This window comes from Chenopodium album, chromosome 26 (genome assembly GCF_948465745.1).
Source record: "Chenopodium album chromosome 26, dcCheAlbu1.1, whole genome shotgun sequence".
Lineage (NCBI taxonomy): Eukaryota > Viridiplantae > Streptophyta > Magnoliopsida > Caryophyllales > Amaranthaceae > Chenopodium > Chenopodium album.
The window spans coordinates 15,368,489-15,512,667 of record NC_137859.1 but is presented as its reverse complement, the minus strand read 5'-3'; the positions used below and the strand labels follow the sequence as shown (position 1 = coordinate 15,512,667).

Below are 144,179 nucleotides of genomic sequence, written 5' to 3'. Positions count from 1 at the left end.
TTTATCCAAACTGCTTCCTTAGCTGCTTCAACAGCAGCCAAATACTCTGATTCTGTCGTAGAGTCTGCGACAGTGCTTTGCTTGGAACTCTTCCAGCTCACTGCTCCTCCATTCAGACAGAAAATGTATCCAGATTGAGATCTGAAGTCATCCCTGTCTGTTTGGAAACTCGCATCCATATAACCTTTGACAACCAACTCATCTTCGCCACCATACACTAGAAACATTCCTTTCGTCCTTCTCAAGTACTTAAGGATGTTCTTGGCAGCTGTCCAGTGTGCTTCACCTAGATTTGCTTGAAACCTGCTGCACATGCTTAGAGCATATGCAACATCTGGCCTTGTACAAATCATGGCATACATAATCGATCCTATTGTAGAAGCATAAGGAATAATAGCCATACGTCTCATCTCATCTGGCATAACCGGGCATTGAGATTTACTGAGCGTAATGCCATGGGACATGGGGAGAAAACCTCTCTTGGAGTTTGTCATCTCAAACCTGTCAAGAACCTTATCAATATAAGTCTCTTGACTTAGTTCAATCATCCTTCGAGACCTGTCTCTATGGATCTTGATTCCCAAAATGTACTCGGCTTCACCTAAGTCTTTCATGGAAAAACAACTCTTTAACCATTCCTTGACTGACTCAAGCATTGGTATGTCATTTCCCATGAGTATTATGTCATCCACATACAAGACTAAGAAAACTACGCTGCTCCCACTAGACTTCTTGTATACACAAGGTTCCTCTTCACTTTTGACAAAATCAAACCTTTTGATTGCTTCATCAAAACGAAGATTCCAACTCCTGGATGCCTGCTTCAATCCATAAGTGGATTTCTCAAGCTTGCATACCTTTCTAGGATTTTCTGGATCTTCAAAACCCTCAGGTTGTGTCATGTACACTTCCTCCGTCAAGAACCCATTCAAGAAGGCGGTTTTGACATCCATCTGCCAAATTTCGTAATCGAAAAATGCGGCAATCGCTAGAAGAATCCGAATGGACTTAAGCATTGCTACTGGGGAAAAGGTTTCATCATAGTCAATACCATGAATCTGTCTGTACCCTTTTGCAACCAGTCTTGCTTTATGGATGTAGGCATTTCCATCCTTGTCTGTTTTAATCTTGTAGACCCATTTGCAACCAATGGATTTTACCCCATTAGGCAAGTCTACTAGGGTCCACACTTTATTTTCAGACATTGATTCCATTTCGGATTTCATGGCCTCAAGCCATTTATCTGAGTTGGGGCTCACCAAAGCTTGCTTGTAGGTTGTGGGTTCCTCATTCTCCAATAGGAAGATTTCAGAATCCTCAGTTATCAGAACCTCAACAAACTGTTTGTTTCTGATTCTGGCAGACCTACGTGGGGTAGGAGCAACAATAGAAATTTTCTCTCCAACTCCTTGAAGATTTTCGCATGAATTAGATTCAAGTGGGACGATAGGAGTCTCGCTGGTGGAATTAGCTTGCTCCGACGCATGATTAATCGTCTCATGCGCGCTCGCCTCTGACGTGGTGTTATCCACATCCATTTGTTGCTCGTCTCGAATTTCTTCGAGAACCACTTTACTCCCACTTGGCTTTCTAGATAGGAATTCCTTTTCTAGAAAGACACCATTGCGAGCAACAAACACTTTGTTATCTTCGCGATTGTAGAAGTAATACCCTTTTGTTTCTTTAGGATAACCCACAAAGAAACACTTGTCTGATTTTGGGTGTAATTTGTCGCTTTGTAAACGTTTTACATAGACCTCACATCCTCAAATCTTGAGATAAGACAATTTCGGAACTCTTCCAGTCCATAACTCATATGGTGTCTTCTCAACTGCTTTGGACGGGCTTCTGTTTAGTATATTCGCAGCTGCTCCTAATGCATATCCCCAGAATGATATGTGAAGATCAGTAAAGCTCATCATGGACCGAACCATATCTAGTAAGGTCCTATTTCTCCTTTCTGACACACCATTTAACTGAGGTGTCCCTGGAGGGGTTAATTGTGAAAGTATTCCACAATTAATCTGATGTTCATCAAATTCTTGGGTCAAATATTCACCACCACGATCAGATCGCAATGCCTTAATTGTTTTCCCAAGTTGGTTTTGTACTTCATTCTGGAATTCTTTGAACTTTTCAAAGGATTCCGACTTGTTCTTCATTAAGTAAATGTAACCATATCTACTTAAATCATCAGTGAAAGTAATGAAGTAATTATATCCACCCCTAGCTTTTGAACTCATTGGTCCACACACATCTGTATGTATGAGTCCCAAAAGGTCACTAGCTCTTTCACCTATACCCGTAAAGGGTGACTTAGTCATTTTCCCAAGCAAGCATGACTCACAGTTTTCAAATGATTCGTAATCAAAAGAAGAAAGGAGTCCATCCTTATGTAATTTCTGGACGCGCTTTTGGTTAATATGTCCAAGCCTACAATGCCATAGGTAAGTTGGGTTTGAACCATCTGTTTTCTGCTTTTTATGATCTATGTTGTAGACATGAGTTGCATATTCTAAGACATACAAGCCATTGATTAACTTAGCATTAGCATATAACATGTTTTCTTTCGAAATAAAACAACGCTTGTCTCTTATTTCAAATGAAAATCCTTCAGTATCTAAAACTGGAACTGAAATAATGTTTTTAGTAATGCTGGGTACGAAATAACATTTATTAAGTACTAAAATAAGTCCAGAAGGAAGTCTCAAATGATAACTCCCAATAGCAAGTGCAGCAACTTTTGCTCCATTTCCTACTCGAAGTGTTACTTCCCCTGGATCTAGCTTCCTACTTCCTTTCAAGCCCTGCACGTCATTAACGATATGAGCACCACAACCGGTATCGAATACCCAAGTGGAAGATGAAGTAAGATTAATCTCTACAACAAAAACATCAAGTAACTTCTTACCTTCTGTTTTCACTGGTGTGTAATGGGGACACCCTGGTGTATGGACTTGCCATCCACCACAAAAGAAGCATTGGAAATCTCTCCTTATCAGGTACTCTTCTGCATGGTTAAGTAAGATGTTGATCAAATTTGCTGATGATCCCTCATCATTATGAGAAAGTCTTACTATGTCAAAACCATCATGGAGCGAGAACAAGATAATGTCACGCGCGGAGTCATCATCGATCGGTTTCCCAAGGATATCCATTTGATTGATCATATCAATCAATTCATTGACATGGTTCCTCACTGACTGACCAGGTAAGAGTTTCTTTGCCATTATCTTACCATGAATCTTGTAAGTCTCATACCTTAAACTGTCAGCCCAGGAATAGTAAATCTGAGGGATCGAGTTAACGACCTCTCTTACATTTGGATCGTTGGCACCTCCACTACCCATGCCCCCATGCCACCTCTACAGATAGCACGAAGACATTGATACAAGTTGGTCACCTCATACCGCCTAAACCTATTATACCAACAGTTTGGAATAGATTCCAGTATTAGGTACTTGACCCTTTGTGCATCCGAAACTAATTTCGCATGCCTTTCCGGATCCTGACCTAGAGCACACTTGTTCCCAATGGGTACATACAGACGAGCTTCAAGCTTGTGGCTTGTGAGAACATTTCTCAATTCGTCCTCCCATTGCCTGTAGTTTCTGAGATTTAGCCTTAAATTGAGTTTCATTGGTAAATCTGTGTTGTCATATAAGTTATTCATCTACAAACAAAAAACAAAACGAGGCAAAATTCAATAATTATGTTTAATAAATTTAAAGTACCATAAGCAATTTTAGAATTTATTGGTAACTTTAAAGCATTTATTCAATTTTAAATGATCCCTATTGAATAAAATGATTCCAAGATCCTTTATTTGTGCAATAACTGACCGGACTTTGGCCCTGCCATCAACCATTACATTTTCAAGGTGAGTAAACTCTTTACTGATTACAACTCTTGTAATTCTTGGTTGAATAATTAATCATCACATGTTTAATTATTACCCTTAGCTTCAAGGTTCTAAACTTTATCTTTAGGTAACCCTGTTGAGTATAACCAATTAAAAGTGTAGAATTTGTCCTACCCCTACTCCCTGATGAAAATTATGATGCCCAGCTTTGGCATGACCCATCATAAATGTCAAAGGTTTCATCGGGTTTTTAATTGGAAAAGCTGCCTCAATATTACTGGGATCTAGATTTATTATGTTGTGATTATATAGTGAACTCTAGCGCATCATCAAGCAGCATAAATAAACCTAAACATGCATAATCTACTAATGCAATAAAACATGACATAGTATGGCCCCTTAATCCTAAGAAAACTAATAAAGCAAAATGCTCCCACTTGAACCTTCATGGATCTCATCCATCTTGGTCCATTGGGCCTTCACTTCATTGGCTTTTGGATCAACTGCAACTTGTAATTTTATTCTATTCTATCTACTACTTAAATATAATAAAATAAATTACAAAAATACTTAACGGTACGCAGACCGTATTTAGATTACAAAAATACATCATGATGCGCAAATCGTATTTAGAATCTATGGGCCATACTAGTCTATATATAGCAATAAACAATATCATATATTATAAAGTGCCATATAATAAATCACTCATCATGCTTTCCTAAACTATAACATCAAATGATCATAATAAAGGAAACATGGCTCTAAATATCTCATATTTTAATTAATTACCGTAATTAGATAATATCATATATTATTCATGACCAATTATAAAATATCATATATTTTAATTTAGGTATGAGATAGAATCAAATCTTATTTGAATTATGGAAGATAAATCATATTTATTTTCCATGATTATCCTAACTAATTTAGGAAATTCTATCCTAATTACTAACCAATCACATATTTTAAATCAATTATTATCCATAAATAATTATGGGATAATCACATTATTTAATCAATCATTATCCAAATAGAATCTTTTGCTCCATAATTATCCAAACTTAATAAAAATAACAACTTTAATTTTGTTAATTATCTTTTCAAAATTAAAACTTATCCTTTTTTTTTTAAATTTGAAAATCTGATTTTATCCAAAATAAAATAAAATAAATTTTTTTTTTGAAAAACTAGGTCAGCCACCGTGGTGTGGCCAGCCGAAGCCAGCCACGGTGGCCGTACACCTTGCGGTGTACGCTGCCCCTGCAGCGACGCAAGGACAGCAGCAGCAGCACACGCAACGGGGTGGTGCACTGCTGCGCTGCCCCTGTGCGATCCGATCCCAGCCCGCCCCTCCCTCCTGGACCACCAGCAGCGGCACCGCCGTGGCAGCGCCACCCAGCCGCGGTGGCTGCTGCTGTAATTGTTTTTTTTTTATTTTAATTAAATAAAACAAAACAGACTTTGTAAAATTAAATTAAACTTTATGTGGTCCAATTAATTCCAAAACTAAATCATATTCAATTTGAAATTAGGGTTCATGATGAAATTAATCCCCAATTTAATTTAACACTTAAATTAAATAATTTGATCATGAAAATTCATAATTTTAACATGTAATCAAATAGATTAAATTCCTTAAACATATTACCATCGAAATAAATCAAAATTAAACACAAAATTTCACAAATTAGGGCTTAAAAATTCGAAATTAGGGTTTATGGGGTTCGAATTTTTCGAGTATTATAGGGCAAAAATTGGATCAATTCAAGGCTAATATGGAGCAAATTAAACACCTTTAATGATTCTATATTGTTAAATCGCATTTAAAATAACAATTGACCCATAATTAAATTATTCTTCCTCCGAATTGAATTAAAATTGTGGATTATCAAAGAATTATTACTCAATATATGTAATTGCAAGAGGCTAACTGATACCACTGTAGGAGATTATAGGTACTAAATGCGGAAATAACATGAATCATATTCACATAGCACCAAACCAAGGATTTCATGCATAACACATAAAGAAGTAAGAATTATACCTTTGAAGCGTGATTCCACGGTGATCGAGCAAGAACAAAAGGGGAGATAAAGAACCTCAAATGTGATTCCTCTACTTGGTCCACGGGCACAGATTAAGACCTCCACTAATGCTAGTTAGTCGCGAAAGAACCCTTCTATCGACCTTCTACGGAGATGAACGAACAATCAACTAGCCAAGAACCACCGCGCAACACCACGTGAGCCACAAGGGGTGGCCGGCCGTGGGTGTGAGGGGAGAGAGAGAGAGGCGTGCGTGTGAGAGAGAGAGGGGTGAGGGCTTTTGGATGTTGGTTGCTTATATTCACAATTCACTGTATGTTAATTGTGACTTAATTAATCAACCCTAGGAATGACTATTATTTATAGATCATATCTCTAAATAATAGTCCAAGTCCAAGTCCAAGCCCAATTCCTAATCCCATTCAAACTACACTTAGCCCAATCATACTTATGACTAATTAATTGCTCATGAGGCCCATTAATGTGCCTCTAACTTGCTTAACCCATTACCCTTGTGTGTGACCAATATAGGATCCATTCTAAAGGGCTTTGGGGTATTTGACTAGCCCAAAGATCATCTCTCATAGTCTAGCAACAGAGGATGACGCCCCAATAGAATGAACTTATTATCTCCATAATAGTGATCCTTGATATATCTAGTAATTGCACTTATCGAAGACACAATTCCTTCAGAGATCGCTAACTCCATAGTGGTTTGAAACCATGACTATATATTCGGGGATGAGGGTACAAATTCAATCTAAAAGAGAAAGAACTCGCCCTATAAAATAGGTCTCCACTTTATTCTACTCGTATTCATATGCGCTTTTTGAGTAACATGCAATCATTAGGTTAACCCTAAACCTGTTTAATCTATGTTGGTAGAACACTAATGCACAAATAAAACTATTATTGGCGATCACTTGAATTAAAATCATATTAGCCTAAACCAAATTATTAATTATCTTATTAAGCGTGATTTCAAGTACAAATTCCCTTTAAACCTGCATAAAACGTGTGATCAAGCAATAGCATTAATATACATCAAGCAACATAATAATAATTAATTGGGAAGGTTGTCAACATGATTCATGAAAAAAGCTCGAGATGTAGCAGCAATGAACGATGGTGTTCACGAGGCACTGTGGAGGTCGTCACAAAATGCAACAACAAATCGGTTACTTTAGAGACGTGTGCTCGACGGTGCAAGATACGCGTTTCTTAACTCTTTTATCTGTTTAACCAACGCTGCTTTGCAGGTATCGGCATTATAAGAATGATTTAGGATCGCAGAACGTTCTGAATCATTCTCCGTCCCTATCGCTACTTTGACTTTTGTTTTCGAAACCTAAGTTTCTCCAAACTCAGTAAAAGTGGGGGCTTCTGTAGACACCTAATTGTGTCTCCCCAAAACCAAACCAGCTGATGAATACCTTTCGCGTCGAATCATAATCGAATGAAGTGAAAGTGTGAAAGTCTAGTGTTGCGGTTAGTTTTTATTAAAAATCTTTCTTTTTGTTTTTGAAAACCTACTCTATTTTATGAAAATAGCCAGTCCAGTTTAGATTGGTCCATGACATGGGTCCAATAATGGTGTAGTTGGATGGGGATCGAAAAGAGTTTTCCAACGATATATTATAAGCCCAATTCCGATGAATAATGAGGAAGTTATGACCAAAATACTAAACTGGGCCCAAATCGGATTTTACCTACGACCCAATGATCATGAGGAGGGTCCAAAGTTTTAATCCCATTCTTAAACTAATTAAGATTAATTAGAAGCTTCTATGAGTTCCTAAAAGATCTTAATTATCCTTTTTGAAAAGATAAGATTAAGGAATTTGAATTAAATAAAAACTTTCCTTTTATAAAAACTTTTCTTTTTTAAGTCCTAATTCTATTTTAATTTAAAGATGTTCAAAGACAGTCAGATATTATTTTCGTGCTTCATAAACTTTATCCAAATTTTTTATGTTTGGATAGATCTTGAAATTATCTTTCCAATGATATATTATAATATTAATTCCGAGCTATAACGAAAACAATATGAAAGGAATACGAAACTCTATCCAAAAATGACACTGTCCTACTATTTCAACCATATCTTTTTATCTATAAATTATTTTAATATAGTTCTAATTGGTTAGAAAGTAGACTTCAATATCTTTCCAACGACATATTATATGCCTTATTTGGACTTCTGGATCAAAAGATATGATAAAAACAAAATTCGTAAAAACTGTTGTCTACGAGTTTTATTTCGATTCGAATTCGGATTCTTTTCTTATTCTTCGACTCTCTTTTTTCCTATAAATAGAGGTCATATCTTCCCTTTTTCAATAATCAATTCTTATCAACAAGCTCTCTTCTCTTTCTTGAGCAAATAATTTTCTTTCTCCCTGTTTCTAAACCAACCCTTTTGCAAACACAATTCCGCATTCACAAGATCTAGACACACCTAGCCAAGTTCGAAGTTGCCTTTGCCCTGGACGTGAAAGGTTGATAATTTCTGAGGGTTTGGTCCCAAATCCAGTCTAAACTTTTTGACTCTTTCTTTCAATTACTGAATTTATTTCTTTTATTTATTATTTTCATTGAAGTTTACTAACGCGTGTATTTTGTTATTAGAAAGAGGTGCGAGGCTTCAAAGTAAGTAATTAGCTTACTCCCTATTATTTCAATGTAGAAACCATTTTTAAATTTGTTTAATTCCTAGTATCATGTTAGGATGTTATTATTGCTTTCTAGAATCATGTTTAGGGTGCCTTTTACTCTTTTCTAATATCATGTTAGTATCATGTTAGGGCTAAAGCTTTGATCTTTATTGCTTAGTGGCATGCTAGGGTTTGTTATTAATCTTGTTAGTATCATGCCTAGGATCTTGCTATTATTATGCTTTAGCGTTATTATGATTATGATGATTGTTATTATTATTGTCATTAATATTACGTTGCTTGATATATATATTGTTGTTATTGCTTGATCACGCCTTTTATGCTTGTTTAAAGGGAATTTGTACTTGAAATCACGCTTAATAAGATAATTAATAATTTGGTTTAGGCTAATATGATTTTAATTCAAGTGATCGCCAATAATAGTTTTATTTGTGCATTAATATTCAACCAACATAGATTAAACAGGTCTAGGGTTAATCTAATGATTGCATGTTAGTCAGAAAGCGCACATGAATTTTGAGTAGAATAAACTAGAGGCCTATTTTATAGGGTGAGTTCTTTCTATTTTAGATTAGATTCGTACCCTCATCCTTGAACACCAGTCATGGTTCCAGGCCTATTGGAGTTGACGATCTCATGGATCGTTAAGGGGTGTAACCTTCACCATGTGAACGGTTTACAAGTTTCTAAAACTTGTTGGCGACTCTTTTGCTCTTGTTTCCTTCCCTTTGGACGCCACCATGCTTAAATGCATGATCATAGTGGGGTTCAAGTTTGGGGTAATGCTTGAAATATTCCCTACAAGAAGGTATCAACCTTTCACGTCTGGGGTGAAGGCAATTTCGAACTTGGCTAGGTGTGTCTAAAACTAATGAGTGCGGTATGGTGTATTTGTGAAAAAGCTAGTTTAGAAAGCAAGAGGGAGAAAGAATAAACTATATTGCTCAAAGAGAGAGAAGAGAGAATTAGGTGATTGTTGATGATTGAAAATGGAGGTCCAAGGACCCTATTTATAAGAAAACAGTCCGGAAGAAAAGAGATCGAGTTCCATTCGGAATAAAAGACTTCCTATCGCCAGACGACAGCTTCAGTGCCAGACGAGAAGGGGTTAGCGCCAGGCGATAGACCTTAGCGCCAGGCGCGGATTAAGAGTTTAAACACGTTTTGTACGCGTAATACGATTAAGTCGTAAACTCTGTGTTTTACAATTAAAATCAGATTTTCATAAAACACTTATTTTATTCCAAATAAAACTCTTTAAAATATAGTTATCAATCCTAAATCCATTAGGATTTAAGAGAACCTTCTAAAGTATTCTAGAAGACTATAATCAATCCTAATAGCTTTAGGAATGATAATTAATAATAAGCCCTCCCCTAGATCATTGGGTCGCATGTAAGAACCAAATCGGGCACAATTTAGTATTTTGGCCATAACTTCCTAATTATTTATCCCTACCCCCTAGATTAGGGAGCTCTACCTACACCCCTGTAGACACCCAATTGTTTCTCCCCAAAACCAAACCCAGTGATGAATACCTTTCACGTCGAACCATAATCGAATGAAGTGAAAGTGTGAAAAGTCAAGTGTTGCGGTTAGTTTATATTAAAAATCTTTCTTTCTGTTTTCGAAAACCCACCCTGTTTTATAAAAACGTCCAATCCAGTTTAGTTTGGTCCATGATAAGGGTCCAATAATAGTAGTTGGATGGGGCTTGAAAAGAAATTTTCAACGATATATTATAAGCCCAATTCCGATGAATAATGAGGAAGTTATGGCCAAAATACTAAACTGGGCTCAAACCGGATTTTACCTACGACCCAATGATCATGAGGAGGGTCCAAAGGTTTAATCCTATTCCTAAACTAATTAGGATTGATTAGAATCTTCTATAAGATTCTAAAAGATCTTAATTATCCTTTTTTTGAAAAGATAAAATTAAGGAATTTGATTTAAATATAAACTTTCCTTTTTTAAAGTCCTAATTCTATTCGAATTTAAAGATGTTCAAAGACAGTCAGATATTATTTTCGTGCCTCATATTTTTTATCAAAATTTTATATGGTTGGATATATCTTTAAATTATCTTTCCAATGATATATTATAATATTAATTCCGAGCTATAACGAAAAAGATATGAAAGGAATACGAAACTCTATCCAAAACTGACACCCTTCCACTATTTCGGCCATATCTTTTTATCTACAAAAGATTTTAATCTTATTATAATTGCATTCGAAAGTAGACTTCAAGAGCTTTCCAACGACATATTATATGACTTATTTGGACTTCTGGATCAAAAGATATGATAAAAACAAAATCCGCAAAAATTGTCTTTGTCGCCAAACGAGTGGCTTGTCGCGTGGCGACAGATGGCGACAAGGTCGGTTTGTTGGCGACAGCATGGAGTTTTATTCCTTATAAAATTCTTTGATTTTCCGGACCGTTTTCCTACAAATAGGGTCCCGAGCCTCCGTTTTTAATCATCTACAATCAACAACGTACCGCATTCACAAGATCTAGAAACACAGTATCGCATTCACAAGATCTAGAAACACCTAGCCAAGTTCGAAGTTGCCTTCGCCCTAGACGTGAAAGGTTAATAATTTCTGAGGGTTTGGTCCCAAATCACGTCTAAAGTTTTTAACTCTTTCTTTTAATTATTTAATTTAATTCTTTTATTTTATTATTTTCATTGAAGTTTACTAACGCGTGTATTTTGTTATTAGAAAGAGGTACGAGGCATCAAAGTATATATGTAATCTTATTTCTCTATTCTTGTAGAAAGCATGTTTATTATTTATTAATTCCTAGTATCATGTTAGGATGTTATTTATTGTTTTCTAAAATCATGCTCAGGGTGCCTTTTACGCAATCTAATAGCATATTAGTACCATGTTAGGTTTAAAGCTTTGATCTTTATTGTTTAGTGACATGTTAGGATTTGTTATTAATCTTGTTAGTCTCATGCCTAGGATCTTGCTATTATATTTAAGCTTTATTATTAACATGATTTTGATTATTATTATGATTATGATTATTATTAATATCATGTTGCTATATATTTATTGTTATTGCTTGATCACACCTTATATGCATGTTAAAGGGAATTTGTACTTGAAATCACGCTTAATAAGATAATTAATAATTTGATTTTAGGATAATATGATTTTAATTCAAGTAATCGCCAATAATAGGTTTTATTTGTGCATTAATATTCAACCAACATAGATAAATAGGTTTAGGGTTAATATAATGTTTGCATGTTAGTCAAAAAGCGTACATGAAAACGAGTAGAATAAAGTAGAGGCCTATTTTATAGGGCGGGTCCTTTCTTTTGTAGATTGGATTCATACCCTCATCCCCGAACCCTATTTGGTTCAAGACCTTTTGGAGTTAACGATCTCATGGATCGTTAAGGGTGTAACCTTCACCTCGTGAACGGTTTACAAGTTCCTAAAACTTGTTGGCGACTCTTTTGCTCTATTTTCCTTCCCTTTGGACGCCACCATACTTTAGTGTATGATCACAGTGGGGTTCAAGCTTGGGGTTATAGTGCTTGAAATATTTCCTACAACCCCCTATAAAATCGTTAGGCTTAATCATCCTACCTCCATACCCACTACACACAAACTGATTTTACCCCTATATATACAAAGAAAAAAAAAAAATCAAAAACCTCCTTTTGCATTTTCTTTCTCCTCACCCATTTTCCATTTTCTCTCTCCTTACCCATTTCTCAGTCATATTCTCCCTCATCAAAAGCTTTAATGGCAAAATTGTTACAAAATTATCACAAGAATTTGTTCACTCACTTCAAAATTCATCAAAACAAAGGCGAAATTTAAAAAGAGTAAGTTATTTTGTTCAAGTTTGGAACGAAGAAGAGTATAAACCCTAGGTTTCACTATTTTTTTTGTTGCGATTGTATTTCAAGAATATAATTGAAAAATCAACCATGGAAAATGTATAAAGGTAAGTATAATAATATAGTTCTAGTAAAAAAAAATTAAATTAAACCAATACATTATTTATTTATTTATTTATTTGTTTGCAAAACAAAGGAAACCGTTTCAAATAAGAAAAACAAAGATTCTGGAGAAATGCAAATATTAATAAATTTAAATCGTACTGATTTTTTTTTTAATCTTCATTTTAATTTTGATAAATATTCATTTATATATTAGTATATATATAGTCATTAACATATTAAATAGATAAATAATGTGTATAAATGTTCATTTATATATAAATGTTTACTCATATATTAGTACATAGTCATTCACGTAATAACATTCATTCTTTATCATAGTTTGGAGTGGAAATTATTTGATAAATATTTATTTTTATTTTGCTAGATGTTCAATTACATAATAGTATATGGTCATTCACAATTTCACATACGAGCATACGATTATTAAAATTTTGATAAATGTAAGTTCATGTTTTTGTCATCTTCTTCAAATATTCCATGTTCATTTCAATTTTGAATTTCAATATATGTCTTTTCTCATGTGGACATATGGTCAAGCACATATTCATAGCTTCAAGAGTGTTTATTTACATATATATTTTATGTATATGTTCATCGATTATGATCTTTCATGGTCATTTTCAAACTAATTTATGTTCATGTAAATATTAATAGATGTTCATATCCATGTTGAATTACGTAAATATATTTATTTTTGTATTAATAGTTGTTCATTTTCATATTAATAGATCAACATTTCCACACTGATATATGTTTCATTTATATATTAATTAATATATGTTCATTTATATTCTAATAGATGTTAATTTTCATATCGACCATGTTTTATATTCATCCATGTTTTTATTCAAATGGTTCATTTCCAACATTTATTTTTGCTCAAATCCAATACAATATGTTTTTATAAGTTATAAGATAATTGACAGGCTAAAGTCGTATCACCTAATCAAAAGTAATTACCTAAGTCCTCTAACTAAAGTAGATAGGGAAGTAGGGTCGAATCCACAGGGAAACTGGTCTTTCTATTCCTAATTAATTAATTATAATCTAAATTATTAAGGTAACTAATTTGTTGTTTTTAATATGAAAATATACTACGGAGATTAAGTTTTGGGAGAAAATCAATAATAAGAAGGCCTAGGGTCACAGGTTCACCAATAATTAATATTCCGGGATAAAACATAACAATCAATAATCAACATTGCACAGATAACATGATTAACAGACTCTCGCAATTTATTAGTCAACATAGATCTAACAGGCTCTCGCAATTTACTAGATCTAAGTTCCTATTGAAAATAGCCATTAATATCAAATTAACATCTGCTCGATTCATCAATTCAATATTGCCAAACATTCACAATCAAATCACATCTGCTCGATTCATAATCTAATTGCAAAGTATTAAAACTATTCAATACGAAATTATCATGCAATATCAAATATCAATAATAACACATTATCCCTTCATATTAATTGTAATACCCCGTATTTTTATACGTATTTTATTTAAAGTATGTATTTTATAAAATATTTAAATAGTTATAATTATTTTAATTAAAGCATTTTAATTAATATTATTATAAAAGGAAAGTTTATTTAATTATTTTTATTTAAAGGTTGGGGTTTTATTTTAAGAAAGTTTAATTTTTAACAAGTTTTATTTGGGAAGGGATTAGGAAAACTAAAAGAGGAAAGTTTAGGGTAAAAGGGTTGGTAGAGAAGGGGTATAAATATCCCACTTATGAGGCAAATCAACTTTGCCCAGAGTGGAGAAAACCCAAGGTAAGCTTCTCCCCTTTTCTCCTTACTTTTCTTTCTTTTTTTTCTTCCTCTTCCCCTTCCCCTATTCACGGCCGGCCACCACCACCACCGCACACGTGGTCGGACCACCACCGCACACCACCGCGCGCCACCAGCACACGGCCAGCAGCCCAGCCACGCCGTGAGTAGCTCTCGAAAAAAAAAAATTTAATCTTTCTTCCTCTATTTTAATCCATGCTTAGATCTAATTATAAATTATGAGTTTTGGGATTAATTTTGATATTTGAATGTTGTAATTATATTAATAAATTTTTAGATTTAGTTTTTAATTAAAAAGCCCCAATTTTTGAAACCCTAGGTTCTTGATTTATGAAATTATGAAAGTATATGATGTATTAATGTTTAGATCTTCAATTTAAGAGCTTTAAGACCAAATTACAGCAAGTTTTAATTAGAAATAAAGTGCAGGAATTTTATGTAGAACCCTAAATATTATGTTTTTAAAGGAAATTTAAATTACCCATTAAGGGGGACTTAATTTTGGTGTTTTAAATATAATTTCAGCTTATTCTAATTAATTTATGAGGGGTTTTAAAATAGTATATATTGCTGGAAATTTGTTTAGAGTGGACTTTAATACTCTATTATAATTTTAATGTGTAGGAGACTTTGAAGTGAGCAATTTTTACTAGTCGTGGCGATTTTAAGATCATATTCAAGGTACGTTCGCGTACTTAGCATATTTTGATGATGTAGAATCATGCTAGGTTTGGTTTCAATCAATTACAAGTAGTATCATGCTAAGGTTTATGTACTAAATTGTGAATTATTGGTGTTGGTGATTGAATTGTGAAGCATGAATTATTTGTGATGATTTATGGATTGAAAGTTATATTTTGGCATGAGTATATGGACTACATATTTATTTATGGCATGATAGAGAGCATGTTTAATTAAACTAATTGTTTAATTATGTTTAGAATATTGAAAAGGAATTTTATTATAGTCCATATAATTTTTATTGATGCATTAAGCATGAGGAAGGAGCTATATAAGTGTCTATGTACACAAGGAATAAATAGTATGTTGGTGCCTTTGTGCACTTAAGGTGTTTTTAACACCGAGGGATAGGATTGTTGGCGCTTTATGCGTTTAAGGTGTCTTTGACACTGAGGTAGATTTAAAAAGGGTTCAACATTAAATTATATGTGGTCACTAATTATTCAAGAATTAAATTGGTATGTTTGGTTGATTGAATAATTATTGTTGATTGATTTATTATGTTTTGAGAGTCATCACCAAGTCTAATAATATGTAAATAACGTAAAGTGAAAGAGATTACGCACCAAAACTCTTGGAACGTATATACCTTGAGTATGAACATATGGGGGGAGTTATGTGACTTTATATTTGATCATAACTTCTAATGGAGTACAGGACACTGTATATTCCTTTTTATTATTATGCGCTGGAATTCCGCCACCAATGTGTGGCATAGGTGTTGCTGGCACGGTCAGCTCCCGTGTCAGTTAACCTCAATTTATTGAGGGAGGTTTAGGAGGAAACCCGTTCGATGCGTAATCAACGCTAAATGAATTATTTAGTGACTAGTTAAAGTGTCTCGTTGATTGTTGTGTGTGCTTGTAAACAGGTGCAATGAGGTAAGTATGTGTGGTGTTAGGAGTTGCATGTTAGTGTGCTTAATTACGCTTTTGTACTCAGCTTTGCTGATTGTGTGTGTTGTTTGTGTCTGGCTATGTCTTTATCTTGGCCCTACGATGATCCATTTTAATGGAGAGTAGTGGGGGCAAGTAGAGATACTCTTTTCAGGTATTGAGGCATGTTCATGATGGGGCATGAGTGAAGAGAGAATCATGCTAGTTTCCATTAGGATGTGTAGTAATTATGCTTTGGATGTTTTATTTTATTACTTGTTGGACTAACATAATGATTCGATTGTTCGGTTTTGAATAAGGGCCCTAAGTGGTTCCAAGTTGTAGTGGATTTTATTTAAGTTTGGTTTTGTTGATTTACAACTTTACTTTCGTTCGTTTGGTTTTTAAATTGTGTTATTTAATTAGTTTTGGCTTTTAAGTCTTCCGCTGTGTATCTTTGATTGTTGCCTTAGCCGTTTTCACGATGGCGGTAATGTCTTAGATATTCCTAAAACGTATTTTTAAAAGGGGAAAGTGTATTTTAAAAGAAAGGAATTTCTAGGGTGTTACATTAATTATGGATCCCCATAAACCTAGAATTAAACTACTCAGACATGATTAAATCTAAAATAAGCAAAGTAATAAAATAAGACATAAGGAATTGAAAGGAAGAAATTACTGAAATTAATTAAAGTAGAAATCGTACCAAGACGGCGGAATTACAAAGTAATCAAGAAAAAGAGAAAAGTTGAGAGAAAAGTCTAGAGAGAGAAAATACTAAGTAGAGAGAGAAAGTAAAAGGGAAAGAGTAAGTAAAATAATTATCCTAAAAACGTACTTAAACAAAAACCTAACAACTCATAATTAGAAGCTAAGTGCTTCGTCAAACTTAGCTCCCCAGAAACACGCGCCCGATCGGGCTAAGGGCCGCCCGATCGGGCGCGCCTTTTTGCTCGCGTTCCCTCGCAGCACACTCCGCCCGATCGTGCTAAGCCTCGCACGATCGGGCGCGCCTTTCACGATGCCTCCCTTGCTGCTGCATCGCCCGATCGGGCCCTTGTGGCTCCTCGAGGCTTGGACTTCGATTGGGCTCGACTCCTCGGCCCAATCCGAATCTCCTCTTCGGGTCTTGAATACTCGGTCCAAATACCTCGGTATTCCAAATACCGAGCCCTTAATCACCGGCTCGATGGCTCTAGCCGGCCTTGGGCTTCAACGATGGTCGTGTTCTCTCTCATTCTCGTGGTTGCTCCATGAAAAACCCGGGAAATAGCTCCAAAGATGTAATTTCCTACAAAACTCAACAAAAACTACGAAAACACTAGAAAACACCAATTAGTAACAAAAGTGGCTCGAAAGAGCCAAAACACTACTAATTACGACCAAGGGATGGGGGTAAATCTCTATATAAAATGGACATATCAATAATCGTGCATAAAGTGAGTTAGACCGCACAATAGCAAGGAAAAAAGGTAGATGGAAAAATGAAGGAAACCAAGAAGGCATAGAGTCGCATGCAACATGAACCAATATCACCAGCTTGAATTTTTCGATTTGCTAGATCAAGAAGTTTATTGTGTTTAATAATATATGTGGAATTCTATTGTACATTAATTTAATATCCAATTGTTCAACTTTTTAGTTGTATACAATTTCATTTGATTTTATTTAGTTAGAAATGATTTCCCCCCCCCCCTGAGTACTATTATAAATAGTCATCTAGAAACACGATTACAAAATTATAATAATTTGAATATTTCATGTCGTACTAGCATAACTAAACATTTAATAATTATTCTATAGAATTGAACATTTAATAATACAAAGTGAACATTTACAATAATGAAAATGAACATTTCATAGGTAATTCGGAACTGAAAAAACAGCCAAGATGACGTCATTAGGAAGGAGTGGGGGTGCAGGCAGCTCTACCTACCCCTGAGTGTAGGCAAAAATTTGTAATAACTTCCTAATTATTCATCGGAATTGAGCTTATAATATATCATTGGAAAGATCTTTTCGAGCCCGATCCAACTACACTATTATTGGACCCTTATCATGGACCAAACTAAATTGGACATGCTATTTTCATAAATAGAGCAGGTTTTCAAAAACAGAAAGAAGGATTTTTAATAAAAATTACCGCATCAATAGACCTTTCACACTTTCACTTCATTCGATTATCATTCAACGTTTAAGGTATTCATCATTGGGTTTGGTTTTGTAGAGACACAATTGGGTGTCTACAGAAGCCCCCACTTTGACTGAATTTGGAGAAAATTAAGTTTCAAAGACAAAAGTCAAAGTAGCGATAGGGACGAAGAATGATTCAGAACGTTCTGCGATCCTAAATCATTCTTGTAACGCCGACATCTGCAAACTAGCGTTAGCTAAACATATAAAAGAGTTAAGAAACGCGTATCTTGCACCGTCGAGCACACTCTTTGAAGTAACCGATTTGTTGCTGCATTTGTTTTTCCGATCTCCACAAGCTAGGGGACATTGCCTGAAGACCGCTCCGTTTGTAGCCACCTTCAATTTCCGCTGTGATAATCTTCCGCAAGCTAGGGAACACCATCGAAGATTGCTCCGCTTGTAGCGATCTTCTACCATTTGTGACAACTCTCCACATCTTAGGGAACGTCGTAGAAGACCATTCTACTTGTAACGATCCTTAGTTTTGTTGTAACAATCTTCCACATCCCAGGGAACACCGTCTATCATTGTTGTTACATATCGAGCTATTTTCCTTGAATCATGGCGACAACCTTCCCAATCATAGGGACTGTCGTCGAAGACCGTGAAGGATTTATGTCGTGTGCAATTACTAGATATATAAATAGATCAAATTATGGAGATAATTAAGTTCATACATTTGGGTCGTCCTTTTATCATAACTAGATGTACTATCTTTGGACTAGTAAAATAGGCCAAAGCCCGATAAGACAGATCCTATAAGGTCACACAAAGGGCCTAGATCGAGCACGAGAGGACGAGGCCCATGATGGGCCTCATCCCCTATAGTGGCCGGCCATATGGAGTAAGGTTGGAGGGTTTTGGGCTTCCTAACCCTAATCTAATTATAATGAGATTATAAATAGACTAGGTGCCTAGGGTTTACATGCAAGTAATTTAGTGATCAGTAAGATCAAACCTGAATTAGCAAACACGAGACCAAACCCCTCCAACTCTCTCTCTGAAAAGCCTAAGACATGAATCAATAAGTTCCAGAAAGACTATGAATCAATTGCATGCAATGCTGGTTAGCGCTGAAAAGCAAATCCCTAAGGAACCTAAGAAGGAAGTTCTTATGATTCAAAAGGGAAAGGGGTTCAAGAAGAAGGGGCAAAAGGCTAGTGCCATGAGCAAGGGCAAGCAAGTTTTCAAGGCTCCTAAAAAGCCTAAGGCGACTCTGTAAGAAGGGTGTTCCCATCGTAGGGGATCCTTCTCCTTAGATGCCCATGACCCTTTAGAAGCCTAAGACTTTACACTTGTTAGGGTGTATTAGGATTTGAATTCCTGACTGTTTGGGGGACCTTGAATTAGAAATGATTCTATCATACACGCTTTTTTGTAAGGAACAAGTAGGAGTCGCCAATGAGTTTTAGGAAAACCCATAAACCTCGTTCATACCTTTCTCCCAAGTAGAGCTCAAGGGATATTTAGCATGAATCATAAGTTTACCCATGCCCAAATTGGTCTACATAAACCAGAAATGAGTTCGGGAACGAGGGTACCAAGATAACGTTCCCTTTAGAGGAGAATCGCGATCCTAGCCCTAGTGCGGCCTCTACTAGCTCTTATTTTGCACACTTTCATCACCAAACAGTATATGCAACGTGATACCTAAAACAATGTTAGTTGATTTTATTTACACATACCAATTCACGTAGAAATTACATCGTGATGTCTTTATTCTTTATTTAATCAAATTCATGAAAAAGACAAGAAAATAAACAATATTCGCCTTGGCTTAAGTGATAAATCAACAATTAATTATTCAAATTCTAGTCTTGATTAACGAAAGAGTACTATGTGAATTAATTAATTAAAAGTTTGTTTAAAGTGATCAAACAACACAAATTAATCAATTAAAGTTATTTAAACAATAAAAGAAAAGTGATTTATCTAAGTGCTCAGGAAACTAACCATTCTTCTTTTATGCTAAATCTCCGTCTAATGCGTTTATGGACTTTCTTTCTTCTTCGTACCTTCAAGAGCTTCAATGGATGGATTAGGGTTGAAGAGTAGTTGGGAAGAAAGAGGGAAAAGTAGTATTATAGTAAGAGGGTTTGAAAGATTAGGTATTTTAAAAATTTAGGGTTTTTAATTCTGATTTTCTGTGTGTTTAGAGCTGTGCGAAGACCCCTTTTTATAGGCGTAGGAATCTCGGTTTAGGGTTTTAGAGCCACGCCGTCAGGTGGTGCGCGCAACTCTGTGAGTCGTGCTGGGGTGTCGCGCACATCTCATTGAGTTGCGCGCGCCAGTCGTGCGCAACTGATTGAGTTGCGCTGGTTTGCAGTTCGCCTTATACGAAAATGCGTTTTTAAAACTTCTATAACTTTTGATTGCAAAGTCGGATTTAGGTGTGTGAGATATCATTGGAAAGTTCTAGAAGTCTACTTTCCAATGCCATTAGATTTAGGTTAAAAGATGTTATTGATCAAAAGTTATGGCCATTGAAGTGCAAGGATGTCGGTTTTGGCCCAGTTTAGTGTTTTGATCATAACTTCTTCGTTTTGGCTCGGAATTGGGCTTATGATATACCGTTGGAAAGCTCTTTGAAATGGATATCCATTTGTATAAGCCTTGAATGGGAATTTGATCATTTTCTTTATCTGTTTTGCTCGGCTTTTAACAATGTAGGTTCCATTAGATCCAATCATTGCATTTAACGCATTTGGGTCCGTTATTAATCAAATTTAAACATGTATGAACGCGTTTTAGGCCTAATTAATAATCGGACAAGGCTCTAAGATAACTTGGTCTCAAATATGGGTTTTAACTTACTTCATAATGCTTTTCGTAGTCCATAAACACTTCAACTTTGATCTAACATGAAGAACGGGTTTTTGTAACATCATCACACTTCCTTTTCGGGACAAGAGGCCAATAGTAGGTGTCTACAGCCAAAACCCAAGGTTGCAAGTGAAAGTGAATGCTTTTACTGCAAGAAGAAGGGGCATTGGAAGCACAATTGCCTGAAATATCTTGACTTCCTCAAGAAGAATGGAGCATCAACCTCAGGTATTATGTTATAAACATTTTAACTTTCACTTAGGTATGTGATACCAAGTTGCAGTGCTTAACATTAATAATGTTGCGCCGGAACTGCAAACAAGTGAGGCTAGCATGGAGATGGAGCTTGAAGGTGCACTAGGACTATTTGAGTGGCCAGAGATAGCTTCATAGTTTTATTTTCTAATCAGTTTATCATGATTTTAGAACAATTTCCAGTTTTTGATGAGACAATATTTCACTTTCTTGTTTTGAATACTGATTTGGTTTACTTGGCTTGGACAAGTGTTGATCCATGACCAAGGTAATAAATTGTTTTCATTTTTGCTAGATATGAGTTATTTTGTTTTATGACATTGATATAAGGAGATCACAAGAGTAATATTAGATGATTCAAAGTACACTTACTTATAACAAAGTAAGGTTAGGTCACCTAAACCATTTGCACATCCAAAGTACAAACTGGATGGACTCTTATTCAATTCTTATTTGATTATGAATCACTTGAGAATCAGAAGTCATAATTGATAAGTTAAGATGACCAAGTTGTCTTTTAGTTGAAAGGGTAAAGGAGCTAAAATGACCTTTTGGAACCATACATATGATGTGTGTGAACCAATAAATTCAAGAATTAGCAAAGAGATTTAACTATTTCATTGCTTTTATTAACTATTTAAGTAAATATATCAATAATTACTTAATGAAGTAAAAGCTGGAATCATTGAAATGTTCAAAATTCCAAAATGAAATGTAAAATCATTTTGAGATAAACAAGTTAGCACTACAATATGATTGTTATGTTAAATATTTAACTCAAAAGGAATAATCATCTAAAAGGTATTGTTGAATTAATTCACAATCTAGAAACTTTACAATTAAATTGTATGTTGAAAGTAGGAATCAAACTTTGCTTGCCATGGTTCGATCCAAGGTTTGAATGCTTTACAAATATCGTTTTGAGGATATGCATAAGAACAACAACAATTGCGAATATACTAAACATAAAACTTAACCAAAGCAGTAGAAAAGATGTCATAAGAGTTATGGACTGGAAATGTTCCAAAGTTATCTTTTCTAACAGGATTGAGGGATTATGAAATCTATCTAAAATGTTTACAAAGATGACATAATAGACCCAAAATCAGAATTATTCCTATAATCGCATAGATAACAAAGTGTTTATTGCTCGCGATAGTGTCTTTAAAGAAATAAATCTCTTCCTACAAAGCCAAGTGGGAGTAAAGTTAAATCTCGATGAGATTCGAGACGAGCAACAAATAGATGTGGATAACGCTACATCAGAGATGAATGCGCATGAAATCAACTAATTTGATAAAAACATGTGTCGAAGCAAGCTAATTTAACTAGCGAGGCTTCTATCGTCCTACTAGAATGAAAGGCTTCAGAGAGTTGAAGAGAATAATTCTATTGTCGCTCATACCTATATCGTAGGTTACTTAGAATCAAAACAAACAGTTTGTTGGAATTTTGGTAAAAGGTGAATTCTAAAATTTTCCCAATGGAATGGTTGGAACGTAACCCATACCTACAAGCAAGCTTTGGACAAGTGCCAACTCAAGAAATGGCTTAAAGCCATGAAATCTAGAATGGACTCCATGTCTGTAAAGGTGTGTCAGTCCATGATAGTCTTACAAATGGGCTCAAACCTGTTAGTTGTGTAAACCTATTCGGATTATTCTAGTTATGGAGATCAAAATCACCTTCATGAAATGTTCTTGATGGATGGTATGTATATGATACAACCTAAAAGTTTTGATATCCCGATTGTCCTAGAAAGTTTTGCAAACTTCAGAAATTCATTTATGGATTGAAGTAAGCATCAGGGAGTTGGAACATTCGTTTTGATTTCCTTGGAAGAACGAAAAAGAATCTTGTAGAGATAAGAAGTTTAGTGGGAGCAATTGATATTCTCAGTATTGTATGTAGTTGACATACAGTTCATATGAAATGATATATTAATGCTTGAATAAGTCAAGCAATGGTTAGAAAGATTGTTTCTATCTAAGAGACTTAGGAGATGTTGAATACATATTGGAAAAAAAAATCCACAAAGTGAATCTTGAAGAATGATTGGACCAAATCAAGAGACTTGTGGTGATAAGTTCTTGACAAGTTCAAGATGCAAGACTCTAAGAGAAGATATCTCCCCATGTCTCATGGTATTACACTCAGTAAAACTCAGTGCCTTCAAAAGCTAATAGAGTTGAGTTGTATGGATAGTATACCTTATGCTTTTGCAAAAGGGTCCATTATATATGTCATGATATGTATAACCAAGATGTTGCATATGATTTATGCATATGTAGCAGGTTTCAAGCAAATTCAGAATTAGCATACCAAAAGCTACTTAGAGCAAACCCTTGAGTACTTATGAAGGACTAAAGGAGTGGTTTAAGTTTAAAGTGTTAAAAGTAAACAAGTTGTCAAAAGGTTATACGGATGCAAGTTTTCCAAACAGGAAAGATGATACCGGATGTTGATCTAGATGCATATTTATGTTTGGATGGAGAAGGACAATAAGCTTGAAGAGTTCAAAGCAGAATAATGTTGCATAATCAATGTCAGAATATGTGTATTTAGCTGCGGTAAGAGTGGTTAGAGAGGAAGCTTGGATCAAATTGTCATGTGATTAAGAGGATGCTTTTGCCAAAAACAAAGGATTCAAGGTCACATCACAAATCCAAACTAATGGATATGAGATATCACCTCACACTACGAAAAAATGTCTTTTCGTAGCGATTATTTCGTAGCGATTGTACATTCGCTACAATATGCAAGTATGTTTGTGAAAAAATTAAGGAAGTCATATCATTTTACAATCGCCATGGTTTTCCCAAATAAAATCGATACGGAAAACATAATAATACACATCCACACTTGTAGACACCCATTTGTGTCTCCCCAAAACCAAACCCAGTGATGAATGCCTTTCGCGTCGAACCATAATCGAATGAGGTGAAAGTGTGGAAAATTCAAGTGTTGCGGTTTAGTTTTATTTAAAATTCTCTTCTCTCTGTTTTTGAAAATGACTCTATTTATTAAAGATAGCCAATCCAGTTTGGTTTGGTCCATAATTAAGGTCCAATAATAGTGTAGTTGGATGGGGCTCGAAAAGACCTTTCCAACGATATATTATAAGCCCAATTCCGATGAATATTGAGGAAGTTATGGCCGAAATACTAAATTGGGCCCGGTTAATTATTTACATACGACCCAATGATCTAGAGGAGGGCCCAATGTTAATTATTATTCCTAAAATTATTAGAATTAATTATAACTTACTAGAAGTTTCTAGAAGGTTCCTTTTAATTATGATATTATTAGATTTAATAATTATTTTTAAGATGGATTTTTATTTGGAATAAAATATTATTATTTTATTATTATATTATTATTTTTGAAAATACTTTTTATCTTTTGTACAGATTCCGTAGATCAAGTTGATTAAAGATCTGATTCCGCGTGGAAAAACGCATCCAAGTCAGACTGTCGCCAAACGACAAGTCTGTCGCTGATCCTATTGGTCTCCCTACTTCTCGACATGAAGGGAGACAGGATGGTGTAGGGAATATTTCAAGCACTATAACCCCAAGCTTGAACCCCACTGTGATCATACACTAAAGTATGGTGGCGTCCAAAGGGAAGGAAAAGAGAGCAAAAGAGTAGCCAACAAGTTTTAGGAACTTGTAAACCAAAAACGATCCAAGGGATCGTCAACTCCATAAGGTCTTGAACCAAACAGGGTTCGGGGATGAGGGTACGAATCCAATCTACAAAATAAAGGACCCGCCCTATAAAATAGGCCTCTACTTTGTTCTACTCGTATTTATGTGCGCTTTTCGACTAACATGCAAACATTATATTAACCCTAACCTGTTTATCTATGTTGGTTGAATATTAATGCACAAATAAATCTATTATTGGCGATCACTTGTATTAAAATCATGTTAGCCTAAACCAGATTATTAATTATCTTATTAAGCGTGATTTCAAGTACCAATTCCCTCAGAAATATTAAACCTTGCACGTCTAGGGCGAAGGCAACTTTGAACTTGGCTAAATGATTCTAAATCTTGTGAATTCGGAATATTGTTTTTAAAAGCTAGTTTAGAAAAAGAGAGAGAAAGAAAGCATATATTGCTCAAGAAAGAATAGAGAGAATTGGGTGATTCTGAATGAATGAAAACGGAGTTTTGGGACCCTATTTATAAGGAAAATAATCCAAAAAAGTATGGAATTTGATTAGGAATAAAACTACACGCTGTCGCTAGAAATTCGCGCTGTCGCGAGGCGACAGACTTGTCGTTTGGCGACAGTCTGACTTGGACGCGCTTTTCCACGCGGAATCCGATCTTTAATCAAATTGATCTACGGAATCCGTACAGAAGATAAAAACGTGTTTTCAAATTAAATAAATAATAATAATAAAATTATAATATTTTATTCCAAATAGAAATCCACCTTAAAATAATTATTAAATCTAATAATATTAGAATTAAAAGGAACCTTCTAGAAACTTCAAAAAGTTATAATTAATCCTAATAATTTTAGGAATAACAATTAACATTGGGCCCTCCTCTAGATCATTGGGCCGTATGTAAATAACTAACCGGGCCCAGTTTAGTATTTTGGCCATAACTTCCTCAATATTCATCGGAATTGGGCTTATAATATATCGTTGGAAAGGTCTCTTCGAGCCCCATCCGACTACACTATTATTGGACCTTAATTATGGACCAAACTAAACTGGTTTGGCTATTTTTAATAAATAGAGTTATTTTCGAAAACAGAGAGAAGAGAATAAAACTAAACCGCAACACTTGACTTACCCACACTTTCACCTCATTCGATTATGGTTCGACGTGAAAGGCATTCATCACTGGGTTTGGTTTTGGGGAGACACAAATGGGTGTCTACAGAAGCCCCCACTTTGACTGAGTTTGGAGAAACGAATGTTTCGAAAACAAAAGTCAAAGTAGCGATAGGGACGGGGAATGATTCAGAACGTTCTGCGATCCTAAATCATTCTTATAACGCCGATACCTGCAAACTAATCATTAGTTAAAACAGATAAAAGAGTTAAGAAACGCGTATCTTGCACCGTCGAGCACACGTCTCTGGAGGTAACCATTTGTTGCATTTTGTTTTGACGACCTTCTTCCAGCTAGAGAACGCCATCTTTGAAGGTAACATTACGTCGTCATCTTCAATACTTCTTGGTGACAATCCTCCACAATATTTCAGGAACATCGTTGAAAATAACTGTACGTTGCTATCTTCAGGGTTGTGGAAGTATGTCGCCACGGCAGTACGTCGCCGCTATAGACAATCTCTTCTTTATCTTGAGGGACCGTCGAAGGTGACCATATCTCGCCATCTTCAGAATTTGTGACAACTCTCCACATCTTAGGGAACACTGTCTATCATTGCTGCTATATCTCGAGCTTTTCCTTGAATCATGGTGACAACCTTCCCAATCATAGCGAATGTCATCGAAGAACGCCTCATCACGAACCGCTCTTCTCAAATATAGGTGACAACTTCCACAATCTTAGCGAGCGTTGTCGAAGATTGCCCATCTCGTGCTATCTTCTCAAAACTTGGTGACAACTTCCACAATCTTAGTGAATGTTGTCGAAGATCGCCCATTTCGTGCCATCTTCTTAAATCAAGTTATAACTTCCTCGATCATAGCGAAAGCTATCAAAGACCGCTTCATCTCGAATTGTTCTTTTCAAATCTAATAATAACTTCCCCAATCATAGTGAAAGCTATTAAAGTTTGCTTCATCTCAAACCGTCCTTCTCAAATCCAAGTGAAACCCTTTAAATTTTAAAGCCCCCCTGTTGAAAGCTTCGAATTCTTGAATCTTCAAATCTTCTTCCATCCTAGGAAATCGTTGTGAACCGTTACTTCGGTGCTTGCGATGAGCCAATGCTTAGGCGCTTTAAGCTAAGTGAGACGATCTTTTGTCAGGTCGATCACTCATTGTGATTGTAATCGAGCCGATCACTAAATCATGTCAAATTGCTTAGAGGGGCTAACTGGCGTACCAAGGAACCCAAACTTTCGCACTAGGTACATATGACCACATCATGAATCCACGTGACCTGTCGCCGCACCAGAGCAAGCCAAAAGTGTTTGTCGCCGCAATATCACGCTGTCGCTAGGCGACAATCTTGTCGTTTGGCGACAGATTTCCTCTTCAATTTTGCTGCTGCTATTCATTGCATGTTTCATTCCGAACTTTTGGTCGTTTCCTTACCACCAAATCTGCTCAAATCTTTTGCAAATTAAAGCTCTTCATCTCCATATAATTTTGCTCAAACTTCTCTCATCTTGGAAGAATCTCATGTATCTATATTCGCAATTTTTCGAAGAAATCCGGGAATATTGTTGCTCGCTGGAATGTACCTGCATCTACATTTTGGACTATAGGACTTTGCTAATCTTTTATTATCTTAGGGTTGACCTAAGGCTTAGTGTTGCTTAACTCATTGATTCGACATGACTCGACTCAAAGCGTTTGACGCATGTGTTAGACTCAACTCGATGTGATATGACACGATGTGACTCAATGTACATGACTCGTGTGTGATGTGCGACTCGAAAATGCAAAAAATAAAAAATTTTCCGTCATTTTTGTGGAGGGTACCGACTTTCTCCCGAAAAAGAAAGACGCGAAAAAGAAATCGAAGTGTTTAATGGTGCATGTTGAATGAGCTTAGGCAAATATACGCGTTCGATACTGTCCCTCAAGGTGCAAGGATTAATTCCTCCTAAACTATCTTAGTTGACTCGATTATGAAAGTATTTAGGTAACTTAGGCACGGAGGCTAAGCACTTCATACTTCCTGATACAATGATGATTATGATTGACGAGTGATGAGTGATTTTGACAAAGCATACTTCAACATTATGTTAAGACTTCATGACAAAGGGTTCCTAATTGGAAGTCTATTTGGTCATGTATCTGTGTAGTGTGTGAAAGTGACACTAAATTTAGGCTGTAAAGGCTAAGTGTATGAAAAAGTATTATTTGATAAGAGTCAAATAATGATGACTCTTAGGCTAGGTAGGCTAATGATGTAAGGATCAAGCCCCCAAGTCTAGCTCTAAGTAAATAGGGACGAGCATTGGAGATCCCTTGATATGATCATGGTGTAAGTGTGAATATGAATGCATTTTTATTACGGCCGCACCCCACTGTGAGGTTGCCTACGTATCCTGTTAGGAATCAGGCCAAACGTAGCTCTAGCCGAACCTCGCACAAGTGTGTGTATACCTCAAAAAGGTCTTTTTAAGGGTTGTAACGTGGTTAGGCTAAAGGTTGAAGAAGAAGGGGATAAAGGCTCAAGACCCTAGATAAGCCCCTAAGGTGTGCAACCTTGCTTTTAAATCCTTGTATTTTTATGCTTGAGATTTTCTCACTTTTGAGCTCTCTTTCTTTTTTTGTTTATAACTGTGGGCAATCCCGATCATGCGGTCTATCAATCACTTGGCATTAATGTTTCTCAGGCACGATACCGAGCACTCGATAAGAGACGCAATCCGAGACGTGTTCTTATCAAAGATATTTTTATATCAAAAACATTGGAACACTTGCCCTTTTGTACACTTTTATTCATTTACTTATTTTTATTTTATTCTTTTGAGATCACTCAAGCTTTCATATTTGGAACTTGCATAAGTTACACACCATCCCATCCCAAGGTTAGTAGATGTGGGTTGAAAAATGAAAGGTTTATCGTTAGACGAGGCTCAAAGTGGTTTGTCAAGAAAGGGATTATATATTTGAAGGGTGAAAGGTAATATGATATGGTTACAAGAGGTGCCTCAAATCATTGGTATACCTTGTGCTTAGTTCGACCTTGATTTTTTTATTTTTTTTTGAATAATGCAATGCAATGATCATATGCAAGAAATTAAGATGCTCATTTTATTAAAAGGAAAAAGTAAAAAGTAAATGAAAGTCCTACAAAGTAAAAACTAGGGAAAAACGAAAGGTGCCTATGCTAGACTTATTGGGGAAAAGAATAAAAAAGAAATAGAAAAAAGAGGTCACGAAATCTTGTCGTTGAAGCTTGCCTCTTGTCTTGTGCTTTATCATCACTCGATTTTCTTGCCGACTGGAGGTATAGGAAGCTTGTTATTGTCGATCAAATATTGGATGGCCTCCTTAGCTTCCAACAGCTCTCAGTAGTATGACCCCTACCTTGATGGTACTTGCAATGTGCATTTGGATTCCAACTAGGCAATCTCTTTTCAGGTGCGGGATCTTGAATAGGTCCAATGGGAGTAATGAGCCCCTTAGTATGGAGTCGATCGAAGGCAACATCATAACCCATCCCAATAGGGGTGAATTCTTTCCTTAATTCTTTCTTAGATTCTTGGTTATTCATGGCTAAGACTTCATTGAGGTCAAAGGTACTAACATTGTTACTAGAGTCTGTGCTTTCGGAAGAAGAAGGATTGTCGTTCTTCCTTCCTTTCCAGCCACTGTGGTTACTATTGTTAGTAGCTTTTTGCTTCGCAAGGTCATCTTCAATCTCTATGCCTATGTCGTAGACTGTCTTGAAAGTGTTCAAGTTGTGTTGATATCTCAAATGCTTCGAATACTTCTCTTGTAAATTCTTGATAAACAACCTCACAGACTCCTTCTCAGTAGGGACTTCAATCATATTAGCGGAAGTTTCCCTCCACTTGTTGAAGAAGGAAGTGAAACCTTCGTTTTCTTTTTGTCCTAGCATCTCAAGCTGTCTATGGTCAGTTTCAACTTGAATGTTACACTTAGATCTATCGATGAAAGTGTTTTTTATTTCTTCCCAATTGGAGGTCTTCTCTTTGTCAAGAGAAAAGTACCATTGTTGACACACAGTTTCTAATGATAAAGAGAATACAGAATGAAATGCCTTCTTATCTATTCCCTTAATATTCATTATGTTTCAAAAGCTCTTAAATGAAAATAAGGGTTGTCCATAGGCTTGAATTTAGGGATGTCATTGGCATTGAACTTCTGCGGAAGAAGATCCTTATCCACCGAGACCCCTTGTGAACTAATGCCCTGGAACCTATAATCATTAGATAGTTTACTCAAACTTTCCTGGATAAGGTTCATTTGTTGTTGTTTTGCAGGGTCATTAACTTGAAGAGTTAAACCCTTCAATATCTCAGCCAAGTTTGCTACCTCTCCCCTAACTTCATTGAGTTCTTCTTGACTTGCCATTATCTTCTTAGCTTTCCTTTTCCTACCGATTGGTTTGTCAAAAAGTAAGACTTGAACGAAAGTGTTGTCCTTGATTAATCGCCCTTCTCTCCTTGACCAACAAACTGTATAAAGGGAAATTAGGGGTAAGTTTTATACTAATTATTTTGACTCAAGCTTTATTCAACATGCAATAGATGGAAAAAGATTATGGAAGAATGAGAAGAATAATATGTACGGAGGAAGCATGTGGAGAGTGGAAAGATGATGTGGATGGAAAGATATATATGGAAGAATTAGGAATAGAAATATAGAATGGACCCTAACTCAAATGACGGAAAAATCGACTCATGCATGAACCTAAGACATGGTCATGATGACATATACAAAGTGTGTGCTAAGACTAGTGAATGTAGGTGACACGTTAAGACTTGTGTCATGACCGTGTGGCTAGACTATGTGACTAGACTCAATTAAAGACTTGGACATGGTTTGAACCATTAATAAACTGATTAGTAGACTATTTAATTAGACTCGTTGTGGTGACTCGAGCAAGAAACTGGACTGTCGCTGAAACGACAGAACTGTCGCCACTGTTTAAAGCCTGTCGCCAGACGACAGGACTGTCACTAGGCGACAGACACTAAACAGAGGCGCCACAGCCCAGATTTCTGCGCCATTGCTGGAACATTAATCTGGAATGTTTCTAGTAATTTTACTCTAAATGGACATGCCTAAAGCCGTACTAAGTCAAGTTGATTAATTTATTAGCCTTTAATTAATTCTAAATTAATTAATTGATTAATTAGACAAAGTCCTTTTAGTCATTAGTCAATTTATTTAGTCTTAAACACAAGTCAAACAAACGGTTAACACATATATAGTATGCACAAACAAGGATGCACAAGTAGTTCACATAGTCACAATATGATGCAATGAGTTTGCAACCTAACCATGGCTCTAGTTCTCTAAAGTTCAAGGATATGGGTTAAGTCAAAGAGGATCCATGGTTATGAGTTCGGATGCATCGCGCGGAAGCCTAACCGTGAAGGATTGGCGCGTATGGATGGGACCCCGCAAGTTAAAAACTTGCTTCCATGGTTTGGTGGATTCACAACTTGCATGTACCCGTTGTTGCCAGGAGCGTTCAATTGGGTAGGTGAAGCGTGAACCCCCAAAGGGTTATGTCCATATGTAGAACACATATGGGTTTTAGAAAAGTGAGAAAAGAACTCAATCAGGAAGTAGAATCGAGCCAACAGTACTAGAAATGGTCAAAACAAGAAGGCAGAGTTCTGGCTCGATATTGGAAGAACTTGGCGCCAGACTACAGGGACTGTCGCCGCAAAAGAACCCCTGTCGCCAAGCGACAGAACTGTCGCCAGGCAACAGAAGCTCTTTACAGGCGACAAGCCCTGTTTTCTAGACGCTAGTTCCTACATGCCTCAGCAGGTATCTGTGTTCTTAGAATTTTCCAGAATTCACAGCATTATTTCGATTCTAGTTGTGAAAGAAATTTCTCAAATTTCCTACGTGTAAAATCCTATGTTTTTGACTCATTGGTCTATCCAATGAGAACCTTTTTATGCATATGACAATAATGTTAATCAAATTACGCACATGAAATACTTAGAATTTTTCGACTCTCATCCGCTCATTCTAAATAATTGCCAAAATAAATTTCAGGAATTTAAATAGAAATCCTCCCCAGTGGAGTCGCCAAAAAACTGTAGGGAATATTTCAAGCACTATAACCCCAAGCTTGAACCCCACTGTGATCATACACTAAAATATGGTGGCGTCCAAAGGGAAGGAAAAGAGAGCAAAAGAGTCGCCAACAAGTTTTAGGAACATGTAAACCAAAAACGATCCAAGAGATCGTCAACTCCATAAGGTCTTGAACCAAACAGGGTTCGGGGATGAGGGTACAAATCCAATCTACAAAATAAAGGACCCGCCCTATAAAATAGGCCTCTACTTTGTTCTACTCGTATTCATGTGCGCTTTTCGACTAACATGCAAACATTATATTAACCCTAACCTGTTTATCTATGTTGGTTGAATATTAATGCACAAATAAATCTATTATTGGCGATCACTTGTATTAAAATCATGTTAGCCTAAACCAGATTATTAATTATCTTATTAAGCGTGATTTCAAGTACCAATTCCCTCAGAAAATATTAAACCTTGCACGTCTAGGGCGAAGGCAACTTCGAACTTGGCTAAATGATTCTAAATCTTGTGAATGCGGAATATTGTTTTTAAAAGCTAGTTTAGAAAAAGAGAGAGAAAGAAAGCATATATTGCTCAAGAAAGAATAGAGAGAATTGGGTGATTCTGAATGAATGAAAACGGAGTTTTGGGACCCTATTTATAAGGAAAATAATCCAAAAAAGTACGGAATTTGATTAGGAATAAAACTACACGCTGTCGCCAGAAATTCGCGCTGTCGCGAGGCGACAAGGTCTGTCGCGAGGCGACAAACTTATCGTTTGGCGACAGTCTGACTTGGACGCGCTTTTCCACGCGGAATCCGATCTTTAATCAAATTGATCTACGGAATCCGTACAGAAGATAAAAACGTGTTTTCAAATTAAATAAATAATAATAATAAAATTATAATATTTTATTCCAAATAAAAATCCACCTTAAAATAATTATTAAATCTAATAATATTAGAATTAAAAGGAACCTTCTAGAAACTTCAAAAAGTTATAATTAATCCTAATAATTTTAGGAATAACAATTAACATTGGGCCCTCCTCTAGATCATTGGGCCGTATGTAAATAACTAACCGGGCCCAGTTTAGTATTTTGGCCATAACTTCCTCAATATTCATCGGAATTGGGCTTATAATATATCGTTGGAAAGGTCTCTTCGAGCCCCATCCGACTACACTATTATTGGACCTTAATTATGGACCAAACTAAACTGGTTTGGCTATTTTTAATAAATAGAGTTATTTTCGAAAACAGAGAGAAGAGAATAAAACTAAACCGCAACACTTGACTTACCCACACTTTCACCTCATTCGATTATGGTTCGACGTGAAAGGCATTCATCACTGGGTTTGGTTTTGGGGAGACACAAATGGGTGTCTACATATGGTCATGGCACAATTGGGTCGAAACGAATGTCACCTGATCGAGATCGGTTCTTACAAGTACACCTTTATGTGTTGCACCATGTTGTAGATGTTCACCCATATTTAGATGAGCACATGGCTAGTTTGCGTGATGAATTTCCAGCGAAAGGTGAAAGGGCACTAATGCAGTTGCATAATAAGAGGTTTGTGAGTTGGTTTAGTGAACGAGTGATGAGTCGTTTGGATGATAGTGTCACCGATACAGTAAGGTGGCTTGCTTATGGTCCTAGGGATGATGTTCGCTCATTTGAGGGATATGACATCAATGGGTACACTTTTTGGACAGAGGGTCGGGATTTGAAATCTTTGTCGACCCAAAACAATGGAGTAACGCTTGTGGCATCGTCAAGGGAGTTTGCAAGTGCAAAGGATAAATCACCTGTCGATGCAAAATTGTCATACTATGGTCGAATTAAAGAAATATGGGAGCTTGATTATTGTAACTTCACGGTTGCACTTTTCAAGTGTAAGTGGGTTTATAATATTAGGCGTAATGTCAAGTATGATGACTTTACCCTTGTAGATCTTGGCCACTTGAATGATAGTGCGATCAAATGACATAGACGACCAAACAAGTTATATGCGATCAGACCACAACGAAGGAATGTTAGAATGAGGTACTACAACAGTTAATTTGAGATTGTAAGCTTTTAAAAGTATTATTTAATCATAAGTTAGGTAATTTTATTAATAGTTTTGGGAAAAATGAATGAAAGTGTTAACTTAGTTGCTAAATTTTTACAAGTTCTTGTTAATGAATGAAGTATATCTCAAAATATGTTAAATATGATAGAATTTAATATTTTAAGTGTCAACGGTACTAGAAAATAACAAGTTACGTAATTTATAGAGTCAATTTGATGAAAATAGAATAAAAATGATCTATATGTGAACTTACTTGCCTATTTTATATGCTAACATGTAGTATGACCTATATGTCAACATTTTTATCTTTTATGGACCTAATATCGTTTTATGTTTGTAATGACAGGTTTTTATAACTCATGGAGGACGATCATGACCCACTAGTAGAGGATTTGGAGGATGATGACGATGGCTATGATGGTGAGGATGAGGACAAGGACGAGCCATATGATGTCAACAAGGAGACTGATTTGGGTGAGCTAGAAGATCAGGAACAAGATGCTTTTGAGCGCAGGCTTGTAGAATTTGAATTGTCAGCTGAACGTGCGCCTCCTATTGATTCTACAATTGTTGAGGTCGTTGGTGAGAACACTACTCCTCAAACTCAAAGCCAAAGACAGGAGCAATTGAACACAGGTGGTGGAGGGGGGTTAAAGTCTCCTGCTAAGAGAAAGGGTAGGGGTCCGACAACAAGTTTTAAGAAGCCAACCGATCCCATGGTCCTGGAGTATGACAAAAGAGGACGACCTACTGGCAAATGGCTTCGAAATTATGCAAACCAAGTTGGCATGTGTTCTCGCAAAATCCCCATTACACTTAGTTGGCGGCAAGTACCTCTAGGCTTGATTCAAACATTTTGGGATGATACCATGGCAAGTGTTTTGTTTAAATGCACATTTACACAATTACAAATACTTTCACTTAATGGTTGTTTGTGAATTCCAAATAATAATTGGTTGTATTTGTGATTGCAGAAGCTGTTTAATATTCCAAATGATCCCAAGAAGAGAAGGGTTTTTGATTCTTTAATAGCGGAGAGATTCAGAGGCTTCAAGACCCATTTGACCAATGGATGGATCTATAAGAAAAAGAAACACAAGAAGAAAGCTTCCATGGGGAAGGGTGGTGAAAGAGGAAATGAGGAAGATGTTGAGGAACAAGAACCACCGTGGAAAATATGGCCAAGCGTGGCGGAGGACGAGTGGAAAGACTTTGTTTTTCAAAAAAGTCGACCCAAAGCAATTGTAAGAACTAGTAAATCTAATGAGAATTGTATAATATATTGACTCTTTTTGCAGTAATTTAACTTTTCTACACAATCGTGTTAGTCATTTGCCTAGTGACGATCCCATTAATTTGCACTACCTAAGGCAATGTTCCACTATGATGAGGATGCAAGTGCATTGTTAAACAAACAAGATGTGAAGGAATTTTTAAGAGGTTTAAGCCTTAACATTTCTCTCATTCAAATATTCATGAGGTACGGGCACATGCCACTAAAATTAAATATGTTATTCATATTAGTGTTGTTTATCCTTGATATGTTAATCAATTTTTCATTGTCCATGCACGTAGAGCACTACGGGAGCACTTAAGTGACACTAATTCCCCTGGTAAAGTTGGGTGGTTATGCCCCGAACAGATATCCGAGACTAGAATCTTACACAACTCCCCTGAGGTGATGTATTATGTTAATCATAGTATTAGGGAATCAATGCGTGCGGGAGACGAGTTCATATTCGCGCCATGTTATGAGGAGTACGTTTAACCATGTGTAATTCAATTCTTTCTACATTTGAAATATATTTTGTACCCTAATTATTGATTTGTTTGTGTATTGTGAATTTATGTAGGTTTCATTGGTTCCTCATGGTGATTTGTCCTGCTAATAACACAATCTTTCACCTTGATTCAGCTCGATCAACAAAGAAGTACCTCGTGATGTCTGTACTACAAAAGTAAATATAGCTACCTAGTGGTGATTATCTTAAGCTAACTCATTTAATAGCCAAACTAATCAAATTTGAATTATTTTTCCTATAGTATTATGAAGAAAATACATGGTCGTGCTCCACAGGGTCCTACATGGAAATCGCCTACGGTAATACCACATCATATTGTGATTATCTTAATAAACATTGCTAAAACAATTGTGGATTTTATGTGATGTTTGATTCATTTGATTTGTTCCTATGCTAGTGCCCACTACAAGATAATGGAGTTGATTGTGGATTATACGTGATGAGATTCATGCTTGACATAGCGACTCATTGTACCAACACCATACATCTTGATGAGGTATGATCTAAAACCTAGTAAAATGCGCTTTTTTATGTGATTTCAAGGCTTAGCCATCAAAATATAAGTAGAATTCACATGTTACGAGAAAGAACTACCTCATTAGTTAACAAATGTAGAAAAAGGGCAAAGTAGAAGTCATTTAGGCCTTATTTAGGCCATTTAGTATGAAAATGCGTCCTAAAACTTAGTAAGTTACTTTTTTATGTGATTTCAAGGCCTAGCCACCTAAAACTAAGTATAGTTGACATGTTATGAGAAAGAACTAGCTCATTAGTTAAAAAATGTAGAGAATGGGCAAAGTAGAAGTCATTTAGGACATATTTAGGCCATTAAGGATGAAAATGCGTCCTAAAACTTTGTAAGTTGCTCTTTTTATGTGATTTCAAGGCTTAGCCACCAAAAACTAAGTATAATTGACATGTTATGAGAAATAACTAGCTCATTAGTTAAAAAATGTAGAAAAAGGGCAAAGTAGAAGTCATTTAGACCTTATTTAGGCCATTTAGTATGAAAATGCGTCTTAAAACTTAGTAAGTTGCTTTTTTATGTGATTTCAAGGCTTAGCCACCTAAAACTAAGTATAATTGACATGTTATGAGAAAGAACTAGCTCATTAATTAAAATATGTAGAGAATGGGCAAAGTAGAAGTCATTTGGGACTTATTTAGGCCATTTAGGATGAAAATGCGTCCTAAAACTTTGTAAGTTGCTCTTTTTATGTGATTTCAAGACTTAGCCACCAAAAACTAAGTATAATTGACATGTTATGAGAAAAAAAAAACTAGCTCATTAGTTAAAAAATGTAGAAAATGGGCAAAGTAGAAGTCATTTAGGACTTATTTAGGCCATTTAGGATGAAAATGCGTCCTTAAACTTAGTAAGTTGCTCTTTTTATGTGATTTCAAGGCTTAGACACCAAATACTAAGTATAATTGACATGTTATGAGAAATAACTAGCTCATTAGTTAAAAAATGTAGAGATTGGGCAAAGTAGAAGTCATTTAGGACTTATTTAGGCCATTTAGGATGAAAATGCGTCCTAAAACTTTGTAAGTTGCTCTTTTTCTGTGATTTCAAAGCTTAGCCACCTAAAATTAAGTATAATTGACATGTTATGAGAAAGAACTAGCTCATTAGTTAAAAAATGTAGAAAATGGGCAAAGTAGAAGTCATTTAGGACTTATTTAGGCCATTTAGGATGAAAATGCGTCCTAAAACTTTGTAAGTTGCTTTTTTATGTGATTTCAAGGCTTAGCCACCAAAAACTAAGTATAATTGACATGTTATGAGAAAGAACTAGCTCATTAGTTAAAAAATATAGAGAATGGGCAAAGTAGAAGTCATTTAGGCCTTATTTAGGCCATTTAGGATGAAAATGCGTCCTTAAACCTTGTAAGTTGCTCTTTTTATGTGATTTCAAAGTTTAGCCCCCACAAAATAAGTATAAATGACATGTTATGAGAAATAACTAGCTCATTAGTTAAAAAAATGTAGAAAATGGGCAAAGTAGAAGTCATTTAGGCCTTATTTAGGCCATTTAGGATGAAAATGCGTCCTTAAACTTAGTAAGTTGCTTTTTTATGTGATTTCAAGGCTTAGCCACCAAAAACTAAGTATAATTGACATGTTATGAGAAAGAACTAGCTCATTAGTTAAAAAATATAGAGAATGGGCAAAGTAGAAGTCATTTAGGCCTTATTTAGGCCATTTAGGATGAAAATGCGTCCTTAAACCTTGTAAGTTGCTCTTTTTATGTGATTTCAAAGTTTAGCCCCCACAAAATAAGTATAAATGACATGTTATGAGAAATAACTAGCTCATTAGTTAAAAAAATGTAGAAAATGGGCAAAGTAGAAGTCATTTAGGCCTTATTTAGGCCATTTAGGATGAAAATGCGTCCTTAAACTTAGTAAGTTGCTTTTTTATGTGATTTCAAGGCTTAGCCACCTAAAACTAAGTATAATTGACATGTTATGAGAAAGAACTAGCTCATTAGTTAAAAAATGTAGAGAATGGGCAAAGTAGAAGTCATTTAGGCCTTATTTAGGCCATTTAGGATGAAAATGCGTCCTTAAACCTTGTAAGTTGCTCTTTTTATGTGATTTCAAAGCTTAGCCACCTAAAATTAAGTATAATTGACATGTTATGAGAAATAACTAGCTCATTAGTTAAAAAATGTAGAAAATGGGCAAAGTAGAAGTCATTTAGGCCTTATTTATGCCATTTAGGATGAAAATGCGTCCTTAAACTTAGTAAGTTGCTTTTTTATGTGATTTCAAGGCTTAGACACCAAAAACAAAGTATAATTGACATGTTATGAGAAAGAACTAGCTCATTAGTTAAAAAATGTAGATAATGGGCAAAGTAGAAGTCATTTAGGCCTTTTTTAGGCCATTTAGGATGAAAATGCGTCCTTAAACTTAGTAAGTTACTCTTTTCTGTGATTTCAAAGCTTAGCCACCTAAAACTAAGTATAATTGACATGTTATGATAAATAACTAGCTCATTAGTTAAAAAATGTAGAAAATGGACAAAGTAGAAGTCATTTAGGCCTTATTTAGGCCATTTAAGATGAAAATGGGTCCTTAAACTTAGTTAGTTGCTATTTTTAGGTGATTTCAAGGCTTAGCCACCTAAAACTAAGTATAATTGACATGTTATGAGAAAGAACTAGCTCATTAGTTAAAAAATGTAGAAAATGGGCAAAGTAGAAGTCATTTAGGACTTATTTAGGCCATTTAGTATGAAAATGCGTCCTAAAACTTAGTAAGTTGCTCTTTTTATGTGATTTAATTTTTTGCATATTTATTTACACATGTTTAACTTAACTAATTAATTATAACATAATGTATATATATTCCAAGTTTTGCAAGGTGCAAAAGGGAGATACGTTAACAAGCAAGGACCTTAATGAAGTACGAGACATGTTGGCATCTTTCATCACTTTCAATTTGTAAATGTTACATCATTTTGAATTTAAACTTTGTTGATTAACCTTTAGACTACTTTATTTATTGTTTGTATAGTTAGTATTGTTAATTTGTACTTATGTATATGATACTTTATTTATTGTATTGCATTTGGTTTTTAATTATTAATGTCTAAATATATATTTATAATTCTTGTTATATATAATTATATTACAGCAGAATTTATAGCAGGAATAATTGCAGGAATATTGCAGGAATAACTGCAGGAAAAAAAAATATTTTCCTATAATTGCTACCGGTTAACCAGTGGCAAATGTCTGTCATCCACCCAAAAAAAAAAGCGCGCAATTTAATTGCCACCGGTTAACCGGTGGCCATAATAATTATTACCACCGGTTAACCGGTGGCAGGCAATAAGCTCTTTTGCCACCGGTTTTGAACCGGTGGCCTTTCTTGTAGGTATTGCCACCCCCCAAATGACCACCGGCGGCATAGGGGGGTTTTGAACCGGTGGCTAACTTGTTTTTTCGCCTAGTGATTTCTGGCGACAACGTGTAGTTTTATTCCTAATCAAATTCTATACTTTTCCGGATTATTTTCCTTATAAATAGGGTCCCGAAACTCCGTTTTCATTCATGCAGAATCACCCAATTCTCTCTAGAGCAATATATGCTTTCTTTCTCTCTCTCTCTTTCTAAGCTAGCCTTTTACAAACAATATTCTGCATTCACAAGATTTAGAATCATCTAGCCAAGTTCGAAGTGTCCTTCGCCCTAGGCGTACAAGGTTTAATATTTTCTGAGGGTTTGGTCCAAATCTAGTCAAAACTTTATTTAATTTGATTTCAATTTAATTATTTAATTGTTCTTTATTATTTTCATTGAAGTTTACTAATTTGTGTATTTTGTTATTAGAAAGAGGTACGAGGCTTCAAAGTAAGTAGATTGGCTTACTCCTTATTTCTTTCACGATGTAGAAAGCATGCTTATATTATTTCAATTCCTAGTATCATGTTAGGATGTGATTTATTGCTTTCTAGTATCATGTTTAGGTTGCCTTTTATTATTTCTAATATTGTAATATCATGTTAGTACCATGTTAGGTTTAAAGCTTTGATCTTTAATGCTTAGTGACATGCTAGGATTTGTTATTAATCTTGTTAGTATCATGCCTAGGATCTTGCTATTATATTTAAGCTTTATTATTAACATGATTATGATTATGATTATTGTTATTTTGGTTATTATTTATTATTATTATGTTGCTTGACTTATTGTTATTGCTTGATCACACCTTTTATGCATGTTTAAAGGGAATTTGTACTTGAAATCACGCTTAATAAGATAATTAATAATTTGATTTAGGCTAATACGATTTTAATTCAAGTGATCGCCAATAATAGTTTTATTTGTGCATTAATATTCAACCAACATAGATTAAACAGGTTTAGGGCTAAATATAATGTTTGCATGTTATTCAGAAAGCGCACATGAATACGAGCAGAACAAAGTAGAGGCCTATTTTATAGGGCGGGTCCTTTCTTTTGTAGATTGGATTCGTACCCTCATCCCCAAACCCTATTTGGTTCCTGACCTTATGGAGTTGACGATCTCCTGGATCGTTTTGGGTTTACAAGTTCCTAAAACTTGTTGGCGACTCTTTTGCTCTAGCTTTCTTCCCTTTGGAACGCCACCGTACTTAAGTGTATGATCACAGTGGGGTTCAAGCTTGGGGTTATAGTGCTTGAAATATTCCCTACAGTTTTTTGGCAACTCCAGTGGGGAGGATTTCTATTTTAATTCATGAAATTTATTTTGGCAATGATTTAGAATGAGCGGATGAGACTCGAAAAATTCTAAGTATTTCATGTACGTAACTTTGATTAACATTATTGTCATTTGCATAAAAAGGTCCTCATTGGATAGACCAATGAGTCAAAAACATAGGATTTTACACATAGGAAATTTGAGAAATTTCTTTCACAACTAGAATCGAAATAATACTTCGAAATCTGAGAAATTCTAAGAACACAGATACCTACTGAGGCATGTAGGAACTAGCGTCTAGAAAACAGAGATCGCCGCATGTAAAGAGCTTCTGTCGCCTGGCGACAGGGGTTCTTTTGCGGCGACAGTCCCTGTAGTCTGGCGCCAAGTTCTTCCAATACCGAGCCAGATTTCTGCCTTCTTGTTTTGACCATTTCTAGTACTGTTGGCTCGATTCTACTTCCTGATTGAGCTTTTCTCACTTTTCTGAAACCCATATGTGTTCTACATATGGACATAACCCTCTGGGGTTCACGCTTCATCTACCCAAATGAACGCTCCTGGCAACGACGGGTACATGCAAGTTTGTGAATCCACCAAACCATGGAAGCAAGTTTTTAACTTGCGGGGTCCTATCCATACGCGCCAACCCTTCATGGTTAGGCTTCCGCACGATGCATCCGGACTCATAACCATGGATCCTCTTTGAATTAACCCATATCCTTGAACTTTAGAGAACTAGAACCATGGTTAGGTTGCAAACTCATTGCATCATATTGTGACTATATGAACTACTTGTGCATCCTTGCTTGTGCATACTATATATGTGCTAACCGTTTGTTTGACTTGTGTTCAAAACTAAATAAATTGACCAATGACTAAAGGACTTTGTTTAATTAATTAATTAATTAATTTGAACTAATAAATATGCCTTAAATCGAGTCATAGGTCCTTTAAGTCAACCCGGATTTTTATTCCCGTATACTGCACATGCGTCAACCTGTTTTGGTCATAGCCAGAGTTCTAGGAAGAACTACGAGTCGTATAAGCTATGGATCTGTAGCTCTGAGTTTTATCTTTCATTAGGAATTGGTTTCGTCCCAATCAGAGTCACAGATAAAAAGTTATGACTAAAATACCATAGTCTATCCAGTTTAATGCACATACGTGAAGTCTTAACTTAGTCTTTGCTTGAGTCTAATCACATAGTCTAGCCACATGGTCATGACACAAGTCTTAACATGTCACCTACACTCACTAGTCTTAGCACACACTTTGTATATGTCATCATGACCATGTCTTAGGTTCATGCATGAGTCGATTTTTTCGTCATTTGAGTTGGGGGATTCATTCTATTTCTAATTTCCTCTATGTTTCTCCATCTACATCATCTTCCCACCCTCCACATACTTTCTCCACACATATCATTCCTTTCATTCTTTCATGATCTCTTTCCATCTATGCATGTTGAATCGAGTTTAAGTCATGTGATTTACAAGAAAAAAAAGTAATGATGAGACAAAATACAAGGCAAGCTTCTCACCAAGATTTCATGCTTTCTTCTTTTTTTTTTTTTCAAACCCGTCCCCAATAAGTCTAGCATAGGCACCCTTTGTCTACCTTAGATTTATTACATAGTTTTTTTTTTTATTTTGTTCCCCTTTAATAAAATGAGCGTTTCTTCCCTCACATACGATCATTGCATTGCGTTGTCAAAAAAAAAAAAAAAAAAAAAAAAAAAAAAAAAATCACCGAACTAAGCACAAGGTATACCAATGATTTGAGGCACCCCTTGTAGCCCATTATCACCTTTCACCCTTTCAAATATATATAATCCCTTTCTTGATAAAACACTTTGAGCCTCGTCTAACGATAGACCTTTCATTTTTCAACCTATATCTACTTAACCTTGGGATGGGATGGTGTGTAACTTATGCAAGTTCCAAATATGAAAACTTGAGTAATCTCAAAAGAATAAAACAAAAATAAGCAAATAAATAACAGTGTACAAAAGGGCAAGTGTTCCAATGTCTTTGATATGAAAATATCTTTGATAAGAACACGTCTCAGATTGCGTCTCTTATCGAATGCTCGGTACCGTGCCTGAGAAACATGAATGCCAAGTGAGTGATAGACCGCATGATCGGGATTGCCCACACTTATAAAAATAAAAAAATGCAAAAGCAAAATAAAAAGATAGAGCAAAAATAAACAAAAAAAAGAAAGAGAGCTCAAAAGCGAGAAAGCCTCAAGCATGAAAATACAAAGATATAAAAGCATGGTTGCACACCTTGGGGGCTTATCTGGGGTCTTGAGCCTTTATCCCCTTCTTCTCTAACCTTTAGTCTAACCAAGTTACAACCCTTAAAAAGACCTTTTTGAGGTATACATACACTTGTGCGAGGTTCGGCTAGAGCTACGTTTGGTCTGATTCCTAACGGATACGTAGGCAACCTCACATTGAGGTGCGGCCGTAATAAAATGCATTCATTTTCACATTCACACACTTACACCGTGATCATATCAAGGGATCTCCTATGCTCATCCCTTTTTACTTAGAGCTAGACTTGGGGGCTTGATCCTTACATCATTAGCCTACCTAGCATAAGAGTCACCATTATTTGACTCTTCTCAATATATTTTCCACACCGTTAGCCTTTGCAGCCTAACTTTAGTGTCACTTTCACACACATCACAGATACATGACCAAATAAACTTCCAATTAGGAACCCTTTGTCATGAAGTCTTAACATAACGTTGAAGCATGCTTTGTCATATCAAAATCACTCATCACTCATAATCATCATTGTATCAGGAAGTATGAAGTGCTTAGCCTCCATACCTAAGTTACCCAAATACTTTCATCATTGAGTCAACAATTGAGATAGCTTAGGAGAAATTAATCCTTGCACCTTGAGAGATAGCATCGAATGCATATACTTGACTAAGCTCATTCGACATGCACCATTAAACACTTCGATTCTTTTTCGCGTCTTTCTTTTTCGGGAGAAAGTCGGTACCCTCCACAAAAATGACGGAAATTTTTTGTTTTTTGAGTCATGTACACGAGTCATGTACATTGAGTCACGTCGTGTCATATCACATCAAGTGGAGTCTAACACATGCGTCAAACGCTTTGAGTCGAGTCATGTCAAGTCAGTGAGTCAAGCAACACTAAGTCTTAGGTCAACCCTAAGATAATAAAATATGAGCAAAGTCCTATAATTCCAAAATATAGATGCAGGTACATTCCAGCGAGCAAGAATATTTTCGGATTTTTTTGAAAAACCGCGAATATAGATGTATGAAACTTTTCCAAGATGAGAGAAGTTTGAGCAAAATTATATAGATCAGTAAATTAGAGATGACGATCCTTAATTTGTAAAAGATTTGAGCACATTTGGTTGTAAGGAAACGACCAAATTGAAAGTTCGGAGCGAAACCAGGCAATGAACAGCAGCAGCAGCTAGAATTGAAAAAGAAATCTGTCGCCAAACGACAAGGTTGTCGCATGGCGACAGAGCGATATTGCGGCGACAAGCACTTTTGGCTTGCGCTGGTGTGGCGACAGGTCACGTGGCTTCATGATGTGGTCATATGGACCTAGTGCAGAAGTTTGGGTTCCTTGGTACGCCAGTTAGCCCCTCTAAGCAATTTGACATGATTTAGTGATCGGCTCAATTACAATCGCAATGAGTGATCGACCTGACAAAAGATCGTCTCACTTAGCTTAAAGCGCCTAAGCATTGGCTCATCGCAAGCACCGAAGTAATGGTTCACAACGATTTCCTAGGATGGAAGAAGATTTGAAGATTCAAGAAGACAAAGCTTTCAACAGGGGGGCTTTAAAGTTTAAAGGGTCTCGCTTAGATTTGAGAAGGACGGTTTGAGATGAAGCGACCTTCAATAGCTTTCACTATGATTGGGGAGGTTATTATTAGATTTGAGAAGAACGATTCAAGATGAAGCGATCTTTGATAGCTTTCTCTAAGATTGAGGAAGTTATTACTTGATTTGAGAAGATGGCACGAGATGAGCGATCTTCGACAACATTCTCTAAGATTGTGGAGGTTGTCACCTAGATTTGAGAAGATGGCACGAGATGAGCAATCTTCGACAACGCCCGCTAAGATTGTGGAAGTTGTCACTTATATTTGAGAAGAGCGGTTCGTGATGAGGCGGTTTTCGACGACATTCGCTATGATTGGGAAGGTTGTCACATGATTCAAGGAAAAGCTCGAGATGTAGCAGCAATGATAGACAGTGTTCCCTAAGATGTGGAGAATTGTCACAAATTCTGAAGATGACAAGATATGGTCACCTTCGACGGTCTCTCGAGATAAAGAAGAGATTGTCTATACGGCGACGCACTGCCGTGGCGACGTACTGTCACAACCCTGAAGATGACGACGTACAGTTATTTTCGACGATGTTCCCGAGATAATGTGGAGGATTGTCACCAAGAAATGTTGAAGATTAACGGGCGTTGAAACGGTAGGTCGTTGGGCTACCTTCCCCACCCAATCAAACAATATTTGTAAACTCAACGAACCCCTATATGAGTATAGTAGTAAGTCGAGGTCGAACCCAAGGGAATGGTAATTGAAAGTCTATTGCCTAACGCTAAGCTATTCCGAAGTCAAGAGCGGGGTTTATAGCTAGAACTAAAACTAGAACTAATAATGCAAATGAACTTGTATGAAATCAAAGTTAATAGGCACTAGGGGAATGGATCCACATGTAATTGTAATAGAGGAGGATAATTGGGGAGGTCAAACCAACTAAGTCAATCGATGTGAGGGAAGATCAAGCATGCATCCACAAGAGCATATCAAGCTATTCTCCTAGAGGTCTAACTAGCGTCAACTACGATAAACTCTAACTAGGAAACATCACAAGATACCTCAATCGTGAAAATGCAAGTCACAAATCAATGGTCCGTATCAATGTGAGCTTACAATGCAATCTAGTGCAACAATCAAAGATGGCCAAACTTCAATCAATTACACACATGCACATGAATCATCAACCAAGTTTAATCACATCATCAACTCCATTAATTATCCCCAATTACTCTAATCCATTACTCATACATGCTTCACCATTACCCTAGCAAGTAAACTACTCACTAGCCATAGAAATTAAGATCGAAACAACATTAATCAACAATTTCAACATCAACATATTAGAAATCTAAAGATAAATGCAAATATCAATTAAACTTCAATCAAACTACAATCAAACATCAAACAATCAACAATCATATGAAAAACAAATGAAATCAACTAAAATCAAACTTATATTGAAATCAAAGATAAGTAATCCTTACAAACTTGATCAAAGATCAATTACAATGAAGAAATCTTGAATCATCAACAATACGCCATGAATTCCTCTCTCTTCAATCTTGAGTTTCTCTCTCTAAAATTCTAATCAAAAACTAAGAAAATGAAATCTAAAGTCAAAAAATTTATCCAAAAATAGAAGGAAATAACTATATATACAAGGGAGAAGTCGGTTATGTCGTCCAAAAATAAACCCACGCCGGTGCGGTCGCACGTAGGAGAGAGAAAGGGGCGCACGGGCACATACCCATGTGGGTGCGCCCGCACGCGCCTGGTGTGCGGCCGCACGCGCCTGGTGTGCGGCCGCACGCGCCTGGTGTGCGGCCGCACGCGCCACCTGTGCGGCCGCACATCCCTCTTGTGCGCCCGCACCTATGTGGGTATGATCCCCTCCCTTCTTCATCCTAGCTCATCCGGTGCACACACCTTTGGTGATGGTGATGGGGAACGAAGTAGGCAGCAAGTTTTTGGTAATTTTGGTGGGCACAAGGCATAAATGGTGTCTACACCGCTTGTGTGCACCGGTCTTGAAACTTGCTTTTCGAGTTCCTCTTGACTTGAAGCTCAATACACTAGCACAAGGCATCAAAAGCAATGATAACCGTTGAAGGGAAGCTCGGGAATCCTTGGATAATCGATCATAACCTGCAAACAAAAGAAAAGAAGCAAATAATAGAGAAAAACAACAAATAAATGAGAAAATGCACAAAATAAAGAAACTAACTACAAAAAGCACAAAATGAAGAAATAAAGAGCAAAACTAAAGAAAACTAAAGAAAAGAGCTATAAAATGAAATGAAATTCATCGAAAAAGAGATCAAATGAGTGCCAATCATCAAAGATGACGACGCAATGTTACCTTCAAAGATGGCGTTCTCTAGCTTGTAGAAGGTCATCAAAGCAAAATGCAACAACAAACTGGTTACCACAAAGACGTGTGCTCGACGGTGCAAGATACGCGTTTCTTAACTCTTTTATCTGTTTAACTAACATTGTTTTGCAGGTATCGGCGTTATAAGAATGATTTGGGATCGCAGAATGTTCTGAGTCATTCTCCGTCCCTATCGCTACTTTGACTTTTGTTTTCGAAACCTAAGTTTCTCCAAACTCAGTCAAAATGGGGGCTTTTGTAGACACCCATTTGTGTCTCCCCAAAACCAAACCCAGTGATGAATGTCTTTCGCGTCGAACCATAATCGAATGAGGTGATCGAAAGTGTGGAAAAGTCAAGTGTTGCGGTTTAGTTTTATTTAAAATTCTCTTCTCTCTGTTTTTGAAAATGACTCTATTTATTAAAGATAGCCAATCCAGTTTGGTTTGGTCCATAATTAAGGTCCAATAATAGTGTAGTTGGATGGGGATCGAAGAGATCTTTCCAACGATATATTATAAGCCCAATTCCGATGAATAATGAGGAAGTTATGGCCCAATTAGTATTATGTGCACCATGGTGCACCTAGAAATAGGTGCACCACGACTATACTTTTGAACATTTAGTAAAAAAAATTGAACATTTTACAAACAATGAACATTTAGTAAAAAGAATATGAACACGTCACAAAAATTGAACATAAACATGCAATTTTTATGTTCATATTTTATCAAGAAATGTTCATTTTGTATACATTAAATGTTCAGTTTATATTACAAAACTATTGAATTGTTACGAGTCAGTTCAAAATTTGTCTGACTCGTAATAATCGATTGTTCAGATTTTTTTAGTAAATGTTCAAAATTTGTTATTGTTCATATTTTTTCACTAAAAGTTCAAAATTATAGGCGTGGTGCATTGCGATTGTTCAGAATTTTTTACTAAATGTTCAAAATTTGTGATGTTCAGATTTTTTAACTAAATGTTCAAAATTCTTGATTGTTCAGATTTCTTTTACAAAATCTTCAAAAGTATAGGCATGATGCATTGCAATTGTTCAGATTTCTTAACTAAATGTTCAAAATTTGCGATGTTCAGATGTTTTTATTACATGTTCAAAATTTGCAATTGTTCAGATTTTTTTACTAATTGTTCAAAAGTATAGGCGTGGTGCACCTATTTCTAGGTGCACCATGGTGCATCTTAAAATTTGCCGTTATGGCCAAAATACTAAACTGAGCCCGGTTAATTATTTACACGGCCCAATGATCTAGAGGAGGGCCCAATGTTAATTATTATTCCTAAAATTATTGGGATTAATTATAACTTATAGAAGTTTCTAGAAGGTTCCTTTTAATTCTGATATTATTAAATTTAATAATTATTTTTAAGATGGATTTTTATTTGGAATAAAATATTTTTATTTTATTATTATATTATTATTTTTGAAAATACATTTTCTCTTCTGTACGGATTCCGTAGATCAAGTTGATTAAAGATCGGATTCCGCATGGAAAAACGTGTCCAAGTCAGACTGTCACCAAACGACAAGTCTGTCGCTTGGCGACAGACCTTGTCGCCTCGCGACAGACACTGTCGCCTCGCAACAGCGTGTATTTCTGGCGACAGCGTGTAGTTTTATTCCTAATCAAATTCTATACTTTTCCGGATTATTTTCCTTATAAATAGGGTCCCGAAACTCCGTTTTCATTCATGCAGAATCACCCAATTCTCTCTAGAGCAATATATGCTTTCTTTCTCTCTCTCTTTCTAAGCTAGCCTTTTACAAACAATATTCCGCATTCACAAGATTTAGAATCATCTAGCCAAGTTCGAAGTTGCCTTCGCCCTAGGCGTGCAAGGTTTAATATTTTCTGAGGGTTTGGTCCAAATCTAGTCAAAAATTTATTTAATTTGATTTCAATTTAATTATTTAATTGTTCTTTATTATTTTTATTGAAGTTTACTAACTTGTGTATTTTGTTATTAGAAAGAGGTACGAGGCTTCAAAGTAAATAGATTAGCTTACTCCTTATTTCTTTCACAATGTAGAAAGCATGCTTATATTATTTCAATTCCTAGTATCATGTTAGGATGTGATTTATTGCTTTCTAGTATCATGTTTAGGTTGCCTTTTATTATTTCTAATATTGTAATATCATGTTAGTACCATGTTAGGTTTAAAGCTTTGATCTTTAATGCTTAGTGACATGCTAGGATTTGTTATTAATCTTGTTAGTATCATGTCTAGGATCTTGCTATTATATTTAAGCTTTATTATTAACATGATTATGATTATTATTATTGTTATTTTGGTTATTATTTATTATTATTATGTTGCTTGACTTATTGTTATTGCTTGATCACACCTTTTATGCATGTTTAAAGGGAATTTGTACTTGAAATCACGCTTAATAAGATAATTAATAATTGGAAAAATTGCCCGGAATAATCCGACCTTTGGCTCATCCGCTCAAAATAATCCCACCTTTGGATTATTTTTTAATAATCCGACCTTTATATCCAATCCGCTTAAAATGGTCCTAACCGGTCATGTAACCTATAAAAACAAGTTACTTGACACGTGTCACCCTATGATTTGTCAAAAAAAATAAAAATAAAATAAAATAAATTTAAAAAAAGTTAAATGTTTTTTTTAAAAAAAAAAAAAAAATTAATAGTTATTTAAATACCACCAGTCCACCACCAGCCTAAGTGGCTCCGGTCACCCCTGACACCCAGCCAAGTAGCTCCGGTCACCCAGACCATCGGCGCCGGCAACGCGCCTAAACCCCCTTCCCTGAACCCCGCCTCCCTCCCTCACGTCTCACGAAACCACCGTCTCCCTCCCTCCCTCACAAAACCACCAACCAAACCCCTAACTCTAGCGCTGGCATCGCAACGACCACCACCCTCCCTTTCGGCCAGCCCACGAAATCCAAGATTAGGCGAGATTTCCGTCCCCTGATCCCATCACGATCCCAGCCCCCTCCCCCTCACCGTCCCCGTCTTTACGGCCACGCCCCCGTCCCCTGCCCCTTTTAAGGTCGCGCCGTCCTCCCCGACCTCAATTCAGGCCGCCTGAAACTGATTGATATCCCAACCCAACCCCAAAACCCTTTCGAAAATCGAAACCCACCACGCGAACGCAATTCAGGCCGCGCAATCTCAATTCATCTAGCGTGGTGGGTTTCGATTTTCGAAAGGGTTTTGGGGTTGGGTTGAGATATCAGTCAGTTTCAACCGGCGGGGGATTCGGGTCTGGGTGGAGCGGTGATTTCCGGTCTGGGTAGGGTGGTAGCTCTAGGGTATGGGTTTGGGTGGTGGTGGTTGTGGTGTGGCTTAGGTGGTTGTTTTTTTTTTATTTTTTTTTTATTTTTAACTTTTGTATGTTCTTTTACTTTTTTTATTGTTATTTTTTTTTTATTTTGGACGAATCAAGTTATGACACGTGTATATTGAACTTGATAAAAAAAAAATTTACCTCTTCAATCGGTTACTGGTCACCCGGGACTATTTTGAGCGGATTGGATATAAAGGTCGGATTATTAAAAAATAATCCAAAGGTGGGATTATTTTGAGCGGATGAGCCAAAGGTCGGATTATTCCGGGCAATTTTTCCTTAATAATTTGATTTAGGCTAATACGATTTTAATTCAAGTGATCACCAATAATAGTTTTATTTGTGCATTAATATTCAACCAACATAGATTAAACAGGTTTAGGGCTAAATATAATGTTTGCATGTTAGTCAGAAAGCGCACATGAATACGAGCAGAACAAAGTAGAGGCCTATTTTATAGGGCGGGTCCTTTCTTTTGTAGATTGGATTCGTACCCTCATCCCCAAACCCTATTTGGTTCCTGACCTTATGGAGTTGACGATCTCCTGGATCGTTTTGGGTTTACAAGTTCCTAAAACTTGTTGGCGACTCTTTTGCTATAGCTTTCTTCCCTTTGGAACGCCACCGTACTTAAGTGTATGATCACAGTGGGGTTCAAGCTTGGGGTTATAGTGCTTGAAATATTCCCTACAACACTATTTTTACACATTTAATTTATACGAAAAGCCTTTTTAACACTAGATATATAAATATTGTTTAACAAAGAATACATAAAATATGTCATAGCTTATTGGTGAAAAATTTACTATAAGAGTTTGAGCTTGCATGTTCGAATCTTATAAAGATCATATGCATGCTTTTTTTTTGAAGAAAACGAGTTCAACATTTATAGCGATTGTAATCGCTACAATAATCACCACGATTGGATGTAGTTTTTCGTATCGATTATTGAGGCCAACCCTAGCGATATTGAAAACCACTACTAAAGGCTAAGGCAATGGGGGATATTGTATCGAATGACCATTCGTTGGGAAAGATTTTTGTTGCAATTACAATCGATACTAAAGGTTAAAATAATAGCTACGAAAAGGTTATTTTCTTGTAGTGTCAGTTATGAGATCATTGACCAGCGGGAGGTCATGTTCTGCAAAGTTTTATTATAAGTGAGAAATCACTAAACCCCTTCCATAGACTAAGGTATGAGAGTCATATTAAAGTCTTGGATTGAAGCAAGTTATGTAATTTAGTTGTGTATGTTTTGAGAAAACATATTACTTAAGTAATGCATCAATTTGCAGAATTATGTTTAAACATAAATTATTATTTCTCTTATTTAATTATGGTTTTGGAATTTAAATAAAATGTCCAAAATAATTATGGATTGATGGGCTCATCAGGTTGATGACCTGGTGAATTGAAACCCCACAGGTGAACAAAATTCATATATTATTTAAGTTCCTAGAGCAAAATCATTAAAGTGGACATTAATGATTTCAATAAATGGACTAGCATGTAAGATTGATTGGATAGCGCAGTTTCATGGGTTATAGGGGCATAGTGATGCTCGATCAATCACTTGGATATGCATGAATGATGCATGATCGAACTAATGACCTACTTTGAAGTTCAAGTATAGAGATTCCACATATATTAGTGGATTCCTTTGACATGAGTGGAACATTGATTTCATTCAATGGATGTTGTGACTATGGTGCACTCAAACTTCTGCCCGTAACTGGAGATTATAAAGGGTGCTTCACGGTTATTTCAAAAGTTGAGTGGGAGCCTTGTTGCCACAAGATTGGATTGAGTCTACCTATTAAATTAGGAAATGTTTCATGGCCACTTGAAGAGGGAGAATTCAGAAAATACATGGCCGCGTTCAAATGCATTACTCAGTAATCATTTATTTTTGTAATTCTAACTCAGGTTTCAAGAAACGATTTGTAGAATAATATGATCTCGACATGTGATGCAATCATATTATCAAATCGACACATATTGACTTAAGGAATTTGAATATTGCACACTTGTCTCAGACAAGTGGGAGATTGAAGGATTTATGTCTTCGTCGTGTGCAATTACTAGACATATAAATGGATCAAACTATGGAGATAATTAAGTTCGTACATTTGGGTCGTTGTTTTATCATAGCTAGAGGTACTAACGATCTTTGGACTAGTAAAATAGGGCAAAGCCCAATTGGACGGATCCTATAAGGTCACACAAAGGGCCTAGATCGAGCACGAGAGGACGAGGCCCATGATGGGCCTCATCCCCTATATTGGCCGGCCATATGGAGTAAGGTTGGAGGGTTTTGGGTCGGGCTTCCTAACCCTAGTCTAATTATAATGAGATTATAAATAGACTAGGTGCCTAGGGTTTGCATGCAAGTAATTCAGTGATCAATAAGATCAAACCTGAATTAGCAAACACGAGATCAAACCCCTCAAACTCTCTCTCTCTCCTCCCTTGGTGCTAGTTGTGGTGGTTCGTGGTGGTGGTGATTCATGGTGGTCGGTTAGTCCTAAAAGGTAGTGATCGCGGTTTTCCTCAATTACTCGACCAATCTATTATTGGTGGACGGCTCGCTCGAAGCTCGTGGACTAAGTAGAGGAGCAACACTTGGGGCTCTATTCTCTCCTTGATTTTCTTGTCGAATAGCTACGTGGAATTCACGCATCAAAGGTATGATTATGTGTCTTGTGTTCTATGCATGCGATTCTTGGGATTAGGTGCTCTATGAATATGATTCACGTTTTTCCGCATTATAGTACCTATAAACTCCTACAGGCCACCTCATTACAAATCGTTCTTCTCAAATCTAGGTGACGACCTCCACAATCTTAGCAAATGCCGTCGGAGACCGCTCATCTCATGTTATCTTCTCAAATCTTGGTGACAACCTCCACAATCATAACGAACGCTGTCGAAGACCGCCCATCTCGTGCCATCTTCTCAAATCTGGATGACAACCTCCACAATTATAGCAAACGTTGCCGAAGACCGCCCATCTCGTGCTATCTTCTCCAATCTAGTGATAATTTCCACTATCATAGCGAAAGCTATCAAAAATTGCTTCATCTCGAATCGTTCTTTTCTCCAATCAAATAATAACCTCCCCAATCATAGTGCGTGAAAGCTATTGAAGACCACCGCTTGTTGATCCTCAGTGCTAATACTTTGCTTTGCTATTTGTGAACCATTACCTTGGTGCTTGTGATGAGCCAATACTTAGGCGCTTTAAGCTAAGTGAGATGATCGTTTGTCAGGTCGATCACTTATTGCGATTGTAATCGAGCCGACTACTTAATCATGTCAATTTGCTTATAAGGACTAACTGGCGTACCAAGGAACCCAAAATTACTGCATGAGGTCCGCATAATATAATGTGGGGGCCATGTATCTTGTCGCTGCATCGGCGCGCACCAGAACCTACTGTCGTCGCGTTCTTGCTCTGTCGTCGGGCGACAGGTATTAGCACCAGACGACAGCTTTGTCGTTTGGCGCTGGAATAGGGGTTTTCGAAATAAAACCCCTTCTTCCTCATTTCCACTGCTGCTGCTGTTGTTCTCGGTTTTGCTCCGAACCTTCAACTTTGTTTAATTCGTTCTCTAATTATTATTGAGTTACTTCCTATTTTTATGCATGTTTATACGAATTATTGCTTTGATCACCAATAAAATATTGCATGTTTAATTGTGAATATGTAAATGAAAATCATGTCTAATAAGTTAATTTGGACAGTCGGTTTAGGTTCCCTTTTAATCATGTGTGGATGTAACAAGTAATCACGATACTTAGAATTTTATGTGCATTAATATTCAACCAACTTAGTAATATTAGTTTGGAGCAAATTGAATCTTTGTTTGCATGTCTTTTGAATCGCAAGAATACTATTCACTATAAGAATCGAGTAATGGCCAATACGGGCGAAGTTGACTTCCATGACTCACTTCATACCATCATCCCTGATCCTTCATTCGTGGTTCATAACCATATGGAGTTAGTAATCTCATGGATTATGGAGCGTAACATTCATAGATCAAATTGTTGTTGCCTTTCGAATTGTCCTTTTCGTGGTTGTTTTTTAATGATCCGTGAACGGTTTATAAGTTCCTTAAAAACTTGTTGGGGACCCCCTCCCTTATCGCATAATGTCAAATCTCACTTCTGCGATTACCAAGCATATTCACAACATGCTTAAGTAGACGCGCTTTAATCGACACACTTCAATCAACGCCTACACCACATTTAATTTAATGTTGAACCCGTTTTAAATATCTCGGTGTAGAAACACCTTAAGTGAGCGTAGGCACCACCAATCCTATCCCTCGGTGATCAGTAGTGGCGGACCCACGTAGGGGCCCGAGGGGGCACGTGCTACCCCCCAAAAAAAAATTAACTTTTTTGAGAAAAAAACACGGGGAGTGCTTCCTCTTCCTCTTCTCTTTTCTCTATCCTTTGCAAAGTTCAAACCTTAACTTCCTAACTTTTCACTTCCGCCCAGCCGCACTCAAACTCACTGCTGCCCAGTTCGCCGCTGCCGCCCGCCGGAGTGCCGGACGCCGTCACGCCGCCTGAGTTCCCGTCTTCCCCTGCGGCCCTGCTGGCTGCTGGCCTGCTGCTCTGTGCCTCTGACCTCGGCTCTGTTAGATCTGAATTTCAAAAGGTAAGTAAACATTCCTAAGTAATTGTTAATTTTTTATTAATCTTTATTATTTACTAATTGTTATTTGCTTATTGTTTATTAAATTATTGTTATGTACTTATGTATAATGTATGAATCAATGATGTTTGACGAATTGCTATATGCTTATTTGTTTCACTGTTTGTTGCTAATTGCTATTTTCTAATTGATAATTTGCTTATAAGTTTGTTGCTTATTGTTTACTTTAAGTGGGCAGTGATTCAATTATCTTATTGAAGTTATTTTATCTATTGAGTTGTGCAATTGTCGTTAATTTGTTGACAATTTGACATTGACTAATTATATTAAAGTTATGTTAGTTGATGAATTATAACTTGTTTGTTGTTATTTGTAAACTTGTAAAGTTTTTACAATAAAACTTGCTCTAAATCTCTAATAAAGTATATGCAATATTTTCAGAATCATGAAAAGAACACAAGAAAGAAGTATTGCAAGCTTTTTTTCAAAAAGAACACAAAGAGAAAGTGGAGAAAATTCTTTCCCAAACCCTCATTGTAGTCATCAAAATTCACCTCCACCACAAAATCATCCTAGCCAACAAAATCATCCAAGCCAACAAAATTCTTCTCCCTCAACTAATTTTCCCATCTCTCAAGAACATGAAGAGGAAGTAGAGACAGAGAATGTTGCCGGCACCTCAAATCCTTGCACAAATGCTTCCACTGATCAAGCAAGAATAACATCAACTGATGTAGCAAACCTTCCTTAAGATCCGGGAAAAAGGAGAAAAATGATTGAATTTCATCCAGATGACAGGGATGTAGTTAGAAGAGAGTACATTCAAAGATCACCTTGTCAACCTGAAACCTTTGACTTTCCTTTTAGACCTTTTGGGCCAAAAAATCGTAGATTTAACCCAAAGTGGTTTGAAGATAATAGACCGTAGCTAGAGTATAGTGTTAAAAAGGATGCTGCATTTTGCTTTGTTTTCTATTTGTTCAAGAGTGACAATGTCGGCTCCGATGATTTTGTTAGTGAGGGGTTCAGAAATTGGAGCAAACCCGAGGCACTAAGGAAGCATGTAGGTGGTGTTAATAGCATTCACAATCAAGCTATGGGTGCCCTTTATGATTTCCAAAATCAAAGGGGTTCTATTATTTCTAACTTTTCTAAGCAAACTGAGGAGTTTACAAGGCAATACAAAATTCGCTTAGAAGCTTCCGTGAAGTGTTTGAAGTGGCTTGTACTTCAAGGACTACCTGCTCGTGGCCATGATGAAAGCACAACTTCATTAAATCGGGATAACTTTCTTGAACTTTTAAAATCTCATGCAATGGATAGAGTTGAGGTCCAAAATGTTGTGTTGGAAAATGCTCCTCAAAATTGTCAAATGATAGCTCCTACTATTCAAAAGCAAATTATCAATGCATGTGCTAGGGAGACAACAAAAGCAATAATTGAAGAAATAAGTGATGGTTTTTTTTGCTATATTGGATGATTGCTATATTGGCTGATGAATCTGCAGATATATCGGATAAAGAACAATTAGCTCTTTGTTTGCGATATGTTGATAATAGAGGAGAAGTAAAAGAACGCTTTCTTAGCATTATGCATGTTCCTGATACTACTTCTGCCACTCTTAAAGATGCTATTGAATCAATGCTAATGGAACATTCTTTAAGTCTTTCTAATGTTCGTGGTCAAGGTTATGATGGTGCAAGTAATATGCAAGGTTCAATTAATGGTCTTAAATCTTTAATCCTTCAAGAAACTAAACAAGCATATTGTGTTCATTGTTTTGCTCACCAGCTTCAATTAACTGTTATTGTCGTTGCTAAAAAGAACAATGATTGTAATTGGTTATTTGTTGATGTGCTTCCTCTACTATTGAATTTTGTTGGTGGTTCACCTAAGAGGAAAGAATTTCTTAGAGAAAAACAAAAGGCACATGTTGTTAAGGCTTTGTCATTAGGTGAACTTGAAACAGGAACAGGTTTAAATCAAGAGCTTAGCTTGAAAAGACTAGGTGACACTCGATGGGGATCACACTTTAAAACAATCTTGAATGTGCACCTATTCTTGAGTCACTTGATGAAATTGCAAAATCTTCTATTGATAAAGCCGACCAAAACAAAGCATGTGCAATAACAAACCTGTTGATGACTTTTGATTTTGTTTTTGTTGCACACTTGATGGTGTCTATTTTTGCGATCACAAATGGGTTGAACTTGGCCTTGCAAAGGAGTGATCAAGATATTGTGAATGCTATGAATTTGGTTGGGGTAACTAAGAGGAGTTTGCAAAGGTTAAGAGATCGATAATGGATGGGATGCTCACTTGAATAAAGTTACTTCATTTATGGAGAAGCATGAAATTGAGATTCCTAACATGGAGGGTTTTTATGTTCAACCGGGTAGAAGGATGTTTCGTGGTAATACACCAAGAATGACTAATCTTCATCATTTTCGAGTTGAGGTTTTTCTTAGTGTTATTGATTTGCAATTACAAGAGATTGAAAATTGGTTCAATGAGAAAAGCCAAGAGTTACTCATATGTATGTCTTCTTTTGATCCTTCTAATCGATTTGCATCATTTGACATAGCAAAATTGATTCGACTTGCCGAGTTGTACCCTAATGAATTTTCAAGTAGTGATTTAATGTACTTTGATCATTTACTTGGAAATTTCATTGATGACATGCAAAATGATGAGAGATTTTGGAATCTAAAAAATCTCAATGAGCTATCTATGAAGCTAGTTGAGACGAGAAAGCATCTAGATCATTCAAAGGTGTACTTGCTCTTGAAATTAGTATTGCTTCTCCCCGTGGCTACTGCAACTGTTGAAAGGGCCTTTTCCGAAATGACTCAAATCAAAATCAAGCTACGAAATAGCATGGGAGATGGATTGTTAAATGACACTTTAGTTACTTTTTTGGAGAAAGATTTATTCTTAAATGTTAGTCTTGATGCGATTGTACATCGTTTTCAAAATATGCAAACTCGTCGTGAACAATTGTAATTTGTTTTTCACGTATTAGTATTGTAATGTAATTGCATACATTATTATGTACTTTTTTTAATTCCCTTTTATATTATCTAATTTGCCTTAGCGCATTTTGAACTTAGTGTCATAGTGTACGTTGTCGGTTGTGCTACCCCTCCCCCAAAATCCTGGATCCGCCACTGGTGATCAGGTGTTTGTTTTAAGGAAAAAAAAAAGAAAAAGAACATGATTTGAGGATTATGCATGGTCTATTAACTTCACTATATTTTAGTTGAATTGAATTATTGTTACGAAATTATATTATTTATACTTTAACTCAATTAAAATTATTTTTGTTGAACATAAATTATTATTTTTTAATAATTTCTATTATATTTCTTCGTTATAATTGCTTATTTATGCTGAACTTATTTTTAGTTAATTGAATTATTATATGGATGGATTTAAACTACAGTCAGACTTCGAACTTGTTTGGTAATTAGCTAGTAGTTGATTGATATAGCTGATTGTAGTAGCTGGTTATATTAGCTAGTTTGACTAGTTGGTTATAATTAGCTGATTGTGTAAAAATGTTTGGTAAATAGCTGTTAATTGTTAGCTGCTTTATTGTATTTAAAAGACAAAAAAACTAATTGTTCAATAAGCTGATTTTTAAAAGTTCATATAATGAGCTTTTTCTAAAAGAGCTTTTTGAGCCCAAAAAGCTCTTTTAATAAGCTATTTACCAAACACCCAAATTAGCTTTTTTAATCGGTCAAACATGTAATTAGACAAAATAAACTAAAAGCTCTTTACCAAACACACCCTTCAACTATTTTAGGCTTTTAGTTACTCGGAAGTAGTAACTTAGGAGGATGATACATTGGGATTGCATGCAATTTACAACATTACCCTTTTAGTGTCCTATCAATCGAAGGGAATATTCCGTACGCTAGAATACTAGTTACCTTTCTAAATTTTAGTATTCTACCTGAATCTTTAAGAAACTGGTGACAGCATGAGGCATTGTTTTTTTCGGATTTTCGAACAGTTGTTTCTAATAGAGGGGTTCTTGAAGTCTCAATAAAAAGAAATTGAGGCACAGATGCCAGATCTAAACATTCTTGCAGCCAGAATGCCACTGAAACTGAAACTCTGAAAGCATCTATCTATCTATATATTATACTAAAAGACAAGCGCCTCAATGTGAGGATGACAAATGTCACTCTCTCATTGGCTTATCTTATGTATAAAATATATCTATATAATTATTGTTTACATATTCAAGCATAGTTATTTTTGTTCAACTTTAAACAATAAAAGCAAGTTTCTATACATGCATAAGATTTATATGATTTTCTAACATGATTAAATTTTTAATAGTAAAATATATACTTTCCAATACTGCAAATAATCCATAGCGTCTTTCCAATCTTTATTTATAGTCAAGTTAAAGAATAATACTGTAACTAATTTGAAGCAATATGATTAAAGTGCATAATTAAGGAAACAAATATTTTGTATTTTGAAAGGCTAATATTGTTTTTTTTTAAGAAAATTAAATAAAATCGATAGAATTTAGTTTGACGCCAATTATGAAATCAATACATGCATTAAAAATAAAAATAAAAAAAAACAGATGTACGGTAAAATATTGTGCACCAATTATAAAAGTTATCCTAAATTCAATACCGAATGAATACAAAAGTTTTTGATAAAGATACAAAATAGTGTAAAAATTACTTTTATCGTTTGTTGTACTCCTTGACAAATACTGAATGCTGAGCCGAAATGTTGTCTTGGAAAAAAATATATAATCTTGAACATAAATTTAATTTTAATCGGCCTGTCATTTTCTATACAATGCCTTTTAGAATGACCTATTGTTTTTCTTACGTAAAAAAAATTGAACCAGAAACCAATCTAAACAAGAAGAATAAATGTTAAATTGAATTAGACATTTGACGGGAAAGGACAGATATAAAATGTATTATAACTATTACTCGTGTTTAAAATTGTAATATTCGTATTAACAATGTTATTACTTATGAATTCGTGCATTGCTGATGTACTATACTAGACATACAACAATCATGTGCAATAATTTATGTTGTTTTATACATAATAATACTTTTAACTATAATTTAGACTTTCACATCAACATTTTATAATAATAAAAAAAAATATACATGTCATTTTTATTACACCTAAACATTATATAATAAGTCACATGATTAAAGTTCTAATTATATTATTGGAATGTAGGTATGATACTATTTTCATGTACTTTACATTTTATGTAATTACGTATAGTATGAAAATTAATATATTTCGTGTAAAATAGTATGTGTATATAATATAATATTTTTTTATAATATAAAAAAGTATATGTATATAATATAATATTTTATAACACGGGTCCTCCATATCAAGTGTAGCCTCAATCACCACTACACCAATTGGTTGTTGGTGTAGTGGTGATTGAGACTACACTAAATTGGCAGGGAGGACCCGTGTTTGATCCCCTGCAACAACAATCGAGAGGGGATTGGAACCTAACAGCCCAGAATTGATCCTCAAATCCGGATTAGCCCAAAGGGTGAACCAGATGGACACCAAAAAAAAAAAAATTGATCGAGCAACTCAATGCATATATGACGGGAATTAACTTATCCTTTATATATCTTATACAAAACTCTAAAGTCTATTTTTCTTTTCAAAATATAATAATAACATTTGTAAATTTTTGTTAATATGAAAGATATAAACCCATCAAAATGTATATATAGTTAAATTGTTTAATAACTTATATCGAATGCGTAATTTTATTAAAATTATTTGCATGTAGTCATTAAATGTGTTGGATGTTGTGTAGCTATGCAATGTTCAAAACTTTACTTGAGCTACTTTGATTTAGTGATTATTAGTAAAAAGATATTGACTTCGATCTTGAAATATAATAGTCTAATAAATTCTAAATAGAAAAATTAAAACAAAAGAAAATGAAAATAATAAATGGCTTTAAATATGAAATAAACATAATCTTTTAAATCAATTTAGCGAATTCAAGAGACAACTTTAAGGATTTTAAAATTAAATGGGGGAAAATAAATGTAAAAGAACATTTTTAGAGATATAAATGTCCATGCACTATTATAAGAGTTTTGTTTACCTTTTTATAATTAAGGTAGGGACAAATCTTAATATATACTCCGTATATTTTATTTGTATAAAATTATCAGTATCCATACGACCATACCTAAGTATTTGTGTTGTATAGTGTATTTAATCAGCTGTTGGTTATATGACTATTATATAATATATAGGTTTTGGCACAATGCTTAACTTAGGAAAATATATGTACTAGTAGGTCAGATATAAGGTTATTATCGTGTCTATAGATTTGGTGAGTGCGACGGGTAAATAAAACATGTATATATTAGAATGATTGTAGCTACTGATGCGGATGGTATGATAAGAAAAATTTAAGTAGTTTTTTCTCAACGGGAGATATAAATGAATTAGTCCACTTCTCTTATATAGTTATGTGGAGTATTATTCAATAATTTTTCAATTAATAAAATAACATTATAAAAAATTCAAAAAAATTCAAAAACATAAAATACTATTCAAATCACGTTCCTTTAATTTTTTTTATTGACCATTAGTAACCAAGTCCTTTATTAGTAATTGAATTACCTTTGTTTTTATTTTCATTTTTCCTACGGGTTTATAATTTGATTTATAAACCGTGCATCGTACGGGCACTATACTAGTATTTACCTAAAAGAAAATACACAAAATCTCATAGCAGTAACAAAAATCAAGAGTTCAGATTAAGGTGGATTTAGGACCTTCATACCACGAGGTTCAGATTCCAATCCATGTATCATCATCACTATCACTATCAGGCAAATCTTAAAATTAATACTGCCATCAAAGCAACAGCACGAAAGAAAATGTCGTTCACACTCTTGTTCACCCTCACCATCATTTCTTCTTCAGAATCCAATTTTGTAGAGTTCTTGCCGATGTATATGATTGTGTTTCTCAATGTATTCACCGCCCAAGAAAGCCAAAAAAGTCCAACACCAAACACAGAAGTAAGAAGATTGGATGTACAGAAAGGAATGCTTCCACAAGCTACTTTATGGAACACAGAGAACATGACAGCAAGTCCAGTTCCTGTGATGCTGGCAGAGACCTGAGTTAATAACAGAGGTAGTGCAGGACCAGCTCTCTTCACTGAGTTCGTCACTGACTTCCCATTCCGCTTCTTGTCCACTATGATCGATAAAAGCATCTCACAAGCCTGGAGAGAGTTGATCTTATTGGGAACCGCTGCTCTCTTGCTCTTCCTCTTTGAAGAGGGCTTTTGTTTGACTTTCTCAAGACTGTAACCAAAAGCAAGTCAAAACATCGAGATTAATATATCTGATTCATAGTATCCTTTTATCTGTCGTTAATTTTTTTCTTGAGTTTGTTTTCATCATCCACTGGATGATAAACAAACCAATAAAGATTGATTTCAAATTAATTGTCAGCATTATTAGAAAGCATAAATAATGCTTATAAGAGAGCGAGAACTTATAAAAAAATTTGGAAAATGGTTACAGTAATTGAACAAATAGCTGGTTTGCAATCCTAGTTCCAGGTCTATTTTCTATAAAGCAATGTACAAGCTTTTGTATGAAGCTATGGTTCTTGCATCAAAAAAAGAAAAACACAATTCAATACAAAATAAAGGTGTTATGGCAATCTGAGTTTCGTTTGTTCTGCGCTCCGAAACGCACAAACCAGATCGCAATTCATGGGTCCGTACCAGGTACCTTGTAAATTTGCTCTGAACAGGTTCAGTACTGCACTTTAAGCATGTTGGATTTGGTATATTGCTTTCAATTGGAGTTAGAGTCTTTAAAACTAAATGAAATAAGAACATTGAAAAGATGTTCATGCTGCGTTTTGCAGAAGCTGTGTATAATACTTGGCTTCAAAACTCATAAGTGAAACAAAATTGGCTTTCAAAGTGTCATTCATGTTCAGATCGGAATAGACAAATCTTTGATTGTGTAAAACGCTGGTTTTAAAGGGTCTACCTAAAGAGAGAAAAATCCATACGCATCCCTTTGAATGCAGATACTCTCACAGGTTTGGTAGTACACTCTGGTTAAGTTGGGATGTCTTCTTTGAATGCAGACACTCTGAGCAGGTTTGGTACTGCATTTTGAATGGGCTAGGTAGTATGTTGCGTGCTGCAATTCACGGGCCTTATCTGAGTATCAGTCTCAAGTTCAGATTTTTACTGCTGCGCCTAATTCAGTTAATGCCCTTTTAGCTCACAGTCACTATTGATGCTAGTGTAAGCTTAAAACTATTTTCTCTTTATTAAAACCTGAAATGGCACCCAAATCTTATCAAAAGGTATTACTGGTTTAAAATACTGATGCTTTTTAAGGTATTACTGGTTTAAAGGTTCAACGTCTGTACTATAAAGCTAGTTTTCAGTTATTAAACAAAGTAGCAACTCATTTCATGGTTTAAAGTATATATGCTTTATCCAATACATGGCAATTGGCAAAGGCAAGACACCCATAACTTATACTTCCTCTGACATGTTTCTTTTATCACACTTGCCAATGCAAAACTTTAACAATCAATAACTTTAATTCTCAATAAGTAAAAATTATGAAAGTTATATACTATAATAAAACTTATTAAGACGAATTCAAAAAGATCTCACACGAATATGTTTGTCCTTACATATTATTCACAAAAGACGGTCAAAAGAGGGGTGATGAATAGTGTGAAAGTCAAAGCGGGTCAAGTAAAAAAGAACGGAGGAAGTATGAAGCAAGAGGAGATTGTACAAGCAATAAATTAGGACATCACATGTTCTATGAAGTAGGAAACTTTGTGGCTTTGCAACTAGGAACACTAAACAAATTGATGACATTAAATTATAAAGTCTAGTTAATGTAATTTGTAAAAAACAGTCTTATGACACATGTTAATTTCAAGCAATTCTGATAAAAAGATAATAAGGGCTTGTTCTGATTTACTGAACTGAAAATTTTATGAGAGGAGGATAAACTGAAATGTGCATGTTAAGATGGATGTGTGGGAACACTCTAAGAGATAGAATAAAAAATGAGCTTATTCGCAAGAAAGTAGGTGTGGCAGGCATTGCAGATAAACTAAGAGAACACCGTCTGCGTTGGTTTGGGCATGTAGGACGGAGACCCGAGGGTGCATCGGTCAGAATAGTGGAAGAGTGGGACCATGGAGGGCTTAAACGAGGGAGAGGGAGACCGAAAATGACTTGGTTGGAAGGAGTTAGGAAGGATATGAGGTTTATGGATTTGCATGAGGATGAAGCATTGGACCGTAAGAGATGGAGGAGGAAGATTTATGTCGATGACTACACGGAAAAATCAAATCTGGTTCATGTTAGCCGACCCCACTTATGGGATTAAGGCTTTGATTGATCTTGATCTAGGAGGATAAACTGAACTGAGCTGAACTTAAGCTGAAGAGAATAGGCCTTAAGACTGTAAGAGTGCAAGAAAACATAGGAATACCTCTTGGGGGGAGCAACAGTCAAGGAGTTTAGCTTTGAAGGAGACACATATGTACGATCCTGCAACTTCCCAGCACCATTCCTATAAGAACAGAAAATATCCGCAAATTCAGTGAAAGGATAGCACTTTAAGATGTCAGATTTGGAAACATATAAACCCAGCAAAAAAAAAAAAAAAAAAAAAGTTGGTCAATTTCATCCACAAAATACTAAGATGGTGATGTATCTGGTTTCTGGTTCAGCAAAAAGTTACTATTCAAATTAATAGAATATGGAGTTTTAAGAGAAACTACAGAGACCAGCAGAGTCCTATTATTTAGAGAATGGAGAGAGCATATGAGAATTTTCCCTAACTTAATAATGCTTTTTTCATTGCTCTACACCATTACAATTCAGTCAAAGAAAAATAGAAGCTTTAACATTACAAAAAAATAAATTGAAAAATACGAAAACTAAATATAAACTTTAAATGAAAAGTAAAACCCATTGTAAACCAACTGGAAAAGGATTAATGCATTAAAATTATTCTGAAGCAACATTCAAAAACTAATCCTATAAGCAAGTCCACTGTCATGCTAGATGGCAAATATTCATGTATCGATAAGGGGATTGGTCCCAGACTTTAAACAAGCAGATTTAACCCGGGGATAGGGATTTTGCTTGGCCTCTAGGCTCTAAAAGTATATTTCAGTTGGTACCTTACTTATTCGTGACACCCTACCATTATATAAAACATTTTTTTTGAAAGGGTACCATTATATAAAACATAATTGTATATATTATAGGAATTTGGAAACAATAGAGCCACAAATAAGATTTCAAAACATGCATATGAAAAGGGATTCCAAACAAAGTTGATGACATAATTGGAGCATCCAATTCATATTCTCAAAATAGTTGGCCACGCACTTGACAATGTAAATAAAGAGGTATAGGACAACAGTTCAAACTATAAGCTAGCATCACAATAATAACTCTTGAGTAATAGAGATAGCTGAAAATGAAAAACTATCAAGCAATGATTCCTCAAACAACAATATAACCAAGAATTAATAAAGACTTAGTAAGATAAAATTACACATACCATCTAAAATATGGTACAACCTCCTGCTTCCTCCATGCTGACTCCTTTGTATATCTAAATTCTTCTATAACAGACACTAGATCCTTCATATCAGTCACACTACAAACAGCAGAAATTCGCCCATCAGCAAAAACTGATATAGTCGAAGAAGAAAGATTGCGGACCGGATCAAAATTAGCAAGGTGCAGCAGGTGCATATCAGCATTTGTGGCTTGAATCTTAAAATCTGGAATTATCGAAGAGTCCAGGTAATTCTTTTCCAACTCATTTGATACCGGCATTACAAACGGCAACTTCTTATGCGTTGTCCATTGTTCTTCTAGGTTGAAGAGATCATAATCAGCTTGCTTATCTGGAATGAATAACATATCAGCACAATCATAAATCTAGCATCATAGTCCGTAAAACAACTTACCCAGCAGACATAGTTCGTCTTACTATAGGCATCAAATGGTTTATTTACGATTAGATGACAGTCGACTAATTCTCTCACCTCACAAACATTCCTTACTGCAATTGTGCAGACATAATCCTACATTCCTACTTAACATTTTCCTATCGATTTTCATATACATCTAACCAACTTAAGGTTGCTCACCTACAGCAATAGTGCTCAAATGTGTAACCCTCACTCATATAGTTCATGACTAGCTTCATAAACAAAGCATAACCCCCACCCCAAGAGACACACACACATTGACACATACTACGCACCCATGGACTGCCATCCAAAAAAGCAAGTTCAACCGATAGGAGATCAAGACACGAACCTTGCGCATCGCCAGGCATAGTCATTCTTCTGATAGGGGCAGCCCTGACAAATTGGCCATATCCATCTAACCCACTCATTGATTTGAACAGATCATCATGCTCGTAAGGTGTCAGCGAAATTATGCTTGATCTTAATGCATCATGCCTTGATCCAGTGGTTGGAATCAAGTGCGGAAAATCCTATATACAAGCACATGACAAAGCAAATTAGCTTACCAGTTACCACCAATTCACAAAACCATTTAAAGGGAAATCAAACATATGAAATCCCCGACTAAATTATCATTCACGAAGCAGCAATCAGTAGCCCAACTACTGTTCATCAAAATTGAATTGAATACAATTCTGGAATACTATGATTACAAGATTTACATTAATGTAAAAAAAAACCCATTTAAGAAATTAAACTTAAAATCGAAATTATATACAAAATAAAAAAATTCACAATTAAGCAAGAAAATCTATTCAAAACCATAATCCCAAATAATACAAGAAAATCAAACAACCCAGATAATTAAACCCAAAAATTGAAGGTCAACCATAATTCAACATATTCAGAAGAAAACCAAATAACCCAGATAATCAAAACGCAAAACTTATACTGCAAAATTGTATATAACCCATAATTGAATATAATAAATTAAAGAAATCCCATAAATCATAACCGAAAAAATATACGAAAAAACAGAGAAATTGAATGAAAATTGAATACCTTAAAAGGCCTAGAATTGGGTTGTTGTTGGTGAAAGAGAAGTCCAGGAGGACAAACATTATAAGCAGAAGCCATTTGAGAAATAGAGAGAGAATCTGAGTTCAGAAATTGTAGTTTCTGAGCCCAGAATTCTCTTCTATATTTTGCGTTGGCTTATGAATACCATGCTAATATTATCTTACTTACGGACCTCTAACTTCTTTTTTGGTTCGTCATTATTTTTGACAAAACAAAAAACAATTGGGATTTTTGAGTGGTGAAGAATGAAAAATTCTTTGCTGATAGGTGAGTTTTGGCACGCAACTTTGTCTTTATTTACCCGATTACCCTATACATTTAATGGCGTGGACATGTGGGTAGGGCCTGTTCTTATTTACTAAACTGAGTTGAGCTGAACCGAATGAACTGAGCTGAAATGAATATTTTATGAGAGAAGGAAATTATGAGCTGAATTGAACTGAACTGATTGGAGCTGAACTGAACTAAATTGATTGGAGCTGAACATGCCCTTAGTGGTTACCTTTTATAGTCTCCGATTCACAATATTAACCATTTACTTTTGAGAGCTCGTACTATATATAGAGTGATTTTTATGTCCCATATTAATTGACACGTTTCATTTTTAATCTCGAGGGAGTCCCTATTAGGGCCTGTTCATATTTACTGAGCTGAATTGAACTGAACTGAGCTGAAATGAATATTTTATGTGAGAGGGAAATTAAGAGTTGAACTGAACTGAACTGAACTGATTGGAATTGAACTGAACTGATTGGAGCTGAAATGAACTGAAATTAAGTAAATGTGAACAGGCCCTTAATCTCCAAGATAAACAAAACTTGTTTATCTCAAATCAAGGACACCCCACAATGTAGTGACAACTTTACATAAAGTTAAAAAATTTGCAAAAAGCAAGTAGATAGTAACAAGCGTGGACCCAACACTAAAAATAACATTCGTTAATATTCGTTTGACGTTAATAGTTGACAGTTTAACACTTAACCCTGGTCAGTCTCGATTTTTACTTTCAGCCTCACTTTTTTTGAGTAAGGGTTTCCTTGCATCAATTAAAACCCTAATTCTCATAGACTTATTAATTTCAACAACATCTGATTTATCCATCCCCATGAAACACCCACCTTATCTCCATCCCCATGAAAACACCCACCTTATCTCCAATCATTTTTGCGTTATTCTCATTTGTTCTACCCCGAATTGGTAAATTATAAATACGAACCCAGAAAGGAACATAATGCAACTGCATATTAGAGATTCTAGTGTTAGCTTCCACATTGCTAAGGGCTAGCACGTGGTTATCAAAGTGCCACGGTTAGGAGTCCATCACGAATGCTTTGTCCTTCCAATGGTGGAATTGGAAAAAGAACACATCCTTGCCTACACAATTTGCCTCCATACCATGCTTAGGATTCCAAATGTTCTGCATCAAGGCAATTAAAGCGCTTGCATTAATGTTTTGGTCAGTTCAGACTTTGCCAACAACCCCTAATTCAAATTTTGCGACCTCGTCGTCCTCTCCTTCATCTATCCATTCGATTTCTCCTCATCTTGTTCTGTATTGGTCCACTACCTCATTACTATTCGAACTCGCCATTGAAAAAGACTCGGAAATCGAGAAAAAAATCTTCGAAAAGGATGAAAACTAGGGACATTAGAGCGAAAACGTCCCAAGAGCATTAAAATCTAGAGGAACACGTTATTATAAGATTAATTAATGTATTTACTCAGGAGTATTTGGTGAAAAAACCGTATAGACCACAATAAATCATACACAGCCCGTATATAAAACGATCCTAAACACTAGTTGTACACCGATAACGAACGAACCCGTAGTAGAACGAGCCCTTTGATATAAACTTGCATTTCGTAGCCAGCCACAAGGCCCACAACTCGAGAAACGTAACATATCAATGCCTATCGCGATTCGGGGCCGAATCTACCCTGCGCCACCAGAACTGACTCTTCATTTCTCCCAGTCAAAACCCACACTCTAAAATACGAAGTAAAATAAAAAATAAAGAGCTCGTTCCCAAATTTTCTCTCGATCTCCTCCAAGAATTCAACAATGGCGGAAACCCTGCAAATAAATGGAGGAGGAATTTGGGACACTGTTCTCGAACTTACCAAATTAGCTCAAGAGAAGAACACTGATCCAATGGTTTGGGCGATTCAACTCGGTTCCATCCTCAACTCGGCTGGGTTGACTCTACCTTCTGTTGAGCTCTCTCATCTATTGGTTTCTCATATTTGCTGGAATAACAATTTTCCAATTACATGGAAGTTTCTTGATAAAGCGTTGGCTCTTAAGTTTGTTCCTCCTATGCTTGTTCTTGCTTTGCTTTCTACTAGGTAATTTTGATTTTTATGCATATTTTTGATCATCTTGTGTATTGGTTTAATGCTTAATTTTATGCTATATTGACTAATATTAATGGGTTTTTTTGTTCTAAAAATGAAATTGAGGGTGAATATTTGTGTATTATTTAAGAATTAATTGTTAGGGAAACATAATTATGTCCAAGGGTTTATTAGACGGATTGATATTGTATATTAGAGTATATTCCTATGCTGTTATGGTACACGAATTAACGACGGCTCTGTGTTCGAGTAAAGTGTTCACAAAAGTGGGATTGAGCTTATAGTATCAAGATGGTAGAGAGGAGAGGTATAAAATATGACAATGGCAAAATTTGGGCATAATTAATCAGATCATAACACTTAAGCCTACATTTTTCTTTTATCATGTATTGCAAAATGGGGGGAATACTACGTAAAATGTGGATTGAGTTCGTGGTTTGAAGGGGTGGGCGGGTTGGGTGGATGGGTGGGGAGGAGAGGGAGGAGGGAGGAGGGAGAGTGATTTGTGTGTGTTTGCAATGAATTTGGGCCGACTTTGTGAGGTGCTTATGGTGGCTTTTATCGTGAGGGAGGAGGGAGGAATTTTTTCCCAGTGAGGAAACAAATTTGAGTTGGTGTTGGTGAGGTGCAATTGGAAGTTCCTACTGAAGGACTCATACTGTGGTTGGGAACCAATTTAATGTGGAAAAGAAAGGGATCATACAACTATAGAAATTGTAGAAAAGTAAACCTATAAGTATATGGAAATCTCTTAACTTTCATTTATTCGGTTTGTTATCATGGAAACCTATGATAAATAGATTCTTATATTGTTTTCACTTCTTTGTTATTATGTAAAACTATTGAAAAATGAGTAGTTTTGTACTTGATTTCTTTCTTTTTTTCCCCTGTTGTTTTCCCTAGTTGTTCTATCTATTTTGAAGGAAAAATAAAAGTTATGGAAAAGAAAAGGGCAAAAATTAACTGAAAGACCTTCACTGAAATCCTCATAATTACTTTTCCACAATTTTCTATTATAATCACCAAACAAACTATAATTAAAGAACTCTCAAATCTAGTTATCTACTTTACTTTCCAGTCATTTTCTCATCATACGTAGGTTCCCATACATATTGTAAGTCTCTTGTCTCATGCCTTGTCTTTATCCGAAAGTGTGATTGGCAGTTTGGCACAATTGTTTCCCCCCTTCTAGTTCTAGAAGACTCATGTCCTCTAATACTTTACATCTTTAGCTTTATGGTGATTAAAGGATTTCTACTAGTTATGGTTCTACTACTCTTGCTTTTCTCTTTCTCCAGAAATGCCAAAAAATAAAAATAAAAATAAAAAATCTTCTCTAGTTTAATGTCGCTTTTTGTATTTTCTGTCAGTGTATATTCCTACTAGCTGCACTTGGTGCTGTCAACTTCAATTGTATTTTGACATTCTGCAGGGTGATTTCAAGTCGACGTGTTCATCCTGCCGCCTATAGACTCTATATGGAACTACTTAAAAGATATGGCTCTTCATTTGCATCTCAACTGCATGAATCAAACCATGAGAAGTAAGCATAACTTTGAGCTGTTCTCCTTTTGAAAATGGACTGCGTGTTATGAAAAATAGGGTGCTTCTAGGTTTGCTGAGTATTTATCTGAAATATGTTTGAATAATTTATAATGAAGGCTTTGAAGGACAAAGATTAAAACAAAGAAAAGAATAAGATAGTGTTACTAAAATGCAATAACGTGGCAGAGTCCACGTGGTTTATGTAGAAAAGTCCTATTTGGATTGCTCCAGTACATCCTTTTCTTTTAGTTGATACGGAGTACTTAACATTCTTGGTTCATGTTATTAGTGGGCTCCGTATGTATTAGTCCATCTTTATGAGATATGTGATTGCTGTTATGGCTATGTTTGTAACATTTAACTTAAATTTGGTTGCAGAATCTTGAAAGCCATAGATGATGCTCTACATCTTTCAGATCTCTATGGGATTCAAGCTTCTGGTCCTGCTGTTCTTTCAGTCCTTTTTGTATTCTCCAATGTGTGGCAATTGGTTGATGCATCTTTGGACGATGAAGGGTTGCTGGAATATAGTCCAGAGAAGAGTTCTAGATGGCTGACTGGGATACAGGATATGGATATTGATAATCATGGCCGCTTTCTGGAAAACAGAATAGAATTCCAAGAGGGAGTACTGAAGACGAATACCTTGATGGCTGTTGAGATGATAGTAGAATCTTTGCAGAGTAAAGTAACATCACAGATTCTTTTCTTGGTGCGTCAAAATATGTAAGCGCTATTTTATTAAGGTGCTTGTGTATTTCTTTTTCTTCTGTATTATTTCTATGCTAATTGAAACAGGAGATTGCAAGGGTCTAGTTGAACATCTTTAGCATTCCTTGCTTGCTGATGTAAATAGTTGTTGCACTCTTGCAATGATGCTGCAGTACTTTAAAATAAACTGTTGTACTGCACTTGAACTTTAATTGCTAAAAAAGGCCCATCTTATTTGTGTAGTTTATACTTGAATTAAAAGAAAAAGTAGTTTTATATTTAGAACGCATTATTTTTTTTTTTATTATTATTTTATTATTAAATTATTATAATGTGACTTGGGACTGCTAACTTATGACTCACTTTGATCATTTTGACTCCATTGTGGAAGATTGCATGAATCAAATATTCAAATTATAGAGAAAAATGTATTTTGGTTCTAGAAGTGTCATCACATACGACAACTGTAGTTTTATATGGGATAGGTTTATTTGATCCAATTTGATTTGTAATTATTGATTTTAAATTCTAATGTAGATGTTGTATGCCTTTAAATAAATGTATTAAAAACTTCCATTCAGTATTTTTAATTTTTTTTTTTTTTTAATATGATTAGCATGGTGTGTGGTGGGAGGCAATATGATGCATATTTGGAAGATAAGTCGAAGAGCCATTCAAATTATATCTTTTCTTAATAATATTCATCTTTTGGGTGGTTATTATAGATAATAATGTTTAGTTGTTATTTATCTTTTATTTTGATAGCTTTAGTTTAGAGATCAGATTAGATTATTTTTTGATTTTAAGAATATTGTAGAGTTTATTTTTATTTTTCCTATATAAAGGGCTTTAGGTTGTAACATGTTTATAGAGAGAAGTTTTGAGTTATAATTGATCAATTCGTATGAATTGTTTTAGCCAGAGAATTGCATATGATATTTTGCTTAGAAAGCTACCAATTTAGTTGTTATTTAGTCTTGGTTAGATTAAATAGCTTCATGTTCCCAAAATTCTTGAAGAGTCCATAAAAATATGCATCAAATTGGTGTGGCTGCTGCTACTGCTGTTAGGCGAGGGTAACGGTGCACTTCTAGAAGTTTCGTGCAAAAAATTGTTGAAATCGGGCCTAATAAAAACCAGTTTTGTAGGTCAGATTGTTTGGCTTAGTTCTTCTTCGTATCTAAAGCTTTGGTGATTCTTTTATTTCAATTTGGTTAACTTTTTATCTAGTTTTTACCTGTAAAATTTGAGAATTTTTCGAGGAGCATAAATATTAAACTGGGTTCATTTTTGGCAATTGGTCAAAAATCGACCTAATCTAGTAGTGTTGGGGAAAAAATAAACTGCAACCACTTGGCTGGGTATTTTTTGCTGAAATTTTTATCATCATACAAAATTTCAGAATTTTTGGAGGTGTTTTGATTGGTTTTTTGTCCTTGCATTTTTGATCAATTTCTAGACTGGTTTTATGTGTTTTCTCATCCACATAAACATGGAGAATCAAAGTTGGTTTGTTGCATTTATGGTGGAAATCAAGAAAATGAATGAATAGAATTGAGGCACGTCGTGAAGAATTTTAATATGAGATGTGGCTTACACGATGTTTCTTGTGAGAAGGAGAAAGTGGTGCAACCTAATTGTGAGGTTATATGTGTGGAAAATATTGAACCTTTACCAAGTTCCAACCTAAAATATCCAAATTTGGAGCAATCTCATAAAGGGCTAGTAGAAGAAGAAACTATGGAGCATAAAGATGTATGGTTAAGTTCCATCTTAGTTTCAATTGACAAAGGTGTGTCATCAATTATATTTTTGGATCATTGTGCATTATATGTTGTGAGTACTACGCATGGTGTGACTGGATGGGCTAGGCATAATATTTTAGGTCATGTTCGATTGATTTGGATGATATCTTGGTTCCATGGACAAGTTTTTTTTCAACAAGGGGAGTATGATGCATATCTGGAAGATAAGTTGAAGAGCTATTCAAATTATATCTTTTCTTAATAATATTCATCTTTTGGGTGGTTATTATAGATAATAATGTTTAGTTGTTATTTATCTTTTATTTTGATAGCTTTAGTTTAGAGATTAGATTAGTTTATCTTTTGATTTTAGAATATTCTAGAGTTTATTTTAATTTGCCTATATAAAGGGCTTAGGTAGTAACATTTTTATAGAGAGAAGTTTTGAGTTATAATTGATCAATTCGTATGAATTGTTTTAGCAAGAGAATTGCATATTATATTTTGCTGAAAAAGCTACCAATTTAGTTGTTATTTAGTCTTGGTTAGATTAAATAGCTTCATATTCCCAAAATTCTTGAAGAGTCCATAAAAATACGCATCACAATGCATCAAGTAATGGCTAAATTAAAGATATGAGGTTGATGTGCAATATATTGCCGATGTTAAAATTTACAACAAAGTTGCTAGTAATAATTGAAAGGTATAGGATTGTAAAAAGAGGTTTAGGGTTATGGGTCAACATAGTTGTTTAAAAAAAGTGTCTAGAATGTAATCTCTCTTATGGGATTAAGGCTTTGATTGATTGATTGAATGTAATCTCACCCTATTCCCCTCTTTGTAACATGTATTGTAGTTATTACTTAATAGTTATTGATATTTATTTACAATAAGAGCATCACTTAATGGCTTAGGTTGATGGGGGTAATGTTTTCTAGCACGCTACTTGACTCCTTATGACAATTTCTAGATCTCTTCTGCACTACGTTGAGATTTGTGATCAGGAGTCTTATTATTCTATTGATATTTGAATTTGCGGCTAGTAACTCATAAGTCTGAAGAAAACAGTGATACTGATTTATATCAATCAATTAATCAATAAAAGCCTTAATCCCATAAGTGGGGTCGGCTAACATGAACCAAATTTAGTTATTCCGTGTATTCATCGACTTAAATCTTCCTCCTCCATCTCTCACAGTCCAATGCTTCATCCTCATACAAATCCATATACCTTATATCCTTTCTAACCCCTTCCAACCAAGTCATTATCGGTCTCCCTCTCCTTTATTTAAGTCCTCCATGGTCCCACTCTTCCACTCTTCAAACTGGTACACCCTCAGGTCTCCGTCTTACATGCCCAAACCAACGTAGACGATTTTCTCTTAGTTTATGTTTATCTACAATGCCTGCCACACCTACTGGTATATATAGAAACCCAAATCCCAGTGGATCATTGTAGCCTAAACTGTTGCCAATAGGAAACTGGCGCCTTCCTTTATGGCATTGCAGGATTGCTAAATATACGTGGGTGTGTTTTGCAACTGTTTTATAGCACCTGCAGACCTTTTATGTTTGCTTAGGATGTAGAATCCTTTGGTATTGAGCTTTATTGGCCATAATGTGGTAATTTGGTTTTATTATATCAACACCAGAATCTTCTAGATTCAGGTCCTTTGCCAAGATTCTTTTTGACTAAGAGCAGTATTTCTTTTGTTTGTTCATGCTTCCAAGTCTTTCTTGGATTCTTCCTATCAGATTTAATTCAACGTTGGAGATTCTTCTTTTTAGTTTCTTGGTGTTGGATTACCGATCTCCTTACTCTGTAACTGTTTTTCTTTTAGTGGATTTTTATTTTATTTTATTTTTTTATAATTTTATCTAAAAAAAGCAACAAGGGTTACCTCATCCCCATCGTCTCTTCATTATTTAGTTCAAATAATGGCACTTGGGAAATTTAATTATGGTCAACTCCTATTTCAGGAGATTGAATTTCTCAACATCTCAAACTAGTGTATTTGACTATTATTTCTATCGGAGAGAGTAATTAAATATTTAATCATTTATTAATGTATAATTAATATAGGGTAACCAACATTAAGTTCTGATCCCTTTCATGCATTGCCTAGGCCTTCACATTGGAGTGATTTCTACCAACATCTACAACTACTTGCTTCAAAATCATCGGCCTTAAGGAGCTCCAAGCTCACAACTCCAGAAATATTTGCGCAGATGGCATCTGATACAAGCAAGCATCTTCATTGGCAAAGCAAGACAAGCCTACAGCACCAGTTTCATGCAGTAATGGCCCCTGGATGCTTTTTACCATCCTCTGTTCAATGCCATGGTGCTAGTAGCTCTTCTCTGTGGCTCCCAATTGACCTATTTTTAGAAGATGCTATGGAAGGAATTGTAGTGACTCCAACCTGTGCCATTGATACACTTACTAGTATGTTTTTCACTTGGTGTTTCATGTTGTGATTTGTGTCATATCATATGAATTGAGAATTTACTTGCTTCACATGCAGGTATGGTCAAATCACTCCAGGCACTTTACAGCACCACATGGCATGACACCTTTCTTGGCTTATGGGTTGCAATCCTACGACTTGTTCAAAGGGTAATTTTATTCAGTCTAAGTAGCATAATAAATTCAAATAGATAGTATAATGGCTAATAAGTTTAGATTAGTCATGTAATATAAGGTCAGGACTAATAAAGTATGATGAGATTAGATAAGCGAAATTTAGGTTAAGAGAACACTACCATACTTTGTTGCCCGATAACTTCTGGCCTTAAACTTTGAGATCCATGTATAATTGTTGATGATAAGGAAATTTTGTATGCGTTTTTCTGCATTTGAGAGATTCATGTATTCTTGAATACAAGGGTTATGGAATGTATGGAAGTATAATGTGTGTATCTCATGTTTTTTTTTTTTTTATTGATGTTATTTCCTTTGTTACTGTTTCAGGAGAAAAATCCATGTGATGGCCCTGTAGCTCGTCTTGACTCTTGCATGTGCATGTTATTATCCATTACACCTCTTGTGCTTCTTAACCTTATTGACGAAGATATTAAGGAGTCTGAGTTTAGTCAAAGGGACGATAAACAGGCTTCTAGTAGTCGTCGCCATGAGTTGGTTTCCAGTTTGCAGCAGTTAGGTGAGTATGAAGGCTTGTTGACTCCTCCACCATCTGTTGCTTCAATTGCAAATCAGGCTGCTATCAGAGCTATAATGTATCTTTCGGGACTCAATATTAGCAGTGGATACCTTGATTCTGTCAGCGTCAGTGATGTACCGATTAACTGTGGTGAGTGGTTTCTTCTCTGCTTTCACGAATATGCTTCTGTGATTGACAGTCTGTTTGACAGGTCAAATCATTTGTTACCCTTAGAACATGTAACTAGCAAGCTTTCGCAATTTAATAGTGTGTTTTTACCGCATGGCGCATGACTCTGTGTAAATCAAATTAATCAATCAAATCCGGCCAGAATCTAATCAACCAAGTAATGTTAACAGACAATAGAAAGATAATGTGATTTTTAAAGCAATCAATCAATTCAATTAAATTACCTTTATGCATTCATAGATGTCCATTGTCCAACCCTAGAAGATACTTCTCACTCATATTACAATTAGGGACAGCAAGTTTAACATTCAAAGACATGATAGTGGGATAAGCAGTGAAAAGTTAGGCGATACGTAATATAGATAATAGAGAAAAAGATGACAATACTAATTGAAGAGGAAACAAAGTCTTGAATTGAAATTTAACTTTGATCCAATTGCAAAAGTTGAGAGAATAATATTGAAAACCTAAAACTAGGGTTCTAATGAAAGGGAATTATAATAATAACAGCAGAAGTCTCATGTGCCTCTTAAAAAGATTTATATAGGCTACCTGAAAAGATAACAATAATAGAAACAGCGTCGGCAGAACATCTGGTGGGCTGAACAAAACTGCCCAATTTAGCCAGCGCCTAGAGGGAGAAAATGAACTTGCTAATATGAGCTGCAAGCCTGCAACCTCGCCCGGTGAATTGGGATATTACTGTCAAATCAGATGTGGAACCAAGCTGCTGAAAATTTCCTTAAAAATATTTGTAGCTCGCCTGGTCAGGTCACCTTCTCTGGTGGACTGGGTGACGGTGCATTAGGCCTGATTTTGCACTCACTTGATCCAAGCCAAACTTGCCTCTTCAAAAGGCCCATCTTGCATCTCACAGCTCCAAAAGCCGGATCACAAACACTTCAATCATAAAAGCCTCCGTGTTTGTTCCAAATTGGATGAAAAGCAACAACTCCTACAAAATAAAGTGAAGAAGCTAAAACCACAACTAGAGAGCAGATGCTAGATACAATTGCTCCGAAGAGTGCAAATAAACTCATAAAATGCTTAAGAGACGAGGTAGAGACACTATATTAAATAAGCATATCATTGTTATGCCTAAGATTTTAGCTGAATATTTAATCCGTTAATCGCATTTAAAATATCTCCACTGTGATTTTTCCAGTAGAATCTTTATGTGTTAGGGGCATAAAAAACAATATTGGCTGATTTGTTCTAGAAATGGGTGTCATATAATGGGTTTTTAAGTGACCATCCTGTGAAGCCCCGGTGTATAATGCTGAGATAGAAATCACCCCCAATTTGCCGCAATGGCCGTTCTGTAATGGTAGAACCCCACTCTTTAATCGTTAGTTTAACGACTGTGAATTTTTTGAACAGTTTTTGAGGAAGAACCAAAGGCCAAAAGAAACATATTAGATTTTAATGTTTATTTATTCTTGGTGATGTTAATGTCAACTTTGGAAGGATGGACGAAGAAAAATATAATTTATGATTGTAATTTTTTGTGTAGATCACGTTGATGGATCTATTTGCCAAGGTCTTGAAATTGGAGATCTTGAATTTTAGGGTTTCTTTTTATGCTATTTGTCTGCTGGTCTTTGATGTACCCATATCTAAGAAATGAAGAAGGTGATGTAGAAGATAGAAAAAGTAGAGATTGAAGTAATGTCTCCTTTTGAATTATTTTTGTGTAGAGTAGAAGAAAATAGTACTAGAAACTTGGTAGTTAGCTTCCTTGGGAGGAAAAAGTAAAGATTGAAGTAATGTCTCCTTTTGAATTATTTTTGTGCAGAGAAACGTGGACTTTGACAGTTTGACTACTTTACAAAGTTGATTTTAAAAATATTAACCAGCTCTTTGCCCGAACAACATTCAGATTTTTACAGGAAAAAAATTACCAGTATATTTATATATTACTCTAAGTTTATATTTATTGTAGAATTTATATAAATTTAATATTTTATTTATTTAAAGTTATTGTTCTATAACTTTATATATTACTCTAAGTTTATATTTATTGTAGAATTTATATAAATTTAATATTTTATTTATTTAAAGTTATTGTTCTATAACTTTTATTATTTAGGCTGTATAATATCTCTCTCTCTCTCTCTCTTTTTTTTGAATCAATTATCTTATTATTTTGTAAGGAAAAAATTTAAAAAAAGGTTTGGCAGGAATTTTTTTAATGTGGATTTGACACGTGTACTTCTGGGATAATCTTGGTGATTACTTTAGTATATATTATTGATGATTATTTATACAATTGAAAAACAACTTGAATGAGATGTGGGTTGGGCTTCATTTTTTCTCTGATGTTAAAATGTTTATGCTTTCTATTTCATGTTGCCTTAATCAACTCATATCGACAATTTATAATTATGTTACTTGATTTATGATAAAAAGTTATTGTAATAGTTATATTAAAATAGTACTCTTATAAACAAAATGAAGTAATGGAGTATTTATAATTACTTTGGCAATATTGCGGTATAAATACAAAAATATGATTTTAGAAGCTAAAAAAGTTTTTACTTTTGTTGATTTTGAATAAAAAGCTCTCACCGGGAAGTCAATGATCTGCTCTTTCTGACTTTTACAAGCCATTTATGCCACAACACAACCATTACTGTCGCCACAATTTTTCAAAGAGCACTTTGTGGTATTCTTATTGCTTTTCTTTCCAATGTACAATGTGTTTGGCACTCTGCTTGTTACTTAACCTTTTTAAAGGATTCCCGAACACTAATTCTTGATTAAATTGTGGATTCATTAGTTAAAATTCTTATAAACTCAAGTTTTCTAAAGTTCTAAATAAGGGATTGACTTCGCTTGAGTGTTCTGGATTTAAGGCTAAAAGGATATGGACACTAAGTTACTAATCATGTTTCCTAAACAAAAAAAAAAAAGTTACTAATCATGTTTATGTTGGATTTATTGTATGTATATGATCACATTCTTATCTTGTTCCTATGCAAAAGAATAGACATTATTCCGTCCTTGTTATTGGGCCATTATATTCATTTATGTTCACCTGTTTGGCATTCTCAGTTCTAACAATCTAACCTAGAATTTTTCTGCATACTGGTTAGCCTTAGCTGCATTAGTTGCTACTTCTTTAGATCTAACCTCCTTTAATCTAGTTTATTAATCTTATTTATGAAGTACAAGCGTTTGTGTATATACATAATTTGATGAACTATCTTGTTACTTGCCAGCTGGGAATTTGCGCCATCTAATTGTCGAGGCTTGTATTGCTAGAAATTTATTGGACATCTCAGCATACACATGGCCTGGTTATGTGAATGCACGGGTCAACCAAATTCCCCGTGTATCTGGACAAGTTACTGGATGGTCATCATTAATGAAAGGTTCCCCACTTACTTCTGCATTGGTGAATGCTCTGGTTTCCTGCCCTGCTTCAAGGTACAATGCTTCACTTGATATTACACCCGGCTTGCATCAAAAAAAATGTTTCACTTGATACCACATTGCTATATTTAATGTATGTCTTAGTATATCTTAGGCTTTAAATGGAATGTGGGGCTGGAGTTGAAGGTGTTATTATGGTGGGGTGTTGTTGTTTATTATGCCCCCTTTTTACACTTGTTTTTTAAATAAGTTTTTTTTTTCCTCTTCACTTAAAGGTTATACAGAACATGAATCATTACTTCAGGAGTGATTTACAATGTACACATTTTTGGTGTTGATACTCAAGGTTACCATATAGAATCTCTCTCTCTCTCTCTCCCTCTTTTGTTTTTATGAGGTCTATAGTTGGGAATAGGGTTCCTATATGTCAGTGATATTTTTTCTGATATTCACCACAAAATGTAGACCAGATTCGATATCATTGGTACTACCCTCAAAATGAAGCTAGTTGCATGGGCATATTTTTGTTTCTGGTTGGGAGCCACTAATTTTTTTTTTTTTTATTTTTTTTTATTTTTTTTTTAAAAAGCAATCAAATTCCTTTGGCTTACTTCTGCCTAGAAGCTCCCCATTCTTTGATTGGGTTCTGGCTATTAATTGTGTAATGATTTCATTTAGTCAATGCTGTAGCTTAATTCTTCCTTAGGAAAAGTTCTGTACTCGCACACCTGCTTTTCCGTTGGGATTGTATCCTCCGTATGCGGACGAAAGGGAATTGTGTGACATTAACTTACCACTAAATTTAATGGAAAGGATATTTTTGTCAGATCCTTCTTTTGGAAAGAAAAGCTTTGTAATGTTTTCATACCAAAAAGTAGACCTAGGTGGTTTAATGAGCCATTTTACTTCAGTCCCTCATAATTTGAAAAAAAAAAAGAATGTCGTTCAACCTCCCTTTACACTTATTTTGGAAAGTAATTCTTTATTAATCAGGTTCCTAAAAGTTTGGAAAAAGGGAAGAAAATTAAATGAAAGAGAGAATCCTCCATAATCTTGTTCTGCTTTTATGTATTATATTTCTGGTGCCTTGATACATAATAGGCCCCCCTCTCCCCCTCTTAATGTTTTAGAACTCACTTCCCTTTTGTCTGATCGGAAGCTTAGCAGAGATAGAGAAAATATATGAGATTGCAATTGGCGGATCAGACGATGAGAAGATATCTGCTGCCACAATTCTCTGTGGGGCATCGCTTATTCGTGGTTGGAATGTGCAGGTATAGCTGCTATTCATTGGTATGTTTTGTGCCCTTTTCATTATTTTCATACATCCTGATTGTTTTTATGGTTGCTGCATATGATCTTTTTCTCCAGGAACACACTGTCCTATTTCTTTTAAGGTTGCTGTCACCTCCCATTCCAGCAGAGTATTCTGGAAGTGAGAGTCATTTGATTAGTTATGGGCCATTTTTGAATGTTCTCCTTATTGGCATAGCAACAGTTGACATTGTGCAGATCTTTTCACTCCATGGATTGGTAGGTTGAACTGGTTTTTTCCTTATTTTGATTTTGTCAAAAATGCTTTTGTTAAATTTATAGTTTTATTGGTTGATGTAGTCCATAAAATTAATCAATTTTCAGTAATTCATACTCCCTCCATTACGAATTACTCACAACAATTACTAAAAATGGCCGGTACACATTACTTGCAACAAACTTATTTCTTTCCTTTTATGGTAAAAATTTTTTGTGTGATTTTACAACATTACCCTTACTTTTTATATTAAACACCCTAATTAAACTACTAATTTTATCTTATTAACTTAAAACCTAACATTTATTAACTTAAGCATTTCTACCAAAATCATTCTCCTTCCATCTAAATTCATCATCACCTTAATTAACAACAACCACCACCACCACTACTACCACCGGATCTCCACTCTATTTACCAAAATTTCTCTCTCTTTGTTCATCTCCCCCGATCCCCACTTTACCACCGATGTCATCCGCCGAAACTCACTGCCGATGCCGTCTTGCTTGTCGTCGCCTCCGTTATCTCTCTCTTCCTTTCTTGCTACTTCGTGGTGGGTGGTTGGTGATAGGTGGTGGTGCTGGTTCGTAGTTTGTCCTGGTCGGTGGGTTGTGAGTTTCGGGGTTGTGGGTGGCGGATCTAGGTTCGTGGGTTGTGAGTTTCGAGATTGTGGGTGGTGGATCTGGGTTTGTGGGTTGTGCGTTTCGGGGTTGTGGGTGGTGGGTTTCGGGGTTGTGGGTTGTGGCTTTCGGGGTGGGTGGTGGTGGGTTGTAGTGGGTTCGGCGGTTGTGGGTCTGGTGGGTTTCGGGGTTGTGGGTCTGGGTTCGTGGGTTGTGGGTTTCGGGGTGGGTGGTGGTGGGTTGTAGTGGGTTTGGCGGCTTCGCGAAGAGTTCGCAGGTGGTGGTGGTGCTGGGCTCATTGGTGGTACGCTGGGTGGTGGTGTTTTCGTGGTTGTGGTATTGCTAGGTGGTGGTGTTGCTAGGTGGTGGTGGTTTCGTGGTTGTGGTGTTTGGTGTTTAGTTTTTGTTTTTTTTATTGGATTAATATGGATTAATACTAAGCACATCCCTTATTTTCCAATAATTACACTTAAGATATTTTGCCTAGGAGTCCGCAAACTCCCTCTTTGTTGCGAGTAACTCGTAACGGAGGGAGTATTACAAAAGTTTGGTAGTACTATAGTCATTCATGTTGGAGATGATATAATGTTCTACTATCCAATTCTTGCTGGTCACCTTCCCCACCCTTTGTGTTTTGTAGCTTATTTTAGTATTATTTTTTAGGAGTTGAGTTCTCATTCAGCTGGCAAGAATTCATATTTTCTCTTGCACTTGTAAAGGGTGGGACATCAAATTGTCATTTCACTTGGAGCTATAGGAATCAGAAAGATAAATTTGCTTTTAAAAACTATGAGTGAAAGATCAAATTTGGAGATTTTCTTACAGTCAATAGAAAAAAGTAGAGGTAGAAAGCAGCTGCGAAATTAAGCACGGAAAATTAATTTTTTGTCTGTGCTTTGTCTTGAATATGCTTTCATGTTTCTGATGCTAGGAAGTAGGATGGCTTGACTGCAAGTTGAATTTTCAAGAGGCAGTAGTAAAATTAAAGAGTCATTTAGAAGTATGACATGTAACTTTTTGTTCAGAAGCTGATATATGACTCCAGCTATACAAAATTCTCAAAAAAGGAACTTGAAACCCTGATGAGGGGAAGTTATGATCTTAAAATGCATTGGTTTGTTTTATTTCGAAAATTCCCATGGAACCATCTTCCACACTTTAACACGTGTTTTCTTCAGTCTTTTCAGTGTATGCTCTTCTGGTAAAATGTGACAATCAATCAATCAATCAATCAATCAAAGCCTTAATCCCAAAAGTGGGGTCGGCTAACATGAACCAAATTTGATTATTCCGTGTAGTCATCAACATAAATCTTTCTCCTCCATCCCTTACGATCCAAAACTTCATCCTCACGTAAATCCATGCACTTCATATCCTTCCTCACTCCTTCCAACCAAGTCATCTTTGGTCTCCCTCTTCCTCGTTTAATCCCTCCATGGTCCCACTCTTCCACTCTTCGCACCGGTGCACCCTCGGGTCTCCGTCTTACATGTCCAAACCAACGCAGACGATTTTCCCTTAATTTATCTACAATGCCCGCCACACCTACTTTCTTGCGAATAACCTCATTTCTGATTCTATCTCTTAAAGTGTTTCCACACATCCACCTTAACATGCGCATTTCTGGTAAAATGTGACAGCATGTTTAATATTGTGATTAACAGGGATCTGCTGACCCTTGTTGAGGTTGTTTCAAATTTCTAATCTTTGTATGTAGAGTGGACTATCTACCTATTTCCTACTTGGGCCTGCTTCTGGTTGCACTGCGTAAATACAATTTGACTAATAAACAGGTGAAAATGAGTCTTGCAGTGTAAAGGTCTTAGTTCTTGTCTAAAGAATGATAGATACATGGTTCGAGGGCATCCTATCTTACTGATTCACTTTATGTTCCTGGTTATTGTTCCAGCTAATGTGGCTTGTGAACTGGAGTAAAAAAAAAACTTGTAAATATTTTAATGTGAAGTTACTCAGAAGCAGGAAGATTTGTTTGTAAGTAACCAAAAAGGTAGTTCCGAAGCTTGGAATTTGGATTTTGAGAGGATGCCTCATTAAAGGAACTTTTGCCCAATTGAACTGATAGGAAAAATAGATGTGTGTTTTGTAAGATCAAAAACATAAATTGCACATAATGTTGTGTAACTCACAATTTTCTTCTTTATTACCATTCCTACATAATGAAGTTTGTTGCTTCAGGTAGGATGGTAGTTTGGTATTTGACATCTTATTAATAAATGGATTTATCAAAGCAAAGTATCCTGGAGTTTGCTTAGAGATAAGGGGGCCACTGCAGGAAACCAGGAATGGTCAAGAGAGAATGAAGTTAGTGGAGTGGACATTTGAAAGTCTCTTTATAATTGGCCTACAAGGTTTCATATCTTTTGCAGATTTTTGAATCAAAGCAGTTTTAGGCTGCTATTTCAGCATTATATTTTCATGTTGAATCCTACCTTAGAAAGATCATTCTGGCATTTTTAGGTTTGCCTCTCTTAAAGAGGCCACTTTTATAAAAATTATACATTTTTGTCATGGGAATTGCTGTCATTAATGTGTAAACTTATCCAGATTTCCCAATGCTTCGGAAGAAGATTTTGGTTCTTACTTAGATCTTTTTTTTTCTTTTTTCTGGAAGATAAAGGTATGCCTTCTTAGGTTTAGTGTGTGTTTTTTTTAATATTTTTTTTTGATAAATTATAAGTAGTATACCTCACCCTATACATAAGAATATAATAAAGGAATACAAACTAGCAATGTAAATGAACGAGTGATTGAGGTAAACCATATTTCCTGGAGGGTGTTTGAAACTTGAACTAATGCTGCGGTGCTGCCATAAAGTGCCATACGATGTAAGCTAGGTAATATCCAAAACGTATTGGCCCAGAAATAACTCCCAGAGGCACCACAATCAGCCAAACCCAATCCTGTAAAAGGAAACACAGAGGACATCAGGTACCATACCTAAGTGCAGGGCAAACCTCTATTTCGCCACCAACCTGAATCTCCACGTTTTGCTTGCATGAACCCCTTCACCTATAGGAAATTCTGAATTCATCAAACAAGTTTGGATATGCTGTCATTTATAGCAAAACTCAACCTAAAAAGCCTCCATTACTATGCATAATTTAAGACATGGAATTGTAGTTACAAAAGATCAGAGGAAGCATAATTTTGATATTTTCGTAGAAAATCATCACTAGCATCATAAGCAGGATGCATTGCATGCACATAAGATTGCAAGTGGCAGAATGAAGTTAGAGAGGTTTAAGCATTAGATTCACTGTTCAATTTCTCTAACAAAGAAGAATTGCTTTGAGTTCCAGTCTTATGTATTTGTTTTGTTGATGATTGTTTTAGGTTCCACATCTTGCTGGAGAACTGATGCCCATCTGTGAGGTTTTTGGATCTTGTTCTCCAAAGATATCATGGACTCTTTCGACAGGAGAGGAAATAAATTCTCACGCAGTGTTCTCTAATGCATTTACTCTTCTTTTGAAGCTGTGGTGTTTTGATCATACGCCTATTGAGCAAGCCTTGGGTGATGTGCCATCAGTGGCATCCCAGCTAAGTCCAGAGTACCTTCTCCTGGTGAGGAACTCCCAGCTAGCATCATTTGGCAGTGCAGCAAAAGATCAGAGTAGATACCAGAGAATTTCCAAGTTGATAACTCTACCCTCCACTGAACCCTTATTTATGGATTCTTTTCCTAAATTAAAATGTTGGTATAGACAGCATCAAGCTTGCATTGCCTCCCCACTTTCTGGTCTTACGCCAGGCACCCCCGTCCATCAAATTGTTGAGGCTCTTTTAACTATGCTCTTTAAAAAAATGAATAGAGGTACAGCTTCTGGAAGTAGCAGTTCGTCTGGTTCATCTATGGAAGAGGCTGTACTACGGCTGCAGCTACCTGCATGGGATATTTTAGAAGCTCTTCCCTTTGTTCTAGATGCGGCTTTAACAGCATGTGCTTATGATAAGTTGTCTCCACGCGACCTAGCCACAGGTTGGTATGCAGTCCCTAATAGTTGTATGTGCCTAAAATTTGTATTTTACGTAATTTGACTCTGAAGTTGAACATGCAAAATGGAAAAAATAATCACGGATGCAGCATGATTATGTTGTTCGGCTAACGAAATAATACCCCACTACTCACTAACAATAATAGAATATGCCCTTAATTAACAATTACACAATAAAATAAGAAGTTGGATAAGTTTGCTTAAATCTTTGTGTTGGTCAAAGTGTGTCAACTAAATAGGGACTGAGCCACAGAGTGATTTAATATTTGAAATTTACATGTTTAATAAAGTAGTAAAGTATTTATTTCTTGAACTTTAAGGTGTATGGAAGATTCATATTATATTCATACATTTTTATATTGTTCTAGACTTCTAGGCATACCTACAAGAGTACAAGTCTACAACTCTTCTATGAAGCACTGTGGGTGACTTATCAACTATAGCTAGCTGTTTCTCCTCGTTAGTGCAATCATAAATCAATGCCTTTTTATACACTGCTATACCAACATGAAAGCCCCTCGCCACATGTTCTTCTCTTCTTTGGTAGTGGGAATGCAGCTTATCTGCTAATTTAATGTTTTTTCCTTCTCTTTATGACCTTTCTCTGCTCCCTTGATGCGGAGAGCCAATTTCGAATAAAGAATGGATGTAATAGAAAAGAAATGTTGAAGCACAGCGAGTCAATGTTTCATAACAATGAGACCAGAAGGATGCGGTTTTCGCTGAGATGTGTTATAAAAAGGTTCTTGGAGAGAAAATATCAAATCCGTTTGTGATAATGAAACAAACATGTTTAAATTTCTTAAAGGAGATTGATGGAAAGGGGAATGCTGTTCTGGGTGGTGGAGTGATACGAAGGGTGGGGCAGTGGGTTAAATATAAGATTATGGTTTAGTTTGGAAGGAAGGATGAAAAAGCGTCATTTACCTGCTGCATTTGCCTTCTCTTATTCAATTCCTCCCCTCCTTTTGGCTGAATTTAGCACTTGCCATAGGGGTCTTGGAAAATTGTGGCTGCTAACGTGATGAACTCAAAGGGCATTGGGGAATGGTCAAGGAGATAATTATGAGCTTTTGAGGCTGATGTTCAAGTTCCATTACCTGCAGACATTGAAAACTCTCCCTGAACACATTAGCCTTACCTGATTAGCTCAAAACTTAATCCCTCCACACCTATTATTGACTGAGGTAGTTTTGTCACTTTGCATGTGGCCATGTGGGTTAGTAAAAAAAAAGTGGAGAAAAGATTGTGGAGGCCTTGTTAAAAATAAGGAAATGCGACAATCTTGTTCTACAAAGTAAAATGGGCCAATCTTTTTTGGATGGACAGATTAAAAGAATTGTCCCACCATAAGCCGTGTCTTAAGCTTGCTATCATCATGAGTCTAAGATATTGCCTTGAGGTTTCTCAGCTTCTCATCCTTAATTAGAGTTGCACACTTGCACTTTACCTCTACTGTTTGTTATGATCAGCACAGCACTCGGATGGTGTGACTAAGCTTGGGAATGTGTGTTTCTGTTTGTGTCATTCTTTTTATATAACTAGCTATTCTTAGTTCACTTCAGGTGAAATTGGTCTGATGCCAGATTTCGGGGAATTTAAATTTTCAGATAGTAAAACCTTTTCTCATCTGAAAACTAGATAAGTGTTGCAATAGTTTGCAAAGCTGTTGAAGGAAATATGGCTTCTAAAAGTTTTTTTTAAGAAAATTGAAGAAGATTTAGGCGCTTGTAGGTGTCTGAATATTATCAATGGATCATAACCGTTGACAGTGTACAGAAGTAAAAGGCTGCAACAGATATCTTTCAGCAGCAACAGTTGGAAAAATCTGTGATGGCATATCTTATCGCAGAAGATGAGTTTTATTGACATAACATTGCCATTAGTTAATTTCCTATATTTGGCTCTGTGGGCTGGCGATCGTCGACACAGTTTCTTTTTTAAACATTATTGTTTTTAATTGGTGCCTATGCTGTCAATTTTGGTTTGTTATTGCATGCTTTTAAAGCCGGTCTTTGAATTTTGGTATATTTGAGGATTTTAACTTTTAAATGTTATGGCTACTGAAGAAGCTAATGTTGGATTATAGGGCTCAAGGATCTTGCTGACTTTCTTCCAGCGTCTTTGGCAAGCATATTGAGCTACTTCACAGCCGAAGTAACCAGGGGAGTCTGGAAGCCAGTTTCTATGAATGGAACGGATTGGCCAAGTCCTGCGGCTAATTTATCCATGGTTGAACAACAAATACATAAAGTTTTGGCTACCACCGGCATTGATGTTCCCAGTCTTGCTACAGGTATCCTTTCTTGAATCTCCCATGTTTCTCTGGTGAACTTAGTTTCTGTGTTCATCATAAAGACTAAGAGCAATATATTTTCATGCTTCTCATTCTTTATTAGTAGTACTACCTTTCTTTCTTTGTTTTTCTTTAGCCACCCTCTAGGCATTCCACAATCCAATGACTTGAAATTAGTAGAATTGTCTATGAATAATGAGTGGTGTGAAATTGTGAATGTGTGATTATGCTGCTTGATACCTTGTTTTTCTCCAATTAAAGACAATCTCATAGTTCATACCTTTTTGCGCTTCTCCTAGCTCCAACTTGATGACTCACTGACAATCTTGAGTGGGGAAGTTGACACCATAGGAACTGTGTGAGTACGTAGACGGATTTCTTCCCAAAAATCAACACATTTTGTAAATATGTATAGCATAAAGGTAGTTTTATGACCTAAATGCTGCTTGCCTAGATAGGAAATAGTCAAGGAAAGTTCTTTTTGTAAAATGTTGGCACTTGCATAGATTTCCAAGTAAGAATAGATCTTAACCTTGGGACCTAGGTTTGAGAAATCTCTTTAGTGTTTGGTGACCCACCTTAATTCCTTAGTAATATATTCCAGAACCCAGTTCCTCACTTCTGTCTTATTTGCCAATGTGGTACAATATAGGAATTTGGATGGACTCTATGATTAAGTTTGAGCCTCTGAGGATAATATAAAAAATTATAAGGTTGTTTCTTGCAAAAAAGTAATATGCAAAAGGTATATTATATCAAATTTTCCTAATTATTGCGAATTAAGGAAACTAAGGAAGTACTCCCTTATTCTTTTGCTCTTCCTATTAGGAATTGGGAGGAATCATTAAAGCTTTAGAAGAGGACGATATTCCGCATATCATTATAATAAACAAAACAAAAGAGATTCCACTTAAAAAATCTAGTTGACAAAAATTGCAGCAAAAACACTTTGGGATAGTGGAAACCTGTGTATTTAATACGCTTTGGGATTGTGGAAAAAATAAATAATTGTGCATTTAGTTCATAAATAACTGGAATTTGAAAATAAATTAGGGTTATTAGTAAAATGTTGCATATATATATATATATATATATATATATATATATATATATATATATATATATATATATATATATATATATATCATCCCTTTCTTTCTCATCGGAAAGGCAAGTAACCTATCCCTAAATTTCCTAGTTATTAGACTTATTACTTTGAATCTGCTCTTATTTAACTGCTCAGATACTTATTCACTGGCAACCATTACTTGGTTGTTAATCTAGATTCTCATTTACGCGCTCTGCTGATTTTGACCAGTTATTTTCAGTAAAATTAGAAATTTAAAACATATGTAGTTTTGTTTAAAGAATGTGATGATTCCTTTTAATTTTCCTTGTTTTGTGTTGCTTGTGCAGTGGGTAACTCTATTCCTACGCTTCCTCTACCATTAGCTGCACTACTGAGCCTCACCATAACTTATAAAATTGATAAAGCCAATGAACGTTATTTGAACTTGGTTGGTAGGGGAGTGGTCGTACTTGCAGCTTGCTGTCCTTGGCCTTGCATGCCTATTGTAGCAGCTCTCTGGGCTCAAAAGGCTAAGCGCTGGAGTGACTTCCTTATCCATTCTGCCTCACGCGCTGTCTTCAATCTCAACAACGATGCTGTCGTGCAGCTTCTGAGAAGCTGTTTTTCTTCAGTATTGGGGTTTAATGCATCTCCTAGATGTCGAAATGGAGGTGTGGGTGCTCTCCTTGGTCATGGATTTGGTTCCGGTTATTCCAATGGGATGTCCCCTGTTGCTCCTGGTATCTTTTACCTACGTGTGTGTCCGTTCATCAGGAACATCACTTTTGTGGCAGAAGAAATTCTCTCTCTTCTGATGATGTCAGTGAAAGGTATTGCGACTGGTGGTTTATCCAATGAGACTATAGGAAAATTAAAGAAATGCAAATTTGGCATGAGATACAGACAGGTTTCTCTCACTTCTGCTATGTCACGTGTCAAGCTTGCTGCTTCAGTTGGGGCTTCCTTTGTCTGGATATCTGGGGGAATAAATCTACTGCAGACTTTGCTTAAAGAAATGTTACCCTCATGGTTTATATCAACCCAAAGGACAGTTGGCATTGGAGAATCAGGGGGTGTTGTTGCAACATTAAGTGGTTATGCACTGGCTTACTTTGCAGTTCTTTGTGGGCTATTTGCCTGGGGCGTTGATGCAACATCATCAGCCTCAAAATTGAGATCCAAGGTCCTTGCTTCCCATCTTGAATTTATGGCTACTGCTCTTGAAGGAAAGATCTCCCTTGGATGTGATTTGGCCACTTGGAGGGCTTATGTGTCAGGATTTTTGGGTTTATTGGTGAGGTGCATCCCTGCATGGTTGCAGGAAATCGACGTGGATATTTTGAAGAGCTTGAGCAAGGGTTTGAGGCTGTGGAATGAAGAAGAATTGGCTGTCGCTTTGGTGGGTGTTAGTGGTATAAATGCAATGGGTGCTGCTGCTGAGCTGATCATTGAAAGTGCCTGATAAGTTTCACATAGTTTCTATTCAGAACTAATTTCTGGTCTCAAATAGCTGTGTACAATTTAGCTTCATCATGCAGAAGATTAATCTTTGATCTCGCTTGATGTATACATGCTAGTCTTTTAACTCATTTTTCTTTAATATTTATTGCATGAAAAGTGTAAAGTTGTAGCCCTTGTAGTAAGTGAAAGAAATTAAGGGCAACTGAGTATATTAGTTTATTAACTGATAATGTAGGCATTTTCTGACCAGTCGAGTAAATAAATACAGGAAAAATGTTCACAAAATCTATGCTTGTTATATTAACCTTGTAGCCAAATGTAATATGTAGTACTTGAAGTTATTCTCAGTTCCAACTCTGTACAGGTGTTACGAGCAATCATTCTTCAAGATCCCGTCATTAATCAGATGCTTCTTTGCCTATAAAGATTCTAACTGTTGATATCAATATCTCACCATTTTTGAGAATACAGCTTGCAAACAATATAAAATTTTTTGAGAATATAGCTGAACTTTCATTTGATGTATTATTTCTGCATTTAGTTTTGTGATGAAGATGGATAAAAAAAGTAGGACATAATGGTTATGGAGATTGAAAGGAAATCCAGCGTGTGAAGCGAGGATCGAGTTCGAAGTTCTGATTAAGAATGTAAAGAGACTACTTTAGATGGGATGACTAATGTAGTAGAGAGGCTCAGTTCCATTAATGTGTATTTCTAAGCAATGAAAGTGTTTTTGGAAGATGAGAGGAAAAGGTCAGTAATGTAAGGTTCTATTACAATTTTTTCTTATTTATTTATCGATAATAATCATTATCATGTGCTATTACAAACAAAAAATCATAATCAATTCATGAAAATAATGTCATTCTTTTAAATCGTAGATAGATGATACATACAAATTCAAAAAAAAAAAAAAAAAAAAAAAAAAAAAAGCCTAATTTGAAGAATTGAAAAACTCAAAAAATATAAACAAACATACGTGACTAATAATCACTCCCTATGAAAAAAAAAAAAACATATTTATAAATTGACATTATCTCAAGCGTAAATAGTTCCAATGATCCTCAAGAATGTCTCTAATATAAGAAGATATAGTAGTATTCTAGTCGCTCATCGACCTGTTTGATGGACAATTTGTGAAAAGATAGCAGTACTTGAGTTTTGCTCGTTAGACGATGATTTTGTTGTGGCCGAAAATTGATCATCCTCCTCTAGATTTAGAGTGTTCAAGTGCATATTAATGTTATCATTTTGGTTGTTTCTCCCGTTATTTGAAGTAGCTTTAGAAGCATCTCCACTTTCTTGAAGCTGAAGAGAAAATTCGAGATTCCATAGTAAGTCACTCATTGAAGGGCGATCAATGCCATGATCAGATAGACACTTAAAAGCTGTGTCTACAAATTTCTTTAAGCATTCGGGTTTAATCGTTCCCTTAATGTGAGGATCAATGATTTCATCTATGTTTCCTTTTCTAACCGAGCTTCGTGCCCAATCTGCCAAACTAACCTGCTCTTTTGGAAGACTTGGGTTAAGAGCAGGGCGAGCACACAAAATTTCAAAAAGCACAACCCCAAAAGAGTATACATCAGATTTTTCTGTTAATTGTTGGCGTCTGAAGTACTCTGGGTCTAAGTATCCAAAACTACCTTTCACCACTGTACTAACATGGTTTTGGTTTGTTTCGGGGCCTGTTTTTGATAATCCAAAATCCGATATCTTGGCTACCCAGTTTTCATCCAATAGAATGTTTGTTGTCTTCACATCTCTGTGAATGATGGTGTATTTTGCTCCAGTGTGAAGATAATGCAAACCTTTTGCGGCGCCTATTAACATCTCTAGTCTTTGCTTCCAAGTAAGATTGATCTTATTGCCCTTGTACAAATGCTCTCTTAAAGTACCGTGTGCCATGAAGTCATACACCAAAGCCATCTCCCCATCTTCTTCACAGTAGCCGATAAGAGAGACTAAATGCTTATGTCTAAGTTTCGAAAGCATCTCAATCTCTGTAACAAACTCATGAACTCCTTGCTCCGATGATGGGTTTGACTTCTTGATGGCAACTTTAAAGCTCCCATCAATCACCCCCTTGTACACCTTGCCAAAACCTCCAACCCCAATCACATGTGATTCATCAAAGTGTTTAGTCGCTTTTCTTATCTCTGCCAAAGTGAAGTGACGGCAATTGGCAGTTGCTTCAGTAGACAGTTGTGCACTTGCCACACTACTTCCTCCAATCGTCGACTTCATGCCTGATGTATGAGAATTACCATAGATTGGCAACCAACTAGATGTCCCTGATTTCGATCTTGGCATCTTGCTCTTCTTCTTATACAACACAACTGCAAGAACTGTTGCTAACCCAAATGCAGCTGCGACTCCACTTGCTGCCCCAATCACATTGATGTTAGGCTTATCTTTCGTAAAATTTTCCCTTTTTTCTTTCTCAGCCTTAACTAATGCCTCAGATGGGGTTGGGTTAGGCCCGGCCAAATTCTTATTTCCATCACTTACCTTAAACATCTCTAACCCATTAAGGATGGCATCATAAAATTCCGGCTTATCAACACCGTCCCTTGGATGAAGAGCTACCAAAACTTCTTGTTGTCCTTTTCCATCTTGAACACTCACTGCATAATCCTTATAAATAGGGACATCTTTCGATCCGGTCCACGCTATCACATCAGCACCACTAGGTGTTGCTGTTTGGTTGTAAATGAATATATTGAACAACCTTTGATTTACCTTAGTATATATGTGCTCACAAAAGTGTAATCTTATAATATATGTGAATGTTGGATCGACGGAAAATGACCATGTCAAATTGTAATTAAGAGTGATATTTGGGTCAGGCCCCATTGACCTCCATGTATTATAAACATCACTTGGGGCAATATATCTTGGCATGTCTTTGTAGTGCACTCCTTTCGTGTTATTGTCCGAGGATGTAACACCAGCCGCAGCCCCTAATAAATAAGGCGTATCGTCGTACCATGTCCTTAGTAAACCAGAGTCATTGGTGGGTGGAATATAGTTTCCACCCACATTTAACCTCGCTATCGTCTCGGTTGTTGCAGTCTTTCCATCCAAAGATTGGTCAGAGAAACCCAACAAGTTAGCCGAATCCAACAAATTTGGGGTGGGAACCAACTCTATGCCATTTATAAATGCAAACGATCCTGCGTGCTTGTTCGACGGCTTGAACACAATCTCTAGAGAATCAACCCCATCCAAAGGAGCAAGAGAATACTCCTTAATAATGTAAGCTTGGGTTAAGGCTTCCGCGGTTACAGCAGCGCTAAAATTGTTCAGAAGGGTAAAATGGGCCGCAACTACGGAAAAAAACGAGTTGCTAATATTGAAAGAGCTGTAAGATGTTGGGTAAAAATGAAGGCGTAAAAAATATCTTGAGGTTGAATTGATAGGAAACTTGTATGACATATCAGAGTTGCTTACTCTAGCAGTCATATATGGAATCTCAGATGGAAGAGAAGGGTCTTGAAAAGACGCTTTAATAGCTTGAGAATTTCCTTGAGGAGAAAGGTACTTTGTATCTACATCCCAATTCCTTCCATCCCCATCTTTCCCTTGACTAGTTGCTCCACAATCAATGGCAATCGACGCGCTAGTGTCGTCGGAAAATGATGGGTTGGTGATGCTCAAGAAGAGGAGAACATCAATGATGATGAAAAGCTTTAAGTGGCAACCAAAATGCATGGTTGCACACCTTGATTGAGGAAGAAATGTTAAGAAAATGGGGCGTACAGGAAAAATTATTTGCTAATCAATGTTTTTTTATTTATTTATTTTTTTTTGTGATTTTGATTTTTCCTGTACGCCAAAGAAGGAAATCTAAATTGTGACTTTTATTTTGCTTTATTAATGAAGGGATAATAAAAATTTATGATTTTAATTTTCTTCTCATTTTCTTTCTACCATCTCTCCCTTGCTGACCTAGTATAGCAAATATCTCACTAAGAAAATTGAGAAAAAAGATTTTGAGTTGGCTCCGATGATTTTTGCTGATAAAAAGGTGATATATTATCATTTTGCCTATGTTTGGACATTTTTATTGTTTGCTAATTTCTTTGTTAATTTCTTTTGTTGGTTGGAAATGAAAGGAAAAGAGAGTTTTAAGGAGGATTTTTCTTTTAAAATGTATGTTGGCAATTTCTTTTATTTAGAAATCGATATTATATTAATGAACCTTGATTCCTTGATTATATTATTATTGGTTAAAAACTGATTGTGATTTAGTTCATAATAAACTTCCTACAAAGTTCTTAAATCATGCAAATTTTATATTAGATTGGGATCATAATATAGAATCACTTCATTCTTTTAAAGTAAAGAAAATAAACATTAAAGTAAATTCATATACTTATAACTTTTTATCATTGGTTTTAATTTTTTAAGATTTGATGAATAAAACACATTAAGGCCTCGTTTTTAAGAGTTGCTCTTATCTGCTCTGCTCTGCTTAAAAATAATACTTGATATTGAATTAAAATAATAATAATAATAATAATAATAATACCAATAATGATAATAATAATAGTAATAATAATAGTAATTATAATAATGATAATAATAGTAATAATAATAATAATTGACTTTTTATAACAAAAATTAATATTTAAAGATAATGCTAATTATTAATTTTTATTAATAATAATAATAATGATAATAGTAATAATAATAATAATAGTAATAATAATAATAATAAATAATAATAATAATAATAATAATAATAATAATAATAATAGTGAAATTTGCTCTGCTCTGCTGAAATTAGCTCAGCTCTGCCTAGAAGCTCAAAAGAACAGGATAATCTTCAAATAGTAGCATTTACAACAAACTATCAAATGGGTTTTTTTTTTAAAAAAAAAAAAAAAAATTGCATAATTTTTAAGTATTAAAAAATTAAGAAAGTACAAGTAAATTAAATTGTTTTAGAAAGAAATGAGGAGGATTAAACATAAAGAAATTAGATTTTAATTTGAGAAGTTAAAATATCACGAAGATGCCCTTAATAAGAACGCGAAGTATCTTGGTCATCCGGTTGTGATGACCTAATGGTTTAGATTTTTGTTCTCACTTTAGCCTTAGATTCTTATTTAAATAATAATAATAATAATAAACTATTTTAACATATGATATTATTTTTTTTACAAGAAAAGTAATAAATTAAATATAGTGGGATAACAACCCAACCGACCAGCTCGTGCACACCTACTTGATTAATGTGAGGTTGATGGCCGAGTTCATAATTTTGTAAAGACATTTTCCTAAATAAAAAACTAATCCCTTTTTATACAAGTATATGCATTGTATAGATGTTAAATCCAAATGTATGATGCAAACTATTATTTGTGGCCATGTTCGTATTAAGTCAATATTATAAGAATCATAACATTTATGAACAAAAATAAATTAATTTTTCATACAAATTTGACATACATGTCCTCACCACAATTGAAGAGAAGAAATCAACTCATTTTCTGTATAAAAAAAGGGCGTAGCAATTGAGTTCATTGGAGTAAATTTAAGTGACAATGTTGTCAACAATGACAAGAGAGAGAAAAGAACACATTAAAGCCCTCTAAACGGGATTGTTTAAATTTACCAATAAATATAATTTCAATTATCCAACCTATGATAAGTCCTCGAATTTACAACTCTTATTTTGTTAAAATGGTAACATGTTCCCTAAGCCAAACGAAATTTATAGTCACTTAACAAACCTAAATACAAGTATAGAGGTAAGTCAAGGGTCGAACCACTAGGAATGGTTATGTTCAAGTGCTCTCAATTATGTGCCTAAGCTAGGTCGAAGCTTAGAGTAAAGAGGTAACACTAACAACTACTAAAACAAAGAACCAACAAAATAAAGCACTAGGGAATGGGGATCAACGAGTAATCATGACAATTGCAACAACTTGGGAAAAACATGCCAATCAATGGTTGTGAAGACTAAGCTAATGATAAGAGCAATCAATTGGAATCAAAGAGCTATCTCCTAATCGTTAAGCTAGATGTCTCTACGAATAACAAACTAAGAGAATCACAATCCAAACTAATCGATAATTGCAATTCCTAAATCAATTGGTCGTGTCATTAGCAATTGCAATGCAATCTAGCATAATTCTCGAGGCCTAATCGAATTACACACATGCAAACTTACACTAATCAATTTAATCTCAACAATTAATCAACACAATCCCCAAATTAAGCACAATCAATCAATCATACAAGTTTCACCCTATCCCTAGCAAAATAACTACTCTAACATCATCATCAAATCAACAAACAACTATAGATTATCAAGAATCAACAAAATATGAAGAACAATTGCACTAATCAAAGATCCAATCATTAAAATCAAACCAAACAAAAAAGAAATTGAACAAAGCAATAAAATGAGATGGAGTTAGAAATGCTCATTGATAATAGAGAAGATCATCAACACAATTGTCACCCTTACATCTTCAATCTCTCAATCACTATTGAAATTCCTCACTTTCTCTCTCTCTATAACTACTCCTAAACTAGCCTAATCTAGGGAGGGAAGCTCTCAACCTAGGAGATAACAATCCGTTAGGATTTAAAAGTGTTTAGGGTAATTTTACCCCCCCACGTGGTCCAATTAGAGGATGACACGTGTCATCCCCTAGGATGGCCCAAAGAGGGCCTATCCCTGCTTGACACGTGTCACTCCAGAAACTTGGGGGAAATGGCGGCCTTCAGGCCCAAATCCCGAGAAAGCCGCAATGCGGCGCAGCCCACCAATGATTAGGGTTCAGTGACCTAATCAGGGGCACAAATCCCAATGACCCTATAAATAGGGAGATTCCCCTCTTTTGGAGGGCACGTTTTTCCATTTATTACAATCTGTCCCTTTGATAGAGACATCTGAGCTAGGAATCCGAGCAGATACCCACCTAAATTTCCGCACCTTTTTCTCTCCCTTCAAGTTACTAACTTGATCGTTGGAGGCGGAGCACCACCCAACCGGTGTCTCCGTTTGTTTTGCAGGTACAAGCCGCACCGGACCAGTCTTTGTGTTGTAACTCTCCCGACCCAAAACAATTGGCGCCGTCTGTGGGGAGAGTACCTCAAAGATGGTTGGAGAGTCTGTACCGCCCCATCCTGATCCTACAAACCTACAACCGGTTATACAACCGGAAACCCAAGAAAACCCTCAACCGGTGTCTCAGCCGGGAGGTTCTGGAATCCCTCAGCTGTTCAATCGGCCTCCGCCTGAGGTCGTCACTGAGGATGAAGCTGATGATGAAGATGATGATGATCTGACGTGGAGACCTATACAACCAAGGATGGGTCCTTCATGTCCAAGTACAAGCGTTCCAAAGATCAATCGGAGCGCAATCTTGACCAGGCGGGCCCAAGCAGCCGGCCCACTGGAAGGCCAGAAGGGGAAACCCAGAAGGCCAAAGGTCAAGCCCAAGTCACCCGGGACGAGCTCATGAAATTCATGAACTCTTTTAAGGGTGAAATCAAGGCCATGATCAACAAAAACAAGGCAAGCTCTAGCAAGAGTCCACCGGCTAAGAAGACTCCCACTCTTGGGAAGAAAAAGCCAGTCAAGGACAGGCGGCCAACTCCCCATCCCAAAGACAAAGAAAGGGAGAAGGAGAAGTTAGCCTCCAGACTTGACTGGTCAAAAATTCTACTGCCTACTAGTCCTCAGAGGCAGCCTCGGCATGAACAGCCGGGGACCAGCAAGAAAACAGCCTCCGACGCTCGGTACATCATCGAGCGGAAGAGAAATCAGCAGCTGTCTGAGTCAGCCTCCACTTCGAGAAAAAAATATTTGGTACACAGCGTACAACTTGATAATAGGTGGGAAATACCATAAAATCCATATATACTAGCAAAATATGATTGTCATACAAACATAGAAGTGTCTTCTACAATAGAAGGGTTCAAATATTTGTATAAGTATATATAAAAAGGTCACGATCGGGTTGTTTTCTCTTTATCTAATCCCGACAACATAAGCATAGGTGATGAGATCTCTTCATTTCAAACAACACGATGGATATCGCCTCCAGAAGCTGCTTGGTGTATTTTCAGATTTTTGCTGAATAGTATACATCCAAACGTTATCTCTTTACAAGTAAATTTGCCAAATATGCAAACTGTTACATTTCGTTCACAAGAATAGTTACAGACTGTTGCATCAAACTCATGCAGACAATGAACTACGCTACCACTTTTTTTTAGATGAACCAAGTTGGTGGCTTTGCTCGATATTACTGTACCAAGAATTTCCTCAACATTATATGTGGCGTGCAAAAAAAAGTGAAAAAATTTGGCGACGTCGACAATCGACAACTAGTGTGATTGGACGTGTTGTACATGCGAATCCAACACAAAATGAACGCTTTTAATTGCGATTATTGCTCACAAGTGTTCGTGGTCCAACCTCGTTTGATTATTTGCTGACCTTCAACAATATAAGATATTCTTCATTCTATGAAGCAACATTTCAACGAGGTCTACTCGAAGCAGACGTTTCTATAGACAAGTGCCTACAAGAAGCTTCCCAAAGTCAAATGCGTTTTGACTTACAACGCCTATTTTCTACATTGTTAGTATACTGAAATCCCGATGATCCAAACTGTTTGTGGGAAAAATGTTACCCATATATTTCTGAAGATTACAGCCATAACTTCCCTTCGAACAAAAAAAAGGCTCGCAAATTAATTATAAGAAGTATTTGTTACCTTGTTCAATCGATAAGAAAATCTTTCGACACTTACAATTTGGATTGTTAGAGCTTGAAGAAGATGACTTAGAGAAAGAAATTAAAGAAATCGAAGAAGAGCGTCAAATTCCCGTTCGTCCAAAAGAAATAAATGCAGTTAATTTACTTAATAATGTACTCAAAATTGCCTATAATACAATTTATAATAGAGTCCTTGATAATAAGCCGGCTGCTTTCTTTGTCGACGGCCCTATTGGTACATGAAAGACTTTAATATTCTACATTACTTGCTAATGTAAGAGCAAAAGGAATGATTGTTTTAAGAGTTGCGAGTTCTGACATTGCTACATTTGGTCTGTCTAGAGGTGCATCGTAAATACACATGAATTAATCGACATATAATTAACTTCTTTGTTTTTTTTCCAAATATCATTGGAATTGCTTTTCACATACACGATTTAGCAACCATTTGCTCCTAGAGTTCTGGATTGCCTAATGAAGTGAGTAGGATTAAAATCATAGATTCCAAGTATGTGTATATATTACAATAATAATATAAGATTTTTCAACACAGAAGTACTTTAACTTAATTATAACTATTCTATTTGAACCTTTATTTTCTTCTACTTTTGGCAGCATGGAGCCTATTATGTTATTAGTGTGGAATACTTTGGTTACACACAAAGCTGGTGATTTTGCTAAAATTATAGATATGATCCTGTTATAGAAGTTTCCCTTGCCAAAAGCATCAACTTTCAACGGTAAAAGATATGAACAAATATTTATAAAATAAAATTATGCTTTCATTAACTACCTATGTCATACATGTTTACATATGGTTCATTCAACACAACTGTAACACCCTAGAAATTCCTTTCCTTTAAATACACACTTTACTCTTTTTAAAATACGTTTTAGGAATATCTAAGACATTACCGCCACCGTGAAAACGGCTAAGGCAACTATCAAAGATACACAGCGGAAGACTTGAAAACCAAAACTATTTAAATAACACAATTTAAAAACCAAACCAACGAAGTCAAATAAAATCAAACTACAACTTGGAACCATTAAAGGCCCTTATTCAAAACCGTTCCAAAACCAAATCTTTGCGTTAGTCCACACAAAATGTATCATAAATAAATAAAGCATAAAACACATCGTAAACTAGCATGATTCACTCTTCACTCATGCCCCGTCATGAATATGCTTCAACCTGAAAAATTTATCTCTACTTGTCCCCACTACTCTCCATTAAAAATGGGTCATCATAGGGCCAAGATAAAGACATGGCCAAACACACAAACACACACAATCAGCAAAGCTGAGTACATAAGCGTAATTAAACACATTAACATGCTTTCACCTATCAACACACACTTACCTCAATGCACCTGTTTACAAGCACACACAACAATCAACAAGACACTTTAACTAGACACTAAATAATTCATTTAGCGTTGATTACGCATCGAACGGGTTTCCAACTATACCTCCCCCAAATAAATTGAGGTTAACTGACACGGGAGCTAACCGTGCCAGCGACAAAACCACTCAAAGGTGGCGGAATTCCTGCGCATAATAATAAATAAAAAGGAATGTACAACGTCCTGTACTCCATTAGAAGTTATGGTTAAATATAAAACCCCATAACTCCCCCCCATTGTTCATACTCAAGGTATATACGTTCCAAGAGTTTTGGTGCGTAATCTCTTTCACTTTACGTTATTTACATGTTATTGGACTTGGTGATGACTCTCAAAGCATAATAAATCAATCAACAATAATAATTCAATCAATCAAACATACCAATTTAATTCTTCAATATTTAGTGACCACATAATATTTAATGTTGAACCCTTTTTAATTCTACCTTAGTGTCAAAGACACCTTAAACGCATAAAGCGCCAAAAATCCTATCCATCGGTGTTAAAAACACCTTAAGTGCACAAAGGCACCAACATACTATTTATTCCTTGTGTACATAGACACTTATATAGCTCCTTCCTCATGCTTAAAGCATCGATAAAAATTATATGAACCATAATAAAATTCCTTTTCAATATTCCAAACCAAATTAAACAATTAGTTTAATTAAACATGCTCTTTATCATGCCATTAATAAATATGTGGTTCATAAATAATATTCCAAGCTACTATTTCCCAATCAATAATCCATCACAATTAAATCATGCTTCAGAATCCAATCACCAATAACATTCAAATCATAATTTTCATTTCCAAACCTAGCATGATATTACTTGTAATCAATCAAACACATTTAGCATGCTACTACATCAATATAATTATGCTCAGTACGCGAACGTACCTCAATTCAGCCCTTAAAGTGACCGAAAACACTACAACAATTCCCGAATCAAGTCTCCTACATAAAGGGACAATAACACTATATTACTACTCTTAGTATACACAATTTCCAGCAACTTAAATTCACTTTACACCACTTAAAATAATCTGAAAATTATTTAAAACCCCTAATTAAACTCCTTTTTAATAGGTTATCACACCCTTTTATTAAAATCACAATTATACTTCTTTAAATAAAATTCCAGCATTTTAAACTAATCAAAAACCCCTTTAAAACCTCATCAAAATACATCTTTATACTTAAGTTATCCATAGAAAAATTAAATTATCTTTTACCCTTTAAACTCAAGGATAAAATTTTATAAAAAAAAACTTCGTTAAAAACCAAAAACTGCCCGAAAATCATATTTAGAGGCTGAATTAGGCCACGAGAGGGTGGTGCTCACTACTAAAGTAGTGAGTCTTTCTTAAAACGTTGTTTCCACATGGAAAACACTACTTTTTTGTCAAAATCAGATGAGTTTAGAACCTCGTCGGGATTAAAACAGGATTAATATTAACGAACGGAAATCTAAAAATTAAAACACGAATTTACGTGTTCAAAATAATCTGGAATTAAGTTAAACTAATTAGTAGTTATAATCACCAAAATTTCCAAAATATCATTACTAAAAAAGCCCTAAATCAATTGTTCATAAAAACCCTAAAAATCAAGTCTTTAATAATTTTAAAACCCTAACTTATAATACTTTATAAAATTTGAAAATTTAACACTTTATAATCTAAAATTTATACTCTTTATTTGTCAAAACACAATTATACCATATACTAATACAATTTATAAATCAAAATTCAAAACCCAAAGTATATAAATTGTATAAAATAAAACAAGATAAAAGAGGAGAGAGAAGGGAACAACCGCCGGTGGTTGTCGGGGTGGCTGGAGTCGCCGGCTGCTGGTGGTCGATGGGAGGAGTGGCTGCCAGCGTGACTGTCATGTTGTGAGTGGGTTTGGGGCAACCGATTTCCACGCACAACAAGAAAAGCAGGGGGAAAAATAAGAGAAAAAGAAAGGAAAGAAAAATAAGAAAAAAAAATAAGGAAAAAGAGAAAATAAATACTTACCCCAAAATTATGATTTTTGAGCCTCTTTGTGTGGGAAAATTTTGGGGTTTTGAGAGGTATTTATAGAGTAGAAAGTATAGGGTTAAGTTTGAGCTTATTAAAAATGTGGGCTTAAGTTATGGAATATTTAACCCACAAGGGTTCAAATAAGTAATTGGGCCTAGTAAAATGAAATGGGTAGGTCTAATAAGAATATGTAGGAAGAGTATACATACGATTATTTAAATGAGCTTATATAGTTAATAAACGTTTGGCCCAAAATATATTTTACTTTTATAAAACCTTATATTTAAAATATATTAACCCTTTAAAATATTTAATCAAAATACTTGAGCCCTTAACAATCATTTTATTAATACTTAAATACTTTATAAAAATACATAAAAATACGAGGTATTACAACAACCTTTTCTTCTACACTGAAAATTAGTACTCGAGAAGCACAACTTCTCCGAGATTGGTAAACAAAACTTCTCAAACTGATTCTATTTGTGTATTAATTATTACTCCCTCCGTTTTTAAATACTTGCTCCATTTCTCCATGTGCTGAGTTTTAGGAGATATTGGAGAAAGTAATAAAATAAAGAGTTAGTGGGGTTGGTGGAAGAATAAAAAAATGTAAAAGGCAAAAGTAATGGAGAGAATTGGAAGAGAGAGAAATATATGTTGGGTCCACTAGGTGAGAGAAATTAATTAAATATTGTAAAAGCTTTCCAAATAAGGAAATGAAGCAAGTATTTAAAAAGGGCCGCAAATGGAAAATGAAGCAAGTATTTAAAAACGGAGGGAGTATTACTTAACTTACATTGTTGATTTATAGGGGCAGTAAATAATAAGGACCAAATCCGAATCGTTCAAAATTCATTCGCAACTGAAATAGCAGAAATCTCTCACTAAGTTACATGGACACTTTATTCAAATGTCGTGTCTGTGTCGAACACCTTGTAAGACACCGACAGTTGTGGGACACACGACGATACGTCTAAGACCGTATCCTACTATTATATAAGGTGTTCAACATTTTTTAATAAGAAAATTTAAGTAAAGTAAAATAAATAAAGTAATTGTTAAATAATATGAATGGCTTCATACATAGTATGATCTAATAAGAGGACAGAGTGACTAATATATGGTTAAATTCTTTTTTTAAAATACATGATATGAATTTTAACATCCCGTATCCATGTCTCTTATTTTGAGATATACGTTTTCTTGTATCCGTATCATATCGGTATCCGTGTCAGTACCCGTTCTTGTGCAACCTAGGTTCTCGGCAACCTGAATTAATGTTTTCAATCTCACAATTACCTAAGCAAGAGGTAAATTACATAGTAGGTTTCACTACACAAATTAAAGTGAACAACATAATGTTTTGTATAACTATATTATGCATTTGTTTTTGTACAAGTCTGGAAAAACAATACAAATCGTCGGACGAGACATTGACGTTACAATAAAAAACAGTATAGTATACAATGCCTGCAATGTCTGCAGCAAACGATGTGAAATTGAAAGAGGATCGGTGTTTAACTGTCGTGCTTTTAGCTCCCCACACGTAGGGACGTCCGAACCACGATAATTGATGTACCACTACTGATAACATAGCATACATTCACTCCTTTTCTTTATCTTGTTAAAAATATCTAATCACGGGTAATTATACACATTGTAGAACTGTGCTGCATATCACTTTTGCGGATGATAGTGGAAACATACCAATCACACTTTTTGGTCATCTTTCGGAACAATTCATAAATAATGACGCTAATCATATGGCTACGCTCACACTACAAGTATTTATGCTTTAACTTATTACTATTACCTAACAATTATAACTTATATTAAACTCAAAACTACAAACATACCTAAAGGAATCATCATATATGGATAAAAAAAATTCATTTTATACACAATTGCAAGAACAAAGGTCTTGTAGACAGTTGCATTGTAGCTTTGAAAGACAAAGAGCTGACCATAGAGATGACCATATATATGTTGGGAGAAGGATTTCAACAGCTCCGCGCTCCGCTGCTTGGAAAGCTAAACGCATTATTGGGGCTTAGATGTATAATAATTTTCAGACATATCTATGAAACGTATGTATGTATATAATTCCATGCTTTTATTATGAACTTTATTTCCTTAGACAATTACAACTTTAAAATGTATATTAAATAATGTTTTTTTGTATACATATGTACTTATATACGTAGATTTACATTAAATAAACTTTTATTTTAAGTATTGATCATATTTTATTGCTTAACTCTATAGCATAGTACATCTTGTACAATTTATTGGGATACAAACTACATAAGAACACTTTTACAATATACATAGGATTGTATATTGGATACAAACTACATAAGAACACTTTCTAAGTACATAGGTTTAAAATAATAAATTAAAAATAAATACACACGTGTAAATTGTACAATCTACACTATAGAACACTTTTACAATATACATAAAACATAATACATGTTTGACATGTGTATTATAAAACATTTTGGGTTTTAACGCGCATATTTGAAAACTCAATACGCAATAAAAATAGGTCGTTTCAAGTTTTTAAAGTATGCCTATAAATAAAAATAGAAATTGAGATTTGAGAGTTCTACTGAGACGTTTATAGTACTACTACTGAGAGGTATATAGTACCATCGAGCATATCTGTCAAACTAAAGTCCAGTTTAAACATTTTAGACGGGTCATAGCCTCTACTACACAGGTTGCTAAAATGGCCAAATTGTAATTGTAGAAGACTCCACACTAGTCCTACCTGTGCCCATGTTGAGCACTTCCTAGGGCCTCACAGTTAGACACAAGCAATGTCAGTTTTGTAAATACTAACATTTTGAGAGTACTACTGATCTCAGTAGTACTCTCATATGACTTCAGTAATACAAAAGGCACTCTGAGTAGTATTGAAGAAAAATAAAAAAAAATAATAATAAAGAAAAACCTCAGTAGTACAAAAGGCTGTTATGCAATTTTGCTTGCGTCTAACGGTGATGTATTAGGACTTCCTCTTCCCATGTTTAACCATAGCTGCATTTAATAATAAAATATGTGAAAACTCTCTATTCCAACTCAAGACTCGGGAAACAAAATGAAAGCATGAAGTAGTGTATTGTTAATGATTTTTATTTTATTTTTTAATGATTGTTATTTATTCTTTGATCCAAATTGTTTTGCATATTATTATTTTTTATTTTTGATGCTAAAACAAATATCGTATGACTATTTTATTATCAAACTAAACAGGAAAAAAAATTATGTTTATATATTATTATAAGTTTGTATTTGTTTGTGTATATATTCATTATATATTTATTTAAAGTTATTGTTCTATTATTTCGGATATATATTCTCTTTTTTCCATCAATTATCTTCTTATCTTTTAAGGGAAAAAAATAAAAAGTTTTTGACAGGAAATTTTTTATTGTAGTCGTGACATGTGTACTTCTAGAATATTTCTAGTGATACTTTAGTATATAGTATTGATGATTGATTAGTTTCTACATTTGGTAACAAATATTACAGCCTTTCATCAAGTTGTCCTCCATGAATGGTGGACACTTCTTGCTGAACTAATATTTCCGTGGCAAATATACAATGGGGGTGATGGAAGATAAAAACCAAAAAAATTACTCTTGTTCAAGTTTCATTTCAATTCTTACATAAATTTATACTCAAATTACTGAACCATGTACAAAACATTATACCTAAGAAAACAAAAATTTCTTCACATGTACAAACACTATACACTAGCTTCTGAACTGGCAAGAGAGGTAACTTTGCTACTCCTCTGTGATCGCTTCGTTGCTACAAGTGGAGCACCCTCTTCCTCATCACTAGGAGGCCGAATATATACCTCACCACCCTTGAAGATTGGATGTAGATAAGCATCACATAGGTAAGTTCTTATGTTCAACATTGGATCTGTTGCCCGTTCTAAGGTATCTTTCATCATTGCTTCCTGTGTAACAAGGTCAAAAAGATATGTTAAGTGCATAGAAGACAAGACAAATTATCTCTCCAAGATTTGGTGAACTTCTGAACCACTTTAGCATTACACTACATGGATCCATCAGTAGCGTAGGCATGCGCACGCACAAAAAATTATCAAGATAAGAAAAACCATTTATCATTCCAATAATGCTGCAACTATTGAAAGCTACATTTTTTTTTTTAAGTTTACTATATTTTATATCTAGATTATCAAGCAAACTAAAACATCGAAAATTGTGGACACCAACTAACATAGTTTATCGCCTTCAAAGAAGAAGAAAAAAAAGCACATAGTTTATCAAAGATTTTGATGGTGATGCCTCTTGATTAATATTGTCTACATCATCTTTCACTGTGGCTCCCTAATGGTTTTCTATATCCTAACAAGGCCCGCCTCTCTTAAATACGTACCGAAATCATTTGACTTCATTGGATCATGGTGACATACGCAACAGTTTGCCATATAAAAGGCTGCAGACGGCGCTATCCAAGGTAGGGGAGAGGTGAGGGGGGGAAAAATGGGCCATTACTTTTTAACAGTAGGCATCTTGCCAGGAAGTTGGTGGGCTCATCATGAATTAGGTCGGGGGTGGCTAGTATACTACCATAATGAACCCGAAAAATCAAAATGGTTTTTATATAAATTTTCCTACTTTCTAAAGTATTATCCCCAGGGCATTAAAAAGTCTTGCCAATATCCAGGCATCTAAACAAAATAAACATCATAATACTCGCACTGTTCGATTAATAACACTTACCTGTAATGGGAATCTGGTAAATGCTGATTCAAAACGTCCTTTGCAAACTCTATAGAACCATATTGTCAACACTGGGAGGACAATTAATGCTGGTGTTGACATCCTTGCACCTTTTGTGTTCAACAGTCCTAGCAACAAAAGCTGTGATATAACAAGACCAATAATTATGCGCCGATGTACGTCAGGCCAGAAAGCTGCCGCGCTTTCATATTTCCGATCGTAGACATTGATAATCTAAAAACAAAGGAAAAGCCATCAGCATTCATCAACGAGTACAATATCAGGATAGCTTGTAATGTTAAGGTTCCAAAAGATTATAAGGGGCAAAAGACAGAAAATGTTTTCTTCCAAGCACGGTACTTCCAGTGCTGACAATATTTTAGGAGAATTGGAGGAAAATAAGCAAACATCGAGCGATGAAAAATACAAGATACATCTGCCAAAGTCAAATGTAAGAGGAAATAACTGAAAAATTAAACAGCCAAAACAGGGTGGAACCATCAAAGTGCATTGGTCAAGATAATTATGCATACTATTATATCAGCCTAATCGATACCTAACAAATCCTAAATTGATCCAAACAAAAGATACAGAGGTTTTTTTTTTCTTTCTCCTACAGAATAAAGCTCTCTATAATCATTTCCTATTTTGCATGTAAAGGATAATTTATAATGTTCCTTTGTGAAGTCATATGTAAAGGGTCAACCACATAAAATATGAGAAATAAAACTAAAATTATTGCGACAAAGTACTAAAATTATTGTGAATAATTAAAGGCATTGCCACATATTTTTAAAAAGGCCTCTGTTTAAAAAAATAAAATAAAATAAAGCATTGCCATATATATTAAATAACAGCCTCTTTTGATTCATTACCACATTTCAATTTTTCAAAAAATTCAACAATTTTGATGAAACTAGAAAGAGTTAATTATGTTTTCAGTGATCAGATTTAATCATCAACAAGAACAGAGCCATGTTAAAGATAAATCTCCAAATTCTAACATAAAATCAAATCACAATTAATGGAGTATCTAGCTTCTGTTTCCACTTAAAAATCACAACTTCACAAGACCAACCCAAAATTCTGCACAGGCTCTCAAACTATGAATAAAAACCAGACATGAAACTCTTTTATATCACATTGACTGCATAAACTTGTGTGCCTCATAGCAGGAAAAAGAGCATACCTGATGCCGGAAAACCAAGTAGGCAAACGCAAAGAAGACAATGATGAAAGGAAGAAGTATCGGGGTGACTGCACAGTAAACTACTCCAAGCAAAAAGTAAAGTTGGATCCGAGGCTCATAAACAGAAAAGTCAAGGAATCCAGGATCCATTGCTTGCTCCCTATCCTTTTCTGTTTTAACTAAGAATGTATTCTTCAAATGGAACATAACTAGAGGAACTACCCTGAGGACTTCTCCAGCAACACCAGCCCATCCATCCACCATAACGTAAGTTATAAAGAATGTGGCCTTCATGGGCATTGATGCCCCAACAGTTTTTGGAATCCTACATAAAAATACACCATTAGATTATGCGAGACAATATAAGATGCCTCTAAATTGTTGTTGCAAATTACATAACTCCAACCAACAATCTTGCATTGTCTCATAAATTGATAAATGTTTAATCCGGATAAAACAATAGAAGAAAATATAGTAGGTAAAACTAATAAGTAGGCTATTAGTTTGAAATATAGAATATTAAAAGAATAATTCAATATAAAAGATTATTAGTAGTAAAAGTAATTAATTAAAATAAATTAATGTATAATCTGAATTTAATTTTAGTTTTAAGAAAAAGCCTATTATTTTGAGAAAGGAATTTAAGAAAGAATAGTTTCAATTTCATTACAAAGAAAAAAAAAATAAAAAAAAATAAAAAAATAAAAAATAAAAAATAAATAAAAAAAAAATTACTGTAAAATCTGAATTTTCAATACTCCGTAATAAATAAAAATTTTAGAATGATTTGAAGAATAAGCCTAATATATGTTCCAAACTTGCAATACTAAAGGAATGATGAATGATGGAATTTTAGTAACATTATAGGTCTTTGACAACATGCTAAAGAATTCAACCAATAATGAAAAAATAAATTTGGTTTTGCAATTTAACTCAAGGCTATATCACAGTTTGTAAAAATGATGAATGCACAACATCCAACCATTCAACGATAATCATTATCAAACATAACTTACTCGCTAGGGGGCTGATGCAGAAACGTTTTGAGCTGTTCGAGTGCTGTTCCTGCAATTATACTTACAAGGAACACATTTACAAGTATAAACAAATGATATTTCCTTGCAGCTACTCTCTCCAAAGATGAGAATGAAGTAAAGCCTTCTATCTTGGACATAAACATTATAACCATTGGAATGAGGAGGAGGAATATCTTCAGTATAATTCCAGGCATATATCCTTGGATAAAAGACGTGACAACTTCCCTGAAAAAATTAAACATAATTTAGAATACCTATTGAGTTATATTATGTATACCTAAGAAAGATTTTGTGCAAGTCATACTTAAGATAAATTGAAGAATTTAACATAGGCAAATAAATTGCTGTAGCAGTTTTCACAATATTATAAGTCGTTGAAGCAGTTCTCATATATATAACATATTAAAAATTAGGTCAAATTTTTAGATTTACACTGGCATAACATTCAAAATAATAGTACTACATCCGTCCCACTTTACTTGCCCTATTTGACCAGAAATATCTCATATTGGCAAATAAAACGGGACAGAGGTAAAAAAACTGATTATCAAATGAACTATAGAACAACTGTCATTCTAATTTCTAAGGAGAAGAAAGTACTTAAAATTTCCAATTCTCATCAACACTGCCTTGAAACAGTATATAATAACATTTTCACTGTAAAGGAATAGCAGATTAACAATAAACTACAGTTCAATAAGTATGAATGCACAATTAAACAAAGTGACAGATAAAAACAAAGATAATCAATAGCAACAAGATGACTTACTTTTCAACTAAATGCTTAAGAAAAGGGAAAACCTTCTCAATTCCATTGATGTTGGCAAGTGATTGAACAAATGTAATCGGGACCATATAAAAAAATATGAGGAAAAAAAGGGCAATAGCCATAAGTAGCCTTCGTATCTTGAGTTCAACATAAGGTATTGCAAGATTATCCCAGTAAACATCACTTGGTTCAGGAGCCCATTCTGTTAACCATATAGTAGGATTTCTTGTTTGTTGTGTTTGAGCACAAACAGCAGCTCCCCAGCGACTTTTAAATGAGACAAATGCTGCAGGTAATATAGCTTCTGGATCACTTAAAACTCGTGCTCTCTCTGCAGCTTCCTACATGAAATCATCAAATTAATTAGCAAATAGGTTGTAGGACTATATTCTGATGTAGGACTAAAATGTGATCAGTTTCTCGATATTTAAAAGGATTAGGACTAAATCATGATCAGTTTTTTGAAATACAACTGTAACAGATTAGTGAATAGCTGATATTTGATTGCATTTAGCTAGTTAGACTAGTTGATTTTATTAAAAAATTAGTTAATTAAACCAGGTGATAGTATGTATTGATAATAACATTAACAGATAGCTAGTTGATTATTTTGTATTTATTGTAACATTAACAGATAGCTTGTTGATTATTTTGTATTTATTGTAACATTAACAGATAGCTTGTTGATTATTTTGTATTTATTGCAACATTAACAGATAGCTTGTTGATTATTTTAGCTTTTACAATCATATATGGACATGGTTAGTAATATGAGAGAGAGAGAGAGAGAGAGAGAGAGAGAGACTTTTTTTTTCATATGTTTTTATAATTAAGTCCGATTCTGATCTCAAAATGAACCTATCCCTGCCTTATTCAACTCAGAACAGTCAATTCCCCTTCGTAAACGGTATCTCAATTTGGATCTGAATACTCCTTCAGTTCCTGAGCAGCCACCCCTGGAACCACATTTTCTGGTAAGGGGATGAAGGCACCAGAGTGAGTAGAGGCGGCCCCGCCCCCGCAACATTCCACGACTTTAGGAGGGAATCTTTCTTGAGTGAATAACTGGTTGGGCGATCCTATTTGGTCAAATACCTAGCGACAAACTCCGCCAAGCGTGAGGGAATGCTAAACGTTTGGTAAGATCGTACAAAAGTTTCTGGAGCACATCCTCCCGGGGGTTTCCCCAAGGCTCAGTTGAGCAGCTTAAGGGGAAGAGAGAGAGAGAGAGAGAGAGAGAGAGGAGGGGGGGGGGGAGTTATATAAAATAATTAAGTAAAGCTTTGAAAGACATGAATTGATCTTATTCACTAAACTATATCACAATTAATTTTTTCCTGAACAATAATAATTGATTTTTATAAATCAAATAGCCTAACAAACTTAATAGAGTTAAAGATAATAGAGTTTGTGTTTTATTATTGATTTTAAAATTTTCAGATATTAAAAGTAAATATATCGAAAACAAATCTAACAAGATCCCATAATTACCCTAACGTATAAAAAACAAAAATTGTCTAAAGAAATGCGTGTGAATTGTGTACAATTTAAATGTTATGATTAAAAAAATAATAATAAAAATCATGACCTCCCTTAGGGAGTAGTAGTTTTCATGAATTAGATTTTTATCAAAAAAAAATTCCCACACTATACTCCAATTCCTTTGAGTTCTATCATATTTCAATTATCCCTATTATGGCAAAGAGAATTACCTATTTTACCTCACATACCCCATCACATGGGTTCACTTAATAAATTGAATAATATCTCTTTCCAAGCCAAATATTTCTTTAAAAAAAGGACTCAGTTTCGACTAATTCCCTCATTTTAGCTTTTGGAGTATACTCCATTTATAATGCTTAGTATAATATAAATGGAGTATATTATACTAAGCATTATAGCATAAAAAGTTAAAAAGTACTTATTTATGAAAATCTTAGGCTATATGAAACTTGTAGATAAAAAAATAAATAAATAAATAAATAACATAACTTAAGTTCACATACATTTGATGACTATACCAAATTGATTAGGAGTCCAACTACAAAATTTACTAGCACATATATTTCTTATCTACATGCATGACTAATTTCATATCGACAACAAAGTTACATCTTCCTCTCATCATTCAAATTCTTAACTAGTTATATGGCAAACAAGGATCAATCTGATACCCACACACTCGATATTAATTTTTCTATTCATCTTAGTTAAATAAGTACAGATTAATTCAGATGGAATAACATCAGATAAGTTGATAAATTAACAGAAAGCATCCTCGGGAGGGTTTATACCCAAAGTTTAGACGTTTAGGACTTGGGTAGATTGACTTAGACCTAAAGTTGAGAATACAGTTTGGCCTTCAAGTCTTTCCTATAATCCAAAAAATAAGGTTGCGACAGTAGCATTAAAATTATACCACTCTGTCCCACGCTTGTTTGAATGCGATAGCATTAAAATAGTTTTCTCTTCGTCCCACGTTTGTTCGAAGACCTCTCGTTGCATATATATTTAGGTGATAAGCTGTAGTTAGATTATCAACTTTCATTTGAATAAAAAAAAATTTATAAGTAAATATAATAGGTTAATTACATGAGGCAGGTGTGAAAAAGTAGCAGACTCTAAAGAAAGTTAAGATATACTACCTACATACGCTTTCCATTTTAGTCCAATTTAGTCTATTCCTAAAGTTCTCTACATATTTGTTCCAATTTATTTTTGGCAAACCTCATTAAAAACATTTTAACATGGTAGAAGTTATACTGAAAGTAGATGTAAAATGGTTTTGTCTGTTCGTGCCGACTTTGGAAGATGGTTTAAAATACACCATTGTTAAATTTAAAGCATATGTTGGGGCAAACCAGTAAACTCCATGATCTCCATCGATCTGATTATTAAGAACTAAATCAACTTCTTTGACTTAGCGTAATGCCAAAAGTCAGAACCTCTAGTGTTCTGGCCCAAAAATTAATATTCCCAAGTTGCGAGTCATATCACCAAAAGAAGTCGAAACCTCAAGTTATAGCCTAAATTAACAAATTCACAAGAAGCTAGCCTCAAGGGATCAGAAAATAGTATTCTCTACAATTTTAGAAGAACCAACCTAATCTTTTTTTTTTTTTTTTTTTTTGAACGGCAACCAACCTAATCTAACTTCCAATAATTTACCGTTCAAATTTCCATAAAAATTTAAGAGATAACTACAATACATTTTTTTTTTTTTTTTTTTTTAAAAAAAAAAAAAAAAAAAAAAAAAAAAATTCATACAAATTATGGGGGAAAGTATAAGAGAATACTACTTTTAGCATGTCAACAAAGTTTTGAATCTAAAAATATGTAAGACAATTTTCAATTCTTACAAAAATATATTAATGCAAGACAACTTTCAATTTAGGAAGATTAAACTAGATTAGATCCTATGCCATGCATGGTAATTTAACTATTATTTATAATTCAACATTATATTTTTAAATAAACAAAAAAATATATATTTTGTATACTGCATGTGGACAAAATATATAGCCAAAGTATTTTTTATTTTAATTTTTTTTTTATGTATATAATGAAATGAAAAATGAAAAAGTGAATTCAACTAATACGTATAAAATTTTAATGAAAAATTGGTATCATTTTCCATTTTATTAACTAAATTATTAAGTATTTTAAACTTGTATAGTGAAATACTGATTTATTTCTTCAGATCATTAGATATAAGGCTCCCTGTATCAAAAAGATAAAAATTGTATTGTAACATAAATAATTACTATAGTTGTATTTAATACAATTTGGGTAAGTGAACAACACATATATATATATACTAAAAATTGAAATAAGATTGATTGTCAAAAAAAATATGCTATTAGTAAGCCGATTCCCAATAAGAAACACATTTAAAATTTCTAAATAGAGAATACATGAATAACAAAAAAAAAAAAAAAAAAAAAAAAAAAAACACCACACACACAATGGGAATATCAATTATTTAAAAAACGCGTCATTTTTTATTTTTGTTACAAAATTACTGCAAATATAATATATTAAAGATTTGAAGAAATAATATACTACATAAGGATTAAGGAATAATGTATATACTCCTTATATATGCAAAGCGAATAATATTTAATAGAAAATATGTGAATCACAAATGTAAATTTTGCTTAGGTAAGTAAATGGTTTGGTGAATATTTTAGTATATTTTACAATAAGTAATAGATGTCATCGCGAAAACAATAAGCAGTATATGTTATCTTGAAAAAAAAGTAGAGGAAAAAATTGTTTCAAGAAGTAACACAAGTCTTTTATAGAGTCCGTTTCTTCCTAGTGCATGGTTTAATATTACGTTATAGATGGAATAGTATAAATATAAAATAATAATTTATACAATAAAAGATATGGAGAATATATGATTCACAAATATATTTATTTTTAGGAAAGTGAATCACAATTTAATGATTTGATGAATAAATATAAAATTATAAAGTATATTTTACAATAATAAGAAAAAAAAAAAAAAAAAAAAGGATTTTGGAGGGAATAATAGCACCAGGAAGTGACACTAGTGTATATTTTAGTATTATGTTATTGATTGATTGTACATATACGTGGAAGATTATAAGAGAGGTTGCAGAAGAAAAGAAAAGCAGAAAACGTCAAGACCGCAGTAAAAGACGATTTGAGAACCGATGAAAAAGAGATAAGACCTTACTTATGTAAAATTTAGCTTCTAAATCTGCAACTTATGCTAATTTCACTACCATTGTCAAGACCCACCCATATAAGTAACTACTGAATGAAAAAAAAACACAGCATTTCCTATAGTTGGGAAGGCTACCCTAACCTAGCCACTAAATCCACCTGGTTGACCTAAAGTAAAAATAAGCCAATTGGTTACAATTAACAAAAGTAAAAAACATAGTAGAAGCTACTTACTTGTTCACTGAGTTTCTCAATCTCCTTGGCATAATAATCAATCGCATCCTCACGAGTGCCCCAAAGACCACAAAAACCTGTCTATAAAGAGCAGAACTCAGAAATGTTCTCATAAATTTAGTTAATCTTGCATTGTGTCTGTAAGTGGAATTACTAGATTAAGATAATGAGAAGGTGAAGGGGAAACAACTAGAATGAGAATATTTAACACAAGCTACCACATGGCCTACATATGCATACCAAACACCCCATCTCAACTTTTGAGACATTAATATATACGATAAAAACATACTCCACCAATATTTGATATCTACAAGATGCTCAAAAAATAATGTTCCACCAATGCTCAAAAGAGGAAGAGTACCTTAATAGTGGGTTTTTTTGAAGGTTTTCTCTCATATTTATTTTGATAGTAGGTCAGGTAGTTCTCCAATGACTTTTTCTTATCGACCAACTTTGCTAGTTTATTGGCATTGTACACAACCTGTAAAATTAGCACAGGAACAGAAAGTGAATAACAACATAGATGGACAGTTGGGATTTTGTATGCTTTACTAAATATTAAAAAAAAATCAAACTTCAAATTTTAAAGGGCATATTTTTTACTATTTTTAATATTTGAAAGTCAGGTCATAATTTTATACTACATTAAGACCAAGCTGTTTACCAATGTTAAAACCAAGAGTTTCCAAAATTTAACAGTGTGATTGGATAAAGAAAGGAGAAGGAAGGGAAAGGAAAGGAAGGGGAGGGGAGAGAAGAATGATGAGCTTTCCTTTCAAATCTCTCCATTGTGGTTGAGATCAATTTCTTACAATTTAGTTTCCCTTCAATCCAAACACATTGTAAACATGATGAGATATTTCAAATAATGGGATCTCCATCAAACACAAGTCAGGTATGAGTAAGATGAAACAGAGACACCTGACACGAATGACGATATTAAAATACACAGAGGGTTAAAATTTCAGATGGCGGCAAAACAATTGTTTACAAACCACAAGCTGATCAGTCTTAGCAATTAGGTTGCTTACAAAACCACTAGAGCTACTTATACAAACTCTGCCGCCGATACTAACCTACAACAGAAAACATTTCATTCCAACCTAATGGCCAAATATTTGTAGACATATATTTACTGCTTAATGAATTATTCATATATATTCCAGTATCTCTAAACCAATATGTCACTACAGATATACCAAGAGTCGTTAAAAACTGAAAACATATTTTGGCATGTTTTTGAGCCGGAAAAATACTTGATAATGAATATCAATTTATAATAATAATAACAATAACAATAACAATAATTAGGAAAACTATACCTGATGTAAGAGGTAATGGTCCGGATGATTCACATAAAAGAAATGTTCAACATGCTCACTAACAGATTCATCAGGATCTGGTGGAACATTTCTCAGAAGAACCTGAAAATGGTATAAATTTGTCAAATAAATGTTGAAGCAGATTCTATAGCTGTCACCTACCCCTGTTTTATCTTGTCATGTACATGAAAAAAGTACGTGAATGTAAACCAGCCACATGGCTCTAAAGGTACACAGACAATTGTGCACACACACACACACACATAGACGGTTTCCATAAATTAAAATTAATTCAAGAATACTGCATTGTGGCACAAAATACAACTTAATCTTCTGACTATTGTGATGCTATAGTAAATCAAGGAGACATTCAATGTTCATTTACCAAGGGAGTATTAAAAAAAAAAAAAAAATAGGACACACATATTAATTCCCCCCCCCCCCCCCCAAAAAAAAAAAAAAAAATAAAAAAATAAAAAAATAAAAAAAAAACACACACACGCACACGCACGCACACACATTAAGTGACAAAACAGATTTGGGGGGGAGGGGGGGGGGGGGGGGGGGTTGTTACAACTCTGAATTTCCAGACTTACGTATCACAGGGGCTGTAAAACAAGCCAACTAGCCCTCTCTACACATAGGTCAAATAAGAAAATGAACCAGCACAAACAGTCCTATATTGAAGGCTTATTGGAATAGAGGGTACTGACTTTTTTTATTCAATACAAAACATTCAGTCATAAAGTATTATTAAAAAAAATTATCAGTCAAAACACTTACAGTAAATTGGTCCGGACGTCGATCTGAAGATGCGATAAATTGCAACCTCATGGTCATTATTATTTTGTACTCTCTATATAGCATATAACAAATCCAAAATGTGGAAAAATACGCCACGCCAATATGAGCCCAAAATCTGTAATAAAATAGTTGTGCAATTTGTCAGGTCTGGTCTGCTTTGCATGAAAGTGTTATAGACAACAACAACGTGTCAGCTAAACTTGTATCCTAATCAGAATGACGGGTAAATCTCAGAAAGTCATTGAAATGTCCACCAGTATAAGCTACCCAAGTCATCTTGAGAGTTATTCATCATACCAAGCAAAATGCCTAACATACTCCCTTATATGCTTATTCAGAACAATATCAATATATATCATAATAAAAGATGGTTCTGACAAAGGCAGAAGGTGAGAGGTCAAAGCTATGTCAGCATCTTTAGTCTTTACCATGAGAGGGAGGGCTTAGATGAATAATTTTGCAAATGGCAGTAATACGAGGATTGATATTGACAGGTGGGTAACGAATGAAATCATAAAATGTAAAGAGCAACAGCAGGGAAATGAGGAAAGCTGACTCTGTATGGTTAGCGATCTACTAGACATTGAAGGCAACTAAAAGAGTAATGTCGTTTGGAAATGGTTTTCTTCTCCTGTAGCAAAAAATATTCCATTTGCCCTGCGAAAAATTGCACAAGTGATGGGTGGGACTGGGGACCGACAGCCTCTGGTATTTACACAATAAAATCAGGGTATTGGTAAGCCCAGGTCTGGTAATAGGCAGGTAAAGGAAGAACCTTCCTTATGGAAAAATGGTGGAAATCCAAATATGGCCTAAGCACAAAATCTTTGTATGGAAGATCAGAAATAATGCCCTCCCTACTGCAAATAATCTTAAGAAGAGAGGCATTAAAATTGAGAGCTTATGCAGGCTCTGCGAGGCAAAGGAGAGGAGTCTCAGGAGCACATCTTCAGAGATTGCGAGATGACAACTAGGATCAGGAGGAGTCTCAGGAGCACATCTTCAGAGATTGCGAGATGACAACTAAGATCTGGAGATGCAGTATGTTGGGTATTAACGCTTGTATTGGGAGTGACCTTAATCTTGAGAGTTGGTGTTAAATTATATTCCTACTTCTCCATGGATGGCAGCAATGAAGATACGATCATGGAGTTTTTTTTTTTTGAAACCAACTAGTAGCCATCAATTAATTAAGGGAAAAAACGTCCATAAGTACAAAGGGGGAAACCTCTTCGGGAACATAATTCTCCCAAAATTGTTCATGACCAAAAGGCACTAGTTTAGCTAAATTATGAGCGACAATATTACCATCTCGTTTCACATGTGACCAATTAACAGACACAAAACTCGTACACAACGCAATAATATCCCCAAGCACCGTATCAAACTCCAGAGCTGCAGCATTCTTAGCGAGCTTATCAATTATAATCCTGCAATCTGATTCAAGAATGACCTTGGTAGCACCATACCTCCTGCCAAGCTTCAGAGCAAACAGCAAAGCTTTAGCTTCTGCAATCTCAGGGGTCCAGCAGGCCCTGCATCTTCTTGTGGCAGCAACAATCACCTTGCCCTCATGATTCCTCATCACAGTCCCAAGCCCCACCCAACCATCGATAACTAGGCTAGCATCGGCATTAATTTTGACAGTGTCAACAGGAGGTGCACACCAAATACTCGGGCTGGGAGCAGGCCGCAAACCCACAGCCCCATAAACACGAGCAGCATACGTTCCTTGATCTTCAACAAGCCTGTGGACGCGTAGCACAGTAGCAGCATTGGGAGTCAGCTTGTCTTGGAACACCTTGCAATTTCTATCACCCCAAATACACCAAGCAAGGAACATGCCACGTTGAACCATCTGTGGGTCTAAATTCTTCCAGCTTACTATAAGGTCGCATATTGAATCAAACTCACTCCAATTTGCCATTTCAGAACAGCAGCAATCAGCCCATAAATTACGCACTCGATCGCAGCCAGCAAATGCGTGAGTCACAGTTTCAGCATTGGTGGAGCACCAGGGACAAGCCACATCTGAAGTTAAATGGCGATAATACAAGAGGCTTTTGACAGGGATAGTGTTCGTACAAAGTCTCCAGAGAAATTGACGAACTTTCGGGGTCACATCTGCTTTCCAAATTTCCTGCCATGCTTGATGAAAACTATCAAGATCACACCCTTTTCCTAGCAAGTAAGCAGACTTAACTGTATACTCCTCCGATTTTGAGAAAGCCCAAATTAATTCATCATTCTGCTCCCTTTCACAAATAGGAATAGCCAATATACATTGCTTATCCCTCTCAGAAAAAAGCTCATCGAGGATGTCAAGCTTCCAATCTCTACTAACCGGGTCAATTAAGTCACAAACTCGAGAGATGTTAGAGGACTCCTCGCTCAAGATAAACCGACCCTCACCATCCGCCACCCACGGATCAGCCCACACATCAATATTGTGACCATTTCCTACCTTCCACAAAACCCCCTCCTTAACGATAGCTTTCGACGCCCAAATGCTACGCCACGAGTAGCTACCTGCCAACCCAAGATAGGAGTCAAGGAAATCAGAGTTGGGATAATACTTTGCTTTAAAAACACGCCCAAGTAAAGAGGAAGGAGCCTTTACAAGCCTCCACGCTTGCCTGCCCAAGAGAGCGTCATTAAAGACACTCAAATCCCGGAAACCCATACCCCCAAGGCATTTCATATTACACATAGAATCCCAATTTACCCAATGAATTTTCTTTTTCCCATCTGTTGTACCCCACCAAAATCTCGCCATGGCCGAATGAATGAGCTGAATAATCATGCTTGGAAACTTATAAACCCCCATCAAATATGTCGGAATAGCTTGAATGACCGATTTGAGGAGTACTTCCTTCCCTGCTCTCGATAAAAGCTTCTCTTTCCAACCCTGCAATTTCTTCCAAATTCTATCAAGGACCGCCTCAAAAATAGCTTTTTTTGAGCAACCCATGATCGTCGGGATACCCAAATATTTCTCATGTCTGTCAACTTGCCGCATATGTAAAATTTCCATCAAACCCTCTCGAAGTTCAATAGGGACCCCTTTGCTAAACGAGTATTCTTTGGAGTATTTGGGTAACAAGGAATAAAGCAATTTCTAGATCAAAACTAGGCACACCACACAATGTGATCCAGCTTGCGCAGCAGTGGAAAATTAGATGGGACCAGGGGGCAAAATAAAGCCTATTACAAGCACCAGGAATACATGAATTAAGTATATTAAATAATTCTTAAAGGAGGAAAAAAAACCCTAAAATTTTCTCTGTTCTCTCTCTTCAAACCTAGCCACCATATTAAAACTTAGGGGCTGCCATCGATTTTTGTCGATGGTAAGCCCCAAATTCTTCTTTAATTTAATGTTTTTAGCCAATAAAGATCACCATCAGTATGGTGATTATAGTTAGTCCCTCGGTCCCTCCATGTAAGGTTTAATCAGTCCCTCTATATAAGGTTTAGTATTATTTGTTTGTTTGATTTTAGTGTGTGCAGGGGTACAAATTTAGAAGATTCGTCTTGCAAATTTGTGGAATTGCGCGTCTGTTGGTATAGGGGTGCAAATTTAGAAGATTCGTCTTGTAAATTTGCAGATCTTGATGAACAATCAGGTTTTATCTCTTTTACAACTATACATCAATGGAGCTCCGTCAAGAACGATGCAAAGACATCTAAAATCATCCGGGAGCAGTTCAGAAGCGATGCCATTAGTTTAGGGGTATTTAATTCTTGTATTGAGAATTTATATCTCTTATGATTATAAGTGCCGAATGGCTATTATTATTTAGTGAAATCACCCCTCCCTATTCAAAAAAAAAAAAAAAAAAAAAACAAGCACCAGGAATACTATCAATCCTCCTATCATATCCTGCCATCCTGGGGAAGCTACGACAATATCATAGGTGAAAATTTATCATTGCAATAGATGGAGCTCGGAAACAAAATAAGCACAAACAAGATAGCTCGTGGAGAGCTACAGCAGGTTGGACCTGTTGAAGAGAATGGCATGGCTATTAAAAGAGGGAAGGCCCCTGTTTTTGCTTCGTCTTCCTCCCAAGCTGAGGCTATGGCCTCTATGTTAGCACTTAACAGCACTATCTCACAGGAGACAATACTATTATGCACACAAGTTCTGCAGAGCTAGTGAATGCTTTCATTGACATCAACAAAGCAAAGAGAGAGATCAAGCAAATTGTGGAGCGTATTAAGCTTTCTAGCTAGGTATTTAGGTAGCTTTGTTGATTGTTATTATTAAAGATAATAGATGTAAAGTAGTTGAGAACCATATCCTAGCCACTAAAGCTAGGAATGGCCAGTAACTATCTCTTTTTTGCCTTCTATTTTCTTGATTGTCAAAAATAAAATAAAAAATAAAAAATAAAAAAATAAAAAAGAAAAGAAAGAAAGATGGTTCTGGAATAGATTTCATTATTTGTTCTTAACCTAATCATATGAAAAGAAGACACTGCAGTTTTCACTTTCAGATTGTGCTGCCGGTTGTCAACAGATTTAATGACAAGTCAGACTATCTAATTGTTGTATTTCCAAACTTTTAGTCAGGTATCCCAGTATCTAGAATGTAAAAGGACAGAGACCAAGCATTGTTCTAACTTTTCACAATATAAGGTGATGATCATTATGTCAATAGATAAAACAAGCCAACAATAGTGACTAAGCCTCTGCAAAAGGTATAAGACTCACCTATTTGATCCCCATGGAATGTTTGATATTGACAATTTGTCAATATTGCTGAAAGTCAAATCATGAGCACCTTCCAACATTTTTCCAGTCCAATTAACAGGTATCAGAACAGCAAATGCTACTACAGCGATAGGAACGAAGATTTTCAAGCTGCAGAGCAACGTTTTCAAAATTAGATCAGCAGAAGAGATACCAAGTTCTTAGTCATTACTATCAAACAAGTATCAAACAAATGTTCGTAAATTTATACATGCATTTCAAGAATTAGATAGCAATCTCAAGCACTTTGCATACTTATTTTACAAAGCCTATTATATGTTTGAATAGTGTTATGAATTTTATGATTTAGCTGTTTATAGTTACATTAATATAAATATAGATAAATAGAACCTGAAAAAGATATACTTCGTATGTAGTTAGTGCAATAAATCATGTCAACAATTTTCTAAGTTCAAACTACCAGCGACAGCTTCCATTACTAAAGGCCAGCTAAAGCAAGCTGATCCAGCAGAAGTTAAAGAATCACTTCTACACTAATATAAAACTAAAATTGATGTAGGTATCAGTACATCAAATAAAAAACTCACCCAAGAAGATAAATTCGAATATAAGCCACAGAATCAAGTCCAGCATGCTCAATAAGCTCAGGCTCTGGCATTCTCAATGCCTCTGGCATCCAGTTTAGAAACCGCAAATACATTCTAAAGTCCAAGTTAACAATCTTGTTCACACCCTTAGAATGCGGTGGACTTGCTCTGATTCCTTTTAGATACCATTTTGGAAAGTACACTCTATCATTAATAGGTTGAAGCCTGAATATGGCAAAGGCTATGAGGAATATTAGTGCTGTAAGAAGGTTTACTGCAGCCGAAATACCAATATCTTGAAGATCGGCCATCCTTCAAAGATAGAAAACCTGCAACTGTGAGGGAGTTAGATAAACAGCAATGACATTAATAATTGCCCAAAAAAAAAAAAAAAAAAAAAAAAAAAAAGATATGCCTCTAAAATTGAATTTGAAGTGTAAGCCCTTGTCAACTAACATCTCAGCACATACTATTAAGCTAAGCATTATGGTAGACTTCTTTTTATAATAAGCAAATTAGCAGATATCTCGTTTGGTTTTTTTTTTTTTTTTTTACTACATTCTGTCATACAATTCAACGAAAAATGAACATGCGCTTGTGTCAACTTGCAAATTACGCAAGAATTAAAAAACACCAATCTAATACATGAAAGCAAAGCTATAGAGTCTGTAATCCGCAGTTGGGAGCTTGATTTAAAAGGATTACCAGGTATCAATACGCCAATACTTAGCTATAAACTAAACTAATTTTAAAAAGCATCACTGACCTCGGTCATCAACCAAAAAAAAAAAAAAGTTAAAGTGGTTGTTGAAAACTCAAATAATCTGCTGTCATCAGGGCATTAAGCAAGTTACATGCAACTCAATAGCCCATACTTAGCAATGTTTTAAAGCATATGGCATTGACCTTGGTCATCAAATGAAAAAAAAAAAAGGTTTTGGTTGTTGCAAACTCATATTTTCCTGTCATTAGAGCATTCATACAACTCACAAGAAGATTCACCTGCTGTTTTTATCTCCTTTCCCTAATATTACTTCAGAAACAAACGGACAACATCGAAAAAAATTCTAAATAACGAATGACTCAGTCAATGATAAACTGAAAATGGGATTCCAAAATTCAAGATCACATTTCTGTATGTCCATGATAAACTGAAAATGGGATTCCAAAAACCAAGAATTGTGTCATGCCTTAATCCCGTAATTATCAAGGTTAGCGCTAAACCCTTAAATTATGCAGCAAGATCATTTCGCCGTAATCAGTACAGAAGTACAGACCTTCTCAAAGTCAATTATCTACAGAAAACATCAGGCAAGGATATCCTTGCACGTTTATCATTATTCTTACACCTAATGGTTGAAATTTCAACACAAACAGAAACAGGTGTCTAATACTGAGGTAACTCTTCTACGAAACCAATATACGAAGTATAATACATAAAATCATGCTAATAACAAATCAATTGTCGATAGCAACTAGCTTAGTTCGCACATCTTTACTGATTGGTGATAAAAATATTTAAAAATAAAAATAAAAATTGATTTCATTCATGAAAAATTACGTGTCAAAATTAAAGAGAGAGAGAGCTTACACAAGTAAAATTCAGTTAATCAAGTGCAACCAAAAAGAAAAGTCAAAAGAAATCCAAAAATCTGAGATTAAGAAATCACCCAAACTTTCTAAAATTAGAAAGTGAACTGCATCAAAAACTTGGGAAAATAGGGTGCTCGTAACACCTAAAAAAATCATGAAAAAAAATTTTAAAAAAAAAATTGACACCAATCTGAAAAATCAACAATATGAATTTTCAAGGATTGATAAACGCAATAATTAAAATTTGTAATTTTTTTAATTGAAGCTGAAAATTAACGAAAAACCCCACATTACATTATATAATTACACAATAAAAAAAAAAAAAAAAAAAAAATAGCAATATAAAGGTAGGATTTTTGAATGATAAAGAATTAAGAACGCCATTATTGAATAAATAAAGTAATTAAAAATATATATTATACAGTATAAAGAAAAACCATCATCAAAAAATACAAAATCATCTGAAAGACTGAAACCACTATTGTTTTTTTTTTTTTTGACGAACAAACCCACTATTTATTCATTCACATTAAATCAAAAAATGAAAAAAAAAAAAAAAAAAAAAAAAAAAAAAAAGAATCGAGAATAAAAGAAAATATACCTGGTATATAATGTTATTACTCTTTGAAAGAATGAAATTGAAGATTGGAGTTTTTTTTTTTTTTTTTTTTTTTTTTTGACAGGAAGATTGGAGATTCTGAAAAAGTGGTGAAGTGTTATGTGTTGTGGAAGTAATGAATGAAAAAGTGAGAATCCAATTGGATGATTTGTTTAAGTGCGAAGGAAAAGGGTACTATCTGGCAAAAACTGCGTATAAACCGAGTATGGAAGGCTGTGTCATGTGTTTGTGTTTAGGTTGATGTTACCGTTGTTCAGAAAGAAATATTAATGTTAGTTGAGGAGGCCCATATATTGATTTGTTACCGTTTTTAAACTTTTGTTTTCTCTTTTTATATCTTCATTTGGTTGTTATTTTTTTGGAGTTTTATGGTTGATTGGGGCCATTTCTAAGATTTCATCAACACCAAAACCTTAATATTATAATGATTTACTTAGAGTGTGGTAGTCGATTAGTATTCAGGAACTATAGACCCATACCAGGTATTGGACACCCATGCCCAATACCCAAATAAACTAATATTATTTGTAAAAAAGAAAAAGGAGAATTAAAAAGGTTGGGTAAATGAAAAAGAAGGTGGGTAAAAAAAAGAGAGGTGAGGAGAGAGAAGTTACTTTCCCTCGTTTTTGCTTCAATTACGCGCGAAATCAAGCTCCGGCGCCGGCGAGAAAGATAGGTTTTGGTGCGTCACTTGGGTTGAATTAGTGTCAAAATTGTCGGGGTGAAGCAGGAAGAATTGATCCAGAAAAAGCAGGTTTGTTTTCTTTTCAATTTTGTTAAAAGTTGAAAGTTAGGGTTTGTTTATGATAATGTTGGATTTTTGTTGTGCAGGAAGGAATTGTAAATGGAAGTGAATGAAGGAAATGGTAATGGTGGAAGTGTCGAGGAAGTTGATTTGTTGGATCTTGAAGTTGATGAGGTATTAATTAATTGTATTAGATAGTTAATGAACTGTTGAAGGTATCATTTAAGAGGTTGTTTGTTTTACTAATATTAGTAATTTTGCTAGACAGAAAGTAGTTAATGTTGTAGTGATTGTAATGATTTATAGTTTATGATAGACAGAAAGTAGTAAATGTTTTGGATCTATAATTTAGGATTTAAAATTTAGGATCAAAACAGATTGGCTTAATTGACTTATTTTAGATCGATTAGTGTGGCTTAAACTACTAACATATTTCTGAATTAGGTGGTGTCGGCTTAATTGAGGTATATAAATGAATTTGTGTTGGGTTATTGAAACACCATTAATCGACTTTTTGACTTTATGAAAGAAAAGGACTTGCATGTTGAATAAATAAAGGTTATTAGGTAATGATGTACTGAATTAATGGTGAAGCATGTAAGTGTTGTTGTATTTATTTGGAGTGTTAAGCAGTGGTTTAACTGTTTGAATTTTGTACCAGTGATTTTGTTTGTGATGTGTGTGAATCTATGTTTTTAAAGCATGTATTATCCTTGTATTATGGTGTTAGTACTCAGAAAATTATGTTGAATATAATACATTTTGGGCAAAGTTTGATACCACACCATGGTTTAGGGTGTGTAAATAACACCAAATGTTATAAGTGTGGTATATGATTGTTACAGGTTGGTGTGATGGACACCCCATTGAATGATGTGTTGGAGGGTGATGTTTTTGGCGATGGTTTTGTGGACGGTCCAAATGCAGCAACACCGGTTCGCTGTGTTGTTGAGAGTGATGAAGGGGTTTATGAAGAATTGCTGGAACATCCTCAAGTGGGTATGGTGTTTGGTAATTGGGAGGATGCTGATAAATTTTTTAGGAAATATGGGAAACAACAGGGATTTGGAGTATTCAGAGCTGCTGGCAATTTCAAGACAGAGAATGGGAAAACAGACAAGAGTCAGAGGAGGAGCTACATTTGGCGGTGTGAATGTGCTGGTAAGCCTGACTTGCGTAGAAGAGTAAATGGGAAAAGGGTGTATGGTGGTGGCTTATCCTTGGATTTAAATAGGAGGAAGACAAAGAAATGTGGGTGTCCTGTGGAAATGAGGGCTGTGTGTAAACCTGACGGTTGTTGGGAGGTGAAGAAGGCAATCACAGAACATGAAAATCATAATCCAACTCCCAGAAAGTCTAGATATATTTCAATGTACCGGCAGGAAGAAATTACAAATGCGGTTAGGAGGAGGCTTTTTAATGATTGTAGTGCTGGTACTTAGGTAACACAAGTGCATCGTAGTATGGCAAAGGAGAGGGATGGGGTTGAGAATATGGCTGTTACGGAGAGGGACTTGAGGAATGTATTGGCTCGGGAGAAGAAGATGAAGATGTTGGCTGGTGATGCTAATGCCATGCTTGCCTATTTTGACAAGATGTGTTCAGATAATCAGAATTTTTTTCACAAGTACAGATTAGATGACGAGGGGCGGCTAACTGATGTGATGTGGGTGGATGCGCGCAGTAGGGTAGCCTATGAAGAGTTTGGGGATGTGGTGTGCTTTGACTCGACCTATGTTACCAATGAATATGCACTGCCGTTTGCAAACTTTGTGGGTGTAAACCACCACGGACAGACCATTCTTTTAGGTTGTGCTCTAGTATCCCATGAGAACACAGAAACTTTTGAGTGGTTGTTTAGCAATTGGCTTGATTGCATGGGTGGGAAACAACCTGTTGGTTTCTTGACAGACCAATGTGCTGCAATGAGGAAACCTCTGAGTAGTGTGATGCCGAAATCCAGGCATAGGTGGTGTTTATGGCATATTGTGAATAAGTTTGGTACGAAGCTTGGAAGCTACGCAAAGTACCAGGAATTTCATGATGTTTTGCTGAATGTAATTTACGACAGTTTAAGCGAGGATGAGTTTGAGCTTAATTGGAAATTAGCAATGGAGGCTTATGGGCTTGGATCAGATGAGTGGCTTTCAGGTGATATTTATTACTCCCTGCAAATCCCTCTTATTTTATTTTGCGTTACTTTAAACTATGTAGAAAACAGCAAGTAGAAATGGTGATATATAATTTAAAGAAATATTATTACCTTTTAATAAAAAGAAGCAATGCAAACCCCTATGCATTTATATTATGTTTGTTATTTAACTGATCACATTGATGGTTTGAACTTGAAGTATATGGAATACATTGTGTTATGGCTGTTAGCTTGTGGGCCTCTAGTTAATGGTTAGAAGTTGAAGTTTTTAGGTGTAAGACATTGAGGTTGTAATGAAATTTTTGTGTGGAATAAGTATATGGAATAAATTGTTTTAGTTCATGATTTGCATCACTGATGTTGTTTCATCTCTTTCAATACGCACTGATTTCAATAGGCACTGATTTGATGAGTTTTAATTTTTGATGTACTCTGCTGTGATATATAGGTCTCTATGAGGAGAGGCATATGTGGATCCCAGCATACATGAAACACCTGTTTTGGGCGGGGATGAAGACCACTCAGCGGTCAGAGAGCATTAATAGCTTCTTTGACAAGTACGTGAAGAGGGACACTCGTTTGTACGATTTTGCGGAGAGGTACTGTGATGCCATGGAAAATAGGGCGAACGCCGAGAAAGAAGCCGATGCAAACAGCGCAATCAGATTGAGGCATGCCATCACTGGTTTTTCATATGAGAAAACGTTCCAGAAAGTGTACACTGATGCGAAGTTTGTTGAGATTCAGGAACAATGTACCAGGCTTATGTACTTGAGTGTTGTTGGGAAAAGGGAGGAGTCTGATAAGGTTGTTGAACATTTGGTACAAGACAAGGTCTGGTTCTTTGATAAGGAATTGAAAAAGGAAATTCCTATGGATAGGAAGATAGTGTACATTGTAACTTTCAACTGTGAAACAAAGGATGCATTATGTGAGTGCAAGCTTTTTGAATGTCATGGAATCATGTGTAGGCATCAGTTTAAAGTGTTTGATGATAATGGGGTAAAAGAAGTGCCTTCAAAATATATATTGCGGCGGTGGCGTAAAGATGTGCACAGGCGTCACACACGTGTTAAGGTTGCATACCATGATCCAAGCAAAACTGAAGAAGTGAAGAGGTATGATATACACTAGACCTATTTGTGTTATATTTTCACTTATAGTTTTATTTGCTGTGTTGAGTATATTTGAATTGGGATCTAACTAAGAAGATTTTGTTTCAGGTATGATAGAATAATGGTGATGTTTGAAAATGTTTGTTTGAAGGCAGCTAGTCGGCCAGAGTATGTTCAGCTTGCATTTGAAGCAATAAGCAAGCTTGAGAATTCCTTGGATGAAGCTGTGCAAAAGGAAAGTGACAATACCGACGCTGTCCAAAAGGGAACTCCTGATGCTGAATGTGAGAACACTGACATGGTATCTTGTCCGTTAGTGAATAAGGATTCTGTAGGGGACGAGCCGGGTTTGATCATGCATTCTGATATTGGTGATTCTTTTGTGAATGAGAGCTCTGCTTTGGGCCTTGAGGATATATCCATTAACCTAGTGGAAAACACTGGAACTCCCATGATGGAGGGTTGTTTTTCTGGTAGTTCTGTGAATGAGAACAGCATGTCCATGTCAGTGCATAAGCCCTTGTCTGTTGGTGATCCAGTATCGCGGAAAAAAGCGCATAGACCCAAGGCTAAGCGTTACCTTTCATTTGCAGAGAAATGTGGTAAAAAACAGCCTATGCTCGTACTAACACAAACAACACAAACAAATTGGTAAATTTCTGACTGTTTAATTATTTTTAATTTTCACAATTCATTGATTTCATTGGAGTGTGTTATGATTGTAGGGAAATTGTGGTGGTGGGAGTGTAACTGTTCCTGTATTGAAGGGTACGAAAAAAAAGAGGACGGCCAAGAAAGGCCAAACAGCAGGAGCAAGGGCCTACTGCTGCTATGGCTGTATGTCATTATTTTTTAATAATAATTTTTGGTGTTTGAATTAATAATTTTTCGTGTGTAAGAAATTATATATATTTGTCATTGTTGGATTTTTTAATAATAATTTTTGGTGGTTATATTGGGACATATGTAGGTTGAACATGGAACTTAAGTCCCTATGTGGGTTGGAGGGATCGGGTATGGTCCAGCTTATGGTGAGCTAGGGTACTTTATCAGGTCAATTCAGTCGTGTCCTGAGTGGGTTGCCCGGGATGTTTTGCCTTACACTAGTGCTGCAAGTCGGAGTATGAATATGAGTGGAGCGTCTTATGTTCAGCAGCTGTAGAAACTTTAAAGGTGTTGCTTCGGTACTTATGTTTATTAATTAGGTTGCTTTTGTAGGTGGATATTGGCAGTAGATGATTAGGTTGCTTTTGTAGGTGGATTGGCAGTAAGATCACATAAGTAACTAGCCTTCGTATGTGCCTATGTATGGCTATTGTCTGTAACAAAGATAATTCTGAACATTATTTCTGTGTTAAGCAAAGGTTGCAAGTAAAACACAGAATGAAATTATTATTGTCCTGTAACACTGATTGTATATACTTCATGAAATACAGATAATAGTAAATACGTAATGAATAACAGTAAATACCTAATGAATAATAGTAATTACATAATAATAGTACTTACATAGTAACAGTATATAACTATATAATAACAGTACAATGTAAAATGTAGAATGTAAATTTTTAATAAAATCATTTAAAATTAATTTATAAACTTACTCAGTTTAAGACATATTTAAATAAATAAGTTCAAACATGCGACATTTTGGACTTTATTGGAGCATTCACATTGTATCTCTTTCATTCCCTTTGGTTTTTTTATTAGCCCTATATCGAGCTATATCCAAAGCCTCTTTTTTTTTTTTTTTTTTGTTCTTCTGATTTGATCTATGAAACTATTAATTATTTTATATGTAAAGACGAAGTTATATTTAGATAGTATTGATGTAGTATGCAAAATGTTTAGTATAACACAATTGTTGTCAAGCTTTAATTTAACTTTAAAATACTTAATATTTTGTACAGATTTGTGAATCGTAAAGTATTACTTATATAATATTTTATTAACTTAATATGTTCCACCTTCCAATTTTTCATAACGTAGTGACAAGTGTCATTACTTATTTAATTTTAGCATAGGTTTATAGATTTTATATAAAATTATCATCTTTAGATGGAAAAGATATAGATTTGTAATGTTTAACATGACATTATTAGTTGTAGTGTACCTTATATGGAAAACATAAACATGAAACGATATAGATTTTGTAATGTACATATTAAATATGAAATTATCACTTGTAGTTTACCTTATATGAAATTATCTTAATATATATAGATATAGATTAATATATATAGATTTGTAACGTTAAAAGATATAGATAAATATATATATTTACTATATTTACTATGAAATTACCTTTCTTTTACTATATTTACTATATTGTTACTACTGAATTGTTATAAATAAGACAGTATCAAAACATAGAATTACAGTATTTGATAATAGAATAACGGTATAGTTAATTGAAAAATCTATTCTGATAAATTAAACAGTATATATAAAAATAAGTAACAATACATAACAATATATATCAATAAATAACAGTATATAACATTAAATAACAGTATATAACAATAAATAACTGTGAAAAAGTTATACTAATTAATATATAACAGTATATAGCAATAAATAACAATATATAACAACTGAAACACTATTTCTGATAAATTACAATTGGGACGAATAACAATAATGAATAACAATAAATAACAGTATATACCAATAAATAAAAGTATATAACAATAAATAACAATATATAACAATATATATAACAATAAATAACTAAATTGTAAAAATTAGGCTATAGTATACTATTTAATAGGATAATATTTAACAAGAATTAACAATATATATCAATACATAACAGTATATAGCAATATTTAACAATATATAACAATATATATCAAGTTTAACACTTGTAATGACTGCCATAATATGAAAAAACATACAAGAAGAACTGTAATATCGCCATATAAAGAATTATAAATTATTCTTCACTAGCAACTTGATTACATATCCCAATATTTAGATATTAACCACTAAAGAACTTCATAACGCTTACACTAACCATAACAGATAATAAAACGCATAGTATGATTAAGGTAGAGTCGTTGGTTGCGGTGTTCCGGTTTCGATTTAAGCTTTGGATTTCCCTTGAAAGCCTATCGTTTTCTGCATCCATACATTCCAATCTTGCTTTCATTATGCTGATATCGGTAGTTAGTTTGTGTTTCTCAGCGAGCAGGACATTCGTTACGTCTCTTTGCCAATCCACCACATCCTCGTCAACCCACTCAAAAAAATCGCAGCCCTTCGCACCTGTTTCGAAATTGTAGAACTTGCACGCTAGAAATTTCCTTCCCGGGTTGTCATGAGTCCAACTCGTCCTCTTTGCTGCTGGTAAACCACATTCACACCGCTTCGCAGTCCTTGACATTTTCTTTCTCTCCTAGCAGTGTTTGAACTTTGAATTTTGATAAAATAAGTACAATGAAGCAAAAGTACTTATTACTGGGATGATGGTCAAATCACTACAGCAATTGCATTGAATATTGTCACTCCTTCCCAATTAGTTTATTATTTCCGCGCATAGAAGATTGTGCAACCAAACTTATATGTACAAACTGTTATTGATATTTTGAAATTAGTCAAATGGTAAATTATACTGTTATTACAAATTTCTATTGAAAACCAAAGCAGGTAATAGAAAATGTAGTACCATTCAAAATATTTACTAAATACATGTTGTTTACATGTTGTTTATCAACATTAATTTAAATGTGTACTACATGGAAAAAACCGGGGAAACATAATTGGATATGAAAATTTGAATATTAAACCGGCCAATCATTACATAATGGAACAGTTGAATACAAGATTTGACATCAAAGTTTAAATCGGCAACCACGTCACTAGATACGTCTACAAAAGGAACACTTCTAATATTTATGAGTTAACACTTCTAATTTTTATAATTTTATTAACTTACATAGTTGTATAGTTGTTTTATATTACCTAGATAATTCACTAAAATAGTAATTATTTAAATAACTCATTTAACAATATGAGTTTTTACTTAATATTAAATTTCATAATCAATTATATATATATATATATTACTTTTACATAAATAATTGATTTAAAGCATACATACATATTCTTACATCATTTTATATTACTTCCCTCCTTAATATATAATCATTTATATATATATATATTACTTGTAATAAAGTTCTATATTTTTGTAATATTATATATATATATATATTACTTCCCTCCTTAATATATAATCAATTATATATATAATACTTCCCTCCTTAATATATAATCATTTATATATATATTACTTGTAATAAGTTCTATATTTTTGTAATATGATATATATGTATAAAAACTTACCTATTCATTTATTATAAATTTATCAATTCCATGCGTAATTTTGCTAGTTGATGTGAAGGAAGTGATGGTAACGACGCCTTTTGAATCCCTCTTGCTCAATGTGTGCATAAAGGTAGGCTCCATCCGTGATTCCTGCTTCCTCGACGGTTACCTAGTCATCCAAGTCCTTACCATTAAGCCATAGTCGTACTCGTTGAGGATCAACACCATGGTCCGTCCCCCAACGGCCGTACACTGTTTCCATCGGAGTCTCATTCCTTGCCCTGAATTGGAAGGTGTTGCGACGTTCAAACAAGTCACAAATATGGAAAACCTTCCTTTCTTTGGTAGTAACACCGACTGGGTTCACCGCAACAGGTTCCCCTTCCTGCAAATACAATTTTACAATCATACTATGTAACCATAACATGCGCAAACTATTACATGGGAGTGTCTTGAGTGTTAAGTAATTGCTTACTTTATTATATGTGAGTACGATGTCATCCTTGCAGAAATCTCTTTGGTACGGTGTCTCGCTCGGAGTAATTAGCTGACCTCTATTATAAAAACGGAGGTCTCTTGGGAGGACACCTGCTCTCTTAGCGTAGTGTAGAAACACGGAGTTGAATGTTTGATCAACAGGAACTTGGTACGTGACTCCTACATCATCCACATCGCCACCTTTGATAAGCAAGTCACACATTGGGAGTAGTGGTAATCCAACCAACACGACGCTATCATTGGTTTTGTCGGTTCCGGCGGACGCTGAGGACGATGAAGACATTTTGACGGTGGTGATGGTAGAGAATTGATATTATATTTTTTTCATACTAGTAATTGTTTAAGTGTCTTAGCAGTAATATGGTTTGCAAATAAATTGAAACCTTTAGAAAAGCATTTATTTTTTCAACTAAAAAGTAGTAAGTGGTTTACCTTTTCAATAAATACACAACAACAAATTATATAAATTACAGACGTAGAATAGTATCTCGGGGATGATGTTTGTTGTTAATATTTTCACCAAATTAACTTTATTTGACAAGTTCCTACTGCTACATTTATTAAACAACTAAGTTAAGGGGTATTGTACACATATTAGTAACATTCATTACGGATATCAACACAACCTTTTTCATATCACCAAGATATACTGTTATGTTAATACCAAGTTCAGCACACAAGTTTGATAATCCAGTTTCCAAATGCAACCATTATTTTACATGATTTCTATACTTCATACGCATATATCCATTTAATAACAAGATGTTGCTACAAATGGTTATGAAACTATTCATCGATGTATTAACCCATGTATAGATCAACGTATTTGACGAATATTCCATTTTAGCAGTACATGTTCCTCGTATTTGATCACAAATACATGTAGTTATAGTTGTAATAATCGTATATTGTTTTATTATAACAGTATATTATAAAATATGACTGAAATTAGTTGTTATATATTTATTCGCTCTTTTACTAGATGATATCCAACTGTACGGTTTGACCTTTTATGTCTGTGTAATATAACAGTATTGAAATTAATAAAGACAGAAAATCTATCCAAAAAGACCTAACTTATTGATATACGTATCACAGTTTTGTCCCTATTCAATAATCATTTGCACGTAGCACTATATATTCATAAATTCCTTAATCATAACCATATATAACCAAACCCAAGCAAACGCACTGATCCAACAATGGCTACCAACTTAACCGACCTAATTCCCGATGGTTATTTCGTCGTCCCTCCACAACAATACTATGAATTTTGGGAACCTTCTTCCGGGACCATAACGGAGCTGGATTTCAATTCATATAAGTACTTCATGCAGAAACACGACGGTATTTTAGTAGAAGTTAATGATGAGGTTGTGAGGGAACTATTTGTCCGACCTAGCAATGCATGGGACAAGAAGTTGTTGAGCATGGTTATGGTTGGTGAATATGGTGGTGATCCAAAACCTATTCACCTTCCGAACTATGTTGACGTCATTGGTAAAATGAATTTGCAAAACGTTGTGTGGAGGTTAACTCGCTGTTGCCTTCATTTCAGAAGCGATTGTGCATCTGAAATTGTTCCTTGTTTTCTTGAAGATATAATTGACCCTACGCCAGAATTGTTGTTCGAAGGTCCAATTTATCCTTTGAAATGCCAAAATGTGGACACCGTGATGGGATGCTTCACTGATAGCCTGCAGATTTTTTACACTGATGTGACGTTTTCATCCATATTTTTTATAGTAAGGAGGTCAAGCATTAATGAGGATCCACTTAGGAGGTACCAAAAAATAGGCCTTCTTCCAGATTTCCAAAGTGGGGCCCCGACTTTCCCATTGGGGTGTTCCATAATTATATGGAACTGTCGGGGTGTCACTCGTCCCTCGTTTGAAGAGAATTTTGTTAAGCTTTTGGTAATTCACAACCCAATTCTTTTCATTTTAACGGAATGTAGGATTTCTCGTAAAGCTATGGCAAACCTCAAAGAATTTGGCAGTTCCCAAATGGATTGGGAACTTGATTCATCTGTCGGTTTAAATGGAGGGTCTTTTGTCCTTTGGGACAAAACAAGGGCAACCGTCGACAATATATCAGTATGTACAACAACATATCCCATTCGACTTGACGGGACACTAATGGTAATTTTAAATGAATAGTTACTTTTAAGCTATGCTTACCATGGTATTTATATAATGTTTGTAAACTTACTTACAAGTACATTTCATGGTTGCAGCCACTGGCCCCGGTTGCGGTTGCGGACGTGGAGGAGGAGGATCACTTCGACTTTGAAGACTTAGGTGGCCCGTGTATAAGTCTAGCTGATGATTGATATGGTGTACTACAATCTGATTAGTTGTTACTTATGTTTTATGTATTGCTTAAAATTTAAAAAATTTGTAATTTGTTCTGTTATGGCCTCGGTGGAATGCTTTTTAATTATAATAATGACGGTGGTGTTTGTTTGGTAAATTAGTCTATATTCAAACATAACACCGGCTTCATTTTATTACGGACAACAATAATCATGCATTATTACACACAATACAATACAAAAAGTCACATTAACCCGCTACACATATTTAATACTTAAATTTCAGGACTTTTTAACTTCATGGTTTTCTTTCTTCACTTTTGTCGCGTTTCCCATTAACTCTCTGACCTTCATCCCGGCCATCATTTGCGACATTAACTTCTTGTGTTGGACCTTTGAGAACTCCTCTTTTCGGATATGATAACAGAAAACAAAGTAAACATGGTAAATATACAACCAGTATTACAAGTCACAAAATATGACAACACCAAGCTTATAGTTTACCAACGGCATTTGGTTTTCGTGGTGTTGATCTGCCATGTTCTGGTGTGTACATGGCACTTCCCAAAACCATGCCTTTTATAGAGACCATGGTTTACATGGATTGCATGTACACGTGCCATATCAGGTAAAAATATTTTGTGGAATATAAAAGTAGAATATAAAAAGATTATAAAGGTATATATATACATGATAATTGCTTTTATATATATTATAACAGTATATATATACATTATAATTGCGTATTTAAAATTCATGTTAGTATTCGAGTATTGTAAGTTATGTACGTTATTTTTAAATTTTTTATTATAACAGTTACTCAAGTATTATAACAGTTGTACAGTCAACACTAAAGTTTGAAGTGAGTTAGTCAAAGATTGAACGATTGAAAGATTGAACTAGTCATGTCCCTATATCCAAAAGTCATATACACATAATGTCGCCTTTCCTTCTTCGTTTGTTTTTAAAATATATATAACTGTATATATAACATTAATAATAGAATTTTACACAAAATCCAGACAGGTGTACGTGTAATTTTGGAGCTTAGTGACAGCCTTATAAGCTGGCAGGTAATAAATTTTAAGTGAAATTGTTAACGGTACATAGATAACATATAACAGTTTATTAAGTAGATTCTAATAAGGACCTATTGGCCCTATCCTAACTTTGATAGAATATAACGTCCAATCCTAACTTAGATAGAATATAACGTCCAATGTTATACACTGTACACCACATATACCTGTATCACCAAATGTAGGATTGTGAACCAAAATATGAATCAAAAATGTATCACAAAATGTGAACGAATTGATTCCACATTAAATGGAGGCATACGTGTAGGGGAAGTAACTGAGCTGTACGGGGAAAGTGGAGTTGGGAAGACACAAATATGTCTACAACTACTACTTACTTTCTTGTTGGATCCAAGTGATGGTGGGTTATACGGATCTTCCATTTACATTCAAGCATGTGCTGTGTTCCCGGCCAACATACTTCAACAGTTAAGTACACATTTGTGTGCAAATAAGGTGGTGGATATGCCCCCACTAAATCTAGTGCACGTGAAAAAACATAGATGATCCCAGTCAATTATGTTTGGTGCTAAACCAAGTTGAGCAAATGGTGTTGCTTTCTCATGAAGGCTGTAGACATACGAGAGTTGTCGTACTAGATTCAATTGCCTGTTTATTAAGACATGATCATGATTACACAGCAACGGGATTCATGGAGCGTAAACGGTCGTTAAAGGCAGCTGCCAATAAAATGAAACAAATTGCTAGGAGTTATAGCATTGCTTTCATTGTGGTGAATGAAGTAACCGATGTAGTTGACAGGTCATCTGCCTCAATGACAACTGCCTCAACGACCACTATGAAGACATACACGTCCGGAAGGGAAGTTAAGGCATCCTTAGGAAATGTGTGGGATAGTCTGATGCCAAACAAGATTTTCATTTCACTGCAATACCAGCCCAACAACCAATCGTGGTATCGAGAGTGCATGGTAGTTAGGAGCACTGACACACAGTTAGAAGGCCGAAGATGCGCATTCCGCATAACAGATAAGGGATTAGAGGCAGATTAAGATGTTTTTTTTCGTAATAATAATGTGTCTTCGGTGTAAAGTAAATAAATATTATTTACTTTTCAGTTTAAAATTATTATCCCCATATATATGGAGATAATAATAATGCGTCGTTATTATATAGTAAATAAATATTATATGATCTTATCGAACTTCAATAAAGTACACAGTTATTCTGAATTAACATACCGTTATGATTAAAACATAAGCAGTTTTAAATTATTTTCCCACATAAATACGATGTGTCTTAGATTAGGGAATAAAGTAAATACATATTATTTTGATTTTACCACATACAGTTATTCTAATTTAACAAACAGTTATGAATACAGCATAATCAGTTTAAAATTATTATCCCACATATATATGGATAATAATAATGTGTCTTAGGGAACTGGAATAAAGTTTTTAAGTATTATTAATATTTTATTCATACAGGTATTATGAATTCACATACAGTTAAAAATAAAGCATAAACAGTTAAAATTTGTTATCCACATATATATGTCTTCTTAGGGAACTGGAATAAATTAAATAAATATTATTTACATCTTATCAAATAGTATTATTAGTGGTGAAGCATAAGCAGTTATTCTGAATTAAAATACTGTTATGAATGTAGCATAAGCTGTTATATATACAGCATAAGCAGTTATGAATGATTAGTGGTAAGTAAATTAGATAAACGTTATTGTAACTCTTTATTAGAGACAGTTATTCGAAATTAACATACAGTTATGATGAAAGTATAAGCAGTTATATATAATTATCCAAATGTATATGTATAATAAAGGACGCTGATGTATATGATATATATTATACTCGCCATTGCATCCCCTTCCCATTTCCCTCCATTTTGTTTCCTGAATGTTCTGAAATTTGACAGTAATGGCTACATCATCTTCCTCCACTTCTGCTCTCTTGCTGTTATTCTCAATGATCCAGCCCTTTGACCCAACATGGTACGATTTCTTGTCTCCCCCATTTATACGACGCTGCGACCAACACCCGCAAGATGATGTGGAGATCTTGAAGGACGTCATTAAAAGCGGACCCCCAATTATATGCAGTGTGTTGGCGTATGTTACTCTCAAACGACGCAACCGTTCTTTGATGTTTTCGCATCAACTTGCAGCGGTCGGCCGTGGGTATTTTGCGCTTAAAGGAATGCAATTTCATCCCTACTTTCCGTATCTATGTCCTTTCAAGTTAACTAAGCCCCTGGAATTTCGCAAAGAAGCCTATTGCTTCATGTACTAGTGTCTTGATTTGTATAAGATTTGTTTTTCGGTCAACCTAGGAGAGTTGCGTCGCCAATTATGGCTATGTACAAATTCCGAGTTTAGGTACCGGTACTTAATCAGATTCTTCTATATGTTCTCGAGCGTTGGTGGATTAACCAACAAAGTTGAAGAACTAATTAACACCCATGGGGCAGAGTCTTGGGCATTGATGGTTGTTGGAAGGGAGTTCACTACAGGTGTTGTTACTGGGACTAGGGACGAGATCATTTCATTGGATTGGATTAAATTTGGGCCGGTTGACTTCGCTGTTGTTTACCAGGAAAACCAAACTGAATGTAACGAGTTCATGGCCACCATGTGTACTATGAATGGGGTTAATATCGCAGACCACCCAGAATTAATAAACCGTCCACCATATAGTGAAGAGGGGTTTCCACCGGTGTACAAGAATAATATGGACAATGCCATACTCACCTACGCCAAGAAGATTGCAGACACTTTGCCAAGGGGTTCATCCGGTTCAGAGTACGAGGTTGTTGATTCAAGCGAAGATGAAGATGAAGATGAAGATGATTGGTAGATGTTACTATGTTTATGGCCAAGTCTTGTTTATGACTTGTTAAATCTGATTATTAGTATGTAGTTACTATGTTTAGTAGATGTGTTGATGGAATTAGTATGGAATTAGTATGTACTTAGTTTGTTAATTATGTGTTTATTTTATGTTTAATTGATGTTTCTGTTTAATTTATTGTTTCTGTTTACTTTATGTAATTTATTTTATTTTAGTTAGTTTGTTCTGAATTTTCAATTTACTAAACCACAAAATTTTTAATCTAAACATACTGTAACAAAAAAAAATACATATCAAAATACATACGCCCACCATACCGCAAATGAGTTGTCAACTCAAAATGCTTTATAGTCCAACTTTTCGAAAAGCTACTGCAAACTAGTCTACGTCGCACGTACTGGCATTAAAATTAAACTTCCAATAAAAATAAAATTTATTTCCCTCAATACAGCTATACAAAAAATATATACAGCTACACGCATATTATATACAGCTATACACTTATTACATACAGTTAACGCACATTTTTACAAAAGTTTATGCGCCTAGTATACATAATATACATATAAACTGTAATTAAAGTAATACATACTGTCAGTCCTTTTATGAATACTGTTATTGTATGCAATCCAATTATTGGAAATATAATTAAAAATTCGTATTTATTTATTGAATTGTCAAGTCAAATACTCTAAAAGTATCATTGACGTAATAACATGTTAAAATAAAAGGTTTCATATACATATACTGTGATTGGAGTACTAAATACTGTTATTCTACTCAATTATTGAAAATATAATTATAAGTTTGTATTTCTGTATTGACTTGTCAAGTCATAATAAGTATTTATAACAACTTAAAATAATAAGTATCATATCATATACGTATACTGTGATTGAACTATTAAATACTGTCGATTCTGTTATAAATACTGTCATTGTATGCAATTAATTAATTATTTACAATATAATTACAAGTCATAAAAGTATCATTATTTAATTGACGTAATAACAACTTAAAAAAAAAAGTACTGTATTATATCATATATATGTACTGCTATTTATGTACTAAGTATCATTTCATTTATAATCAAAACTGTTTCCTAGTACATATATATGGAATTTAGTTCATAAACTGTTATGCTCTATAGAACTACCACTATGTTTATAATATGAACTGTTAAGATTGGTATAAATACTGGTATTTATATTTTTTGTAAAACAACACTGTATGAATCCCGCCTTATTTTTCACAGTTGCGCTTCAGCATTTGTTTCGAATGAATGTAGAAGAAATCCTGCCCCCCCCCCCCCCTTCTGCACACATATAAGTACCTATAATCCACAAACTAAGTTTTAACAACCAAATTTGTTCACCATGAAGGAAATCATCATGAGCTCGGTGATGATGGAAACACACAAAATGAAGAGGAGTAAGCCACTCCCTACAACCTTTCAGTCCCCAAACAAGAAACCTAAGTCAATAGCCACCTTATTGTGTCCAAGCTCTTCCAACAACCTTGTCAAAATTAAATTCCTACGTAAGAGGGAGTTGTTGGATTTCATCCTGAAGCCGGACACTCCGGAATACACTTCCACCAACATCGTTCAAGTTTCCAACAACGGTCGAATATCACCTTTCCACATACCAGATTTAAGCGATTTTTCATTACTGCCAAAGCCAATAAAGGTCTACTTCCGGTGGCTAATTTAGAATGCAACACTGGGTAACTTGTTTACAACATTAGATGAGGTGCTATCTTTAACATGTCCTATGCCTACATTTGTTAAAAGAACCACCGTTATCGGCGGTGAATATTCAACGTCATTGCACAGTTCTTCAAATGAGCTGAGGTTGGTGGTGGTTGAGCGACAACAAAAAACCATCCAACTAGATTTCAAGTCAAGCAATGGGACTTCAGACACAAGGGATGGACGTATCTTAATTGTTAAGTTGGTGGAGGTGGGATACACTTCAAGGATGATCAATGATGTAGCTTTTGGATCCTATAATATTCTCATTTGGAATTGTAAAGGATTATCTCACAAAGATTTCCCTAGTCGAGCTGCACAGTTAATTGATCTAACAAACCCGGACATCTTTGTTATCGCAGAGTCACGGGTCTCTAATGTCATAGTCCGTTGGGTGTCGAAGGAATTGAAGCCGTACTCGTTATATCTAGCTGAGCCACAAGGAGTTTGTGGAGGCATTGCAGTACTCACCTTCAACACTAGATCCTCAATTAGGAATGTTATCACTTCAACAAATGAGTTCAGTGGATTAGTGTTAATTACCTAAAAACTTTATTAGTATGTGTTTGTTTGTCTCTCAAACCTTAAGTACTAAGAAATGAGTTGTTTATCTTTTGTGGTTAATGTATTGTTATGTGTGGATATCTTCAATCTTTTTAAGTAATTTGTTATGTCGTATGATGCGGGGGCTATGAAATTACTCGTACTAGGATACATTATTACTAGAATTATATAAAATTAATACTACAACTATCACAAAATTAAATTAAGCACCCACAACTAATAATTCAATATTTTTATTTTACAAAATTATTTCATATTTCACAAATTACTTAATATATTAAATTTCACAAACTAATTAATATTTCACAAAGGATAATATAGCATAACCAATAAACGACATTTACTAGCCCCTAATAAACGACATTTACAAAAGGCCACCCCATTAAGCCCACCCAAATCCAAAACATGCTTAATGTACATTTTACAATTTAAACATATGCCAAAATGTGCAGGGCCCAGTTAATAAAACAAAACAGGCCTCTGCACCCATATAAAACCAACTTCAAATGTATCCATAACAACACCATACAACACCATGTGCATCATTTCTGCACTGCAGCCACAACAGCATCCCGAGCATCGTTAAACTCACACATTA

The 144,179-nt window shown here is 35.0% G+C and overlaps 5 protein-coding genes and 2 pseudogenes across 6 annotated transcripts; 4 read left to right on the top strand and 3 right to left on the bottom strand.

The window, feature by feature from the left end:
* Positions 1-57,824: 57,824 nt before the first annotated feature.
* LOC145616882 (uncharacterized) lies at positions 57,825-58,487 on the top strand. Its single transcript, XM_081671597.1, has one exon. It carries the CDS (start codon positions 57,825-57,827, stop codon positions 58,485-58,487), a length of 663 nt encoding a protein of 220 aa, XP_081527723.1.
* Positions 58,488-62,259: 3,772 nt separating this feature from the next.
* On the bottom strand, positions 62,260-67,809 carry LOC145616628 (uncharacterized). The gene is made up of 5 exons (XM_081671385.1): positions 67,596-67,809; positions 66,883-67,063; positions 66,113-66,464; positions 65,030-65,110; positions 62,260-62,845 (listed from the first exon to the last, which is right to left on the bottom strand). Exons 1-5 carry the CDS (start codon positions 67,668-67,670, stop codon positions 62,359-62,361), a joined length of 1,176 nt encoding a protein of 391 aa, XP_081527511.1. The 5' UTR covers positions 67,671-67,809; the 3' UTR covers positions 62,260-62,358.
* Positions 67,810-69,566: 1,757 nt separating this feature from the next.
* Positions 69,567-91,972, top strand: LOC145616371 (mediator of RNA polymerase II transcription subunit 33A-like). The gene is made up of 12 exons (XM_081671081.1): positions 69,567-69,959; positions 71,401-71,511; positions 71,892-72,239; positions 76,096-76,415; positions 76,495-76,586; positions 76,941-77,280; positions 80,541-80,748; positions 81,854-81,968; positions 82,066-82,227; positions 86,200-86,845; positions 88,951-89,157; positions 90,574-91,972. Exons 1-12 carry the CDS (start codon positions 69,676-69,678, stop codon positions 91,686-91,688), a joined length of 3,948 nt encoding a protein of 1,315 aa, XP_081527207.1. The 5' UTR covers positions 69,567-69,675; the 3' UTR covers positions 91,689-91,972.
* A 469-nt stretch (positions 91,973-92,441) lies between these two features.
* On the bottom strand, positions 92,442-95,434 carry LOC145616372 (receptor-like protein kinase ANXUR1 pseudogene; annotated as a pseudogene).
* Positions 95,435-107,493: 12,059 nt separating this feature from the next.
* Positions 107,494-126,434, bottom strand: LOC145618699 (hyperosmolality-gated Ca2+ permeable channel 1.7-like). Of its 2 annotated transcripts, none has more exons than XM_081673477.1 (12): positions 126,188-126,434; positions 123,994-124,328; positions 123,407-123,556; positions 118,670-118,805; positions 117,887-117,988; positions 116,926-117,045; positions 116,562-116,642; positions 111,633-111,973; positions 110,843-111,088; positions 109,827-110,151; positions 108,638-108,871; positions 107,494-107,847 (listed from the first exon to the last, which is right to left on the bottom strand). In XM_081673477.1, exons 2-12 carry the CDS (start codon positions 124,302-124,304, stop codon positions 107,629-107,631), a joined length of 2,265 nt encoding a protein of 754 aa, XP_081529603.1. In that variant the 5' UTR covers positions 124,305-124,328; positions 126,188-126,434; the 3' UTR covers positions 107,494-107,628. The 2 variants fall into 2 exon arrangements, with proteins under 2 accessions (XP_081529603.1, XP_081529604.1); XM_081673478.1 differs by lacking the exon at positions 126,188-126,434 and adding an exon at positions 125,585-125,939.
* A 615-nt stretch (positions 126,435-127,049) lies between these two features.
* Positions 127,050-131,379, top strand: LOC145616880 (protein FAR1-RELATED SEQUENCE 4-like; annotated as a pseudogene).
* Positions 131,380-138,984: 7,605 nt separating this feature from the next.
* LOC145616879 (DNA repair protein XRCC3 homolog) lies at positions 138,985-139,449 on the top strand. Its single transcript, XM_081671596.1, has one exon. The coding sequence runs from the start codon at positions 138,985-138,987 to the stop codon at positions 139,447-139,449; it is 465 nt and encodes a 154-aa protein (XP_081527722.1).
* Positions 139,450-144,179: the final 4,730 nt, after the last annotated feature.

What these genes read in the sequence shown, in the direction of transcription:
- LOC145616879 (XM_081671596.1), top strand. Translation starts at nt 138,985, where the DNA reads ATGGTGTTGCTTTCTCATGAAGGCTGTAGACATACGAGAGTTGTCGTA.
- LOC145618699 (XM_081673477.1), bottom strand. Translation starts at nt 124,304, where the DNA reads ATGGCCGATCTTCAAGATATTGGTATTTCGGCTGCAGTAAACCTTCTT. An exon ending in GACGTCCGGACCAATTTACT is followed by an intron (nt 117,989 to 118,669) that starts GTAAGTGTTTTG and finishes TACCATTTTCAG; the next exon opens with GTTCTTCTGAGAAATGTTCC. An exon ending in CTGCATCAGCCCCCTAGCGA is followed by an intron (nt 110,152 to 110,842) that starts GTAAGTTATGTT and finishes ATTTTTATGTAG; the next exon opens with GATTCCAAAAACTGTTGGGG.
- LOC145616882 (XM_081671597.1), top strand. Translation starts at nt 57,825, where the DNA reads ATGGAGAAGCATGAAATTGAGATTCCTAACATGGAGGGTTTTTATGTT.
- LOC145616628 (XM_081671385.1), bottom strand. Translation starts at nt 67,670, where the DNA reads ATGGCTTCTGCTTATAATGTTTGTCCTCCTGGACTTCTCTTTCACCAA. An exon ending in TATGCCTGGCGATGCGCAAG is followed by an intron (nt 66,465 to 66,882) that starts GTTCGTGTCTTG and finishes TATTCATTCCAG; the next exon opens with ATAAGCAAGCTGATTATGAT. An exon ending in ACTGTTGCTCCCCCCAAGAG is followed by an intron (nt 62,846 to 65,029) that starts GTATTCCTATGT and finishes TTTTGGTTACAG; the next exon opens with TCTTGAGAAAGTCAAACAAA.
- LOC145616371 (XM_081671081.1), top strand. Translation starts at nt 69,676, where the DNA reads ATGGCGGAAACCCTGCAAATAAATGGAGGAGGAATTTGGGACACTGTT. An exon ending in GTTTCCTGCCCTGCTTCAAG is followed by an intron (nt 80,749 to 81,853) that starts GTACAATGCTTC and finishes TCTGATCGGAAG; the next exon opens with CTTAGCAGAGATAGAGAAAA. An exon ending in TCCACGCGACCTAGCCACAG is followed by an intron (nt 86,846 to 88,950) that starts GTTGGTATGCAG and finishes GTTGGATTATAG; the next exon opens with GGCTCAAGGATCTTGCTGAC.